Source organism: Drosophila nasuta, unplaced genomic scaffold, assembly GCF_023558535.2.
Source record: "Drosophila nasuta strain 15112-1781.00 unplaced genomic scaffold, ASM2355853v1 ctg16_pilon, whole genome shotgun sequence".
Lineage (NCBI taxonomy): Eukaryota > Metazoa > Arthropoda > Insecta > Diptera > Drosophilidae > Drosophila > Drosophila nasuta.
The window spans coordinates 325,417-436,106 of NW_026869398.1; the positions used below are offsets into that span (position 1 = coordinate 325,417).

At 35.7% G+C, this 110,690-nt stretch overlaps 5 protein-coding genes and 1 pseudogene across 11 annotated transcripts; 3 read left to right on the forward strand and 3 right to left on the reverse strand.

Moving 5' to 3' along the window:
- Positions 1–7,513: 7,513 nt before the first annotated feature.
- LOC132797635 (autophagy-related protein 2 homolog B-like) lies at positions 7,514–34,433 on the reverse strand. Its single transcript, XM_060809386.1, has 9 exons — positions 34,369–34,433; positions 21,243–21,375; positions 19,820–20,449; positions 19,504–19,718; positions 12,635–13,459; positions 12,205–12,332; positions 9,396–9,550; positions 8,937–9,080; positions 7,514–7,859 (listed from the first exon to the last, which is right to left on the reverse strand). Exons 2-9 carry the CDS (start codon positions 21,300–21,302, stop codon positions 7,629–7,631), a joined length of 2,388 nt encoding a protein of 795 aa, XP_060665369.1. The 5' UTR covers positions 21,303–21,375; positions 34,369–34,433; the 3' UTR covers positions 7,514–7,628.
- A 3,387-nt stretch (positions 34,434–37,820) lies between these two features.
- Positions 37,821–69,820, reverse strand: LOC132797636 (autophagy-related protein 2 homolog A-like). Of its 7 annotated transcripts, XM_060809387.1 has the most exons (8): positions 69,578–69,820; positions 67,777–68,098; positions 62,937–64,051; positions 57,660–57,934; positions 47,064–47,226; positions 44,424–44,506; positions 40,601–40,740; positions 39,628–39,792 (listed from the first exon to the last, which is right to left on the reverse strand). In XM_060809387.1, the coding sequence occupies exons 1-8, from the start codon at positions 69,740–69,742 to the stop codon at positions 39,668–39,670; spliced, it is 2,388 nt and encodes a 795-aa protein (XP_060665370.1). In that variant the 5' UTR covers positions 69,743–69,820; the 3' UTR covers positions 39,628–39,667. The 7 variants fall into 7 exon arrangements, 6 of the variants coding, with proteins under 6 accessions (XP_060665370.1, XP_060665371.1, XP_060665375.1 ...); XR_009633755.1 differs by lacking the exons at positions 40,601–40,740; positions 44,424–44,506 and adding an exon at positions 37,821–37,947 and having other exon boundaries at positions 39,672–39,792; XM_060809388.1 differs by lacking the exon at positions 40,601–40,740.
- On the forward strand, positions 48,956–49,962 carry LOC132797637 (cytosolic non-specific dipeptidase-like). The gene is made up of 2 exons (XM_060809393.1): positions 48,956–49,764; positions 49,817–49,962. Exons 1-2 carry the CDS (start codon positions 49,059–49,061, stop codon positions 49,858–49,860), a joined length of 750 nt encoding a protein of 249 aa, XP_060665376.1. The 5' UTR covers positions 48,956–49,058; the 3' UTR covers positions 49,861–49,962.
- Positions 69,821–71,848: 2,028 nt separating the features above from the next.
- LOC132797642 (small ribosomal subunit protein uS5m) lies at positions 71,849–73,850 on the forward strand. Its single transcript, XM_060809397.1, has 2 exons — positions 71,849–72,147; positions 72,697–73,850. The coding sequence occupies exons 1-2, from the start codon at positions 72,021–72,023 to the stop codon at positions 73,788–73,790; spliced, it is 1,221 nt and encodes a 406-aa protein (XP_060665380.1). The 5' UTR covers positions 71,849–72,020; the 3' UTR covers positions 73,791–73,850.
- Positions 73,851–80,431: 6,581 nt separating this feature from the next.
- On the reverse strand, positions 80,432–81,058 carry LOC132797643 (cytochrome c oxidase subunit NDUFA4). Its single transcript, XM_060809398.1, has 4 exons — positions 80,970–81,058; positions 80,855–80,897; positions 80,616–80,762; positions 80,432–80,559 (listed from the first exon to the last, which is right to left on the reverse strand). Exons 1-4 carry the CDS (start codon positions 81,041–81,043, stop codon positions 80,497–80,499), a joined length of 327 nt encoding a protein of 108 aa, XP_060665381.1. The 5' UTR covers positions 81,044–81,058; the 3' UTR covers positions 80,432–80,496.
- A 5,653-nt stretch (positions 81,059–86,711) lies between these two features.
- LOC132797649 (uncharacterized) lies at positions 86,712–88,175 on the forward strand (annotated as a pseudogene).
- The last annotated feature ends 22,515 nt before the right edge of the window (positions 88,176–110,690 follow it).

Here is a 110,690-nt window from a genome sequence, read left to right on the forward strand (position 1 = left end):
TAAAGAAATTTCAAAAAACTTTCGCTCTGCACCACCGTGGATGGTACAAATGTACCAATTTTGGTACAAATGTACCAAAACTGGTACATTTTTTATGCGTTGGTACATTGGATCACATTTTTACATTTTGGTACATTTTTAATATGCCTGTTTTAGTAGTTTTATGTTCACATATATTATTTTAACAAATGGCTCTGTTCCACCAGACACAAATTTTGTATCAGTTAGAAATTGAACCATGACTAACACTGGAAAATATCGCATACAGTCGATTTGCGATGACAATTGACAGGATAATTGAGAAAATATATATGCGCCAATGTAAGACCCACTACGTAAACAGTTATTTCGTGTGGTATATTTTTGCTAAAATTGGTAAATTGGTAAATCACAATTTTTGAATCACAATTTGTGAAATACAAAAATTAGTACATTTTTTCCAAATTTTGGTACAAAAAATTTTTTTGGAATGGCAACCGTGGATGCATCTTAAGGCAGTGAATGTCAAAGAATGGGGAGATAAGAATACATCAAAGTTTAGTGTTCGATTGACAAGTCATCTTTTTTTATTCGTGATGGGTTTCTCGCAAGTCACTTGTTAATTTTGTCTTGGCAATTCGCGCAAACTATAGAAAAACAAAATTATTGTAAAATAAAGTGCGTCGATAGCCAAATAAACGACAAAAGCTAAACATTTAAATAAAAAGTGCATAGTGCGGGAAAGGATTTCGTGCAACCACCAAACAAATTTCATCCACGCCGCATCGTCACCCGGCAGCAAAAAGCTTGCACGAAAGCTTTAAAAGCTTTCGCACGACCGCTTCGAAAGCTGCAGCGGATCAGCTGATAGCTGCAAGCGAGAGGCTAGCTCTGCGATCTGGCAGAAATTAGGAGGAGCGTTTTGCAGCGATACTGCGCCGCCGCCACCTTAAATTTCATTGGGAGTTATCTCTGAGAGGGATATCAAGGAGAACGCCAACATTACCACCGATGTTGTATATGTGATAGTGACCGTGCGACCACAAGTGTCTTCGTACCTCCAGAGAGTTGGCGAAGCTGATATCCGCGCCTATAGATGTTTTTTGTTATTTAATGTATATCTGCGTTATCTCTTTTGGGCCTTCTGATATTTAATTGTTGCTTTTTGTTATTCTAAATTGTCCCATTGTTGTACTGTTTGCGTACATGTATATATGTTGAATGAAAAACTGTGTTGTGGTATTTTATACTATGTAACCGTTGTAAATAAACTTCATTAGTTAATATAAAGGAATCCTACATATATCTTGTCCGTAAATACTTTTGTTCTCTGTCAAGATTTGCAATTTTAAAATTTAATTTATATTTGTTTACCAAAACAATGGAACATCTGGCATAAAAGCTCAGATCACCATTCGAGTAGAAAGCTTTTGGTCAGGGCTTTAAACTTTTGCTCCACAGCTCAAAACAACAACAACAAAACACCCATATCACCGGCTGAGAAAGATCTTTCGTCGCTGGAGAATGATGTAAGTGAGCTTTATATACATATCTTTTTTTCACATATTGTTCGTAACAGAGCTTTTTTTGTATACCCACTATCATAGGGTAGAAGGGTATTATAACTTTGTGCCGGCAGGAAATGTATGTAACACGTAGAAGGAGGCATCTCCGACCCTATAAAGTATATATATTTTTGATCAGCGTCAACAGCCGAGACGATCTAGCCATGTCCGTCTGTGTGTCTGTCCGTATGAACACCTAGATCTCAGAGACTATAAGAGAGAGCTATAATTTTTTTTCGACAGCATTTGTTATGTTTGCACGCAGATCAAGTTTGTTTCAAATTTTTGCCACGCCCACCTCCGCCCCCGCAAATCAAAAAAATCGAATAATAAGCGTAATTTTAAAGCTAAGGTTGTGAATTTTAATATATATAATAATAACTATAGTAGTTATGATTCCTGAAAATTTGGTTGCGATCAGATAAAAATTGTCGAAGTTATTAATGAAATACTTTTGTATGGGTAAAAACGCCTACTTACTAGGGGTCTGAGTTGCGTTGGCTGACAATCTGGTATATTGAGCCGTCCATGGTATATTTTGAATGCGGTACTATATCGATATACCACATATACCATTTGGTATATTTTTAGTATATTTGCAGTATATTCTGTATATTTTCAGAATAATACCGCAAAATATATTGCTTTTATTCAAAATGGGTAGCGGATATCTCACAGTCGAGTACACTCGGTTGTATTCCGTTCATGTTTTCTTTGGTTGATTTATTTGCCGTTTCTTTATGTATTTTAGTTTAAATGAATTGTTTATAATGTTTATTATGTGCTAGTAATTTTTCAAATTTGGAACCATGCAGCGTTTGTATAAGGAGGGTTGAGTGACGACGAGCTTCTCTGAGGGATCCTCAGATAGTTATATATAAATTGATATTTACGTTGGCTTTGCAGGATCATGGTAGGGTGGGCGTCTGCACCAATGAGTGCACCGTAAAGGAGAAGTGATCCAAGTCGAAGGTAGATCCCTAACTTGTCTTTCCTCTAGTTTTCTTTCAACTCTTTTGTTTACTGTCCTGATATGTCCCTTTTCCTTTTTCCCCCTCCAACTTAAGTACGAGAATTTTTTTAATAATATAGTTAATCTACGGAAGCACGTAGTGGAAAAGATAATTTTTCTTTGCCCACACCCATCCGACCAGACAACAACCGTAGCGATCGCGTACGCCTTTCTTAGCGCTACATTTACACCAGCTTCCCTCAGCGAACTAGCATCGTTGTACGCTACATATATCAATCTTGAAAATCCAATTATAATCTATGAAGACAATAAGGGATGTATTATTATAGCAAACGACCCCTCAGTCACAAAAGAACAAAACATATTGATATTTAGTATCAGATTTGCGAGATAAGCTGGGACTGCTTCATCACGAATTCGCTATAATCTAGTTTAAGTGTTGTTATTGTATCAAATTATTTTGTTTATTAATTAATATAATTTCAAATTGCTTTACAATTCCTTAAACAAAAATAAAATATGTTAGAAAAATAAAAGAAAATAGACAGAGGCATTAGAAAATCGTCAATACGATCATTTTGGCCACTACTGTAAATAAAATTAACGTTCAATACAAGGGGATCGTATTTTTATATATATTTGTATATTATTTAAATTTACAAACTACACATGCTGTCTGAATATATTTATCTGATCTAATGCAATTATGACACTTTTGCAGTAGTCTCTCAAAAGGTAAGATCGAATTTTTATAGTTGATTTAATTTGATTCCCTATTTAGAATGGTAACAAACAGTTAAACCTATTTAGACTGGACAGGATTATTAAAAAGTTCCGTTAAGTAGAATCTTTCGCGGCATAATTCCAAAAGCGACTATTTGGTTCTGAAAATGTGGCTTTTTTTTGTCAATATCTTGGTTTACTTATCGAAAATAGTGCAATATTGGTGGAAATCGACTTATTACTCCACCTTTATATTGCGGCAATAATCTCGAAATATAAAAAAAAAAATGTGCATGTATCGGGATTTGAACCCGAACACCACAAAATGCCGTGCTTGCAACCTTTCACTAGAGCCAACACAGTAATTATGCAGGTGCTATTTAACTCTAGGCATCTAAGATAATTATCAAAATCAATGCGTGATTAATTCTTACCATTAAAAAAGAATACAAAATTTTGTTTTCCCGACCGGGACTCGAACCCGGACACTCCAACATGTTGGGCTTGCACTACCACCAGAGCTACCGCAATGCTTGCCTGGCAAAAATTCTCTACTGAACCCTCCCCGAGGGTGCTGGATGGGTAGGATCTGTATTACCTCATTGTCGTCGTGTAGCAGATCTCTAATATACGCCGACGTTTCAGGTACTGCCGATCCTAACTGAGGGCTCTGCTCCTTATCTTTCGGACATCTATCTGTAGGTAAGAAACAGAATATATGGTACGAGGTGTCTGGCGGCAGACTGAAAACGTCTCGGATGGAGCATTTTAAAAAACCAACTGGGATGTCAGCCCGAAAGACGGTGGAAGGCGTGACTGCTACCACCCGCGGGCACGGGAGGGAGAGATCCGCTCTGCGTGTCGCCAGTGGTCACACCTCCGATGCGGCGGGTGCAGGCTAAATCAGTTGTAAAAATAATGTCACAATCAACAACTCGAGGTTGATGCCCGCGGGTGCCGTGGTCTTAGCCGACTCGGACCAAGTGAGCACTGCGTCAACCTCTACGGTGGAGGAGGAACGTCATCCTCTTCAGTCAGCTCGGCCTATCGCCAGCGCCTCCAAGGTTGCGCAGCGGGGCACGGGTGGCTGAAGAAGAAGGCCTGAAGGAGAGGCTAGCTGGGCTAATGCGTGGATGCGTGAAAGCCAACTTAGCCCCCTCCCAAAAGGCAATAAGGTGCAGACCGGTTCTGCCAACTCGAAGGTGGAGTTCACGGAAAGCAAGCGCCAACGGTCTGCTGAGAGTTCCAAGCAAGGGGCTCCAGTGAGCAAGAGGCTGGGAGCACTTGGCTCCACCAACAATAACACAGACAGTAACAGACATAGACAGAGAGCAACGGTTGCGAAAACCGCCAGGCGGCATCTCGACGTTGCTCTCATTGACAGAGGGGACTTTAACGGGAAAATGTCTGCAGAACGGTGGCGGTTGACCCATAGCAAGCTGGTCGACACACTGTTTGTTAGGATGGAGAGTGCCCCAGACAGCCCAATGCCTACTTTTGAATGCATGGGCTGGATGAATGACTTAAAAATACTAACATGCAAGGACGATCCAACGTTGCTTTTGTTGAAGGCGACCGTACCCAAACTGGACGGCTTGTAGGAGGGGGCCAAGGTCGACGTAGTGGATAGGAACAACATTTAGTCCATACCGAAGGCTAAAGTCCCTATAGCCATGCAGGGCAAGCGAGCGCTTCAGCTGCTTAGGAAACAGAACCCGGCCATGCCGATAATGATTGGTTAGTGCTGAAGGTTGATAAACCTTTACCTAGTGGTGGGCAGCACGTGATCATTCAGATCTTGAGGTCTTGAGAGCATGACCGACGCCACCCTGCACCTCAGCCTGACTGACGAGACGGAGGAGGTAGGGGAGGAACTGTACATGCAGACGGGCCCCCCGCGAGCTACTCCTCGCCCTAGAGGAAGAGTACCGTGGTAGTGGAGCTGGAGAGCTTTGAAGGATGTATGCTGCTAGCATCCTGCTACATGGCCCATGACGCACTGGCTCCACCTGAAGAGTTGAGGAGACTGGTGGACATGGTCTGCTCCTCCAATAAACATTTAATAACGCCCACTATAGCGTTTGGGGAAGTCATGTGGTCCCAAATGACTTCCGGCCAATCAGCCTAACTTCTTCCCTGCTAAAAACTTTGCAGAAGCTACTTGATTTACACATCAGAAGCAACTCACTACATCTGTTGTCCCCAAATCAGCATGCGTACACTAAGGGCAAATCAATTGAGACGGCTCTTCATGGTCTTGTAGCCTCCATTGAAAAAGCAGACCACTTTAAAGGATATGCCGACGCCCTCAACCTCTTCACCGACGGGTCGAAGATGGACAACGGAGTCGGCGCGGCCGTATACTGCCCCAACCCAGTTTCCAAGGCGAAAGTCTTCGCCATAGGTAAGGCTGCAGAGGTGGCTCGGGGTATACAGAACAATTACAACTCTATTAACATCTTTGTTGACAGCCAGGCTGCAATAAGATCAATGTCCTCAGATGTGGTCAAGTCCAAAGTTGTCCTGGACAGCAGAAGAGTAATAGAGTCGCTGAACGCATCTGCGGTTGTACGTATCTACTACTATCCTAAGCCACAAGGGCATCGAGGGCAACAAGATCGTAGATACTCTTGACAAAGAGTGGGTAGGGTTTGATTTCGGTAACATGTGTAATGTGCCGTTATCCCTAAGATCTCTAGGCAGGGAAATTGAAGTACGCTCTAGACTTCAGTGGAACGCGAGCTGGTGCAATATCAACTCGTGCAAAACTGGAGAGCTGATGTGTGCTTCAATTAATACCAATTTAACAAATTTCGTCATGCAGCTTTCAAGGAAAGACTAACTGGCCACTGTCTGTCGGCTGTCCATGCTGTAAGGATGGGCATCGCGAACAGTGTCCAGTCCGGAGTCAAGGAACCACTTGAGCATCTGCTTTGTAGATGTCCAGCGCTATCCCGGCTCCGGATGAAATACCTCGATTCACCGTGTCATAACGAACTTAGTGATGTTTCTCGGCTACCACCTAGGATGCTGCTGGTCTTTGCCAAAAATGCATCCATACTACTCGACTTCTGAGACGAAGACACCCTCCACCGGTACAGCTACAGACCTTTAGCAGGGGCGGCCGGTCCAACCTAACCTAACCCACCACAATGCTTATGAAGCCGCTATTTAATTCTAAGCATCTAAGACACGAGCAATTGTTGTCGTGTTTATCTGCGCTGCAAAACTACACATGCATACACATACCAATAAAGGCGAGCATGTAGCGGGCGTTTTTGCCCATACAAAAGTATTTCTTTAATAACGTCGGCAATTTTTATCTGATCGCAACCAAATTTTCGGGAATGACAATTAATATAGTTATTATTATTGTATACACCAAAAGCTCTAGCTTTAAAATTACGCTTTTTGTTGATTTACGGGGGCGGAAGTGGGCGTGGCACAAATTTGAAACAAACTGCGTGAAAACATAACAAATGCTGTCGAAAAATAATTAGAGCTCTATCTCTTATAGTCTCTGAGATCCAGACAGACGGACATGGCTAGATCGTCTCGGCTGTTGACGCAGATCAAGAATATATATACTTTATAGGGTCGGAGATCCTTCTACCTGTTACATACATTTCCTGCCGACACAAAGTTATAATACCCTTCTACCCTATGGGTACCGGGTAGACGAACATGTCTATATCGTCTTGGCCGTTGACGCTGATTGAGAATATATATTTTAAGAGATCGGTGATGGCTCCTTCCACCTGCAGGAAATGTAGGAATATTAGCTGTTGCATAATACAATGTAACACGCAGAAAGTATTAAAGGATTTCAAACTAATTGTGAGGATGATTATTAATTTATTAATAGGTGGCACTAGAGTTAGTTTAGATGTAGAATTTTGAGCAAGTCTTTCCGCTGCACCTCGGCGAAACAAAAACAAATGCAGTTAAGTCGGGCTTGAAATCCTAATTTTTGAGGCCAACTTTTAACTATTAAACCAGTGCTAACCTACACCACACGAGTAGATCTTAACATTATACTTGTGCTGAAATATTTTTAAAAGCCGTACTTGTTGAAGGGTATTTCAAATAGTTGAATAACTATCACCTTCTGGCTTGCGCACTGTTGTAGCATCTCTTGAGAAACTCTTAAGCTTGTTGCAAATAAGACAATTTTTTTATCTGAGCATCGAGAGTTTTTTATATTTCGTTTTGCATTTTTTTGCCATTTACATTGACCCAATTTTATTCTTGAGGTAAAGAAAAACACTACTCATTTCCCATAAAAAATCACAAAATATATTTTTGTTATTGTAAAAAGTTTTTGACTGCTAACATTTAAAAAGAGCTATTATTAATTATAAAATAATAATAAAAATATAATATACTTTTTAATTTTTCTCGTACTTCCATTTATTTTTGGCTTCACGCTTCGCTTCTGGTACTAGAGAGCTTTTAGCACCTCCTAGTATATTAGTTGTAGCCTGAGTAGCTAAAACAGCCGGGCAAACGACCAGTTGAGGTATTTGTCTGACAACAGCACCAACAGCGCCACTGTAACCCTTTTGATCATGCTCCACAACGGCAGCCTCCATTAATGTGTTTGCGGTTTCATTTATTCCCTATATGTAGAAAAATATATATTAAAAAATGATGTGTAGGAAAGTCGAGTATGACAAGAGTTTTGTTAAAGACTAATCGTTATTATTTAATACCCTAATTAGTTTTATATTTGGTTCTATTTTTTCTTTCTTTTTTAATTTTCTTTTTTTTTAGTTTTTTTTTTTTCTTTTTAAGAGCTGAAAGGCAAACTGAAATAATATTAAAGTTAAAAAATTTGTAATAATCAGCTGATATCCATTGATATTGCACATTTTTCGATAAGTACTCCAAAATATTAGTCAAAGTACCGCCACAAGTTCAGAATCATTGCAAAATCGTCAGTGATAAGGGAATGATGCATACGATCCGAATATTTATGGATCCAACGATCGCATCTTAACAGAAAGTTAAGATTGATAGAATTCGCCTAATTGCAAAGCAACCCTGTGCATCAGATGTTATGGCATTGTTTACAATTTAAAATGTGACAAAATCGAATTCACACAGTTAGCGATAAGAAACGCCCTTGTGAAAACCCATTCACATTTTCGCTTCATCAGTTCGAAAAGTGTACACTAAAAATAAAGAAAACGTTTTATTTAGACTGGGCTGCATCATTAAAAATTTCTGAAAACTAGAACATTACGCCTTCATCTCCTAAGCGGTTGATGAAGCCGCCTCAACAATGATACGACAATGATTCTGAAAATGTGGCAATATTTTGGCTAATATTCCTATAAATTAATCGAAAAAAGTACGATATCTATGAAAATCAGTTGATTATTCAAACTTATGTGAAATTGTTTAAAAAAAAACAAAATATGTATGTGAAAAATTAAAAGGTAGTAAAGCTACGATCAAATTTATCACTTTGTATTGCAATATGATCATACCAGAGATAGTAGCTTAATATTATGCAAAATGGGAAAAATAGTACAAATTAATCAATATCAAATACAACTTATATAAACTTTAATTTCAACACATAATATAAAATCGCAATTTTTATGCAGTCCCACTTGGTCTAAATAGGGTACTACTGATTTACAATAAAAAAAACAATAATCATAGTTTGTTAAATGTATATCTAATAATACCTCTTTTACGATTGTATAAGCATTTGCGACACCCTCACGTAAATCCTTTGGGCGGCTATGGCGTTTCTTTCCAACTTTTGGTTTTTTTCTTCTGTTTAATGATGGTCCTGCAGAAAGCATGTCAAACGTGGTCTCTGCGGTAAACTGGAAAAAGAAGCATAAATATTTATTTCTTAGATGCACAGTTCCATATTGACGCCTTGAACATGCATTTAATATAAAACAAATAAGAATGGTCTAGTTGAAAAAATTCCATTCCTCCTCAATATTTATAATTTGGTTACAAGTTTCTATTTCACAATTAAAAAAAAAATTTGGTTGCAAATAAAACTAAGACTTATTGACGACACGTATGTATGTGCTATATATATAGCAACTACAATTTTCAAAATAATATAAATTAGGTATTAGATTAATATTAAAATAAATAATTAATTTTTATATAAATATGAGTGTTACCTGGAGTAAATGAATTATTCTAGACGTAATTTCCAGTGCTGCAATGGCAGTTCGTGCGCTGAAACTTTGGGCACCAAGTTGAAAACCTTTTATAATTCTGCCATCTTTATTGTATTGTTGTAATGGTAGTCGAAATAAATCAAAGAATCCTTGGACTGAAAAAATTAAAATAAGTAAACACTTAATTATAACAACGGTACTTCTGTAGTTAGTAGCAAACTGAGGTTTTTATAGGATGGTTTCTCACAACAAATACTGTTGTTAAAGTCCAATCGATTCCAAGTAGAAATAAAACAGTAAAGCCTAATCCTCATTTTATTTTTACTCATTGCCATGATTGGCAACGAGTATGCTTTGTTCCTGTCAATTGCTAGATTTTAATGCAGCTCGATCTAGGTGTGCAGAGAAGATATGTGTGTGGTTTAAAATCGTCAAAATATATGATGTTTGAGAAAACGTTACGCAATATGCAATCGCGTGCGTGTATTTTTAGGAACTGAGGAAAAAATAAGTCTTAATTTTTTATGCGATCGACGGGCGGAAGTAGGCATGACAAACATTTGAGACAAAATTTGATATGCGTGCAAAAAAAAAAACAAGTGCTATCTCCAATTATCATGTAATTGTAGTTAAGTTATTACCTCTAGTCATTTATGTGCTCTATGTAAGACAATAAATATAGAAAAAAAGGACAATAAAAAGGAGACGCTCAGGAGTTATTTAAATGAAACTGTGAGTCGGCTAGGTATTAATAATAACGATTAGCGCCTCCTTCTTATCAGAAATAAAATAGATTACCTTTGTTGGTGCCAGATGACTGCAGGTGTGACCACCCAGGCCAGCTGACAGTCATACGCGCAGACACACTGTTCTTGGTTTCCTCTGAAGTTGGTCACCCTACCCTTTTTAGTGCTTTTTCTATTCCGCTTTCTATCATATGTTTCAAATCGACTCAAGCACATGTATTCTTTTCAAGTGTACTAAATATAATTACAAAGTTACAAGTTCTAATAATTTGCAAAATTAAAAGTGTTATTATTTACTCAAACGACATCCTCCCTACACAACCTTTGTTGAAAATCTTAACAAATAAATTTGAGTATGAAGAATTTATATTTGATGCAGAAAATTTTAAAAAGACTAGTACTATAAATTAAAGATTAGATATTAAAAAAGTTAACAACTAAGAAGGCTCGAGAACATAAAAATGCTATGGAAGGAGTGACCACTTACTCAATTAGAATGGTTTGAGGCAACAAATGTTGCATTCAGAGCGGGTCAAAACAAAAAGGTTTAAAATACCAAAAGTTTCTGAAAAACAAAATCCAGATCGCTCCAATTAAAGAATCGGATTCGATTAAGAAAAACAACATACTACACAGGCATGCTCCAGTATTCACTTTTGGTTTTCGTTTTGAAAATTTTCACTTTCACAAGATTCTTTCGAATTGCAAAACGAGAAAATTTGTCTTGCCGAAATTAAAAGTAAATGCCTTTATCTATATTAAATCGGATCTTATTTGCAAAAGGAAAAAAGTAGTTAACTCATTGGTTTATTGTCGTTCTTTTAAGACCGCTAGAAGATCAATTAGGCTTGCAATTATTTTTAAAACGACTAATTTCTGACCCCACCTCAAATTTGGAAATAAAATTTTGTCGTCGGCAGCAACAATTTTACTTTTGATGGAATCGAGAAGCAAGTTAAAAATATATGTATAATGAAACGGATGGCATTCAATTTGTTTAAGTTGGGTCAAATATATTTTATAAAAATTAATTTATTTAATTTAATTACTTAAGTGCTAAAATTTATAAAAAAAAATTGTTGGAATAACCGGAATGAAATCCATTAAAAAGGTGGCATCCCCTTTTTTTGTGAAAAACAGCTGATTGCCGTTCAATTGATTTTTTTAACGAAAAATAATCAAAAAACGGTGATCACAGCAAAATCGAAGATCTTCCCAAATTTATTATATTCACCGCAATTCAATTCTAGATATTGCTGAGAATGGATGGAGGTATTTTAGAAAATAAAGAATAAACAAAATATGAAAAATTTTAAACAATGTAGAAAGTAAAAATAAAAATGATAAAGGGCCTGCAAATAAATTAAACTCAAACATTGTAAGCTCAGAGTTGCAAAAATGAAAATTCAAAATAAGTTAGGTAGTTGTTCAAGAATACAAAACAAAAGAAATATGTTTAAGTATTTTGAAGTTTTTTGAATGTGAATGTTAATCAAAAAATGTCAATCTAATCTAAGCAAACAAAAACAGTAGGAAACACCAATATAAATGCGATATTCGATAAATTCCTTATTTCAAATAAATTAAAAAAAAAACAGTGTGGTCGACTGCGACATAACCGCTACCCATTTTGAATAAAAGCACAATATTTGCACAAAAATACTAGAAATACACAAAATGGTATATTTGATGTATTGATATAGTACCACAATCAAAATATACCATAGACGGCACAATATACCAGATTTGCGGGGCGGAAGTGGGCTTGGCAAAATTTGAAACAAACTTGATCTGCGTGCAAACATAATAAATGATGACGAAAAAAAATTATAGATTGGAAAACGTGGTAAAGTGCGTCAACAAAGCAGAGAGCGACCGAATACCGGACGAAGGCTTCTCATGATCTTGACATAATGTATTTAATAGTATTTTACGAATTTGATCTACTTAACGACGATTGGCTTTTTCTGTTTCAACAATTTATATATTGTAGTCAACCAAACTGCAAGAAGTTTACCTTGCGACATGAGATTTGTTAGCTTTGATTTATTGTGCATACTTACATAATTGAAGTACAGCATTCGTTGGCCCAATTCCACTTAAAATATTGGGGAGCTGGTTCCTTTTAATATCTTTAAGCCATTCACGACACAAAAATTCTAGTAACTTATTCCACCCTAGAAGACCTCGTCTAAAATGTCGGAAAATAATATAAATTACTTCAATGAAATAAACAAAAATTACGGTGTATACTCAATTTAAACATTGCACTAATTTAGTGCCAATTAATCAAAAAAAATTGCTACGAAGAAGTTGCAGATTGGCATCGATTCGATCGCGAATACTTGTAAAGATCACTAATTATCATAAAATAATCTTTTATCACAACATAAAAAATATATGAGAATAACCAATAAACTCAATAATGAGATTTGGTTTTTGTCTTCTTGATACCATTCATTTCATTTTATTTCTATAGAAATTAAAACTTACCGACATATAACTTCACGAAGGTTAATTCCAGATCCTTGTAGTTGTGCAAGTCCCATTACCAATCCTGTTATTGGACCCCGGGATAATTCAATTCTTCGACCATGGTAGTCAAAACATATAGGCAAAGATGGACTAAATATAAACTCTTTGAAGTAAATAGGTTCATTTAAAATCATGCCTTCTTCTAATTCATTTGCATTTAATGCATTTTTTTCAAAAGGATCAGCTACATCTTCATCGGATGGATTAGTAGATTTTAACTCATTTACGACACTTGGGTTAACTTCTACTGTCATTATTGGCACATCCCTATCTAAATCTAAATTTTTGCATGAATACTCAACAATTTTGGACGCTTCAATTAATGCAGAAAAATATTCTTCCAAGAAAATTAACGTGTCTTGGTCAATATTAAGACGTATTGGCAAGATTGAAACTTTCAAAGAACATTCCTCCGCTCTGCTCTTATTCGCATTGGATCGAGAATTAAGCGCTTTCACAGTGATCATGTTTTCACTATTTTTGTGTGAAATGTTGTTGATAAAAGGGTGATAAAGAAGTTTATTAATTTCTGATGATTTTAAACGGTCCCGAATTTCTATTTCAGAAATAATTAGAACTTGTCTAGATGAATATGCCGCATTAATCGGGTATGTATCATGAGAAATACGAATTTTTGTTAATTGTATTTCTACAAGAATATCGGGGTTACGTTGAGATAGCGCTGATGCATCAGGAATGATTTTTCTCATGTTTTCATGGCTTTCATTTGGATCCGACACGCCATGCTTATATGTTTCGGACATTTTAGGCACTGCTGAAAACCTAAAAAAAATATTTTGTAGTTGTATTAATTAAAAACAAAATCTTATATTCCATTATATAATTCAAATTAGTTTTTGTTTATATTAAATTTTTAATACGTTTCTTTTCAATAATAATAGATACATAATTCGTTCTAAAATATATGGACAAAGTTATAGAAGCTAATCCAACCAATTATTGAAGATATAGAGCTGTAAGCAAGCATGTCACTTCCTGTTCGTCACAAGCAACGAATTTCCTTCCCTCAATCAACCAGCTATATTACTTATAAAGTAAGCAATATAACTGAATGATTTAAATGAGAAATAAATTCTATTCTGTGTTAGTAAGTAAACTACCTAGGGGTCCATCGATAAGCTGCCATTTGCAAGGCGTGCTCAGATTAATTGACAAGTGTATCAGGAATAGATTTACTTATCCAAACTGCGTTACTAATTATTAATTAATTTAAATTATTAATACATTAATTGATAAATTCCAATACATATCAAATCAAGTATAGCACGAACCACTGAGATACACAAATATTTAGTTATGCAAGGATCACTGAATTCCTTCAACCCACGTTTTATGAAGCCTATCACACCCATTGCAGCAGACAGAATATGTTCATCGAATTTTAATTTTAAATCAAGAATATCCAAGTCGTTCAACGACTATATTCGCTCTAGAGAAGTATTCCATAGTATGTAATTATTTACCTGGTTCTCCCAAAGAAAGTAATAAACATACGCTAAGATTAAGGTCGCTTTGCAACCGTGAGCCATCGACTATGAGATACCCGCTACCTATTTTGAATAAAAGCAAAATATTGCGGTATTGTTCAAAATTTACCAAAAATACAAAAATACTAAAAATATACCAAATGACATTTTTGTTATACCGATATAGTACCACATTCAAAATATTCCATAGACGGCATAATATACCAGATTGTCGGCCAAAGCAACTAAAACCCCTAGTAAGTAGGCGTTTTTGCCATGCAAAAGTATTTCTTTCCACAATTTGTATCTGATCGCAACCAAATTTTCAGGAATCATAACTACTATAGTTATTATTATATATACCAAAATTCACAACCTTAGCTTTAAAATTACGCTTATTATTCGATTTTTTGATTTGCGGAGGCGGAAGTGGGCGTGTCAAAAATTTGAAACAAACTTGATCTGCGTGCAAACATAACAAATGCTGTCAAAAAAAATTATAGCTCTATCTCTTATAGTCTCTGAGATCCACTGTTTCACACGCTCAGACGGACAAACACTGACGGACTTGGCTATATCGTCTCGGCTATTGATGCTGATCAAGAATATATATACTTTATAAGGTCGTTCCTGTTACATACATTTCCTGCCGGCAGAATGTTATAATACTCTTCTACCCTATGGGTAGCGGGTATAAAAACATTTAAATACTCGATAAATGATAATGAAGTTTTAAACAGAGGAATAGATTTACTGAAGATTATTGAGATTATTATAATTCTCACACAGAATACGGAAGGGATTATGACAAGCAAAGTTAGTAATTCTACGGGAAATGAGAAGAGGAAGAAAATTCCTAGTGATCCTGACCGGAACTGCAAAACTAATTTGACTAATTTGAAATTCCAAAGAGTCTATTTCTCCATTAATTAGTCTTTGAATGAAAACAGCATCTTGCATAGTTCTACGGTCAAAAAGAGTAGGAAGGTTTAGTAATAAAAGTCTACTGCGATAAGGTGGTAATCTAATATTAGGGTTCCAATTTAAACTACGAAGAGAAATGTCAAAAATTGTTTCTGCACCGCATATGTTTACTAAAGCATCAAGCAGAACCCCTAAGTCATTCACGGTAGAGAAGTATCATATAAAACACAGTTATTTACCTGAGAAGAACCCCTACAGAAGGTCATAAGATTATTATTTATTGCAATTGAGATATAACATATTTACTCTGCACCAAGATTCTAGACAATTCACATTGCAACAGTGAGCTGGCCAGACTATCATTACATGTCAGGCAAAGCTTAACGTCAACGGGAAGCTTTAAAACAGAAGGAAGATAATTTATGAACAAAGTGAACAATAGAGGACCCAAATGACTACCCTGGGCACATTAGAAGTAACTTGGACACATTTAGATACAAAGACATTATAATAAATATTCTGTATTCTGTTGGAAAGGTATGAGGAGATCCACTCAATTAGGCTATTAAGAAACACTAAAAGATTAAGTTTATAAAGTAAGAATTCATGATTTACTGAGTCAAAAGCCTTACTAAAATCGGTGTAAATGACATCCGTTTTCATTTTATTCTCGAATCCTTTAATTACAATAGAGAAGAACTCCAATAAGTTAGTAGATGTGGACCTAGATTTCACAAGCCCATGTTGGTAAGGTGAAATTATAGATTTACACAGATGTTGCAGTTAAGAAGTTATGATTTTTTCAAATGCATTCGGAATCGCAAACATATTAGATATACCGCGATAATTTTGAACTTTAGATTTGCTCCCTTTTTTTAGGATACGTATTTTTTAAGATTTTTGGAAAAGAGCATGAGTTAACCGATAATTCAAACTATTTAAGAAGCGGTTTACAGATACTACCAGCGCAATACCTTAGCACACAACTAGACACTTCATCCGGGCCTGCCGAAAAAACAGGTTTATATCCGTTTAAATAGAGCTTTCAGTAATTAAAGGACAAAAATACCATTAAATGAATTTACCTGATAAGAATAAGAGAATTGAAACAGAATATGTCGTTTGGAAAAAGTCAGCAAATAAATCCGCGATACCAGGACCATTAGATACTGTCATATTCTCCAAAGACATAAATGCTGGCAACGACGCGGATCTACGCTTCGAGTTAACGAAGTCGTTTTTAATCGTTTTTGATCACGCTGAAATCTTATTCTGCACCTAGTCAAATAATCATTATAATACTCATTGTTATGAGTGCGGAAAGCTGCTTGATCAACAGAATAGCGGAGAAAATCAAGGGAAGAGCCAGTTTCCTTGAATTTTTTGTGGTCTCAACTTACGATTTTTTTAAATTCAATAATTCCTTAGTAAACCATAAGGGTGTATCAGACAAATGTGGAAAAATGCAAAAAAAAATGCAATCGCTATAGCCAAAAAAGTTGCGAGCAGTCAGTTTGAGATATAAGCACAGCAGTTTCTCAAAATCGGTTTTCTGAAAAGAACGAGAACGCTCACCACAAGGTACACTAGACTCTGACGCAATATATGGGAGCTTCAGCATAATTTATAAAGTGGGATGGGAAGGGTCTTCAGGAGAGGATATAGGAGATGTTATCGATGGAGAACTGGAATCTGGAATCTAAAACATAAATAAGGTCTAGAGACTTGTTTAAACAATTTGGAATACCATTAATCTGAGACAATGATACTCCGAAAATACTATCAATAAAAACATGGGATGTAGAGAAGCACAGTTTATTAAAATTCTTTGCGGAATTTTAAATTACCAAGGGCTAAAAATTAATCTCGATCAGAAAGCATGTTAGAAATGTTATTAATTATAGAAAAATGAGCTAAATGCAGGGGATACAGGGGGGATATACAAGCAAGAAATTAAAATATTAAAACTACTAAACTAATTTTACAACCACTTGCTCAATATCAGAAGTGTGATCTATCAATTCTGAGCATCTACTGCAATTAAAACCCCACCACCACGACGTAGCTTGCGATCACGTCTGTATAAGGAAAATCTACTAGGAAAAATTTCAGTATCAAGAATGTTATTCTTTAACCATGTTTCAGTAAAAGCAAAGACATTGAAAGGGAAAGATATACTATTTAAATATAGGTCAGTAAGTTTACTGCAAATACCTCTTACATTCTGATAGCCAAGAAATAAAGAGAATATTAGTTTTTCGAACTGACAGACAAAGAAAAAGGCTTTGAATTATGTAGTATTATTGTTACTATTAGTAAACAGAAACCGGAGACCGACTTTTTTATAGCAACAAATTCTTTGACTAATAGGTGTTCCGGCCAAAACTCTTTTCTGCACATTATGCTAAATTGTTCAGCAGGAACACTTATTGTAAAAGATGCAATTTCCCGCTCGTACGAGAAATTAAAGTTGTCCACTGGCTTGACATTTGGACTTAATATAAGCTCGAACATCATCAGATGTCGTATAACGGGCAAGCCTTGAGACAAAAATTTGTTTAAGCGGTGGCACCTCAACTAACGTGTTGTGGACAACTAAAGAGGCGATTCTTTAATCGTTACAGCACTGATGATCTCAACAGAGGATGATGATGGTTGAATTTCTTCAACCGTCTCCATCTCAGCCGACACCAAAGTCGAAGCAGTAGCAGGAGATTCCTTGCTTAATGACCTAATGTTATGGTGTGGAACTTCCAGGGCTACCGAGGGTTTAGGGGACGGAGAACTAAATTACATTAACTCACCAGCGGGTGGTACGGATAAACTCAGAACATCAACAGGGACGGAGAAGCTACATCTTTAAAACCAGTTCGCGTCTGCCGTACAAACCCAGCGATATCGCGTTCGGAGTCCCTGCAGTGTTCATAGGTCCATCTCAATCCTGACTTAGCTGAAATTAAATTAACAATACGGCCGTTAAAGCCAGCACATTTCTCATGTGCTACGTTGTCGCATAACCAGCAACAAACGAAACCCATTTTTGGCACCAACCGGCACCCGGCATTTTTTGATATAGCGGACTTACATATTGCTAAAACAAAGTTAGTTAAACCAAACTTAAACATACAAGTAAGAAAGCTACAGTCGAGTACACTGAGATACCCGCTACCCATTTCGAATAAAAAAAATATATTTTGCGGTATTTTTTTTTTCTTTTCTCGAGTGTACTCGACTGTGAGATACCCGCAACCCATTTCGAATCAAAGAAATATATTTTGCGGTATTTTTCTCAAAACATGCCGATTATACTACAAAAATACTAAAAATATACCAAATGGTATATGTGGTATATCGATATAGTACCACATTCAAAATATACCATAGACGGCACAATATACCAGATTGTCAGCCAAAGCAACTAAGACCCCTAGTAAGTAGGTTTTTGTTCATACAAAAGTATTTCTTTAATAACTTCGGCAATTTGTATCTGAACTATAGTTATTATTGCAAATACTAAAAATTACGCTGGGTTTTCAAGTTTTGTCAATGTGGGGGCGGAAGTTGGCGTGGCAAAAATTTGAAACAAACTTGATCTGCGTGCCAACATAACAAATGCTGTCGAAAAATTATAGTTCTATCTCTTATGGTCTCTGATATCCAGTGTTTCATACGGACAGACAGACATAGCTAGATCGTCTCGACTGTTGACGCTGATCAAGAATACATGCACCAGACATCGTCAAGGGTGCAAATTTCGACATTCATCACCCATAAATTTTTTGTGTGCTTGTGCTTCTCACCACTCACAAACAGAGTAAGAGATACACACACACTCGAAATCGTGTGGACACTGCGAGTGTGTGTGCTTGTCATACTTATGCCTTTCTTGCCTTTGCCTTTTCGCCACCAGATCATTTTACCAGAGTATTTTCACAAACACTTGATAGTTTCTCTCTGCGGTTCTTGATTAGATTTTATGGCTATGAATGATTTTGGCGAGTTTCTACTTTGACAAATGGATGGTTTCATTTTGAGTAAGTGTATTTTTTGATAATCATACTCATGAGTACAAATGTTTCAAAAAAGCACATGAATAACAGGTGCACCGGTTGAGTGTGTATACCCGTGCCGTTTTTGATATGTACTTTATGGGATCTGAGATGCTCCTTCTCCTTGTCACATACATTTCCTGCAGGCAGAAAATTATATACTAATACCCTTCTATCCTAAGGCAAGCGGGTATAAAATCACTCGAGGATTGTTGCACTTGAATAAACGAATTTTATACATATACATATACAAATATAATATTAGATATGTACGTCAAAGTCCAATTAAGAAATAATATACAAATTATGATTCATTGCCAGACTATTTATTTACCTTATTTACCTGTACACAGAAAAAAATACTTACTGTTTTGTAGATTTAATTTCTGGGTCTGGAAAGTCCTTGCCTCCAAATAGATGCCACGTAAATGTCATTTCACACAAGGTATAGCTTTCTTCCGAAATAGGAAAACTTATAGGTGATCGAAGGAGGTCAACTTTTTCATGTGGCATACTGAAGTGATTGTCTACGATTCGGAGAGGATCTTCAGAGACAAAAACTTCGTCAACTCCAAAATTATCCTAAATAAATTTGTTTCCCAACATTAATGGTATTCGATTTGAGGTGTTCGATATTACTGACGCATTCACTGTTGGCAGTCAAATGGCAATAGAAAACTTACCATAAAAAAAAGTTCATCCTCACGAATAACGTGGAAATCTTTCTCCTCCACTGTTGATTTATGCATGAAAGTTGCTGTCCCCAGTTCAGACTCAATTTGCGGTAAAGATTTTTCTAAATTGTCTTGATTACAGGGTTTTAAAAGTCGGTTAGACTCCAATTTTAAAATGTTGCCTTCATCGGAATTACTAAAGCATGAGCAGGAACTGGTTTTCAGGCTCGCATCATCTTCTAAAAGCATATGTTTTCTATATTTTTCCATAGAAGAAGTATGTGTTGAAAGATTAGATTCGACGTCTTTGACAGCGTCTGCCATAAGCGTATTTATATGTTGGCACGTTCTATCGCCTTTAGAGTCAGAACTTTTTGATTGATAATTATCACTTTTATTTTTGTCCATATTTTGTTCTGTTGATATTAAGTCTTTATCATTTGCTATATATGCAATAAGTTGAGCCAATGCATTCGCAGAATCAAAACAAGTTTTTAAATGCACATCGTGAATTGAAGATCGTAAATTTATTTTCGGGTATAACGTGTTCTGATCATTAAGAAATATTGAAATATTAATGAGTCCAACATTTAAGACTGCCAACAAATTATTGTTGAAACAATCCTTATAGCCATTCTCCTAAATATTAAAAAATAAAATATAAATTGTTATGCGAAAGTTACATTAAAGAAGCTTTTTACTTTAAAAATAAATAAATTGATAAATATTATATACTAAAAATAAACATTGAAATCAATTTCAATAAAAACGGTCTTTGGGTGTCTCACAATCGAGCACTCTAGCTTTTTTACGTATTGTTCATTGCCTTGTCATTGCAGGGAACAGCACATAACATACATACGACGATTGCGAACACGAAAATAATTGCGTTGGAACTCATCGAGATATCAAGAAATTTAGTGGAATTGAGTGGTTATTAAAACATGTAAGAAAGCTAGAGTATAGTCAGCTCGATTGTGAGATATTATTCTCAAAATATACCAAATTGTATATATGTATAAGCGATTGAAGAAGTTAGAGTAGACACTTTCATCGTGTCGAGTTGATAATTCATTTATTTCTATGTATCAACATTCATTTTTTGACTTGGATATTTGTTAAACTATTCGCATATTTATGACGACTCTTGAGTTTCTAGTGTGAAATATATCCATTTAAGTATTTTTTCAATGACTGCAAAAATTATGGGATGTCTGAAACATTCACAACATTTGAGTCTCATTTGTGAAGCATAAAAAACACTATTAATATGATTAGTAACGAACATTGGATTTAATATAAAACAAATTTAAATAAACTATTAAGAAATTTAAGTCGTATTTTAAAGTCTAAATCATCTTTTGTTTAAAATCGTCGGAAAAAAAGAACGAACTTAATTGATTATATTAATAATAATATAATATTTACTTACTGCAGGTCCTATAGACAGGATGCAATCCTCAGTCATTACCCGTAAGGTACATCCTGTCATGGGATATGTAATGTTACTACTTAACGAGCCATAACTAATGTCCAGAGACGCCCGATAAGGAAAATGCTTTGGCCTAAAATTAAAAAATTAAAACTATCAATTTTTAAAAACAATTTTATTCTTTAGCCGTATATCAAAACCGACATAGCGGCATATCTCTGCCGACATATCTCCGCTCGGTAAAATTTTCGAGCGGAAATTTGCCGTTTTTTTTTTTGGCGGATCTATGTTGTTTTTAAAACGTCATATCTCCGCGGAGACTTATGTCGCTTTTAAAGCGACATTTCTCCGCCGAACACAAAACGACATACATATCTACGCGGAGATATGACTATTATAGGCGATGGAGATATGATGGTTTAAAACGTCATATCTCCGCGCGCATATATGTATGTCGTTTTAAGTTCGGCGGAGATATGTCGCGCGAAGGTATGTTGCTACCATCAAAACCATCTACTGAATCCTGCCGGCTGGTTAGGGTCTGCAAGACATCAAAGTAGCAGATCTACTACGCGCCGATGTCGTGGGAACTCGAGATACTGATAAAGGGATTTCCTTCTTGTCTAATGGTAACAAGTATGCTAGTATGGAGCATATAAACACTTAAAATCCGACTGGCATGACAGGCCTAACGTCGGTGAAAGCAGCGGGGCTCTTTGGGCATAAAGAAAACGGCCAAACACAAAGTGGCTGACAACTCAACCCAAAAATGGAGTCCATGGCAACCAAGCACCAACGGTCTGCTGAGAGTTCATAGCAAGGGGCTCCAGGGATCAAGAGACAGCGAGCACATGAACCGCAACTTTTACTGGAAGTGCAAGGCGGCATCTGGTCTTTGGTCTCATCGACAGGTGGGACGGAAAAATGTCCGTAGAGCGGCTGCACTTGTCCTATGGCAAGCTCGTCGACGCAGTGTTTGTCAGGATGGAAACGCACCAGACAGCTTAATGTCTACCTTCGAAGGTACGATTTGGTGTCAAAATCCCGAAATGCTAGGATGGCCCAAAAATATTCTTAGGCTGACCGTCACCAAAACGAGTGGATGTCCTATAGGAGGGAGCCAAGCTGGACTCCTTTGCCATAAAATGGCGGACTTGTGATCCTTCAGATCAGCCAGTCGAGTGGGCTCTACTTAAATATACCCCCAACTATTTTGAATAAAACCAAAATGAGGCGGTAACATTCTGCAAATATACCAAATTAATATACTATACCAAAGACTATTTTTATGACATCAATATAGTACTACACTCTAAATATACAATAAAGTACAAAATATACCAGATTGTCAGCCAAAGCACGTACCACCGCCATTGCATTACGTGTTTTTAGCCATACCTCGGTATTTCTTAAATAACCCCCACTTTCCGACTGCAAATAAATTTTCAGGAATCATAAGTACTTAAGTTATATTGTGCCAAAAATCGACTCTAGCTTTAAAATTACGTAATTGTTATTCAATTTTAATCGATTTATGGGGATAGAAGTGTGCGTGGCAATAACTTGAAACAAGTAAGAAAGTTACAGTGGATTGTACTCGACTGTACCCATTTTGAATAAAAGCAAAATATTGCGGTAATAAATAATAAACCAAAAAAAATACTTTTAAAAATGGTATATGTGATATATTGATGTGGTACTACAATCAAGATATACTATAGAGTTCAAAATATACCAAATTGGCAGCCAAAGCAACTAAGACCCCTAGGAAGTAGTCGTTTTTGCTCATACAAAAGTATTTCTTTAATAACTTTTCGACAATTTTTAGCTAATTTAGCCAAAACTCTAGCTCTAAAATTACGCTTGTTCGATTTTTGTTGATTTGCGGGGGCGGAAGTGGGCGTGGCAAAAACAAACAAACTTGATCTGCGTGCAAACATAAAAAATGCTGTTAACGATGATCAAGAACATACATAAATACTTTATAGGGTCAAAAATGCCTCCTTCTACCTGTTACATACATTTCCTGCCGGCACAAAGTTATTATACCCTACTAGGACCTATAGACGATCTAGCCATGTCCGTCTGTCCGTCTGTGTGTCTGTCCGTCTGTCCGTATGAACACCTAGATCTCAGAGATAAGTTTGTTTCAAATTTTTGGCACGAACACTTCCGCCCCCGCAAATCAAAAAAATCGAATAACAAGCGAAATTTTAAAGCTAGAATTTTGGTATGTACAATAATAACTATAGTAGTTATGATTCCTGAGAATTTGGTTGGAATTTTTGAAGTTATTAAACAAATACTTTTGTATGGGCAAAAACGCCTACTTACTAAGGGTCTTAGTTGCTTTTACTGACAATCTGGTATGTTGTGCCGTCTAAGGTATATTTTGAATAGTAGTAGTAGTATTTTGCAGTATATTTGGTATATTTTGAGAATAATACCGCAAAATATATTACTTTTATTTAAAATGGGTAGCGGTAGCGGGTATCTCACAGACGAGTACACGCGACTGTAGCTTTCTTACTTGTTTATCATGCTTTGTTTAATATTGATTTTTTTTCATGTGTCTTTATGATTTGTATTTTATATTACTATTCTTACACATAATTATATATCCTTCAAAAATTTTCTGCGCCGCCCCTACCATAAAATATTTTTTTTTACCTAAATTATGGTGTTTTTGTAGTGGAGTGGAGTATCGACAACAGTGTTGTCGGTGTATAGGTTCACCGTCTTGCGTATATATTCTATGAAAACGTTTGCTACTTGGGAGTAATTTCAATTGACAAAAAACATTGACATATTAAAACATGTATTAAATGAAATTATGACATTATAGAAAATCGCTTCATAGTAATAATCTCATGAAATTACATTTTGAACTTAATGTTGATGTTCTTCCAGACTTTAGGTTTTCATCGGGGTATAGCAATGGAGACGCCCTAAAAACGTGTGCATTTTCACTGCATTAGTAATTATGATATGGATGGTCAAAAGGTGTACGTGAGCAGTTCCAAGCACGCAAGTCAATTACAACTAGTTTTATAGTAAAAATAGGTGTGACAAATTTTGCGACAGATTAAACTAGCATCAACTATTTACTAGCCTGCATCTACTTGGACCTCAAGTGATAACTTTTCGTTCATTATTTCTTGGAATGATCATGACTTTTTCTCTGCGGCGTCAATTACAGTTGTGCTTTGTTTGTGAATTAGACTACATAATTCTGTCTAGATCAGAAAGAAACTTGTTGAATAATTAATAACAGTACAAGATTTCAGCAAAAGATTTGATTTTTCTAATTGCTCTCTTTTACATAAACTCGACCTAATGGGATTTCCAAAGAACCTAATAGTTTGGATTTTAATTGGATGTTTAAGCTTTAGAACCCAGAAAGTGTATTTCAACGGCTTTGTCTCAGATCAGCTGGGAGCAATTCCGGGGTTCTTCAAGACAGCTACCTTGGTCCCTTGTTTTTTACTTTGTTTATTATTGATCTTCCATCAGCTATAAGTTTCACTCGTGTGTTAAGGTATGCAGAAGATGTAATGTTATGTTTACCGTCTGCCGATTCTCATTGTGTACACAGAAATCTTAATTGCAATAAGTGTAACGTAGCTGTTTGTCTTTAAAAAAAAATGCAAAACATCTTGAATATATTGAGTTAGGTAGGTACGAGTATGATTTTCATATGTATCCTTTTAGCTCCAAGGCCCAACTTTGACCTTTATATCTCGACTATAACATAGCTAATCGGTTTTTTTGCGTACTGGGGTAAATTAAGCGTTGGTCTACAGTATTTTAATGATTTTTAAATTACAAAACTTCTCTATACTTTGTGCAGAAGTTTTCTGACCTAATAAAATTAATCTATCAGCTGCTGAGCTAAAACTTCGATTAGGCCTTAAATGCTTATGACCATTCCCTTTTGTTATATAAGCTTAACCTTATTGGATTCCCAAACAATTTGTTATGCTGAATATCAAGTTACTATTTTAAAAGAACTTAAAATGTTTGTTTGTTTCTTATTATTTACGAGATACTTATGGAGTTCCTCAGCGTAGTCATCTCGGCGTTTTATCTCCACATTGTTCATAAATTATCTACCGAGAGTTTTAATACGGCAACGGGTACCTATGTAAACTTTGATGATCTGGGTATTGTTTGTCAATTGGGTTCCGCGCGTAACAAGGATTTGTTTGGTATCGCTTGAACTTGAACGTGCATACTTCTACATCAACGTTCAAACAAATGAGTTTCATCATTTTCGGATTCAACTCAATCCCTATCAGAGATATCTAATCATAATTTTCTAAAATCAAACTTTGTGTTGAATTTCGCATTTAATGGTTCTGAGCACTTTTATTTCTTATTTATTCCAATGTTTATTAATATTATACCAATGTTGTTTGAGTTCTTGAATATTTTTTGTTTTTAAAGAAAAAGAAAATGTATGAAAAAACCTACCTGACATTAGATTGACCATTAGTCAAACACGCAACACACGGCGCTGCAAATGCAATATACACCGAGCGAAGAGGTAATCGATTTTGTCAGGGGTGTTAAAGTACATAGCAAATTGTATGCCTGAACATTAAGAGTATTTTCTTGCAAAGTGCAAAAATGATTAAAAAAAAAATTTATCAAAAAAAAAAAAATAATCAAAAATTTCTTTTTTGTTTTCTCATTTTTTTTTTATAAATTTAGGCTTTTCTTTACTTGTTTTATTTACTGTCATTTTTTTGTTCAATTTTTGTTCCAGTACACAATCTAACAACACATGCTACAAATGATTTGCAAATTACACAATAATTCTAAAGAAAATACAATTTTTCTTTACTAATTTTTAGTAAATTTTAACTATATACATATAATAAATTTTTTTTTACCCCATAAACTGCGCATTCACAGATTCTATTCCTTGCGCAAGTGCACTACAAGAACGGTTTACGCTACACAAAACTTTAGTGTGTACGGTTTCTTTCTTTTGAGTCTCTATCACTATTTTATGAAACTGTCAAACTTTCCGCTACTTGGCCTTTGCCCATCTACTCTTTGTTTTGACTCCGCCTGCTACTTCGTTTGTAAAAACTCCTTCCTTGCCAAGACGACTTGCCACTCACCACAGCGACGCTTCCGCTTCAAAGGCTGCAAGTGCTCAGCGTAGTGAGGCAGCCACTCGAGCCTTCCAAGCAAAATTTCATCACCGTTTCGGATATGTTAGTCCGGTTTGAGAGTCAGGCCAAAGAACCTGCATCCAAGAACGACAACATATGGAATTCGTCGTGACCAGTTGCAAAATCTCTGGGATAATGTCGAGGCCACTTATGCCACATGCGCTAATGCACAAATTTGGGACGGCGACCGTAGAGACCATGGAAGCCAAATTCGACCACTGTTATTCAGTTTATGAGCGGACTCTCGTCCGTGTAAAGGGACAAATTACCAAAGTATCAACAATCTTAGGTTGACGGCAGTCTAAAAATTTTTCCATTTCAACTCCAAGACCGCAGGAGAGGCCAATAAGATCATTGTGAAGCTTCCGCTCACAAATAAAGGCGTCACGTCGGCTTCGCGGTTTCACAAGAGCCCGGGGCAGCGATTAAGGAGCTGCAGTGCACTCGCAGACTGCATCTATATGTCTCTATGCTCGTCCAAGCTTCCCAAACTCATACTCTCACAATAGTAGTCAGCCAGCTCCGAGTGTGCACTAACGCACATAATAGCTTCACGTGCAAAGGGCCCCATAACGCTCAGCTACATCGCTGTGATACTAGTCAGATTAGTGCCTGTGCAACCCCCAATCCAAGTCCAAATCCGAATATACAGTCCGCTGCTACTCAATCGTTCATAAACGTAGAAATCGATTTCTCTGTGAATACACAGAATGTTCTCCTCGGCACGGCGATCATTAAAGGATGTCAGTTAGAATCGTCACAGGGTCCGAGGCTAAGTTCATTTCTGAGCTATTACTCTAGCGCACCAAGTTGACTTTCTGACCCGTGCAAGCTCAAATCTCCGATCTTAACCAGGCGGTTGCTGCGCAAACACAGAAGTTATGGTACTTCAGCATTGGCTTTCAAACAAAGCCGAGACTCCATATTGAAGCATCAGCTTTCGACGTTCCGTACTTTTACATAAGCGCGCAGATCGATATTCTCATCGGCGTGGATCTCCTTCCTTCCATCTTCCTTAGTAGCTCCCGACTGAATATTTGTGGCAAGATTGTCCGGATTCTCAACGGCCCCATCTTAAAGAGTGTGCCAAGTTCCTTATTCACTTTCTAAACGAGAGTGTCCGAGTGCGAACGCAAGATCCTCGAAAAGCTTTTTTCTGGTTTTTAGAAGGAATATTCCGGTAGAGCTGTTGAAAGAGTTGGACTCCGATTGTGAGGAGAACTTCACTCATATCTTGTGACCTTTCCGTTCCAAACACCCGATTGCATTGATTTGGGTCATTCAAAATAAATTCTCTCAATTTCTAAAAAATTAAAACTGTTTTTTCCAGAAACGCAGGCCTAAAATTCCAGTAGAACTCCGTCTTGTAGTAGTACATCGTCATGGATAAAATAAAAGCCACTCCGGGACACGCTATTCCTGCGACTTAAATGCTTGGCGTCAGCAAAATTCCAATACAAAGAAGGAATTTCTCTTCCAGATTGTCAAGCTGTTCGACCCAGCCGAGTGGCTAGACCCCTTTGTCATCCAAGTCAAGTTCTTCATGTATGAGATCTGTCTAAAGACTCTCCAGTGGGACAAACCTTTGCCACTAGATATTCTAGGCAAATGGAAGGAATACCTCGAGAGCTCTCCTGCAATAAATAACATCAGCGGCTCTTGGTGGTTGCAATTTCAGCAATACCGCGGCTTCTATGTATTCCGTATTGAGACAGTGCGTTGCCACGCACCTCCTCACAGCCAAGACCAGGGTAGCCCCGGTCAAGCGTTTTTTCATCCCTACATTAGAACTATGAGGTGCAGTTCTTCTGACTGAACTCGTGGCAGTCACTCTTCGTAAACTCTCGGCTCTACCATTGTCAACCGTATTTCCAAGATAAGGCAAATCATAAATTGGTTCCAGGTTCGATCCGAACAAAACCCTGCAGATCCCATTCCGGAGACTCTACCTGAGCACCGTATTAAGTGCTTACCATAGTTTGAAGACCTTTTCAGCAGGTTCTCGGACTTTCATTCACTTCATCGATGGGAGTCGGAAACTGGCCACTCCAAGCTCCATTCAGATCAGCTCAAACGAACTCTCCTAAGTTCAAAAGCGACTAATCGTCATGTCGCTATGCAAAGACTTTCCAACCGAGTAGCACTGATTGAGTTGCCAGAAACTGAACGAGACATGAATCCATTTATTGACGGCAAGGAGACGTGCGGTCACGGAAAAGAGTCCAATTCCTTGAGCTACAATGAAAGCATATTTTTCGTCGTGTGCTCGCCTGTTGGTCCGATTCACCCATCGCATATCCTTGCGTAGGGCCAAACAAATTGGTTGGTCAAAGGTTCTCATCAAAGCCATCCACGCATGTATGGCCTACATGATTTTCAAAAAAAGATTGAAAATTCAAATGATGGGTGACCTGCCCACGTCACAACTCCTTTACGAGTTTTTTTTACACACACCGATCGATTTCGCTGGATCTTTTAACATTACGTCTGCATCTTCGTATGCTTCAGCACGAAGGCAATACATTTGAACCTCATCGAAAAATTTTTAGTTTGCCTTCTCCCGTTTTGTGACCCAACGTGGATATCCGCATCAGATGTATTCTGACAACGGAAAGTCCTTCGTTAAAGCGACTAAGCAGATTTCGAGAGTTTCTGGAAACGATACGAGAATGAATTGTGTCTAAACCTGACTATCAAGGCCTATCCTGGCATTTCAATCTTTCGGGCGCCCCAAATATGGGCGCATTATGGAAAGCGGGCACGATGAAATTTAGGTCACTCTTCTACAATGCCACGCCATCCTTCAAACCTTCAGTGACTTTGATTCCTTGTGACTTCATAATATGCGGTCCACTGTCCAGCAATCGCGAAACCCGTCGCATCCATCTTCAACCGCTGGCATAGCCTAAAGGTTTTTCAGCACCAACTTTCTCTCCTCTGGAAAGACGAGCACACTAAGAAGCTTCACAAGCGGACCAAATGGCCATCCCCCACACCAAATCTGCGGACCGGCGACATGGTCATCGTGAAGGAATACAATATTCCTACCAACGGCATATGGGTCGCGTGATGGCCACATGTTCTGGCATGGACAAAAGGTCCACGTCGTGGACGTGCTTACATCAAAATTAGTTTTGCTCCCGATTGAGGACAGCAATCTTGAGAGAAGAGTCTGCAGGCAGGGTATTCCTGCTGCAACCTGACGGATCTGCAACCGAGACCACACGCACGCGATGAGCACCGAGGACGGCAGCGGAGCGGCCACCCGTGAACCTTTCCGGCCGTATCACGGTCCCGCTCCCACTCGCCCTTCGATCTTTACTCCAAGAAGGCTCACGGCGGGCACCGAGGACGCTAGCGCAGCGGACACAAGCAAACGCGTGCGGTCTACATTTCGACCGTATCACCGTCCTGCTGGCTCTCACCTTTCGAGCGCCTTCAGCCCTCTCAACAGCTATCACATAAGGGGCACTGGAAAATTCTCTGATGTCACTGCTGCAGCAATGATAATTCTTCCCAATATAAATATTCTGCTAGAAACCGGGTGCAAAACTATCAGGATGCAGATGATGATTGAGCCGTGTACTCTGACCAGCCGAATCATTGGTGCGGAGGGTGTCTGGACGGCAATCATCTGCTCCCTGACCTCGGATATCCGTCGTTGACCCTCGACTTGGCTCTCCCCTCGAAGACTTGGTGCTCGGTGCAGATGTGCATTCTCACATCATTCAGCCTGGCCTGTTGCCGGGCACCAGCGGCCTGCCAATGGCAACCATCAAAGGAAAACAAATTTTTGAAATCTAAAACAAAGTGTTTGTACCTATCGATGCCACCCCACCCACCAAACGAATTAAACATATATGTATTGCACTAACATAAATCCCGCTAATAATATATTTTACAGTCTACTAAATCTTTGGCTTACGCTGACTATTCAATTTTTACTGGGACGGAAGTTGTTATGGAAGGTATGTATGATTTGCGTGATTCATAAAAAATTGTTATAAAATTGAAAACTCTATCTCAATAATTCCAATAACGGGATGATCGATTTGGAGCTTTATTCAGAACTAACTCTAATCTATTTAAAATTTGCTTATTCAGCAATTGTGATTGAAAAAGGGTTGCGGTCAACAATCCAGAGATTCCTAGCTAGTAACATTCATTGTGTTCAATCAGAAGATAAAGCTGCGGAAGGCTAAGAACACTTTGACTGTCGGTTATGTTCAGTTGGGGAGAATTGGCAAGTCTAGAGATAGAGGTCCGTTGATCTTGGCCCGGTCTTACACTCAAGAGAAGGGGTTTCTCCGATGCGTACATCTATGATAATGTCCATTAAGAGTAATTCGATGCTCTTATGGATGACAGGGAATAATGTGATCTATCTACAGACAAACCTAATTATAAGAGGATTAATAATGAAACAATGCATGTTAATAGTAACTAAAAGCCGGTTACAGCCGCCGTATTTTCCCATACAAGTTTTTTTTTTCGCTGATTTTCATACCCACTACCCATAGGGTAGAAGGGTATTATAATTTTGTGCCGGCAGGAAATGTATGTAACAGGTAGAAGGAGGCATCTCCGACCCTATAAAGTATATATATTCTTGATAAGCGTCAACAGCCGGGACGATCTAACCATGTCCGTCTGTGTGCCTGCCTGTGTGTCTGTCCGTCCGTCCGTATGAAAAACTGGATCTCAGAGACTATAAGAGATAGAGTTATAATTTTTTTCGACAGCATTTGTTATGTTTGCACGCAGTTCAAGTTTGTTTCAAATTTTGCCACGCCCACTTCCGCCCCCGCAAATCAATAAAATCGAATAACAAGCGTAATTTTAAAGCTAGAGAATTTTTATATATACAATAATTACTATAGTAGTTATGATTCCTGAAAATACTTTTGTATGGGCAACAACGCCTACTTACTAGGAGTCTTAGTTGGTTTGGCTGACAATCTGGTATGTTGTGCCGTCTATGGTATATTTTGAATGCGGTACTATATCGATGTACCAAATATACCATTTGACATATTTTTAGTATTTTTGCAGTATATTTGATAAATATTGAGAAAAATACCGCAAAATATATTTCTTTGATTCAATATGGGTAGCGGGTATCTCACAGTCGACTGAAGCTTTCTTACTTGTTTTTGTATGTATTTAAAATCTACTATATACTGTTACAAAATCACGCTTTCTGTTCGATTCCTTTCTATTTGGTCATGACGAAAATTAAAAAAACGAACTTGATTTGAGTGCATGAACAACAATGTATACTAACAGATTGGAGAACATTTACGGATGAGTTGGACATATGGCCCATATGGAGGTGTTGGTGGAGCCTTCCAACTAAACAAACAAAGCGACAGTGGAAACACGTCATTAGAATTCACAAGAACGACCGTTTTCTTCATTAGTGGCATGTATTCTATTTTTTAATGAGAACCGTGGTCCCTAGGTTCGCTTTTAGGTTAGCTATTCCCACATAGGCGTAAGTTTTTTCTGTTCTGTTTTCTCGAAAGGTTTTGTTCAGTTTTCCTTGCACGTACCAAAACTTAGTGCAAGGAAATGCCTGCACCACCTTTTCATGTATCATTGCAAGTGTCTGTTTTTTGCGTTGCTTGGCATTAAGCAGTTGTCTGGACAATGCGTAGCAACTAGTTTCTATTTACGAGCCTTGTAGAATATGCTCACTTTGGATTTCTTAATGCGCGCTTTCCAACCTTGGATTCCGGTACTGATAGTAGTGCCGTAGCTTGACTAGTAACAAAATGAGCCAATACCTTTCTTCCATTTGTAACACAATTGACTTCTCTACCATTGTTATTGAACGACCCTCTTGGGAGAGCCCTGCACATCTGCATAGCGTTCTTCATTGATGTCATGAAATCTTCAGAAATACTGAGCAGCTTGCAAAAGCCATTTTTTCTGTCTATCATCATTTTGAAAACTTGTGTTGAGCAACTTACATTCATATGATACTCTAATAGTAGGTATGAAAGGAAATTTGTTCATCTGTTCATCTTCCGGTCTGGTAAAATGAAATATGTCGCCTTCAAATTAATGTACCATAATAATTTAGGTTCTACCTAGCGCTAGTGTCACCATCGACTTGCCCCTCTGTGAAGCGTTGGCATAAACCTCTGTCCCTTGTTTCATTTGCAAGGGCCGGCTCATATAACAATTTGAGCCTATTCTCTTCTTTATCTTCTCGACTGTGAGATTCCCGCTACCCATTTTGAATAAAAGCAAAATATATTTAAAAATATATCGAAAATACTACAAAAATACTAAAAATATACCGAACGGTATATTTGTTATATCGATATAGTGCCACATTCAAAATAGACGCTACAATATTTCTTCAATACCTTTTGAGCGTGCCAAAAATTTTAAACAAACTTGATCTGCGTGCAAACATAACAAATGCTGTCGAAGTGTTTCATAAGGACATGGCTAGATCGTCTCGGCTGTTGACGATGATCAAGAATATATATACCTTATGCGGTCGGAGATGCCTCCTTCTACCTGTTAAATACATTTTCTGCCGGCACAAAGTTATAATACCCTTCTACCCTATGGGTAGCGAGTATAAATAGACCACCCTGTCTGAGAGTGGCTAATTAATGTTCTACTATATGACAAGTATTCGGCGTTTGTGGTTACATGTAAAATAATATTTTAACTTAAATACTAACTTACTTAATTTACAATTACTTAGTGACTAAGTTAGTGCATACTATGTACATTGGCGTCCAATATAGATATTACATTCTTTTCACTACCAACCCTTTTGTGATAATGACGAAAAAATCTCACCTATAGTCAATTGCAAAATTCCATATATGGCCTTGTATTTCTGAGACAACTGCATATGGTTGATACTCTTCGATGGGAAAGTCCTAAAAAAAAATTGTTTTAATTGTGCCATTTAATTTTAATATTAAAACTTATCGCTAGGAAAATATATACATATATAATATACGTACATATGCAGACTACTGCGTTCATAAAACTGTATTGTAAAATAAGCATTAGAAAAGTATCTATATCTCTGTTTCACAGAATTTATTCACACCCACATTGTGTTATTATTTCTGCGAACAAATACGAGGCAAGTAGGAAAGCTATAGTCGAAAATCAATACAACGTATTATTTTTAAAGTATACCCAATTAAAATTTAAAAAAAAAAATACTAAAATATGACAAAGACCATATTTAGTATACCGTACTACTACATTGAATATATTATATACAAAATATTATATACAACGCGAAAAAATGACTTTAGTATGTCTGTCCAATTTTACCCAACTTCAACAAATTTAATGCCATCCGTTTCATTTTACAAGTATTTTTAACTTGCTCTTTCATTCCACCAAAAGTATGGTGTCGGCCGTTTTCATGATTCGTTAGTTTTTATGATTCTTGAAAATGGTATTATTAGTATTAGTTCATTGATACATACATATGTGTACCAAACTTAGCTTTCGGTATATTATACAAATTTCTCGGTATATTATTTATTATTTCATACAATTTAAGAATAATATTTCACAGTATTTTTTTTTTTTTAATGGTATCTTGGGTATCTTACAGTCAAGCATACTCGACTGCGTCATTCTTAATTCTTGTTTTTTACCACTTTCATTTCACATTTAGTCTTGCAATCGTTGGTAAAATCGCCTTTATAAATGTTGTGGATGTTGACAAAATAAATAGCATTTATTTGCAAATTTAATTTAGCTGGCAATCTCACCTTAGAATGAATTATTTATAGTTTAAAACAGAACAGTGCGAATTCCGAGAAATTCATTCATATAGCTTGATCAAATGATGTTATCAAATTTATGCAAAATATCTTTATCGGGATAACATATTAAATATATGTATATATCTATATATATAGATTTATGCCTAGATGAACAACGATACTTACTGCTATATTAACGAAATCTATTAATTGATAAATCCAGTTGAAAGCTGCTTTTGCGGGCAAATGCAATAATATAGCTCCATTTATACCAAATGCTAGCTTAGTTCGCTGTTGAATAGAAAAAGTAAATTATTATTACATTTCTAAGGTCACACAAAAATCGGCTGTTGTAGGCTGGTCTGAGTTGCTTTGTATGAGAATATGGGATATGTTGTACTCAAAAGTATATAGTATATATAGTATTAGAATATCCATATACCGAATATTGTTTTATATAAGGCACTCTCTATTATTGATATATTAATTCGGTATATTTTAAGAAAAATACCGCAGTGTTTTGTTTTATTGAAAATGAGAAGCGAACATTTCACAGTCAAGCACACACGACTTTAGCTTTCTTACTTGGTTTGACTTGTGATTGTGGGAAACATTTGAAAACAGCGGGCAGTTGAATTTTTTTTTTATATCGTTTTGTTTAATTTTCAGATTTCAGATTTGAGATTGACATCTGAAATATTAAAAATGTATGCTATTTGTATCGGCAATGTATCGATATTTTCATTACTTCAATAACTTCACTGAAAATTTCGGGTGCAAAACAAAACAAAAAGTTCGAGATATCAGGTTGTAAAGCAATTTCAATATATTCAAACAAACTGATGCTCTTTCTATTGTAAATATTTGAAAAAGAAGAGCATCACAGCAATACTGGTACTGCCAATATTGATAAAACTAAACGTCATTATGCTTCAGTTGCTCTGCAAATTCTGTTACTGCCTTGGTCGAGTAGCAGAGTAATTTTAATTCACCAAATTTCAAGCATTAGCTTTAAAATTTTGCTTAAATATTTAAATAGGTTTATTTATTTATGGTACAATAAAAATATAATTATTTAGACAATTATTTCAACGTTAATGGAAAAGACAGTTTAATTGTTCCCTTATTAAAATCAATGGTCACCATTTGCTCAAACTCACTAATAACATGAATGAACTATCACAGATTATTCTAAATGAGATTTGATATGAGACTGTCATATTAATTAATGTGAATTAATACTTCACTAATTTTTATTTTCAAAATTAACCTTCTTATTGCACTTTTATCTACGGCATCTACAATTTTTTAAAATTCTTAACAAATTCGAAAGCTACAGTCGAAAGTGCTCGACTCTGAAACACCCGATATCCATTTTAAAATATACCGAATTAAAATACCACAAAATACTAAAAATATATGAAAGGTTGTATTATATATATGTGTATATATATATATATATATATCAGCGTTAATAGCTGGTATGGTATGGCCATATTGAGTGTCCGTCCGTCAGTTTAAAACTGATTCTTAGAGACTATAAAAGATGAAATCGAGTTTTTCTCCCCCGCAAAATGAAACAAAATCAATTAAGCTTAATTTTTAAGCTAGAGCTGAGATTTTTGGTAAAAATAATAATAACTATAGTATTTATGATTCCTTTATAATTTTTGGTTACGATCAGTTAAAAATTGAAGAATTTATTTTATATGGCAAAAAATTCAATACTGCAATGGGGTCTTAATAGTCACCGGAATATTCTAATACAATACATACAAGAATTATAGCATATTTTTATACCCAATACCAATAGGGTAGAAGTGTATTATAACTTTGTACCGGCAGGAAATGTATGTAACAGGCAGATGGAGACATCTCCCATCCTAAAAAGTACATATAATGTTGAACATTAATCTAATTTTTTTTCAGTAGCAGTTGTTAGGTTTGCACACCAATCAAATTTGTTTCAACTTTCCCCCGCAAATCGACAGAAGTATAAACAATAATACGAGTAACTATAGTATTTACGATTGCCGAAAATTTTGTTGCGATCAAACAGATGTCGAAGTGATTGAAAATATACTTTTGTTTGTTCCAAAATGCCTACTTTTAAAGGTCTGGTCTTAGTTGTTTTGGCTGACAATCTTGTATATTTTGCAGTCTATGCATAACATAGGCTTTGGCATATTTTTAGTGTTTTTGTGGTATATAAATACAGATCGGTTTTGCTCTTATTAAAATTGGTATCTCACAGTCGAGCACACATGATTGTAGCTTTCTTACCTTTATATAAGAAACATATGTACATTTATATAATACAATTGAAACTTAAAATTTACCTTTAAACGGTTAACCGGATGTTTTTTTTCAATTCAGCGACAACAGATATCATTTCGTGACGATTATTTATTTTATTGCAGTCCCTGGAATTTTTAAAAATAATGCGTTTCAGATTTTCATCAAGACCGTCACTCCAAACTGATGAATATTCTTCAATTATTTGACCTAAAATGATAAAAAAAATGTAAAAAAAAAAATAGATTTATTATTTTTATATGAAATATCCAATGTTTTAGTCAATTTTGTAAATTTCTATCTATTTAGATTTGATTTATTTACTCACTAACTCAAAATCGACATACAACTACTTGAACGGTCAATACAATATTGATAACTTTATCGTATGCTAAGAAATACAATTTTATTTTGATGCATAGCATAAAGCGTTCGCGTTCACATCCAAATGCGCCTTGTGGGCCACAATAGAGAAAACTCCTTTTCGTTACAGTTTATAAGTTGTTAAGATGGTTTTTTTTAGGAACGTGTCGACTCAATTTAGTAGAAAAATGTAAAAATTTGTGTAAGTTATTTCAAAACAGATGACAAACAGCTAATGACAGTTGAGATATGGTTTCGACAAACTCTAGCACCACTTATTTCTGCTGTCATTCTGTACACGACCTTTTCATATAAAAATAATGTTCATCAAATACACCATTTATCTGAAATGACTATAGTTACGTCGAAATGGACATATTCACTTGTGAATGTTCATTCAGTATACTGCAAAATTAAATAATTAATTGACAAAATGAGTAAAACAAAATTTTTAGATCGATATATATTTTACTTTTTTATATAATTTACTATATTTTTGGTATATTTTTAAACTTTTTAATCATATTGCCGATTTCGCAAAATTTATTACATTTTTTTCTTTCAGAAAGAATTCCAGAGATACAAATAAAAATTATAAATGATATATGTAAGAAAAATAAGAAATATATCATTTAAATGAAAATACACTCACCACAATGTAATATATCTGCTTCATTTATTTGAACACATAAGTAACTTAGATTTTTATCATTATTACATCCAGTAACAAAAAAGCAAGTCAGCTCTTTTAAATTTAATTGAAGTTTTCCTTTTGTACTTGTTTGATCACTTTTTTCAAATTCTGGAATTTCTGGGTACATTATAAACATTCCTTCTTTAACACATAACTCAAAGGAAAACATATTATTAACTTCGTTTAATGTTGCTTTGTCGTATATAGAGCTCTCAGTCGAGGTAGAATCTTTTTCATCTGATAAATTTATATAAACGTTTTTAGAATATTGTAGAATATCTCCTTTTCTTTTTGGAATATTGTCATGAATTATATTACTGTTGTCAGTGCTCGTAAGCAAATTAACTCGAGGTTCCCACATGAATAAATCCCCATTTAGACGATTATAAATTATTTCATAGAGCTCCTTAGATCTGAAAAAAAAATAAAATAAAAAATATGTATATATATATATATATATATATATATATATATATATGTGTGTGTGTATATATTTTATATATTATTTCATATATATATGTGTGTATGTATATTACCTAATTAAGCTATATACAGTTTTTTTCCCTAATATCAACGATCATTCATTTAAACAAAACATACGATTTTTCAATACACATACATATATAAGCAACGCTTTATAGCTGTCTGGGTAGTGACTTCCCTCTTAGATAAGTTAAAAAAACACTAAAATATAAATATGGTACCTCTAAGCAAAATGAGTTTACTTTTAATAGACCTCTTATTATAATAATTAATATACATAGGTAAATGTACATATACATATGTATGTGAAGTATGGCACTACTGGTTGCTGGCAACGAGTGGCAACTCGAGCTTTGGGAAAGGATATGGCAGCACTGAACGCGAAACCATGATCGACGCGAAGGCAGTTAGTGTGTCGGGGTTGACAGGAACAGTCGTCCTCTAAGATCAAAATTTCTGACCTATCGAAGAAGCAGAAAAAATCTTATTTCGTAGATAACGACCTACTTTGTCAGACTGTTATAACTTTTTGAGAAAAAATTATAAAAATAGTGTAAAATTTGATATATTGTTAAATTATTATTAATTATATAATATTATTAAATTAATTTTTTTTAATACAAATTAGAATTTTACACTTCATCAATCAGCCCTGTCCCGGTGCCTTTCTATGCTAATTTATTGAATACCTTTATATTTGTCATTATATGGTACATTTTACCCTCTCATTTCGCATTAATTATTACTTAACAAGTAAGAAAGCTACAGTCGAGTGTGCTCGACTGTGAGATACCCGTTACCCATTTTGAATCTAAATATTACGGTATTATTCTCAAAATATACCAAAATACTACAAGGTATTGGAAATATACCAAATGGGATATTTGGTATATCGAAATAGTACCACATTCAAAATATGCCATAGGCGGCATATTAAACCAGATTGCCAGCCAAAGCAACTAAGACCCCTAGTAAGTTGTAGTTTTTGTCCATACAAAAGTATTTCTTTAATAAGTTCGACCATTTTTATCTGATCACAAACAAATTTTCAGAAAGTACAATTATTATAGCTATTATTGTATATACCAAAATTTGACTCTAGCTTTAAAATTATGCTTGTTATTTGATTTTTGTTGATTTGCGGGGTTGGAAGTGGGCGTGGCAAAAATTGGAAACAAACTTGATCTGCGTGCACACATAACAATTATAGCTCTATCTCTTATAGTCTCTTAGATCCAGTGTTTCATACGGACAGACAGACGGACATGGCTAGATCGTCTCGGCTGTTGATCAAGAATATATATACTTTGTAGAGTCGGATCGGAGATGCCTTCTTCTATATGCTACATACGTTTCCTGTCGGCTCAAAGTTATAATACCCTACTATCCTATAGGTAGCGGGTATAAAAATATTTTTATGCCCTCCACCCAAAGCGTAGAATATGTTAACCTTTAACTGCTAAACAAAATTGCATATCAAGAATGGTTTATGTTCCACAAAAATTCCCATTTAAGCCTCCCATTAAATAGCGAACTAAAGTCCGTATGAAATGGTTTTGTTATTGAAATTTATAAGCTCATTACACATTACATTTTCATATCCTCCTAACTTATGGATAGCGCAAAAAGTTTAATAATTTAACTTTATACTTACTCTAAAACAATTTTAATATTTGGAATATAAATATAAACTATCATGTGGGAGTAATATTTAGAGCTTTGGCAGAAGTCATTTATTTCTTCAGTATCTCCAGGCAAAAATATTTCTCTTTTATCTGCAAAAAAATTATAAACGAAAATTAATTATTTGTAACTTATCAATAACAAACAAATATCAATTTTCAATTCTTAATTTCGCAATAAGATTTGTTATTTATACCCGCTACCCATAGGGTAGAAGGGTATTATAACTTTGTGCCGGCAGGAAATGTATGTAACAGGTAGAAGGAGGCATCTCCTGCCAGCACAAAGCTATAATAATCTTCTATCCTATGGGTAGCGGGTAAAAAAAAATTAAAAGGAGTTCACAACAATGCATATTATGCATTGCATAATGATAATAAGCAAAGCTATGCAAATTACAATACTGTTTTTTATAAGTAATTCTTCTTCAATTTATTGATCGCTGAGAAATGTATACTTTAGGGGTCAAAGTTTACAATATTCTGAGCATCTGTTTTACACTCTAAATTTACCGTTGAAGCTTTCCTGTTGGAAACAATACCGTCTTACAATACAGTATTATTCTTGCATTAAGGAATACAATGACCCAACAAATTATTCAAAGCAAACACTTCAGCTCAATTGGCTCTCTCATATCAATTAACTTTTATTTGGGAAAAAATGGAAATTTTATAAAATGTCTCTAACAAAAAATAAAATTTTATATTGTTTATTTATATTGTTAAAGTTTTATCAACGTTAAAGAATTCACTTTCGAGTGAAAACTGGAACAAGACGGTTTATCTCACAAAATATTATTCAATTTAGTACAAGCTATATCCGCAACACAATTATCGATACATATATGAACATTTTGAATGTAATTTTATTCAATCAATCAGTCTACAAAATTAGATTTACCTGTACTTTCATTTATTCCATCAATATTTGAAGAAAATCCATACGAACATTTTGAACTAAATGGTGATTTATTTTCATGTTTTTTATTGGTCTCAGAACAATCACTTCTTTTGTCTTGAATATGGACTTTAATATTAATTCTGAAAATATAAATACAATTGCAATCAGTCAATAAAATTATTAAAGCTCTTCGATATTTTCATAGAATCTATACGAGGGTTGCTATTTAAGTTTCTGGCCTAGGTCACTTCTAGTCATATAGAACCAATTGGCTATTTCCTAAAAAAAGTTTAGACTTTTATCGATAAAAGCTCCATACAACTTTTTCATGTGCAACCAAGTTTGATATCGATAAACGACTAATCAAAAACTTACCTCGACAGAAAAATCGAATTAACTCGTGAACATTTTCGACCAATAATTTTTCACAACTTTCGACTTGGATTATTACGACAAGAGTGCATCGATGAACTTAAATCTTTGTAAAGCAATGAGGTGCCATTCTATAGGCCTGTGAAAAACCGGTTTAATGGATTCTATCGTGGCCGATGCCAGAAAACATTGATGCCGTGAGGGAACTGATAATGCAAGATGGTCATGTGACATATCGTGAGATAGAGACATCCTTGGACATTTCTTCCACCAGAATACATTCGATATTCCATAAACACCTGGTCGTAAAAAAGGATTGTTCTCGTTGGATCCCGCACAATTTGACAATTGCTCAAAAAAAGGCTTCTGTGGATTGGTTCAAAGAAATTTTTACGAAATACATTCGCTGGCCTTCAAAAGACATTTATAAGATCGTCACAGGTGACGAATCATGGATCTATGGTTATGATCCCAAAACAAAACAGCAATCGACCGTGTGGGTCTTTGAAGACGAGCCAAATCCAACGAACGTTGTTCGTGGAAGAAGCACTATTAAGCAAATGGTCGCCTGTTTCTTCGGTAAAACAGCGACTATTTCGCTTAAGCAATGTAGGACGGTCAATTCTAAGTGGTACACAACATTTTTTTAGCGTGAAGTTCTTGTAAAAATTCGAAAAACGAACAAGAAAAGATGGATCATTCTGCACCATGACAACGCGAACTATCACACACCTGCTCAAACCCGCGCCTTTTTTTCCGGTCAAAACGTGGAATTTATGGGTCATCCGCCGTACAGCCCTGACTTGGCACCCAATGACTTCTTTTTATTCCCGCACATCAAGGAAAAATGGCGTGTCAGAAGATGCTGTTAAAGCATTCATAAACCATGTTTTGGAGGAACCATGTCGACAATTGGTTTGAGCGCATTCAAAAGAATACTGTGACAAACAATAAATCCATTTTTTTTTATAAATATTCGCATTTTTATTATTATGCCAGAAATATAAATACCAACCCTCGTAATACTTAAAAACCTACGCTTCATTTCAATTGGATATGCGATGGTAGTTATTAAGTATTTAGATTTTAATTAAATCACTTGAACTAAAATACTTTTCTTACGCTTTAAATCATTTAGATTATTGAATTTCGAGGTTTAATGAGAATCTGGCTACTGTAGACAGAGGGGGAGACAGAATTTGGACAATTTGGAAAAATATTGGGTTGCCCAAAAAGTAATTGCGGATTTTTTAAAAATGCATTTTTAATCAAACTTAGAATGAACTTTAATCAAATATATAATTTCCATTTTGTTCGATAACCTTTTGCCATCTTCCCGGCAAATTTTGCTGTCCCAGTTTTTGCCGGGTCATCAAAGATGTGTGTGGTCTGGCGTTGTCATGATGGAAAATGACACCCCTACGATTGATCAATTCTGGCCGTTTCTCGTTGATGGCTGCATTCAATTTGTCCAGTTGTTGACAGTAAACATCCGAATTAATCGTTTGGTTCCTTGGAAGCAGCTCAAAATATACCACACCCTTCCAATCCCATGGCTCATCTTTAAGTGAAAAATCTCCAGAACGGAATTTGCGAAACCAATTTTGACACTGTCTTTCTTTTAAGGCTTTATCACCATACACTTCACGTAACTTTTTAGCAACTCTCTCTGCGCTTTTTCCTTTACGGAAATAATAAAGTAAAATATGACGAAAATGATATTTTGTGGACTCCATATTAAAAAGAGCGCCAATCAAACAAATGTAAACAAAATTACGCGCACTTTTTTTCTAAAGCAAGCTAATAGTGACAGCTAATAACTGACAAAAAAAAGAATGCAATTACAGAGTCACAAGCAGTTAAAAAAATTATAAACGGCGACTACATGAAAAATCCACAATTACTTTTTGGGCAACCCAATACTTGTGCTGCCGATATAGCTATTATCATCTTTACTTTAAAAAGGATAATATTTTCACAATTTCAAATAATGTTGGTAGACTATAATTTATAAAGTTTGAAGAGAAGATTCAATAAATAAAATTAAAAAATATAAAACTAGTTAAAAAGCTACAGTCGAGTGTACTCGACTGTGAGATACCCGCTACCCATTTTGAATAAAAGAAATATATTTTGCGGTATTTTTCTCAAAATATACCGATTATACTGCAAAAATACTAAAAATATACCAAGGTATATTTGGTATATCGATAAAGTACCGCATTCAAAATATACCATAGACGGCACAATATACCAGATTGTTAGCCAAAGCAACTAAGACCCCTAGTAAGTAGGCGTTTTTGCCCATACAAAAGTATTTATTTAATAACTTCGACAATTTTTATCTGATCGCAACCAAATTTTCAGGAATCATAACTACTATAGTAATTATTGTATATACCAAAACTCTAGCTTTAAAATTACGCTTGTTATTCGATTTTTTTGATTTGCGGGGGCGGAAGTGGGCGTGGCAAAAATTTGAAACAAACTTATCGAAAATGCTGTCGAAAAAAATTATAGCTCTATCTCTTATAGTCTCTGAGATCTAGGTGTTCATACGGACAGACACACAGACGGACAGACGGACATGGCTAGATCGTCTCGGCTGTTGACGCTGATCAAGAATATATATACTTTATGGGGTCGGAGATGCCTCCTTCCTGCTGGCACAAAGTTATAATACCCTTCTACCCTATGGGTAGCGGGTATAAATACTGAAATATATCTAAGGCTATATTTGGTATATTGATATAGTACAACATTTAAAACATACGCCAGATTGTCAACCAAAACAAACTTTCGACCTCTTTTATCCGACCGCTACCACATTTTCAGATATAAGTACTGTAGTTATTATTGTATCTTCGCGACTATAGCTTTAAAATTATACTTTTTATTAATTTTTTTCTATTTGCGGGGTCGGGAGTGGGCGTGGCAAAAATTTTAAACAAACTTAATTTGCGTGCAAAAATTACAAATGATATAAAAAAAATATATATATGTTATACGAACAGACAGACAGCCGAACATAGCTACCACTTTTAAGGTTTTAACGCTGATCAGGAATATATATATTAATATACCCTTTTTTAAGGGTAGCGGGGGAAAAAATTATAAACTTAATTATTAGGATGAGATTTGTTTATATAACCCGTGTCTATTAATAGGAAAAATTATAAATATATGAATCCAACATTTAAAAAAAGCTCTACGGGGACATTGAATTCAAATATTCAATGTCTCTCAAAGAATTCAACTTACTTAATTTGATTGAAATATGTCAAATAATTTAAATTATATTCTTTGATATGTATGTATCTTAAACTGGAAACTTCAATAGGATCAAGATGATGTAATGCTATTAAGAAACTAATTTTAAATATAGAGAAAAGGCCTCTGTCACAGTGTAATTTTAGCTACATCCTTTATTTATTAAAAATAAATTGCTTACTTTTCATTCTCTGGAGTTATATTCTCGCCCATAATGCGACTCGAACATTTCATAACGTGCATATTGTTTTCAAATGCTTCACCCTAGTGGAAGACAAACATAATACTTTAGTTAAAACATAAATAATTTAATTAAAAGGTTTTTATATAGTACTTGGCTCGTCAATAATTAATATAAATAAGTAGAAAATCAACATCTGAGTTTGTATTTCCTTATATAATATTAAACAGGTAAGAAAGCTACAGTCGAGTGTGCTCTACCCGCTACCTATTTTGAATAAAACTAAAATATTGCGGTATTATTCTCAAAATATACCAAAATAATATACATACAAATACTACTGGAGTTTCCGTCGTAATAACCGGTCGGACACTATAAGCGGAGTCGTTATAACCGGATTCTACTGTATTTTATATAAATACTGAAATGCTAAAATTGTATACAAAAAATTGTTGAAATGACCGGAATAAAATCCATTAAAAATGTGGCATCCCCTTTTTTGTGGAAAACAGCTTATTGTCGTTACACTAATTTTTTTTAAGAGAGTTTTAAATCTTTATTTGCAAAAAAGACAAAAGGCAAATATATTTCTTTCAGGGGAAGCATAAATCAACTATGCAGGATAAAATTATCCTTATGTCAGTTCTATCCACGCAGGAAGTTGGGAAGAAGCTGAACAAAGCACGTCAGCTGTTTCAGCAGTAAAAAATTAAACGTTCCGATAGCAAAACGATGACCAAAAACTTGTGAAAACCGGAGCTCCTAAAATCGAAAATCTCGGTTTTGGTTCCAAAAGGAAAACGAAAAGTGAATACCGGAGCATGTCTGTATATATATGCAGTAGAATCCGCTTAGAACGTCTCCGCTTTTAGCGACTAACCGTTCGTAGGAGCGACAGGAAGGCTCTTATATTCTCACTACTCTCTGTTAGTTTTAGCTGACGCCTTAGCTTATGCTAAGGAACATGCAGGTATACGATTTATTATAGAAAAACGATGATATTAATGAAATTTATACATTTGTTTTCTTTTGTTTAAAAATTAATTTGTTTTATCTTAAAACCCTATTACGAACATGGCAATCATAAAAAAAAACAAAAATTTGTTTTGCTTCTTTCGGTTAGTGCGTCTTCCGGGTATAACGACGTAAAATCGGTCCCTTGAAAGTCGCTATAATCGGAATCTACTGTATATACAAAATGTATATATTCATATAGTACTAAATAGAGTGCAAAATATACCAGATTGTCAGCCAAAGCAACTAAGGTAAGTAGACGTCTTTTATAATACAAATGTATTTCTATACTAACTTTGTTAATTTTTATCTGATCGCAACCAGGAAACACAAAGACTGTAGTTATTATTGTAAATTACATTTGTTATTTTATGCCCCCTTATCCCTGTTACATACATTTCCTGCCAGCACAAAGTTATAATATCCTAGCCAGCTTGGTTCGCTGTGCATTATGTTATAATTATCATATTTTTATTTTGAAAATACAACCCTCATAAAATTTAAGCTCTTAGCTTTTACAACAATTCAAATTGTAATTAAGCGGTCTAAAAAAATTTTAATAGGCAAATTATTGATGAAAGGGGTGAGTCAGTGCTTGATTTAATCCTAAACTTTCAGCTGAGAGTAACCAAAAGCGCTGAGGAAGCTACTTTTATAGGTCCCACCTCTTGTAACGTGCTAGGCCTAAGCATCGCGACTTTCCGCGTTTCGCCAATCCTGTAGGCTCTCCAGACCGACGAGAAGATCGAAGCCACCCTGGTAGAACCCAGATCTCTCATCGCTTCGTGGTGAGCTTACTAGCATGTTTCTACCTGCTAAGAAAGTGGACAACTTCTGTCTGGGACGAGTATAAGTTTCTCCTGAAGTCCTACAAGAAGATGATCCGCTCATCTAAGAGGTCCTCATGGAGAGCCTTTATCCTCAGATCTGGACAACATTAAAGACGCCTCCAGACTGAGGAAGCTGCTGTCCAAGCAGGCTTCTAGTCCCAGTCTGCTCAAGACGGGCAATGGAGTGTGGACGGAGAGCAGAGCTGATACTCTTAAGGCACTGCTCTCAGCTCATTTCCCGGGATGTATTTGAACATCGATCAATGACTGGCAGCTCATTCCTAGTCTCCCAGTTATGAGACCCCCTGCCGGTTTATCTACTGCCAACAAAATAATTTGGTCTATCGATGGACTTTCGCCAGAAATGCTGAATGCCAGCAAATCTGCGATTGTTCCCTGGTTAACGAAGATTTATTCGGTGTGTCTCGCATAGGATATATCCCCACTCTTTGAAGGATCTTTAAAATAATTTTCCTGCCGAAGGCGAGCAAATGTAGCCATGTGATCAAATATGACTTCCGGCTAATCAGCTCAATTTTTGTCAATTTTTTTGTTTTCAAAACAAAAACGAAAAGTGAATAACGAAGCACGGTTAATAATACTAATTTAAGTAAATAAAATACATGAAGTTAATATTAGCTTGTAATAGGTTGAGTATCTTTATAAAAGGCATTTTTTTACAGCTTTTTTTATTGTACATTGGGCGACAATAACTAATCACTTTTCTATTTTGTGTGCAAGCTGGATAATCTTTAATAAATCCTATAATATTGAGTCAATATTTTTAAATACTTACACAGTAAAATCCATTAACTTCATCAACAATGATACTAATAAAGGATTTCCACTCAACCAAAATATTTCGAAAATCAATTAAGATATAATCGTTTCGTATATTTTTCTCTAGACCCGATACTTTCATTGGATCCAAAAGTAATCTGCCATCAACGATTGGAAATCTAAAATTATAAAGTTAAATAGTTACCATTTTTAAATGAATGCAAATAAGTTATAAAAAAAAGTATTGTACTATATAACAATTAATAAAACCGCTTTAGTTGGAAATGCTCGACTTACAGCATTTTATAATATTTCACTAAACTTAGTTAAAAAGAAACTATTTGCTGATGCACAGTGTGCACTGCATACCGCGCGGATGCTCAAAATTGGTTGCAAAAAATAAAATATTTGATTTTCCTCCTAACATATAATTGCTTTTGGTTTTAATTACTCTTTGAATAAAGAAATTATTTATATGAAATTTAAAAATTTGGAAAAATAAATGTTTCCAAAAGTCGAAAAACCAACACAATATTTTATTAAATATATTGTAGTTCCTTAAAATTAAAATGTTTAATATTCACTGGCTTTCACTGAATTTGAGAGGTTAACTTACATTTTTATTCAAAATAAAAATATGTTGTAAAAAACCTTAGAGAACTGAAATAAATATTTTAATTTTTTTTTTGTAAGCTTTAGCGTAATTATAAATTATAATTTTATAATTTTTGACAGTACCTGTTATGTTTGCACGCGAATTAAATTGATTTCATGTTTTTGTCAGGCCCATTTCCGTCAAACCAGCAAAAATCTAATAGCAAACCGAGATTTTTGATACATACTATTTTAACTAAATATTTGATTCAGATCAGATAAAAATTGTAGAAGATATTTTAGAAATACTTTTCTTTAGCAACAAACGCCTACGCGGGTGTAGTACTATATTATTATAGCAATGCAACGCGTTGCAATATTTAAGTGTTTTTGCGGTATATTGTTGATATAGTCGTAGAATCTGGTTTTATTGAAAATAAGTAGCGGGTATCTCACAGTCGAGCATACTAGACTGTAGCCTTCGAAATTGTTTAATTTAGTTTCAATTTCCTAATTAATATTGTGGGAAGCGAATAATAACAAGTAAGAAAGCTACAGTCGAGTGTACTCGACTGTGAGATACCCGCTACCCATTTTGAATAAAAGCAATATATTTTGCGGTATTATTCTCAAAATATACCAAATATACTACAAAAATACTAAAAATATACCAAATGGTATATGTGGTATATCGATATAGTACCGCATTCAAAATATACCGTAGACGGAACAATATACCAGATTGTCAGCCAAAGCAACTAAGACCCCTTGTAAGTAGGCGTTTTTGCCCATACAAAAGTTTTTCTTTAATAACTTCAACTATTTTAATCTGATCGCAAACAAATTTTCAGGAATCATAACTACTATAGTTGTTATTGTATCTACCCAAATTCGTAACTCTAGCTTTAAAATTACGCTTGTTATTCGATTTTTTTGATTTGCGGTGGCGGAAGGGGGCGTGGCAAAAATTTGAAACAAACTTGATCTGCCTGCAAACATAACAAATGGTGTCGAAAATTAGAGCTGTACGGGCGGACGGACAGACACACAGACGGGCAGACGGACATGCATAGATCGTCTCGGCTGTTGACACTGGTCAAGAATATATATACTTTATAGGGTCGGAGATGCCTCGTTCTACATTTCCTGCCGGCACAAAGTTATAATACCCTTCTACCCTATGGGTAGCGGGTATAAAAATTTCATTGAATAAAAAGATATAATTTGGGAAACCACTAAAAAAAATTTCGTATTCCACAGCATACCGAGTGGTTAGCATAGCCTAGACAGTTGACAGATTTAAAAAACAATATATCAGAGATTTATGTGACACTTAGAAGGAAAAAGTAATAATATAACATTTTTGTCTGAAGCCAAAATTGATATTTAAATTTATTTCATTAATTATCTTGCCGCTATGAACTACCATTCCGTTAAAATTGTATCGGAATATTCTAGCCGAAAGAGTTTTCCAAATACTCGAAATACAAGCAGCCCACTAAAAAGATTATTTCAAATGGTACTAATCAAGCGTGAATGCTATGTTAATGATTTGTGGGAGATTGTGGGTCATGAGACGGTATCAACGCGCCTTAATGATCGTAGTAAATTTAAGCGCGCAATAGATTGGCTATTAAAACGATTGGTAGCTTTGGATGTAGTGGCCTTTAGCGAACACTTAGGTATGCAAATTATGCCAGATTCGTTCAAAATTATTCGTATGCCCAACATTATAATTGGACTCCTAAAATATTGTGCTGATAAGCCAACGATTTTAGTATATGGAAATCTTGATGTAGAGGAGGCATCGTTTAAGGACGGTTGGGTAACTGATCCATTTGTAATGAGTGAGCAGGGCAATTATTTGTATGGCCGAGGTGTGGCACTTGACAAGGGACCTCTTATGTGCTGGCTTAATGCAGTACAGGCATACCGTGATGCTGGGTTACGACTTCCGTTAAACATTGTATTCCTTATTGAAAGCATGGCGCATTGCGGAAGCTTAGGATTGGAAACGGTTCTACAACAACGTATAAGTTTCTTTCGAGAAGTGTCTTGTGTTGTCATTGCAGGAAGACGATGGCAAAGTAATACTACTCCATGCATTATATATGGCTTAAGAGGTTTGGTTTACTATCATCTGGAAGTTGAGTGTGCTAATCGGTCTCTCAGTAGTTGCGAGCATAGCGGAACTTTATATGAGGCATTTCCCGATTTGATTTATTTGCTTAGTTCACTAGTTAATTGCCAAATGCACACAATATTTAAAGGATCGCTCGATACTTTCCAAATCGATCGAAATGTATTTCGTATTACAGAATTCAATTATAATGAATTTGGACAAAGTCTAGATGTCCGAGATCTTCCCCATAAGGCTCAGAAGCAAGCAGCCCTAGCTGAAAATTGGACCATGCCACATATATCCATACATGGTATAGATGGTGCCTATGCAGAGGGTAATCTCCGCTTTATCATTCCGCATAAAGTAATTGGAAAATTTTCAATATCGCTAGCACCACATCAAAACGCTGAGCAGACGACTGAAGATTTACAACATCATCTAGGAAGCACTTGGGTGAACAGAGGATCTCCTAATAAAATGAAATTATATGAGAAATTAGTAATACCCCCTTGGAACGGTATTTATGACACCCCAGAATACCATGCTGCATTCCAAGCTATGACTGATACCTATCAAATAAGTCCGAACTTCGTTCGAGATGGTGGTGCACTTTTGACACCTTCGCTTTTTCAACATAACTTGAAAAAAAATGTACTTATTTTACCCATAGCCAAAAACGATAATGGTGGTTCTCCAACTAATGAGCGAATTAGTGTCGAAAATTATATTATGGGCAGCCAGTTCTTGACAGCTTTTATATGGGAATATGCAAAGCGCATATTAGACGGCGATGATAAACAAATATAAAATTAAAATATCGTGTCAAATCAGAAAGACCACAAACAATAATAATTTAGTTCCCATATAGATTTTAGATGTAGCCTGTTTAAACTAAAAGTTTAAAAATGTGGTAAATTGGGTTGGTGTGAAGGTGAGTGGTGTATATATTAAACAGGATTTATCTACGATATACACATTCGCAAATACTTTTTTTTTTAATAATTACATAAATCATCAATGCGCACAAGCCCCACTCTGAAAACGTCATGTACTATACTTTCAAAATATTTTTCGTGAAGTGAGTTAATGACTTTACGTGTGTGTAACAGGGAAAACAAAGTATCACATCAGCATATATATATTCTGGATCAGCCGCAGCAGCCGATTTTAAAATGTCTGTCTGACCGTCTGTCAGATAGATAGATAAAGATATTATTGCTGGCAGATCAAGTTTATTTTGCTTAAAGAAATAAATTGAAAAAAAAAAAAATTAATTTCATGCATAATTCAAAAGATACAGCCGTGCTCCGGTATTCACTTTTCTTTTTCGTTTTGAAAACGAAAACGAAAAAATTTGTGCGTTTTCACTTTCACAAGATTTTTTCGAATTGCAAAACGAGTTTGTCTTGCCGAAATGAAAAGTAAATGCCTGTTTCTACATCAAATCGGATCTTATTTGCAAAAGGAAAAAATAGTTGACTCATTGGTTTATTGTCGTTCTTTTAAGACCGCCAGAAGATCAATTAGGCATGTAATTATTTTTTAAAACGTCTGACCCCACCTTAAATTTGAAAATAAAATTTTGCCGACGGGAACAACAAGTTTTGTTTTGGTGAGCGACCGATAAATGTGTCGGATTTATCGAGTTATAGACTAAGCTGCCTTACATTTGGTGGAATGAATAAGCAAGCTAAAAATACTTGTTCAGTCTCTGTTTAGCTTTCATCCTGCGCGGACGATTTTCTTTCGCTCCCTTTTCAGCCCATTTCGATCATCTCAGCGGTTTTTTCCCCTACTTTCCCACTATTTTCTCTAGACTCTAAGCACAAGGGGAATAGGAGAATCCGTAGGCGCGATCATGGCCAGCACGACCAATACACGTCACCAGGCGAACAACTGCGAACTCAATAAATTCGGCTTCCTCAAAAATTAATAATTCAAAATTGGAAAACAAATCCAACAAAATTAGTACTGCAAAACCAATAAAAAAAAATATGACCAATTCTGAAGCCACGCGCTCAGAAATAACGGACAAAGCAACAAAGCATAATAAAATGGAAAAAGTAAAAACACCAATAATCACCATGGATAAGGGAGCTACCAAGGAAAACGTAAATGGATGCTTTTACCAAGTCAACCACAAGGGCCCTTACGCGGTTTATCTGGAAAAAATCTGAAATGAAAATGGCGGAGCCATAAACTCCATCGAGCTGGCGGCTTTTCTGTCGTCAAAAGGTATATAGGAGATTACGAAGATGGGGTACGGACGGTGTAAAGTCTGTTGCAACTCAGCGCAGGCCGCTAATAACTTAATGGAGCAGAGATTCACAATGAAATAAAGCTCATGTACTCCAGAGTGTCTGTTGAGCTGTACATTTACTTTTGCCAATGTTTCCGCTGCTTCCGGTTTGGTCACTTGGTTGAACATTGCAAGAGCAAGGCCAGATGCTTTAGGTGCGGCCTTGTACATGACAAGCAGGTTCCTTGCGCCTCCATCTCATGCGTCAACTGCAAGGAGCAACATGTGGCGAATGACCCAAATTGTCCAGCAAAAAAGAATATTCGATTAAAAAAATAATGGCATCCGAAAATATCTCTAGAAAGGATGCAAAAACTAAATTCCCCTCCATTTTTCAGAAAGCTTCACCCCTCCGCTCGATGCGTTGAACTTCCCACAACTACCCAAGCAAACAGGCAACCTCAGATCGGCCAGATCCTCTAATTCTTCATTTCAGAGTACGCCAGTCCAATCCTATTCAAATCCAGTTAGAGCAGCCAGCTGAGGAGAAACTCAGCCAGTTAGGCACCACTGAGTCACTGAGTGCAGAGAAGACACCACAACCAGTCTCTTTTCAGCATTTCTCGTGGAGCTAAGGGATTTTATAAATTCAGCCAACGCAGAGATAGATGCATATACGAGGGTAGCTATTTATATTTTTGGCCTAATAATGAAAATGGATTTATTGTTTCTCACAGAATTTTCCAGCAAGATTTATACACTTTTGAATGCGCTCAAACCAATTATCGAAGCACTTTTTCCACTCTGATTAATGCAAAACATGGTTTTTTGAACGCTTCAACAGCATCTTCTGACATCGAAAATCGACGACCACATCTTTTTTTCTTAATGTGAGGGAATAAAAAAAAGACATTGGGTACCAAGTCAGGGCTGTACGGCGACCAGGGCTGTATGATGACCCATAAATTCCACTTTTTTACCGGGAAAAAAAGGCGAGGGTTTGAGCTGGTGTGTGAAAGTTCGCGTTGTCATGGTGCAGAATGATCCATCTTTTCTTATTCTTTTTTTCGAATATCTACAAGGACTTCAGGCTAACAAATTGTGGTGTACAACCGTCCTACATTGCTCAAGCGAAACAGTCGCCACATGACCAATTTTACCGATGAAACAGGCGACCATTTGCTTCAGTGTTTCTTCCACGAACAACTTTCGTTGGATTTGGCTCGTCTTCAAAGACCCACACGGTCTATTGCTGTTTTGTTTTGGGCTCATAACCATAGATTCATGATTTGTCACCTGTGACGATCTTATAAATGTCTTTTGAAGCCCAGCGAATGTATTTTGTCAAAATTTCTTTGAACCAATCCACAGAAGCCTTTTTTTTGAGAAATTGTCAAATTGTGCGGGATCCAACGAGAACAATCCTTTTTTACGACCAGGTGTTTATGAAATATCGAATGTATTCTGGTGGAAGAAATGTCCAAGGATGTCTCTATCTCACGATATGTGAAATGAAGATCCTGCATTATCAGTTTACGCACAGCATCAATGTTTTCTGGCACAATGACTGTTTTTGGACGACCTTCACCTTTGTCTTCGAGCGAGCATCGGCCACTATAGAATTCACTAAGCCAGTTTTTCATAGGGTGAAATTTCGTGATAATTCACGTCGAAAGTTGTGAAAAATTATTGCTCTAAAGTCTTCACGAGTTAATTCCATTTTTCTGGCGAGGTAAGTTTTTGATAAATCGTTTATCGATATCAAACGTGGTCGCACATGAAAAAGTTGAATGTAGCTTTTATCGATAAAAGTCCAAACTTTTTTTTTAGGAAATAGCCAAATGGTCCTAATATGGCTAGAAGTGACCTACGCTAGAAACTTAAATAGCCTCTCGTAAAATAACTAGCCAACTCCCTCTCGGAAACGTTCCATCATCATGAAGATACTCCAATTTAACATCCAAAGACTGACCTACAACAACAACAAACAACTTCTGTATATGTGTCTCGGCTATTCTTTCAGAAATCTGGGTTATGGACAACAGAGATTGTAGCATACCTGATTACAAATTTTATTGGAAGACGGATATGGAGGGGTAGGAATTTATATCAAAAGCAACATCACCTTTAAACTACTCAGTCCCATTACCAAAATCGAATGCGATGCTATTTTTTTTTGGACGTTGACGTACTAACGGCAGAAGTGGCCCAGCGATACCAAGCACGGGCTTGTTGACGCGCGGACAAAACAAAATAAATTTGTAAACAGCATGTATTAAACGAAAACCGCGAATAAATATTAAAAGACGCTGGACAGCTAATTAAATTAGATTAAAAATATGTTAGAATATATGTATAATAAGATAAATAACAAATAAATACTCGATCAATAAGCTAATAATAAGGTTTTAAGTAAAGGAATAGATTTACTAGAGCAAACTATGTTATTGAGATTATTATAGTTCACACACAGAATACGGAAGGGATTATGGCAAGCAAAGTTAGTAGATCTACGTGAAATGAGAAGAGGAAGAAAATTCCTAGTGATCCTGACAGGAACTGCAAAACAAATTTGACTTAACAGCTCCAAAGAGTCTATTTCACCATTAATTAGTCTCTGTATAAAAACAGCACCTTGCATAGTTCTACGGTCAGAAAGAGAAGGAAGGTTTAGTAATAAAAGTCTACTGCGATACGGTGCTAATCTAATATTAGGATACCAATTTAAGCTACGAAGAGCAAATAATAAGAATTGTTTCTGCACCGATTCAATCCTATCTTGATAAACCCTATACTGGGGATTCCAGACAAGAGATCCGTAATCAAGGATAGGACAAACCAGTGAGACGTACAAAGACGTACGTAGGGATCATTGAACTCTTTCGACCAGCGTTTTATAAATCCCAGAACACCCATGGCCCTATTTACAGCAGACAGAATATGTTTATCGAATTTTAGTTTTGCATCAAGCAGAACCCCTAAGTCATTCACACCTTCAATTCGCTCAAGAGGAGTATCATATAACATATAGTTATTTAACTGGGAAGAACCCCTACAAATGGTCATAACCTTACACTTATTGCAGTTGAGATGTAACATATTTACTCTCCACCAAGATTCTAGACGATTAAGGTCACATTGTAACAGTGAGCTCGCAAGACTATCATTAAATGTCAGGCAATGCTTAACGTCATCGGCGTACATAAGTACACGGGAATGCTCAATAACAGAAGGAAGATCATTTATGAACAAAGTGAACAATAGAGGACCTAAATGACTGACTTGGGGCACAGCAGAAGTGACTTGGACACATTTAGATACAAAACCATAAACATTCTGAATTCTGTTGTTAAGGTATAAGGATATCCACTCAATTAGGCTATGAGGAAACCCTTTGCGTTTTATTCGCGATATACCGCGATAATTTTGAGCTTTCTTTTACTGCTTTTACTACTTTTACAAGAACACATTCAGGTGCAGCTTTTTTTGCACGAGAGGTCAAAGCACATAGCCAGTTATTACACAGACAAAGTACTGTCTTCACTCTCTGCTGAACCTCTTGTAATTGACAAAGCACTTGACTTGCCTTATCCAACAATCTTCCTCGTGTAGCTATTCTTACGGACAGCAAAAATAGCATTATCAATCTACGCAAAACAATCCACAATCCACAATCTCCACACAATCCAGTCAACATCATTGAAAAAATAGACCGGCATCACCATCTAAAGTCCATAGAAATTCATTACATTCCGCAAAACATCCCAAACATCCCACAAAACACAAAAGCCGATAATGCAGCACGCACAAAAGGCAGCTTCACACTGCTAAACTGGTCAGTCAAAGACGCAATCAACGAGATATAAAAACGCATTAAATTGGAATGGGAAGAGGAGTACAACTCCTTCGTAATTCGGAAACCTCGAGGTTTCTGTGACATCTTTCCATATTTAATCAAGAAACTGTGGTTTTCCAACAATAAATTCAATATGAAACCAAAAGACATAAAAAACGATCAATCGCTTATTAAGTGGTAACGGCTTCGATAAGGCCACACTTTTCAAAATGCATGTCACTTTGGACAACTTGTGCAATACTTGCGGAATTATCGATAACACTTCACATGCAATCCTCAGCTGTTCGAAATACGAGGCTGTACGACAAGGTTATCAAACACTAAGAAAAAACACAACAACATTCACGATCTCTTGAATGAAGGAAATGTCGAGCACATTAAAACCATCATAGACTTCATAACAGAAACAAATTTGGACCTCTGATTGAACACTTCAATCAATTTATCGTGGCGGTTTTCACCTTATAAAGGCGTCGACCATTTCTCGGTCGGGTGGTTAGGGAGCGGCCAAATAATCCCCCACTGCCCATGGGTCGGGTGGTAACTCAAAGCACAAAAAATACTTGTTTAATGAAACAGATGACTTTAAATTTCCACTGATTTTGTTTTAATGTAAGTTTCAAATCTTTATTTGCAAAAAAGACAATAGACAAATATATTTCTTTTAGGGCAAGCATAAATCATCTATGCAGGGTAAAATTTTCCTTATGTGAGTTAATCCATGCAGGAAATTGGACATACGAAAGGCATTTTTTCGCTTTGTTTACTTCTGACCAAAACACACGTCAGCTGATTCAGCAGTAAGAAATAAAACGTTCCGATAGCAAAACGATGATCAAAAACTTGTGAATCTCGGTTTTGATAGCAAAACGAAAATGAAAAGTGAATACTGGAGCACGCCTGATAGTCTTAATTTTTGGTACTCACAATGATGCCTAGATTATACAAGATATTAAGACTTGAAATGGCAAAAACTGTTTGCAGCCATTGGCTCTATGAAGTACATATATTCTTGAATAGCGTCAACCATCATGACAGTATAGTCATCTGTGTTTCCGTGTGGATTTCAAAGACAACAAGAGATATGTTATTATTTCCCAGAATAAGATTGTTTTATATTTTTAGCATTTTTGGAATAAATCATAACTGAATTCTTTATGTATATGTTATATGTATATGCTATTTAAAATATAATTTTATGACAAAAGTTGCCAGGTTTTAGTTGCTTTGGTTGACAATCTCGTATATATTGTACTCTATGGTAAAATTTTAATATGAAATATACCTATGTATATACCAAATATAACCTTCAGTTTTAGTTTTATTGAAAATGGGTATCTTACAGTCGAGTACAATCGACTGGTTTTTGATGAAAATGGCTAGATAGCTGCCACCACAGTTGAGCACACTTGACTTTGTTAATGTTATTGCTTCTAACGATTTAGCGACAGTCGGTACAACTATTAATTCAACGAGGGTTTATGTTCCTGGTTTAACTTAATCGAATAACAAGAAGGACCGTCAATTGTGGAAAATAAATAAAAATGGTAAGTAATCTTGAATTCATATTTGAAAACTAATTATTATAAAATGAATTTGCTAAGAAACCAAATAGCTAAATGGCCTCAGGAAAAAATACTTTTAAGATATCGATTACATAATGGATAATGGATTACAACTAGAACGCATCACGGGAGAACTTGCGGAAAATTTTTCTAGAAAACTACTTTTTGTGTACAGCAGTTGAATACCAATTAATTTCCTATTCCGATAGTCGAACATAAAAGTATAAATCACTTACCTAATCTGTAACTTGAATGAATTGCACTTCAAGTGAATATCCATTGGGATTGAGTCATCTTGCAATGGCTTGTTAGTATCACTCTCTTTGTCGAATGGAGACAACTCAAGCAGATCACTCAATCGATCATAAATTGTAATATCCATATCTATAGTACACTCATCAAGAATACATTCAATTTTATTGCTACTTCTGTTTGAATTCTGTTTAAAGAAGCATGAAGATGTATGGGATAGAACGAATTCAGGACGAGTGTGATATCCTTCGAAACAATTCTGAAAATAAATATATAAATACCGATTATAATAATCCAATAAGAATATTATTAAATGTCGGACATCTTCCTTATTCTTGGTATATTGTATTAAACTAAAACGTTAAGACACATGACTCATTCACAATAATTTAATCCAAGAACAGAAGCAGATTTCGGCAGCAAATTATTTACAAAACAAGTAAGAAAGGTACCCGTTACCAAATTAATATATTTACCAAAATAATATATCGCAAAAATTCGAAAACATATATCAAAGGATATTTTCATTCAAAATATACCATAGAGTGCAAAATATACTAGATTTTCAGTCAAAGCAACTAAGTAAGTAAGTCATTTTCCCCATACAAAAGTTTTTCTTTAATATCTTAAACATTTTTAATCTGATCGCGACTTTCAGGAATGATAAAGACTGTAGATACTATTGCATATTTCTATTTAATTTTAACCAAATTTTCAGAATTAAAATGATAAAATTTAAAATTATAATTTTTTTCCCCGTGGTGGCTCAAACTTCATCTGCGTGCAAGACTAACAGATGTAAAAAAAAATGCTCATTTATTATTAGAAATATAGGATAAGCAGTCAGACGGATGCTGATCAAGAACCTATACATACATATGGGTAATTCTCTGACGGATGTTGCGTGCGACCATCTTTTCAGTAAAAAAAAACATAACCTGAAACAATTTTAAAAATTAGAAAAGGTTACTCTTATAGTTCTAGATTAGTACTTTAATTAGAGCTAAGAATGGTTTTAGAATTTTCTTTCTGTTTTGTTTTCTGTTCAAAAAATAACAAATTCGTACGCAAAACCAAAAAATTAACGTATTTATACATATATTTTATCGTAAAACAGAACAAGTTTCTAAAATCAATCTTAGCTCTTAAAATAGTACTAATCTAAAGCTTTAAGAATAACCTTCAGTTATTTTTAAAATTTTTTTAGTTTTTTTAACGGTAAAGGTGGTCGCACGCGACATTTACCAGATACCATATACCCATATGTATATGATGGGGGCGAACATACCTTTAGCCTATTATTTGGTATACTAAAATAGAGGGTAGACAGCAGTATTCCCATATTCGATTTTTTCACGTCAAATCTTGGAGACCATTTTATTAATTTATTTCAGGATTTTTTAAGAGCATATGGGTAATCCTCCACAAACTGCAACCGCCGCCAAAAATTTCAAACTATGTTGTCTTCACATAGCTTCATAGGGATAATATTAAATTTAACTAATATAAGCGTATTTTACATTTACGCATAACACATTTTGAAATATTTCAATGGAAAGTCAAAGATGAGCTAAAGTTCTGTTTTGAACATTTTTACTACAAGTTTGATTTTGATTCATTTTATCAAAGAGAGTCAGTGTGCATTGATACTCGCACTTTAAAATCGCGTTTTATATCCAAAGAATACGAGGGTTGCTATATATATTTCTGGCCTAGGTCACTTTGCCATATTAAAACCAATTGGCTGTTTTCCAAAAAAAAATTTTTTTTAATGTGACCACGTTTGACATCGACAAACGATTAATAAAAAACTTACCTCGGCAGAAAAATGGTATTAGAACACTTTCGAGCAATAATTTTTCACAACTTTCGACGTGGATTATTACGACAAGAGTGCGCCGATAAACTTAAATCTTTGTATGGCGATGAAACGCCATCCTATAGCCCTATGAAAAACTGGTTTAGTTAATTCTCTCGTGGCCGATAATCGCTAGAAGACGAAGGTCGTAAAGGTCGATCAAAAACAGTCAATGTGCCAAAAAACATTGATGCCGTGCGTGAACTGATAATGCAGGATCGTCATTTCACATATCGTGAGATAGAGACATCCTTGGACATTTCGTCCACCAGAATACATTTGATTTTGCATAAACACCTGGTCGTAAAAAAGGATTGTTCTCGTTGGATCCCGCATAATTTGACAATTGCTCAAAAAAAAGCTCGTGTCGATTGCAAAGAAATTTTGAAAAAATACATTCGCGGTGCTTCAACAATTATAGGATAGTCACAGGTGAGGAATCATGGATCTATGCTTATGAGCCCGAAACAAAACGACACGAACACAATGATGCAATATCTATTAATGATAAATTTCTTATCAGTTTCTATTTCTGTCGCGTGCGACTTGCATCTACTTATCTGCACTGCAATTTTGAAACGATCCTGTAGGCTCGTTCTGTTCCTTTTTCCTTTTTACTTCACCTGTCTCACGATATTTTTTTAAAAAACGACGCACTGAGCTTTCATTGAAATGTGTTTCAGCCGCTATTTGCCGATTTGACACATTTTGTTCAGCCAATAAAATATTTTTTTCTTTATCGCGATCAATGAACTGCTTTTGCTTTGACATGATTTTACAGGTGTCTTTACAAAAAAAATTCTACCAAAGGCAACTTAAGCAACAGCGCTCTTCAAATGACAAAATGATGTCGAAAATAGTCAGTAGTAGCCTAAAAAAATAATGCCCAGAGAATAAAATTTAGGGGAACCCCAGCATTGTGATTGCACAATTTCTAAATTTTTTAAGTCCGGCTTTTATTGTGGCGCTGACTGTAAAGTTTTTGTCCAGTGAGCAATTGAGAAATTGTATCCAAACATATATTTTGCAACCAACAAAAAAAGTTGTTTAAAATTTGTCGCGACATGATAAGTAATTATACCCGCTACCCATAGGGTAGAAAGGTATTATAACTTTGTGCCGGCAGGAAATGTATGTAACAAGTAGAAGGAGGCATCTCCGACCCTATAAAGTATATATATTCTTGATCAGCGTCAACAGCCGAGACGATATAGCCATGTCCGTCTGTCTGTCTGTCCGTCTGTGTGTCTGTCCGTCCGTCCGTATGAACACCTAGATCTCAGAGACTATAAGAGATAGAGCTATAATTTTTTTTCGACAGCATTTGTTATGTTTGCACGCAGATCAAGTTTATTTTAAATTTTTGCCACGCCCACTTCCGCCCCCGCAAATCAAAAAAATTGAATAGCAAACGAAATAAAGCTATATGGTATATACTATAGTAGTTATGATTCCTGAAAATTTGGTTGTGATCAGATAAAAATTGTCGAAGTTATTAAAGAAATACTTTTGTATGGGCAAAAACGCCTACTTACTAGGGGTCTTATTTGCCTTGGCTGACAATCTGGTATATTGTTCCATCTATGGTATATTTTGAATGCGGTACTATATTTTGGTATATTTTTAGTATTTCTTCAGTATATTCAGCATATTTTGAGAAAAATACCGCAAAATATATTTCTTTTATTCAAAATGGGTAGCGGGTATCTCACAGTCGAGTACACTCGACTGTAGCTTTCTTACTTGTTTTTTTTATGTTTTCGGTAATTAATTTTTATTACTCTTTTTATGTGCAGAAAACAATATAAATTTCATATCATCTGCGCAAATTGAGGGTTTGTCATTATAAGTTAGATGAAAAATTCACAACATACTTGATATAAGCCAGATGCATTGGTTTGGGTGCAATAACCAACAGACAAAATCTACCAGAACAGCATTTTTGACATTAATGATATAATTTGAGATAGGTAATTAAGTTTTTCATGTACCTAAGTATATAACTTTATTGAAGATATTTTTAAAAGAAAAGTGCCACAATTCGCAGCTCTAATTCTAAAATTGCGCTTGTTATTCGATTTTGGTTTCTGTCGAAAATGATGGCTCTATCTCTTATAATCTCTGAGATCTAGGTGTTCATACGGCCAGACCGACATGACTAGATCGTCTCGGTTGTTGACGCTGATCAAGAATTATATATTCTACTTCATAGGGTCGGAGATGCCTCCTTCTACCTGTTACATACATTTACTGCCGACACAAAGTTTTAATACCCTTCTACCCTTTGGTATACAAACAACTTAATATTCTTAATTCAAACTAAATGAAATCAGTGCTTTAACTGGTCTTTGAAAAACTAACTTCGGTGTCGCGTGCGAATGCCCAAATTTTTGTAATTTTCTTAAAAACGAACAATTGCCCAAAATCAATCTTAGCACCAATTATAGATCCAACCAAGAGTTTCAAATTGTACAATATTAAAATAATGTCTTGGCACATGTATTTCACCACACTTGATTCTAGCTTTCTTACTTTTTTTTAAACAAAAGTTGGCTCTGTTGCAGCGACGTGCCGCGGTGGTTGCGAGCATCTCATCTTATCCTATATGAGGTTTCGATAACTTGGAACTAGGGAATTCAATTTGTTAAAGTTAAATCAGATAATTTTCCCATTAAATTGTTGAGCTAGATTTCTTTTTTTTTTCTTTAAACTTATTAACGATCATATCGCGACTAATCTTTACCATTCCTATTACACCTTGCTTTACCCTCTAACAGTTCTATGGTATTAATTGTATAGATTTTATCAATTGTCTAATGCTAACTAAATTAGAATTAGGCTAATTATATATGTGACAAGTAGTCACGTATATATTTAACCTAATTCTAATTTATTTTAATACATTTTATTTATTTTCCACATTTTCAATTTTATTCTATTCAAGCGCAAATAACAATGACACATAAATATAAAAACTAATAGATTTAGTAGTCCTGAGAACAGTCGGAGGTGGTATGACAATACTTGAACAAACTAGCACTATGCCTTAAACACATTAATAAACTAAAAAAAAAATTAAAAAAAAACTACAGCTTGGGGCAGCAATTTTCTCTGAATTTAAAAAAAAAAAGTCGTAACCGTATACACGGTTGCCAAATATTCTGAATTGGAAATTAAAATTCAAGCAAGCACAAGAAAACTGTTTATAGTATATAAAATATATATATTGGCATAATGCTAGGATAATCATATTTTAGATAACTTTTTTTATATGAATGCTAGCAAGTTGGAAAAGATTGTCTTAGCTTATTATATTTTCACTGTCCGTTAAAAGTTGACAAGAAGGGAGTAAAAAAATAATAAAAATAAAAATAATAATATTACGAATATATTTAGCACTAACCTTTTTTCTATCAAATAAAATGAGGGGATACTCTACATTGTCAACAATTTCATTGAAATCCACCATTGTAGCTGATAATGTTGTCTTCAATATTAACTCTTGACAAAATCTTTGCTGCTCTCCATTGACCAATAACGAGGATATCATACAAAAAATATAGTTGTTGTTTGATATTGGGATTGAACTGTTTAGTAAATTATCCATTTTACGTGTACTCGGAAAAAAATGATCAGCCATTTTTGAATATTTTATTACACTCTCATCTGTAAATATGTAATTCGGAGCAATATTGCATGCAGAACTTTCCAATAGAATTTCATTATGTAAAATTATTCCAACAATTTTGAATATTTGAATTTTAAATTTCAAAATTTCTCCTGAAATTTCGTTGCTTCCGACGTTTATTTGAGTATTACTAAACGTAGTTGCCATACTATTTGTGGATGTGGTTGATATAATCGATTCACAATTTTTAGTTCTTTCAAAATCGTTAAGTAATTTCGACTTTTGTGCATAGTCCCAATCAACATCTTTGTCAATAATGTCAGCCGTTCTCATGGGATAGGATATATTACAATTTTCCGGTTTAATGTCTTCATACGGTTTTAATATTTTATTATTATCTTGTGGATTTTCTTTATTAAATGCCTTTGAAATACGAGTAAGGAGTTTGATTTGACGTGGCGTAAGCATCGTATAAATGTGGTCAATTACTATTTCCAAGTTCACTTTCGGCCCAACTATATTTTCAGTTTGTTTAATGCTAATTTTAAAGTTTTGGTCTCCTATAAATTCAACAATTTTACATAGTCGTCCAATTTCCATTTGTTGTATTTCTCTGTTATTTATTTCAGTAGTCCATATAGTTAACTCAGTTGTCACTAAGTGATGTTTAGCAATCATTGGTAATGTATTAATAAAGGGAGCTTGCTCATCAGTTTTATTCGTTCTGCCTGGTTCTTTACATTGAGTTGTATTCTTCTCATAACCAGTTTGGTTTTTATACTCTACATGATTTGCTTTAAGCACAACGACAAGTTTCTTGGAAGATTTCGGCAGCTTATACTCAATATTCAGAGTCGTATTGCTTAATTTGGCGTGTATGCGATTAAGAACTAGAAATAAAATTAAATAATTAGGGTATGTGATATGGTAATACAGTGCAAGCTTATGTAATGCATAACAAGTAAGAAAGCTACCTGCTACCCATTTTGAATAAAATAAATATATTCTGCGGAAATATGCCGAATATACTACAAAAATACTAAAAACACTAATGGTATATTTGGTATCGACATTGTGCCGCATTAAAAATATACCATAGACGGCACAATATACCAGATTGTCAGCCAAAGCAACTAAGACCCCTAGTAAGTAGGCGTTTTTGCCCATACAAAAGTATTTCTTTAATAACTTCGACTATTTTTATCTGATCGCAATCAAATTTTCAGGATTCATAACTACTATAGTTATTACTGTATATACCAAAATTCAACTCTAGCTTTAAAATTACGCTTGTTATTCGATTTTTTTGATTTGCGGGGGCGGACGTGGGCGTGGCAAAAATTTGAAACAAACTTGATCTGCGTGCAAACTTAACAAATGCTGTCGACAATTATAGCTCTATCTCTTATAGTCTCTGAGATCCAGTGTTTCATACGGACGGACGAACAGACACACAGACGGACAGACGGACATGGCTAGATCGTCTCGGCTGTTGACGCTGATCAAGAATATATATACTTTATAGGATCGGAGAAGAATCCTTCTACCTGTTACATACATTTCCTTCCGGCACAAAGTTATAATACCCTTCTACCCTGTGGGTAGCGGGTATAAAAATATACAATGGCGTCTGCCTGTCTATCCGTTCGAAACACTGCATTGCAGAGACTGTATAAAATGGAACATTAATTCTTTTTCGTCAGCACTTGTAATGTTTCATATCAAGTATGTTTTCAGTTAATTGTGGTCTAAGAGTCCAAATTCAGTGACTATGCCAAAATAAAGGGCAGTAAAAATAGATAAGGAAAAAAACAACAATCGAGTGTACTCGATTGTGAGATACCCGCTACCCGCTTTCAATAAAAATATACCGCATTAATATACCGAAAAATATTTAAAACAATACAAAAGGAATTTAGCATATCGATATCGATATTGTATTATGTTCAAAATACACTAGACTGTCGGGCAAAGCAACTAAGACTCGATTGCAGTACGAGTTTTTTGTCATACGAAAGTATTTCTTAAATAACTTCAACAATTTTTATTTGATCGCAACCAAATTATTGCGATTCGATTAATTTTATCTAAAACAAAAACAACAAAAGCTGTCGAAAAAAAACAACTAACTAACTAGTTTCTGAGATCCAGTGTTTCTTACGAACGGACGGACAGAATATATACACTTTATAGGATCGGAGATTCACCCTTCTAGGTGTTACTATAGTAAACAACAAGTAAGAAAGCTAAAGTCGAGTGTGCTCGATTGTTAGATAAAAATATACCGCATCAATATACCGAAAAATATTTAAAACAATACAAAAGGATAAATTTGGTATATCGATATCGATACTGTATTATGTTCAAAATATACTGGACTGTCAGGCAACTAAGACTCGATTGCAGTACGAGTTTTTTGTCATACGAAAGTATTTCTTAAATAACCAATAATTTTTATTTGATCGTAACCAAATTATTGTGGTTCGATTAATTTTACCTAAAACGAAAACAACAAAAGCTGTTGAAAAATTGATAACTAACTAGTTTCTGAGATCCAGTGTTTCATACGAACGGACGGACAGACGGACAGAATATATACACTTTATAGAATCGGGATTCCTCCTTATAGGTGCTACTTTTAGTATAGTGGACAACAAGTAAGGTGTTTATTCGCACAGTAGTATATACGAGGTGTGTTCAAAAAGTAAGGTGACTTTGTATTTTCAAGAAAAACTATTAATTTATTTATCAATATTTATGTTGTCCCCTTAAAAGTAATCCCCCTCAGATACAATACACTTATGCCAACGGTTTTTCCAATCCTCAAAGCACTTCCCATAAGCACTTTTCGGTATAGCCTTGAGCTCTTTCAGCGATGCAGTCTTTTTTCGGTATTGGCTCACCTGGGCTCTTCCATTGGGACGATTGGGCTTTGGTTTCGATATCATAACCATATACCCATGATTCGTCACCAGTTATGACCCTTCTGAGTAAATCTGGGTCGTCGTTGACGTCATTCAACAGCTCTTGAGCTCATGCTCATGCGACGGTTCTTTTGGTCAAAATTCAGCAATTTCGGAACAAACTTCGCTGACACACGACTCATGCCCAAAATGTTTGAAAAAATTTCATGGCACGAGCCAAGCGATATACCGACATCTTCAGCAACTTCTCTGATAGTGATTCGACGATTTTCCAAAACACTTTTCGTCACTGCTTGAACGTTTTCATCAGTTGTTGACGTGCTTGGGCGTCCAGAGCGAGGCTGGTCATTGGCATCTTCCCGGCCATCTTGGAAGAGTTTGTACCACTTGTGCACATTTTTTTTACTCAGAACAGTTTCACCGTATGCCACTGTCAACATCTCAAGTGTTTCAGAGCACTTAATTTTATTTTTTACACAAAATTTGATGCAAATCCTTTGATCCATATTTTTCGATAGCAAAAAATCGCCGGGCACGCAAAACAACTTGTAACCTTTACGCCTCTCACAACCAAACAAAAAAGGGGATTCAACTGAAACTTGGTACAGATGTTAGGGAAGAGTGTACCAATATAACAAAACAAAAAAAATCGATAATCGAAAATATGTTGCCCGCGAAATTTGAAAAGTCACCTTACTTTTTGAACACACCTCGTACATTTCCTGTATCCTATAGCGGTTATAAAAACTAAAAACCCTCAGATCCATGGTCGAGTGAAAAGTTTAAATGCTGATGTGAACATTAGAATTGAGATTATTGAAAAAGATAATGCAAAATTGATTCATTCAATTAAGGAAAACAATATGGAAGCAAAAGCCCAAAGTAAAACTATAGAAAACTAGAAAGTATCTCAACAAGATACACGTATTAGCTAAAAAGTAGTAAAGGATAGCAAGCAGACAAAACTTTTCTTTAAGACCACCATCTCGCGTCATTTATTTAATGATTGTTGTACGATATTTTTACACCCGCTACCCATAGGGTAAAAGGAGGCATCTGCAACCCCATAAGAATACATATTCATGATCAGCGTCAACAGCCGAGACGATACAACCATGTCCTTCTGTCCGACCGTCCGTATGAGAACCTAGATCTGAGACTATAAGAGATAAAGAATTTTGGTACATACAATAAAAACTGATTCCCGAAAATGTGGTTGCGATCAGATAAAAATTGTCGAAGTTATTAAAGAAATACTTTTGTATAGGAAAATTCGCCCACTTACTAGGGTTCTTAATTGTTTTGGCTGATAGTCTAGTATATTTTGCACTGTATAGTATATTTTGAATGTACCACTATACAAATATACCAAAAATACAATTTGCTATGTCTCGGCTTATTACGGTATATTATTTCAGTTTTTTTTTTTTTTTAGTAATGCACTCCTGTTTTGTTTTATTTCAATATGGGTAGCGGGTATCTCACAGTTGAGCCAATTCGACTGTAGCATTGATTTTTTTTAAATTTTAAAGATTTTAAAGATAGGAAAATTTAATTTGAGCCATGAAAGGTCATGTTCGATAAAGTTGGTAAAATTGCTAAAAACTTTTCAAATTTTAGGGTTTCTGAAGCATCTGAAATAATTAAACCAAAATTTGCACCAACATTTTCCACTCTTCCTGTAAACTCACCATTATCAATTGTTTCAGCAAATTTTTCTAGTCCAACTAGTGTGTTGCTGTGGTTTAAAAACGGTATGTCTTCATCGATTTGCTTCATACATTCTTCTGCCATTTGCATAGAGCTGCTTACAGATGACCACATCGATTCTAGCATGGTTGTGGCACTTTGAGACCGGGTTACTGGCCTCACAGTTATTGTCATATCTGAGATGTTTAGAGAGCTGTCATTTGTCATCAAAGCATTCCATGGTACCATTACGGTCAAACATCCAATGTGTCCAGAAATAACTTCAAAAGCCCAACCCTGCTCTTCAAATAATTCATTTATAGCCTGAAAAAAGTAAAAAGTTTGTTTATTTAATTACAATAGAAGCATATTAGTGTCATAGGATACGTTTACTTGCATTAAAATTAGTTTAAAATATATTATTTTTTTGATGATTGAAAAGAAGTTGATTTGCTAAAATAATTATACGAATTTAAGGAATCACAAAATTGTTTTTTTTTAACAATTTCTTAAATTAACACCAAATAAGGTGTATTTCTCTTGGGCACTTTTGAATTTTGTATAAATATATTATTTTCGAACTTAAATTTGTAGATGGTGTTAATTTTTGATTAGAAAAAAAAACAGTAATAAAATAACTTCATATATGTATATATATATATATATATTCTTTATGAGCACCAACTGCCGATATAGTCATGTTCGTATGACACGTAAGGGAAGTTTGTTTTCGATTTTTGCCACGCCGATTTCCGACTCCGCAAATTGAAACAAGAAAGCTACAGTCGAGTGTACTCGACTGTGAGATACCCGCTACCCATTTTGAATAAAAGCAATATATTTTGCGGTATTATTCTCAAAATATACCGAATATATTGCAAAAATACTAAAAATATGCCAAATGGTATATGTGGTGTATCGATATAATACCGCATTCAAAATATACCATAGACGGCACAATATACCAGATTGTCAGCCAAAGCAACTAAGACCCCTAGTAAGTTGTAGTTTTTGCCCATACAAAAGTATTTCTTTAATAACTTCGACAATTTTTATCTGATCGCAACTAAATTTTCAGGAATCATAACTACTATAGTTATTATTGTATATACCAAAATTATTGTATATACCAACTCTAAACATAACAAATGGTGTTCGAATCGCAGCGCTCGGCCCGACGGGGGTCCCCATAATTCTGTTTTTAATGATATTTTGAATATTTTTTATGGGATGACGCATCTATGTATTATGTTAACTGCGGCAAATGGAAATAAACAAAATGCTTGAGTCTATACATTTGTGTATTTTATTGACATATGTACATGTGTACATAGGCACGCTTAGCACAGTTGCTTGTCAATCGACTATAGAGATAGAGAACTTGCTTCATATTCCATACAAACTTAGTTTATACAAACTTAGATGTGTTCTCGTATGTACATTCTTTAACACACTCTGTATGGGAATTTCTGAATTATTATATTATTATCTTCTGTATGTTAACAAAGAGGAATTTAATAGTTTTATTGTAAAGTAAATAGAAAAATACATAAACCTATGTGCGAACATATTTATTTATCATCGGCAGTAATAGGTAAGGCGCAATAAATATATATGTATGCACATACATATGTACATACACATGTACATACATATGATTGTTTAAATTCAAGTATGATACTTTGATCGTATTAAACTTATTTGACCTATAAACAGCTTTACATCAGGTTTGAATAGCTTAGCAAAAAAATCTAATCAAAGCATTGCTTTGTTGGTAAATAATCATTTTCAAGCAGAACTTACATTTACTTTTAGTGAAATATTTTCAACAACAGCTTTTCCATTGTAAAGATCCACTTTTAACTGTTCTAAATTTAGATTATTTTCAAAAAACTGTCCCAAATACCTTTGTAAGAGGTATCTGCACGTCTTAGTTTTCAATCCATCCCATAGATTAAACCAAGACATTTTAATTAATTGAAATATTATTTGATGAATCAATCTTTCAGCTTATCTTTTGTTATTGTTTTCATTGATTTAGTTATGACAGATTTTATATCGATAAATCACCACAACAATCTGTCCACAAATACGATATATCGCATAGAGATTGTAGTCTTATAGCCTATTTTCACTGCACCAAAAAAACCTCGGTTCTTTTCCGTTCAGGTCGAATGTTACGTTCGTCCCATGTAAAAACCGATAAGAAAAAAAGGCGGTTCGAAACGTAAATGAACTGAGTGGCAGTGGAAAAAGGCAATTAATCCAATATGTAGACTATGGGCATTTGCTGCAATGATGCAGTTCTATGATGCCAGTGCTTACACCAAAATTGCATCACGCAACCAGCTGTTTAGCGATGAAAAAGTAAAAAAAAACTCAGGCAGGAAGAAGAATGTCAAAAGCACTAGAAACAAATCAACCGGCAAATTAGCAATTTAATAAGTTATGCGACGCTGAGAACATTCAAAAATTATATGTTTATCCAAATTATTTATTATACATCAATTGACTTTACTTATATCTGTTTTACATCGTAATAAGCAACTTGGCGATTATCTTTTAACATTTTCTTATGTCTCTGCATCAGCTTGAATGAGCAAACTCACACGATTCAAACCCCTGGGGTGCAAAAGTAATCAAACTCAGACAGGAAAAGCAAGTATATCGGGTAATAGAAGCAAAGCAATCAAAAATGAGCAATTTAATAAATTATATGACACTGAAGACATTCAATAAGTTGAGGTTTATATACATTTAAACTAAATTTAACCTTTTTCTTTTTCGCACTATAAAAAGCCCCCTTAAACAGTTATTCAAATAATGTGAGTTTGGTGGAAGCGTTTGCATCATAGAATCGCACCATTCAAGTACATGCGCTTGGTCCCCTTAGGGTAGTGCTGCAAAAACATCGAGGTTTGGCACCATCGAGGTTTCCGATGTTTTAAAAAAAAAACATCGATAGTATCGATGTTTAGAACAATTTTTTTGTAATTATTGGATATACAAGTTTAAAATCTTAAATAAAAGCGAGTTTTTTTCTAAAGAAAACAAATAATAAATTTAATTCAATGAATAGTAAGCAAATCAAAAATAACAAATCAACAAAATAATAATAACAGCCTTCAAGGCCAAAAGCTCTGCTTTGAGATCTGTTGAGATCGTTGGACTTATAATAAATGTTAATAGTAATAATAATTATTCGTTTATCCATTGAATTTTGCTAAGAAACACTATTTTATTCCAGCTTTGCTGAAAATCCTCTCGCTCTCAATTGACGTTGCTGGAACACACAAAATATAATGTTACCCAAACCTGCTTCGCGCGCTTTTAGTAAATTTTGTGATGGTAATCCATTCAAACAAAACATCGATAGCGCAAAAAAACATCGATGTTTTCTTTAAAAAAAAATAAAAACATCGATAGTATCGATAGTGTGCCGATGTTTTTGCAGCACTACCTTAGGGTAATATACGGGATGATATAAATTTTATTCTGGAAACGTAATTATTGTAAAAAAATATATTATTCCACGAACGAAAAAAATGTATCTACAGATGCAAAAATGTGAATACCATTGTTTTTTCGTTGAAGAGTAAACAATTAAAGCTATGGGTACGCAGGACTGTCCATAAAATTTAGAAACAACCACAAAGTTGCAACAAAATGTGGTTGGGATAGTTACATATGTACATATGTACATGTGTAGCCAAAGAAATAGGTGAAGAAGGTGTCATCTTATATTTTTTAATATTATTAATCTTTAATTTTTTTGTTGGGAAGGCAAATACTTTCAAAATTGTTAAGTGATAGCATAATATATATACATATAAGAAATGGAGTCTTGACGTGGATTCTAGTAATGTGTATATGTATATGTGTATGTATACACTTCACAAAGCTGTTAATGGAAACATTAGACAGACGGTTTGACATTTCTGATATGTTTAATGATTCGGCCAGTGTAACCAATATTTTGTATTCTTTTGACAAACTAAATTATAAAAATGCACTTTGACTTCAAATTTAAATTTTGAAGTTTAAGCATCAACAAAATATTTTGAGACATTTATTAAACAAATAAAAATGAGTATTTTATAAGAAAAAGAATTTAAAAACAAAAAATATAGAATGTTATCAAAAAACATACCGATATTTGCATAGTGGCGTCTTATCGATAAATATGCCTAGATATTATTCCAGACCAAATTTACAAAACTAGTCGAATAAAACGAGAGTGCTGGTAATGGCCGGATTACTATTAAAATCCATTCAGAGATGGAAGTCATCCCTTCGTGTGGGCAATTTTGTAAATTTAGGTGGATTATCATCGAATTTATTAATTTCTCGAAGTACAAGTTTCTTTAATAAATGTGAGTATCAAATAAATTATGTAAGTCTAATGTGGTTGCTGGTTTGATGTGACAAGTACCATAGCGTAATAGTTACAGTTACTCAGGAGCTGCAGTCACTGTTCATAATATATAAGGAGTTGAATGAATCAATCCTTAAACAGGCCAGCTAAAAGCGATGTCTATAAAAATAAATATGGAAATAAATCATGGGAATTGCCATCAAGGCAATTACTGTCTCGGTGACCTGTGACATGTTGACTCGTTGATAAATATAACAAAACAATATTTGCGAGAAATGTTTGCACTAGTTGGTGGCAAATTAAATTCAGGTTTGACAACATGTTTTCCAACAAATTCTCTCGTGGCCTGCTTTATCCGCTGAATAGAAATTTATCTCGAAAACCTGGGATTTCTAACTGATAAAAAATGTTCGAGAACCTACGACAACGAATTGATCGAATTTTTTATTTCACAGAACCTAAACCATTAAGCCATTTGTTTTTATTTTTCTAATTTTGTTAACATTTGTATTCTATATACACTACTGATTTCTTATCTGCTTTATAGTGCCTGCTGAAGATATATGGCGCGGGGTAACAGCTGTTAGTAATGCTGGTAAAAAGAGAGGACGTGGAAAAGGCACAGGAAAAAAAATAGCAAAGGACCTTAATAAAGGGCAAGCTATTGGCATTGGAAAAAAAACGTGTATTTGGCCGGGCTTAAACGCTCCAATCATTAGAGGCAACGAACTTCTACATCAACAAAAACAATCTGAAAACATTGATAGAGAGAAAAACATACAAAAAATTCGTGATTCTATGGGAAATTTCAAACAAATGAAAATAAATCCAATAGACCGCGGATGGTCTGGAACCAAAATGCCTGGTCGTAGTATTGGGCCTCCCGACACTGTGGGGGAGGAGGAATTCACTTCATTCGATACATTTGTGCTTGAAAATAAAATAGTTTTTATAATGAAAGGAAACATGGGAAGAAAACGAAGATACTCGGTATTGTCGGTGACTGGAAATAAAAATGGCTTGGCTGGCTTTGCCTTAGCTAAAGGTCCAGAAGTTCGAACCGCTCTTCGAAAATCTAAAAATCGGGCTGGGCAAAAGTTGATGAGCATTAACCTTTATGAAAATAGAACCATAAATCACGACTTTTATACCGGGTTTGGAAAAACAAAAATATTTGTTTCAAAAAAACCTGATGGATATGGATTGGTATGTCATCGCGCTCTACAAACTATATGCAAGGCAATAGGGATAAGAGATTTACATGCAAAAATTGAAGGTTCAACAAATCTCCAACATATTGTAAAAGCGTTCTTTATTGGACTTATGCGCCAAAAAACGTACCAGGATATTGCAAATGAATCGTGTTTACATATTGTTGAAAGTCAAATGGCTAGAAATGGATATACAGAAATAAAAGCCAGTCCTCACATGGACCCTAAGAATGCAGATAACGACCGGATAATTGATTTTATGCAATTCACTTTAGGAAACAAAATAGTGTTACGAAAAAAATCAGTTCCTCCATTTTACGCTCAATCAATGGGTTATACTAAACATGAAATAAAAAAAGAGCGATTTCGAAATCAAGCTAACGTACGATTACACAAACTGGTTAATAACTACAACTATAACTATACTTAGTACCAGTATTTGTTTTTATTTTTTAATGTGATCGGTTTTATAATATACTATTAAAACATATTTTCTTTGTTTTTCTTAAATATCTGAAAACACGCTACATCTGAATATGTATGTACGAGTATATTCATTTGGGATGGAATATGACACCAGAAAGTTTCTATAACAATATGGTGCACTACATCGAAATTCGTTCTATATTCAATTCTAACTATATTTAATTAATGTTGTTGCAAAGATGTTTCACTATTTGTTTGGAATTCTTGCAATTGAATTAAGCGAAGGCCCAAAGTTTGGCGGGAAGGGGTCGCAAAAAGGCGGAAAATTGCCTTTTACGTATTGAAATGAGAAGCTGAAGTGCACTTTTATGAAAGACCTATAAACTGCATGGCCTTGATTTCATTTTGAAATACAAATATTTACATATACATATGTAACTAAATACATTACGGGAAAGCTGCGGACAAATTTGTTTTGTATTTTATAAAAGCTACATATTTTACTATGACCTACAAAATATGAACAAATTAAAAATTAACTATGTCCATGAAATGTGTTTTATTTATTGTGACACCGCCCTGTGGTGTAGTGCGAATGAGATGGTCTAATTAGAGGCTTATGTCCGATGTTTTTACACAACAATAAAAGCAGATGAAACACTTACTAATTGTCCCATTCATACAAATTTAAAAAGGTAAGGTTCTTGCACAACTAAATTAGAAATAAACCTTTCATTAATAGGAAAAATTATAAAATACATACACGTTCTAACAGTTAAGTGTGTTTCTTTGTGATATAAATAATTTTTTTTTTGTCCAGATTATTAAGCAGTTTTGACAATTGCTGTATTGTGGGTGCGGTGACTCCTCTGGGGAGCGGTATCTTCCAGCAAGTGTTATCTTAATAAAGAATTTTTTTAACAAAATAAACAAGTAAAAAAACCACAGTTAAGCGTAGTCGAATGTGAGATACGCACTACCCATTTTGAATGTAGCCAAAAAAGTGCTGTTTTATTATTATATCCGCTACCCATAGGGTAGAATGGTATTATAACTTTGTGCCGGCAGGAAATGTATGTAATAGGTAGAAGGAGGCATCTCTGACCCTATAAAGTCTATATATTATTGATCAGCGTCAACAATCAGCGTCGTCTGTCCGTATGAACACATAGATCTCAGACTATAAGAGATAGAGCTATAATTTTGTTTCGACAGCATTTGTTATGTTTGCAGGCAGATCAAGTTTGTTACAAATTTTTGCCACGCCCACTTCCACCCCCCGCAAATCAATAATAACAAGCTAGACAAATTTTGGTATTTACAATAATAACAATGGTATTTGTGATTCCTGAAAATTTGGTTGCTATCGGATAAAAATTGTTTAATTTATTAAAGAAATAGTTTTGTATGGGCAAAAACGACGGCTATGTATGTATTGTATGTAGTCGTATTAGTATCTCAATGAATAGATGGTTCATAAGCGATAGCTCTGGTGGTAGAGTGCAAGCTGAGCATGTTGTGGTGCTCGGGTTCGAGCCCGCTCGGGGTACAAACTTTTTTGTTTTTTAACCACCCGGTCGGTGGTACTCGAGTTCAAATCCCAATCGAGAATACATGCATATTTTCTTTAATATTTTGAGATTATTACCGAAATATTATGCTTTTATTCAAAATGGATAGCGGGTATCTCACAGTCGAGCACATTCGACAAAAATGTCAGAGAGTCGTGAACCAGCAGTAGTATCTGAGGTGGTATCAGCAACTGCCAGCAATTCGACGGATACAGGCCGACAAATCTATCTACCGGAGCCGATGGATGCAGTCCTCAAGTCGATCGTGAACGCAGCTCTCGCGCAGGACCATTGGACCTACAGGAGTTCACTGCAGGAGGGTATTACAGCATCGATACGCGATGAGATTCGCGCAGGATTCCTGGAGATGATGAAGCTGATGCAGGAGATCATTCGGCCGCAGACGGACGAGAGTAGTGGCAGTCGACCCGCCGCTGCGCAGCAATAATCGATGGCAAATACAGGAGCAATCCCGAGGGTCCACAAGAGTGAGCCGGTGCCGCCATTGCATAATCCGCGTCCGGATTATTTGACGAGCAGCCCTGAAAAGGTGTACGATCCGCACGCAAAGAACTGACGAATACCCATGTGAACAGGCGTCCAGATACTGGAGACGGACAAAATGTATTGGGTATTATTAAAGGATGGTTTGGCAAGATACATATATGCCATGGATATACGTACCAAGAATGTATCGAAGTGGAGCGATACATGAGTCGTCGAGAGCGCTCATCACAAGGACAATAAACCCGGTATCCACACGGAGTCCAACAGGTAGTGTACGAGGTTGAAGTCCCACCTCTGCGCGACAAGGGTCCATCCAAGGAAGTGGAGGAGACAACAAAAACAATTAGAAGATCTGCAGGGAAGATCGTTTGGAGTCTTTCACAGAAAGGATATACGGTTGTAGTGAGATTGACTCACCTGCTATAGATGCCGACTGGTTTGTTTGAACTTGGTATCGCGACACCAGGCATTTCTGACGACGAACCACGAGGAACGGACGCCGTTCACCACCAGATGGAGCAACACCAACGACGTGGAACAGCGGATGCCAGTCGACGCATCCAACGCCGAACAAAGAGGAGGAGTCCGACTGGTGAGTCAATGCGGCGACACCAGGCCCACTCCGAGACCACTTTCACTCCGACATATTCCATGACACGCATTCATTAGTGGTAGCAGATTGCTCGATCGCGCTCGAGTTGCCGTTGACCATAAACTAAACAGCAACTAATTAGTTTGGAGTTTCGAGACCTTTATTCATATGCCGACTTTCTCGCTTTGCTCAATTACTACTTCTTAATTTATTATTTGTATTGTCGCTAGAACATTAAAATATTATTGAATAAAACAGGCAACCAAAACATGTTCGTGTCAAAGAAAAACGATAATAAATTTAAGAAATAAATTAAAATGTAATATAGATTTTAAAGTAAATTAAAATTATAAATTAAATTAAATTGAAAATGAATGAAAGTAGATCCTCATTTATTTTTGTAAAAGTGACAGAGTAGAGACGATTAGACACATTAATTGAACACAAACTTACCTGTAAAGTTACTCGCGCGAGATATACATATAATTATATTTTTACGTAACGCGAAGGTTAAAAAAAATAAAACAACGATTTTATTTTTAAATAACTTGAAGACGAACTTTATTGGTATTGCAAGATTAGCGAGCTACGCGTCTTGTCTGAGGAAAGTGTCTTTAAAAACTAACTTTACAATATGTTGAGTTTGAACAAGAAACTTCTTATTGCGACTTTGAGCTAACATATGTGTAATGTTTTGTGTATGTGTTAGTGTTTTAATGCTGAGTCCTCAAATTGCACCAGAAAATTTTAAGTGGCGTGAAGCGGATCTTTTTGTTTGACGTTAGTCGCCGCCGCGACGAATTTATGTTTAGAATATGATCTTTATTTGAATGCAATAGGACTTTTTTGTTTGTTACGATTGGTCGCTGTCGTCACAAGTTTATGTTTTGAATATAATATGATCTTTATGTGAATGCAATAGGATATTTTGGAGATAGGGGAATAATTACGAAAATGTGTCACGTACGAGAAATGAGTGTGGTGGTGGATATGTCACTATATATATATTTATCTATATATTTACAAATTCATATATATATCTATATTTTCTATCACCTCACCTAAATCGCCCTTTCACTAACCCCAAGAGCTCTTAGGCAGGTCAAGGTAGATATTTAAGCGAATCAAAAATATGTATATATGCATACAAATATGCTTATATAAATTAATAAATGAATATATATACCAATCTCCTGAATGCGCGACGTATAGAAGTTGTCCATCACTCCGTTGTGGCTGCATTGTTGTTTCGCATCGTCCTACTGCGTGATTTTTGAATCTTGTTTCTTTTCCATATTGAAGTTCAAATATCTATTAATATCTGTAAATAAATTAAATGTTAGTAATTAAGGAAATTCTTGAATAATATAATAGTACTTACGTTGATGAACATGGTTGTGTAAGTTTTCTCAGCATGGGAGGGAGATGAAATCCACAGCTGTACGCCGGATGAGGAGCAGCCACTGATGTAGTGGCCAACGCAAGGGAGATGGCGCCGATGTGGTCAATCTCAGGCAAGGTGGGTACGTCGGGGTCCAACTGGGCCCTATTCAAACATAAAAATGGATCAGTGAGTGTATTTATTGTTGTTTTCTTTTTACTCACTGTCGTCAATAGTTTGTTTGTACATTTCCTTTTGTTTAGCGGCAGCTGTTTTGTTTTGTTAGTGATACGTTTCTTCTATTTTAAAGCAGCTGTTTCGTTTCGGTGAAGTTATCGATTATGCGGACTGCGGGTCAGGGATGGAACTTCACCTGAGTACCGATGAGCCAGCCGGCGCGGCCCCAGGGAGGACAAACAGTCCGTAACAACTATAATATCGAAAGTTTCTTCCAATAAGCTATCATCATCATCACAAAAACCACCCGATCATTAAAAAAAATGAAATGAGAAAAATATTAATATTCATAGATTTAACTAACCCCGCTAATAAACTGATCGGAACCAATACATCCACAGCTATCGATAGCATTTAATTGGTTGGCAATACTATATATAAATATATATGTATGTATATTCACTATACTACTCATGGAAAAACAACACCCTGTTTTTGCTTTAAACGAATATACTTGTCTAAAAAAATCGGCGATGAAGTTTATCGTTACAGGTCGTCCAAGTAGTACCTCCTATTGAAAGAAGTGAAAATAGGTTTTAATTTTCTGTGGAAAGCTGATTTGAGATCCACTTATATTCTAGTATTGGAGCATCGATCCGCTATATGTATTTATTTTGTGCTTGAATGTTAAACGAAATGCCGATGCGAACATTTTTTGACGAGCGTTTTTATATCCGCTACACATAGAGTAGAAGAGTATAATAATCAACTGACTGTAAGAAATGTATGTAACAGGAAGAAAGAGACATCTCCGATTCCATAAATCATATATGTACATAGATATATTCTTGATCAGCAAGGAGAACGATATAGCCGTCTGTCTTAGGAACACCTAAATCTCAGGGACTGTAGGACTAAAATCTCTCAAGCTTAGGCTTAGGTTGCAATTTAATTGGTTTTTTCTGTCGCAATTTGAGAATTGTAGATTTGGTCAGTCAAATTTCATAGATATCTTTTCTAAAAACTTTTACATGGGGGACACTTTCACTATTTTGTTAATAATATAATAATTGCTTACTAGAGGTGAATGGACACAGTAGCGTGTGAAATAAAACATATTTAAACTCAACACCTGCAACCGATTAAAACATTATCAATTATTTTTTGAATAACTTCTAAGTTATTTACAATTATGTAGATTCATCTGTAAATTATAAGTGAATTTGAATTTTTCGATACTTCGTGCAAAGGATTGTAAGGTGATATAGAGAGCAATATATTTTATAACAAAAAAATATTAAAATAATATATGTAGATATAACTAAATTGAAACGTTTGCTTGTGTTGTTTTAAAGACAAATAATTTGTATACCCGCTATCCATAGGGTAGAAAGGTATTATAACTTTGTGCAGAAGGAGGCATCTCCGACACTATAAAGTATATAAGATGACAATTAGATGTTTGAGTTATTTTATTTATTGTAGAGTTAATTTTTATTTTCATAAACTCGTTACAATATTACTTGTAGTTGTAGTGTAAATTTTAAGTATAAGAATTTTGATATTTGTAAAAGACCAGGCCGAAGTGCCGTGATCAATGAAAAATTAAACGATGGGACAGCTGAACCGTTTCGTTGCAGCCAAGACCGAATTAAAACTAAATTGATAAACAATATTTATTCTTAAGCTAAACCCAAAAGAAATACTTGCAGCGTAAGCATCACGCCACCAACTATCAATCGGCAAGTCGAGTCAGCATAATAGCGGGCAATAACCGTATGCTATGTTGCGGCATAAACATACATACATAAGTGTCTGGTTACTGCCGATGACGGTTGCAGTGATAAACGCTGACGCTTAGATTTCGGCGTTTGGCTTCCGGGAGTAATGAAACAAATAAATGATTTATTTGTTAACTTATATGTACATATGTATATTCTTGATCAGCGTCAATAGCCGCGACGATATAGTCCGTGTGTCCGTCCGTTTGTATAAACATCTACATCTCTGGAGAGATATTCATATTTTTTTTCGACGGCACTTGTTATGTTTGCACCCAGATCAAGTTTGTTTCAAATTTTTGCCACCGAAAATCGAATAACAATCGTAATTTTTAATCTAGTCATGATACATACTCTAATATAGTCTTTATGATTCCTAAAAATATGGCTGCAATCAGATAAAAATTAAAGAAACACTTTTGTATGGAAAAGTAAGCCAAATTATTACGGGTCTTTGTTGCTTTGACTGACAATCTGGTAAGTTTTGTATTCAATGGTATATTTTGAGTGGAGTACACTAAAAATATACTAAATATAGCATTCGGTATATATTTATTTTATAGTAACCTGCCCATATACCTTTTGTCTGTTATATATCTTCTTTAAAAGGAGTTTTGAATAATAAAAAAGAACAACTTAAGTTTGTTACACGGTTACTGCATTTATTAAGATAATATATTCAGTGTTTATGTTACCACACTTTATTCTTCAAACTTGGGAGCTGCGCTCTCGGTTTTGGAATAATCCCTAATGGGAGAATAAAACTGCAATAAAAATACAAATTAAATTAAATTTTTTTTTTTTTAGAATTGAAAATTACCTTATACTGCTTGTTTTTGTATTCTTGCCATGGTTCTGGATTTGAAGTGCGGTTCCATGTAACATCTGGATTTCTGGTAGCAAGACGAGTCATATAATAAACGGCGCCTACGGCTCCAGCAGCAACGCAAACATACAGCGGAATCAGCTAAAGTCCAAAAGTAAAACAAAAATATTACTAATCTGCATTTACAATTTAAATTTGGTTGCATAACAAGACAGAAATGAAATGTTACATACCGCCGGATTTTTTTTAAGACTCTGCAATCCTAATCCTTGCATTCTGAAATAAAAAGAAACTCATTAATATTCAGATAGCTTATTATAAAATACTTCAAATCTCAATCGTTTATACTTTAAAACTTCAAATTGCTTAAACCAAGAACTCGCAATAACTAAATAGAAAATTTTAGAGATGTGCAAAAACATTACAGCATTAATAGTTCGATTTTATTTCATTTCAACTCAACATTAATACCGATGTATCGTAATTATTAGTTATATAGCAACGTCAACCCCGCAACTTTAGCGTCACATATCGATACAAAAATATCGGATAAAACAAACATTTTATTTTTGTCTATTTACGTGATAGTCTTAAATTAAAAAAGTTTAAATGCAAAACAAAAGAAAACTAAATTATCTTTCCTTTAAATCTATGTTTGTCACATTGCATACAGTATTTATGCACTAAATCGGGAATGAAAATTGGGTTTTTTAAAAAAATTACCTTTGGTTGACCCGCCAAAACAAGTTCATTTCGCAGGTTCATCGAGTAACTGGAACCAGTGCCGAACCAGTCAGGCCAGAGACAACGTATAGCCTATTTTCACTGCACCAAAAAACCTCGGTTTTTTCCGTTCAGGTCGAATGTTACGTTCGCTATTTACATATAATATAATTGATTTATTTTAATTAATAAATATACGTCATTTTATATTTTTATTTAAGTCAACGGTCAAAAAATATGTTAACACTATCATTAAATTATTCTTTACATTTGACGAACTTGTCGATCATGCCACGCTATTTCATTCTATTTGAATCACATAGACACAAATTTTGCTTATTGTTTTATTCAAATCGTTATAGCCGTTTTCGAGAAAATTCAATTTCTGTGATTATTGTTATCACAAATCAATTGAATTTGGCATGTTGCAACGACAATATCTGCAAAGAGTCGAATTTTCGTTTTGCAGATTTTTCAATCCTTTTACTATGTACCACTAACCATACAATACATATGTAGATGCGTCAAGTCATACATCCAAAAGGTATCATTTAAAACAGTATTATTGCAGCCTCAGTCGGGCCGTGCGCTGCGATTCGAACACCGAGCCTCTTCGGCTCATTCGAAAATTCGAAGTTGCGCTCTGCTTTCGTTTCTATGTATGCGTGTATGTATCTACATGCTCGCCTATATTAGTATGTGTATGCATGTAAAGTTTTGCAACGTGCAGTTGCCTCGCAAACAAGCAGCTGGCGCACGCCAATTTTGTTTTGCCGCGACGAAAGTCTTGAAGATAAAGACAACAACAATTGCTCGCGTTCTATATGTTTGCAGTTAAATGGCACTTGCACAGGGACCGCGTTGGCTCTGCTGGTGGTTTGCAAGCCCAACGTGTTGTGGGCCCGGGTTCAAATCCCGATCGGGAATATATGCATATTTTGTTTTTTTTTTTAATGCGATTTAAATTTTTTCATTCCCTTTCAACTTTACTGACAGAAGTAAAATCTAATCGCGCATTGATTTTTGATGACTTACAATTTTGAAATTTTAAATAATAAAACTCAATTTAAAAAAAGTTTGAACTTTAAAATGTTGTTTTTTACATTATTCAGAAAACAATAACATTTCAGAATTATAGAAAAATATTAAAAACATAATTAAAATAAAATATTAATTATATTTGTAACACTATGTTTTTAATATTTATATTTAAATTTTTTACCAGTTTTAATTTTAATTTATTAGAAAATTTTCTATCGAAAATTAAAATTAAAATTAAATTACAAAAAAGTATTTATCTTTTAAAAAAGATTGAACTTTTACTAATAATAATTGTATTATTTATATTTTCTCTTATTTACTGAAATTTTATTGTTATCTTAAAATGTAAAAACAAAATTTTAAAGTTCAAACTTTTTTAATAGACTTTTAAAAAGCAAAAAGGAATTTGTAAATCATCAAAAATCGTCATCTTTGGTTTTCACAGACAAACAAAATAACGTTTGTTCCGTGAGTCTCTGCAAAAAGCTGTCAGCAAGAGGCGGCATTGTCTTTATATATTGCGATGCATTTCATTGGTCAACCCCATTGACCATTTGGGATTGTTGTGCGGGAACAATTTTCAAGTGTACCACAAGAGGGCATGATTGACGAAATTTACGAACTACTCAAAAATACTTAATAACAATTTGTTTTTTTACTAACCTCGTTTTATATTTTGGCTATCATTCTAATTCTCTGGCGGTTTCTAGCTTTTTTCATATGTCACTTTAGCTTTTTTCTGACCAGAAGAGTTGGTAACACTGGTCCTAGTATCAACCCTCGTATATGAAATTGAAAATAAAAAAAATACTGCAACTAAATTACAATATGTGCTTAGGATATTGTCGCTATAGAACTAGGCAAATAAGATGATTTCATCTATTTTTTTCTACCCATAAGGTAGAAGGGTATTATAACTTTGTGCCGGCAGGAAATTTATGCAAGGGGCATAAGAAGCAGTGTTGCCAACGTTTGTTGAGAAAAAAAACTGTTTTTGACGGGAAGAACGCTGCAAAAAAGTTGAATAATTCGAAAAAAAAACTATAAAAAAGCTGGTTTTCAATTCATTGGATTCTCTATATTTTTCTGATAGACACAGAGTGAGCGCACGAAATCGGTTTTATATGTATGGAATTTGTATAGAATTTGAAAACAGTTGATCTAATATTTACAATATTTAGAGAATTTCATTACTATTGTCCTCATTCTCCTCATTTTTATGTTCATATGTTCATCCTGTTCCTATTATTTTTGGGAATTTATTAGGAAGCTTATACATATGTATAGCAGCAATTGTCCAGTCTGCGCAAGCCATAACAGTAAATGCATGATTTAGAATAAAGTGTATTATCAATTTAAGTAGAAATAGCGCCGTTGTCTTCAAAGTATTTAACGACTAGGTTTCCTAAATGGTTTAAATGAGCCAAAATGTATGTATGCTCGGCTACAAAAAGGCATAGCGCTGCTTTTTGCTCCATAGTCTTCACCGGCAAAGTTACAAAATCTATTTTGTTTTTTTTTTGCATAAAGCCGCCCCTAGCACTTTTATGCTTTCTGGTCAAGGCATGGGCGCTCAAATCAGAAAGTTTTGCGGTGATTGTACATACATATGCAGTAACTGACATTTTGACATTTTTTAAAACAATCAAAACACACTGAAATTCAGATCAATTCAGTTTTGCCTTTAGTGACGCTACGATAAGAATTGGCGTGTTCTTTGAGGTTGCTTTACAACACTATACAATCTATTTGTCACTAAAAGTGATGGTAAGCATTAACAGAACAGCTTCAGCAAATATTGTTCCATAATTTTGGGCATATAGTAGAACAAAATCTAAAAAAGCATTTAAGTAAAAAAGTCTCTCTTAAAGTCTCTGAGATCCAGTGTGTTTCATACGGACGGACGGACAGACGGACATGGCTAGGTCGTGTCGGCTGTTGACGCTGATCAATAATATATATACTTTATAGGGTCGGAGATGCCTCCTTCTACCTTTTACATACATTTCCTGTCGGCACAAAGTTATAATACCCTTCTACCCTATGGGTAGCTGGTATAAACACTGAGTTGATATTGTTATTGTCACGAATCGATGTAAGTTCATTTGTATCTTGTTTAGTAGTATATCGTTTTTTGTAACCGAAAGTTCAAAGAACGAAATGTTTGGTATTTTGATGATTGGTTAAACAGTAGCCGCCGAAACCTATATGACACAACGGAATTGTAAAGAGATTGTAAAGCACACAGCTCTAAATTTATCAGCCATTTTTAAGCTACTTTCGTTGGTTACTATTATAACTTGTATTGTCACTAGTTGCAAGATTATAACGTTTGAAACAATATGGAAGAATAAGTTCGAAACTAACGAAGCTAGCCGGTTGTGTGGGCTTGACTGCAATATGTGGCTTGATAGCAATACGCAAAGCACATCCACATCGAAAGACTGTGTCTTTTTGACGCACAAAGCCAAATCGATCTTTCGCTCTGCAGTGAAGCTTCGTGCTCAACTAACAACTGCCAATGTAAAATCACTTGATGATAGTGAATTAGTTGTGCATTTGAAGCTAATTGAACAGACTGAATCGTCTTTTAATTTGGTGTATAATGAGCTTGAGGAGCTGGTTTTTTTTTTTACCAAAGTGGCAGCGAGTTAAGAGACAAATTGTATAATATTATTGTATAAATCTGTCTGCAAAATAGAATGTTTAGGCGCCAGCTCTACATTTAGAGCTGGGCAGCCAAAATAGCGGACGGTGATTGTGGCACTCAATTCACTCCTTGCTGGAGCTACGTTGCCGATATCTGTTGGTAGATACTCGCAGTATGCAGATTTCATCAAACTGTTTTCGACAATCATTGACAAGGATATCTAGATCACTAATTTAGAGACTGCAAATGCTGGTCGTCTTGCTCGTGAATTGTTAGACAAGCGCTTCAATAATAAACGCCATGTCTTTCAAGCTCATACCGCCGAGATTCTTGGTCTGGTAGCTGGGAGTAGAGTGTATCTTACGGCACACTACCGATTTTAAGAAAAGCTTTATAGCTCAACAATGACCTTTGTGACTTTGACATCCTATTATATTTAAGATGCTGACTGAAAAGTGTGCTTTTAAGTTCGAATTGTACAGAATGAATGATTGAAAAATGTGCCTTTAAGTTCGAATTGTACAGAATTATAGGAAATCACTGCAGTAAGCGATATGTTATGGAATAAACTGAACTTTTTCGGATTCCAGCACTAATTCTAATTATGTGGGCGACAGGCCTTTTTCATTTCTTCGCACGCCACATGCAGCAACGAATTGGTTATTCGTAGGCTACGAATAGTAGCTGATGTGAAGTGTTGGAGAGAAAGCTAAACTTGCTTTGAAAAGTTAAGGGAACTGGAGTGCCGGGTGAAGCACTATTCCACCTCAGGAAGAGAAATGCTAAATATTGATTGTCAGGGACGACGCTTTGTTGGAAATGTCAACTCAACATTCCCCCAGAAAAACGAGAAACTATTGATTGGTCGGGTACTACGGAAACCTGCGACACTTACACTCGCTGACGCTGGAGGCAGTTTACACGCTGCCATTGAAAAAGCGACAATGCTTTCAATGCGTTCGCAAAGATAGTGCTAGCGAAGTATGCAGCAGTGGGATTACGATTGCAAGTCTTGTGAAGAAGATAATCCACCTGGAAGCGTATTTCAAATGCAATTAAGTGCGCTGTCGTCGAGTGGAACCGTACCGTTATGTAGGAGTGAGACGCCACCAACAGTTACTGTACCTGTAGATAATGGCGGATCAGCGTCGAAACAATTGAATGAAAATCTTCCGCCATTTATGAGTGTCATTTGAGAGTGGAAATCGACCAGTGCACTGGTTACTTATTCAACTGACCACAAAACACGTCGGCCAAGCAAGGCGCCTGTTCAGCCTTACAACTGGATATTGGTAATATCATTACCATTATCAATGCATATATTCCTCCTAGCCAGTCTGTCTCAAGCAAGGACATTTCTGCTATCCTTGACCAAATCAACGGGCCTCTGACTGGGTGGGTGGGTGACTTTAATGCTTGGAGCCCCTTATGGGGTTCGTCTGCTTCCAGTCGCCGCGGAAAGAACATTGAGCACGCCATTGCGGAAAAAAAATTTGGTCGTCCTTAACAACGGTTCGGCAACCCATCTTTCAACACACAGTTCCTTCACCCATGTTGATATTTCAATTATATCTCCCCAAATTGCTGACAGGTGTAGTTCGGCTATCCTAGATAATCTGCACGGCAGTGATCACTTCCCTATAACCTTATTCCTTTCCGTCCAATTCTATCCTGACATGACTATCCGGCGCTCCTTCCATCCCTATAAAATTTATTCAAACAGACTCAGGTATTGTTACCCGTCCCCATCTAATTGCCAAAAAGATCGGCCAAGCCTGTTTAAATTACTCAAGGGACAGCAACTTTTTAGCAGTTTATATTCAACAAAAACTACTGTATCTATCTAGAACATATCAGCCCAACGTGTTTTCTGTCTCGGCCAAAACGTTTAGACGAGAATTTTACGTTGTTTGAAATAGATGCAGCGCTGGCAACTGCTAAAGGAAAAAAGCCCAGGTGCCGATAAATTTCCTACCCCATGAAACATATTCCATTGTCTCTCAACATAAGCTGCAAGTATTGGGGCTACATGCAGTGCTATCTAGACTTAAATGCTGGAGCATTGGTCCTAGGCCTTATAATCTTATAAATGCCTTTATGACCCATCGTTCCTTTGGGGTCCGAGTTAACAACACCACTTTCGATACCTTTTGTTTATATAATGGTATCCCACAAGGCTCTCCACTCTCTGTTGTACTCTTCACAATTACGTTTGAGCACTACTGTAAATTTCCAGACCTAATTTTTAAGAACAATTATTATTATTATTAAAGTATTAAAAGTGTAGTTAAACTAGATATACTGGGCATATCCTTCGACTCTAAACTTATATTTAAATATTACTGCGACAACCTCAGAAAACAAATAGACTCTCGCTTAATATTATTAAATTTATAAACTCTAAATATTCTAGAATTCACACCAATACGCTTGTAAATATTACTCGTGCCTTAATGCTCTCTAAAATCGACTACGGGCTCCCTATCTACGGATGGCCCACATCAAAAAAATACAATCACGCTTTTCCTTCCTCCCCAACCTGATGCATATTAGTGGAATCTGGCCTTCCTAGTATAGCAGATCGCATTGTAAAGACAACCATGCAGCTCATTTCAGAACTGTACAACACACCGAATGCCCTGCTAAGTAAAGAGTTCATTGGAATATCGAAACACAAACGGAAGTATAAATGCACCTCCACTCTGCGGCGTTGCGCCATTTACAGTACACGTCTTGGCCTGACCGCCCCCACACAAAGTCTTGCAATCGTTCCGCGGCCTTTCTGGTCTGGACAAAAGCCCAACGTCAACACAAACCTTGCATCATCTCCTAAAAGCAAAACCTTCAGTTCCGAATTTCTGGCCAGATTCTATTGCGAAAAGAATAAGTTTGGTGTAAAATCTTGGCTTTCCACCGACGGCTCTACAACTCCCGATGCCACCACCTTTGCCGTCGTTAACAGCGATAGCACCATCATCGTTGGTGGTCTCCTTCCCGGATACTGCTCAACTTTCACCGCCGAATCTTTCGCCATACTAAAAGCTTGCCAGTCCGCTGCTGCCAACAAGGGCTATTTTGTAATTATACTGATAGCCTCGATGACTTGGGTCATCGCCGCAGGCGATTGTCACGACTCCTAATTTTTATCTGCCTCATCATGCCGTCTTCAATCCAGATAGCACCACAACAAAGGTGCGAGCTGTTTTTAACGCTTCTTGTCCATCCTCAAATGGGAAGAGTCTGAATGATATCCTTCATTCAGGGCCCATTCTCCAATCGGATCTTACTTGGCAGATCCTCAAATGGCGATATTTTCGGTTCAATGCGGACATAACGAAGATGTATCGTCATCCTTATGGACTCGAAGCACACACCGTTCCAGCGAATCCTGTTTTGCGTCACGGACAGTGAGATCGGTAACTTCGAGTTAAACAGTTACATTCGGTGTCAACTGCGCGCCTTTCCTGGCCCTACGAGTTCTCCAGCTACTCGCTGAAGATATACGCTTGCAGTATCCTCTCGCACGCCGAGTCATCTCTGGCGGCATGTACGTTGACGACGTCCTGGTAGGGACACACACTAAGGAAGAGGCCATCCGGACCATTACGGAAGAGTGTGCAGCCCTGGACAACGCTGGGAAGTGCACGTCGAACAACAAGACTCCTACTCCGAGAGGACTTCCTAGAACTCGTGGACTCGAGTATGGCGAAATCTCTGGGCATCAGGTGGCAAGCTCACGACAACGAATTATTCTTCATGCCACCAGAAGTGGTCCATCAGGACTACTATACGAAGAGGAAAGTACTATCGCAGATTGCCAAACTCTTCGCCCCAGCCGCGTGGCTGGCCCCTTTCGTTATCCGACCCAAGATTTTCATGCAGGAGATCTGGTCGAAAATGCTCGAACGGGACGAACCTCTACCCGCGGATATTTTACTTCAGTGGAAGGAGTATCGCGGGAGCTATCCTGCTCTGACTAAGACTCGGATTCCAAGGTGGGTTCAGTTCCAAACAAGAGTGAAGCTCCATGGTACTGGATTTTGTGATGCTTCAGAAAGGGCGTTTTCGCGTAACGCGAAGGTTAAAAAAATAAAACAACGATTTTATTTTTAAATAACTTGTAGACGAACTTTATGGGTATTGCAAGATTAGCGGGCTACGCGTCTTGTCTGAGGAAAGTGTCTTTAAAAACTGACTTTACTCGTTTGAACAAGAAACTTCTTATTGCGACTTAGAGCTAACATATGTGTAATGTTTTATGTATGTGTTACTGTTTTAATGCTGAGTCCTCAAATTGCACTGGAATTTTTTAAGTGGTATGAAGTGGATCTTTTTGCTTGACGTTAGTCGCCGCCGCGATGAATTTATGTTTAGAATATGATCTTTATTTTAATGCAATAGAACCCTTTTGTTTGTTACGATTGGTCGCTATCGCGACAAGTTTATGTTTTGAATATAATATGATCTTTATGTGAATGCAATAGGATATTTTGGAGATACGGGAATAATTATGAGAATGTGTCACGTACGAGAAATGAGTGTGGTGGTGGATATGTCACTCCCCCAACCTATAGAAATTAGCTTGTCCTCAAGCGTTTAATTCAGGGTATATAAGTGGGACTGGTTTTTTGTAATTTCAATTTCAGCATTAGCACTTGTGTTCGTTTCATTTTTTCTTACATATTTTTGTATAATTGTGTTGAAAGGTGTTTTAATTTTCTTACTTGCTAAGTAGTATATAACAATAAGAATTAAGATTAATACAATTGTAATTGTTGAATATTTGTAGTTAATATTTTCTGTATTGTTTTACAAAATCATTTCTTTTGTTTCTATGTATGATAATGGTTCTATTTTAGTTACATTGTATTCTGTAAATATAAGTGTTGTGAATTGTTGGGCTCTATTTGATAATTTTACATTTTTTAATTCGATTGTACAATTAATTTAATTTAAATTATTTTATCCTTTTCAATGTAAATAACTAAATTGTTACAATTTTGGTTTAGTTTGGTTCGTTTTATATTCCAAGTTATTACAATATTTGGTTCTACTATTTGTATAAGAACTTGTTTGCGATATTTATTGAAAGTACAAACTGGTGCTTCATGTTTTATTATATTTGCAATGCATTGGTCATTTATGATCTTCTTTGAGATAGTATTTGAAACAAAGTTATTATGTAAATAAAATTTCCCTTCAATATTTTCACCAATGATCTGTCCATTTCCGTCTGGGTATGGAATTATTTCGAAAGTTTTAACTTCGAGATTGCTAAGAAGATTGCATCAGAAAAATTTCATTTGCAATTGGATTGAACCAATCTGAAGTTTTTATACTAATTAATTTTTCATGATTGATATGATCTATTGAAGTAGTTTCGGATTAAAGATACCTAAGCGGGTTAATTGTAATCAATTCAATATATTCGGTAAAGTGTTCAATATTAAATATTAACGAATTTAGTTGTCTTCTTTCAGAATTTTACTTTGGCTATTTATTATATTTATGCCTTGATCAAATTTATTTATAAAATTATTAAGATTGCTTGCTTGGTTTGAATTGTGGGCGATGATATTAATCTGATTTTCAACTTGTTTTCTATCTTCATTATCTAATGTAACGAAAAGGAATTTAAAAGAAGATCCTATAAAATCGAATAAACCACGTTTGGTACGACTTGCTATTCTAATACCGGTCATTTGTTTTTCAAGTTTATTCATTAAGTATCTTTTTTGAGGGTATTTATTGAAGATATGGCTTTGAGTTACTAATAAGTCAAAAGAATTTTCTATTTGTGACACGTTTACAGTTAAGTAATGATGTTAAAAAAATACAGGTAAATTGATTATTCCTGATTCGAATAGGGAGCATCCTTGGTCGTTTTGAATAGGGTGAACTTCACTGGTTGAGTGTTTATAGGTGTACAAATAATTGATAGTATAAATAGCAACAGCAACTTAGGATGTTTCATCGTTTGGCATGGAATTGTAATATTTACTTTTATTAATTACTTTCTTCTTTTTAAATTTTGATTTATAATGGGTGACTTTTCTTCCTCTGTTTGTTTCTTCAAAATGTTGTTCATCAAGGTTCTTGATATTACCCATCTTTTTGAAAGGGTTCGTTATTTTAGACTTTACTAACGGGGCTTGTCTAAATCTTGTATCTACTTCAAAATTACTTCTGTTTTTATTAAGGTTGTCTATTTGATTTACTTTGTCTTCTTGTGAATTATACTCAGGAGTTCCTGCAAAAATAAAAATGTCTGCTGGGGTTCTATTAGTAGCTTTATGCTTTGTTTTATGATTATATTTATATAAGAATGCTTCAAATTTTGTTATTTTGTTTTCTACATCATCGTCACTTCTTATTATTCGTAACTTTTTATTTATTGTTTTATGGAATCTTTCTATGTTAGATATTCTAGTTTTGCTTGTGATAATGTTAATTTTTATATTTTCTTCTTGTAACCAAATTTGCAAAGCTGCTGAATAAATGCTGAATCTTTATCTACTTTTATCTCTAAGGGTTTTCCCATTTCATTGAGAACTTTTAATAAAGATCTTTTGGCTTCTAACCAATCTCCGCTTTGAACTTCTATTAATGTTGCGAAGAAAGAAATTGTTTTTTATCGATCATATAGAAATCTATTACATATTTATCTCTAACGTTAAGAACTTCAGGTGTTATTTCGAAAGTGAGTTTTGTGTCTTTATGTACAGTTTTACCTACATTACAAACTTCACATTCATTAACTAAATTTGGTATTAATTTCTGATAGTCAGGGTAATAGTATTTTTCTTTGAACCAATTAATTGTTTTTTCAATTCCTGGATGAAAAAGTTTTTTTTGTGTTTTCACTATTAACTCTTTGAATTCTGCAAAGGTTTGTAAGTCAATTAATTTCAGGCTTGTTTTCATTACTTTAGTTCAGTTTATGGAAATAACGAGTTGTCTCGACTTTGTTATCATCACCTTTCAGAAATTCTATCTGTCTGTTAAAATAGTTTAAAGGCCTTTCGGTTATCTTGAGCGCTATGTATAGTTGCTCATGTGCTAACTGAATGTTCTCCTAGGAAATTTTCTTCTATTTTGATACGCGAAAGTGCATCTGCTACATTATTCTCTTTTCCTGGTAAATATTTGATTTGATAATCATACTAATTTAATCAGATTTTCCATTTTTTAAATTTCATATTAGATTCTTTAATATTACTGAGCCAAACTAATGGTTTATGATCACTTAAAATTTGAAATTTTCTACCGAATACGTAAGAACGGAAATATTTAGTTGCCCACACAATAGCTAATAGTTCTTTTTCTAAAGCTGAATAGATTGATTCATGTTCATTTAAAGTTCGACTTGCATAGCAAATTGGTTTGTGTTCATGTGACAGAACAGCGCCTATAGCGAAATTGCTAGCATCGGTTGTTAATGAGAATGGTTTCTGGAAATTTGGATAAACTAATGTTGGATCGGATGTGATTAAAACTTTGAACTTTTCAAATGGAGACTGTAACGTGTAACGAAGCTTGTTCGTTTTAGAAGCTGGTGTACTTGTAACGATACGAAAGGTTTACGCGATCGCTACGGCTGTTGTCTGGTCGGATGGGAGTGGGCTAAAGAGAAAAAATCCTTTCCGCTACGTGCTTCCGTAGATTAATTATACTATTAGAAAATTCGCGTACTTAAGGAAGGGGGAAAATGGGGAAGAGACATACAAGGACAGTAAACAAAAGAGTTGAAAGTAAACTAGAAGAAAGACAAGTTAGGGATCTACCTTCGACTTGGAACACTTCTCCTTTGCGGTGCACTCATTGGTGCAGACGCCCACCCTACCATGATCCTGCAAAGCCAATGTAAAAATCCATTTAAATGACAGGATCCCTTGGAGAAGCTCCTCGTTACTCGACCCTCCCCATACAAACGCTGCATGGTTCCAAATTTGAAAACTTACTCGCACATACTAAACATTATAACAAATTTATTTAAATTAAGAAACATAAACAGAAGACAAATAAGGTAACAAAAGAAAACATGGACGGAATAAGAACGTTGAAATATTAAAGCTAATTTAGATCTATTTCATAAATACTTAAAAACTAAATAAATAGATAAATAGAATAAATATGAATAATAGGAATAAATAGCTTATATTTCATTTTGCAATTTTCTTTAAATATGGAGCGCTAATTTATTCATAGTTTTTTTAATCGATATAAAAAACTATTTAATTAATGACCCATATCATAGTAGGGCAATGGACCAACGGCAAAGGCTCATCGCTAAGAAACTTAAGGTTTCTCAGGAGCTGCCAGCAAAACAAAAAAAAAACAAACTTCTTTCAGACTATAAACTTTGCATTCAACAGATTCAATGCAAAAAGCTCTAATGCGTATAGTATTTAAATAAAAAGTTATGCATAAGAAAAGCTCACCTACATCATTCTCCAGCGACGAAAGATCTTTCACAGCCGGTGATATGTGTGTGTGCGTTGTTATTGTTGTTGTTGTTTCAGCTGTGGAGCAAAAGTTTAAAGCCCTGACAAAAGCTTTACGCTAGCATGGTAATCTGAGCTTTTATGCCAGATGTTCCATTGTTTTGGTAAACAAATATGACTTAATTTTTAAAATTGCAAATCTTGACAGAAAACATAAATATTGACGGACAAGTTATATGTAGGATAACTTATTGTAACTCATGAAGTTTATTTAACTTTGATACATACAACACAGTTTGTTATTCAACATATATACATGTACGCAACCAATACATTAAATGAACAAAATATAATACAAAAACGCACTAATTAAATGGCAGAAGGCCCAAAAGATATAACGTCGATATACATTAACTAACAAAGCAAAACATCTATAGGCGCGGACATCAGCTGCGCCAACTCTCTCTGGGTTGTGCTACGACACTTTCGCAGGTGGTCGCACGGTCACTAGCACCAATCCAACATCCGTGGTGATGCTGGCGTCCTCCTTGCTAGTCCTCTCAGGGACAAATCTCAACGGAATTTCAGGTGGCGGCTGCGCAGTATCGCTGCAAAACGCTCCTCCTAATTCCTGCCAGACGCAGAGCTTGCCTTTCGCTGGTAGCTATCAGCTGATCCGCTGTAGCTTTCGAAGCGATCGTGCGAAAGCTTTCAAAGCTTTCGCGCAAACTTTGGCTGCCGGTGACGATGTGGCGTGGATGTAAATTGTTTGGGTGGCTTAAATTAACGCCTACACCAACAACATCCAAAAGAAAATTTTTACACTGCGTGCCGTCTGATTTTAAGAGAAAAATCAGAGCGTTAATATGATATTTGTAAATGTTACATTTGCCGTCAGTAATATTTACCCTGCCTTATTGGACGGCACCATATAAAACTCCAAAAATTCTATCCGCCTGTCGCCTGTTGGCTGCTGGCCGAAATGGGGGGGGGTGATTTCACTCAAATATGTATATATTATGTTTTTTGTTTTTCCTTTTTCCCGCACTGTTCACTATTTATTTATGTATGTCACTTTTGTCTTATTTTTTGGCGATATATGTATATAATATATTTGTTCTCTAGTTTCTGAGAACTGCCATAAAAAAAAATAAACAGGTGACTTGCGAGAGAATGACTAGCACGAATGAATCATCTAAGCCTTGTCAAACGGACATTAAACTTTGATGCATTCTTATCTTCCCATTCTTTGCCATTCGCTGCCTTAAGATGCATCTATCGCGAAAATCTTTCTGCCATGTTGCTAAGCCCCACACACAGAGGGCGCTAATTATTATTTCCTAACAAAATACATATATCCTACAAGTTTATACTAACACTAAACAATTATTATACATCTAACATTTAACTAACAAAAATTGGATTATTAACATATATAAACATAACTTTAATAAATATATTACATTAACTACTATTTTCTACAACTAGTGCCGTGGCGCTGGCATGTTTTTTTCTACTTGGCAAAAAAAAACCTTTGCCTACTTTTAGGCCCAACCAATAAATGTTGGCGGTCCAAGCGACCACTACAATCCCCCCTGCCAAAATCACACTTTGGGGTCATCCCTCCAAAGAGTGATACTCGCTTGGACGAATTTCCTGGCTACCCGATTTATTGTTTTATATCTTTAGCATGATATTTTCCAATGAATCGCCCTTGGGTATCTTCTAACTCGTAATAACTATTGCCAAGCTTACGCTTAATACGAGATTTTACAAAAGTTGGGGCCAGTTTTGCATTAAAGCCTTTTGCAAAATTACTTTGCTGAAAATTACGCCTATAAACTTCTTGCCCAACTCTAAAATCTACTTCGCGACTTCTAAGATTGTACTGCTTTTCGTTTTGTTCGTGCTGCCGTTGTATACTCTGTTGTGCAGTTTTCCTTATTATATCAAAGGAATCTTCTCGATCAAAACTAACTGTACGGTCTTCTAGAAGTTCTAAATTTCGTAGAAGAGGATAGGTATTACCATTAACTATCATGTGTTGTCCAAAAGCAACACGATAGGGACTGTCATTAATTGCTGAATGTCTGCTGGACCGTAATGCGCAACTGATATGGCTAAGTTGTTCATCCCAATTTGTTTGATCGGGTCTAACGTAAGCCTTGATTGCAGCAATTACTGATCGATTTACGCGCTCTGACGCATTAGCTTGCGGAGCGTGTACAGCCGTATAAAAATGTTGCACATTGTATTTGGTGAGCAAAGCCTTGAATTTATGTGACTTAAATTGGACACCGTTATCTGATACAATGGTTTCAGGTACACCAAAACAATGAAATATATCCGCTTCCATGAAGCGAAGAATAGCATCAGTGGTGAATTTTTTTACAGGTTTTAAAATGGGTATTTGGACAAATGATCTAACACTACGAATATACCAACATTTCCGGACTTACTTCGAGGATAGGGTCCCAAGAAATCAATAAAAATCTTTTGAAATATTCGCTGCGTTTCTTTTACTGGAGCTAATGGTGGGCGTAACGAACGATTGGGATGTTTGGTACATTTGCACACCACACAACCGTTTACAAATGACTTGACATCACACACTAAATTTGGCCAATAATAATATCGCCGAATTTTTCCAACATTTTATTGATTCCACAATGAGACGCTAAAGGAGGCTCATGACTTTGTTTTAATACCTCTATCACAAGATCTTTTGGAACCCACAACTTCCAGTGCAAATCATCAGCGACTTGATCGCCGGACGCGTGCTCTGCACGACGATAAATATATTTATCGATGACTTTAACGTCAGGTAGCTGAGACGGGTTTGATTTTATTTTGTCCTTAAGCTCTTGGTACTCTTTTGACTCGAACTGCTCAGACTGTAAATCTATCAAGGTATCCACACCTAAGGATGACAAATCTTCAGTGTGCACACGTGATAAAGCGTCGGGAACAATGTTCTGGCTGCCTTTGCGATGAACGATCTTAAAAGCAAAACCTTGCAGCTTGAGTGCCCAGCGAGCCAATCTGGAGCTTAAGTCTGTTTGAGACATGAGCCACTTCAATGAAGCATGATCGGTATGAATGGCAAATTCATGCCCTTCAACATATGCTCGAAATTTTTTTACGCACATGATCGCTGCCAAACACTCCTTCTCAGTGACTGAATAATTTCTCTGACATCGATTCAATTTACGAGACATAAATGCGATTGGAACGTATTTACCATCCTTATCTTTCTGCATCAAAATCAGGACTATGGAGTACAGGGGCCATACAAAGTTGCTCTTTCAAATTCTCAAAAGCCTTTTGCGCTTCGTCGGACCAAGTAAATGATTTTCGCTGCTTAAGGGTATCTGAAATTGGAGCAGCAATTTCTGCATAATTTTTTATGAACTTGTGGTACCACCCAGTGGTTCCTAAAAACCTTCGCACCTGCTTGCACGATCGCGGAACAGGAAACTCACGAATGGCTGCCACTTTATCGGGATCCGTTTGGATTGTACCATGACCAATAACATGTCCTAAATATTTAACCTCTTTCAGACAGAATTTGCTTTTCTCCACATTTATGGTGAGTCCGGCTTGAGTTAATCTATCGGCTAAAGCTCTCAACACTGAGACGTGTTTGTCAAATGTCTCCGAAATTACCAGCAAATCGTCTAGATAAATGAATATTTCATTTCTCAGATCTGGTGGAATAACTTTGTCCATCAATTTCGACATCGTCTGTGGAGCATTGGATAGCCCAAACGGCATAACCGTAAAATGATACAGTGGTCTTCCCGGCACTGTAAATGCGGTTTTCTCGCGCGCTCTTGGAGTTAGCGGAATCTGCCAATACGCATCCTTCAAGTCGATACTTGAGATAAATTTCGCCTTTGGCAACCTACTCAAGATGCCGTCAATGAGAGGCATGGGATACGCATTTTTGAGTGTTATGTCATTCACCTTGCGACTATCTAAACAAAGGCGAACCTTGCCTGGCTTGCGTACAATAACAACTGGAGAGGACCAAGGACTTTCGGATTCCTCAATCACACCAAGTGCTAACATTCTGTCAAGCTCATCATACATTAGTTTTCGATGGCCGGTGACACTGCATAATGGCGTTGTTTAATTGGTTTCGACTCGGTCACCTCTATGTCGTGCATAAGCCAGTTCGTCTTGCCTAAACCTTTTTCAGCAAATGACGGAAATACCTTAATAGTGGATACTAATTCCTTTTGCTGCAAATCAGTCAAAGGTATTTGTAATGGGTCATCGAAATTTAACGCTGCTAACCTGTGTGCACTTGCTTTATTCATTAAAAACAATGGCAAGAGATTAAAACTTCGCCAAAAATCGATGCCTAAATATAACTCTTGAGTTAATGACGGTACGATATACACCCATATTCTCTTGGATTCACCACGAAAACAGATAGACGTGTTAATTCGACCTACTATATTTTGGCTTTGGCCATCTGCAGTTCGTACAGCTGCACGTATCGGTTTAAAACCAATGTGCGTTTCTGCCAATTCTTGCGCAAATTTGCCACCAATGCAGCTTATGGAGGCACCAGTGTCCATCAAACCACTCATGGTTCTGTCAAATATGATGACATCAGCATATGGCCGCAAATCCTTACAACTATTTACCACAGATGCCAATAGTGCTCTGCGAGTATCTTTATTTAACTTAATGAAGGTCTTTTACGTTTTTGGTCGCGTGGCCGTGCTTTTACATGTTCGTGAACTTTCGACAAAGTCTGCTGCTCACGTTTGTGTAAGGGAATCGCTGGGATGTGGAGAAAGTCCGGGATATTTTCAGGAGTCGTTACACGATCAACTACTCCGTATTGGTCGCTTTCGATATTAGTTTGCGTGCACCTGTCAATGGTGCACGAGACCACCCGTTTTTTGACGCAGAACTTATACATTTTCTGCAAGATGGCCTGTACGTATCAGCATCACCACACCCATAGCAAAACACAGTGCGCTCGGCTTTGCAGTCTTGGTAGTGGTGACCTGGCTTTCGACAATTCCAGCAGGATATAATCACCGCCTCAACAGCAAATGATTCATCCTCTTCCCTGTCAGAGCCAGTAGCCAATTCCGCTTGCACTGAGACTTCATTAATCTGCGGGCGTGGACCAAAACGTCGTGTAGCTGGTATTGATCTAGTCGTACTTAGCAAAAATCTCTCTCGCTTCCGTACGAATTGCCGCAATTGCACTACATTATTGATTGGGACATACAATAACTCGTGCTGGACTTCGATTAAAAGATTGGCTCGCAGCACCTCTAACAATGACTGTTCAGACATGGGCTGTTCGAGCCTATCAGCCAGATTAACAATCGCCTCATAAAATTGTCAAATGTTTCATTCGGCTTTTGTTTGCGATGTGAGATAGCAGTTCTAATTTCCAGGTCCGTTCGTCCGTCTGAAAACTGCGTTCTGAGCGCTATACTCAAATCAATCCACCGCACACGCGTTACACTACGGTGATACCTCCAAAACCACTCGCTTGCACTACCTTCAAAAAGATTGCTTGCATACCGAGCTAGCATTTCAAAATCACCACCTAGTGTCTGATTTGTTAGCGCTTCGACGCGATAAAGAAAATCCTCTACAGTCATGGACGAATGACCAGAAAAGCGTACCTTCCAGTTATAAATGGTCTGACTAATTCTATCAGGCCGTAAGTTGTGCATCTCTCGAAACTCTGCCTGCGGCGCCACCATCCCGGGCACTGGATTTCGTCTATCCACCCCATCTCTGTTAGAGATTCCAAACAGCTGCTCAAATGATTGATGCTGCTGTTGCCTGGCTGGAGACGATTGCCTAGGAGCAGAGTGAACTTGATCATTTCCACCTTGAGCCACTGAATTAAATGACATCCTGTGGAAGCCATCTTCGCTCGCTTTCGACAACACATGCGTCTGCTGCGTCAGAGCGGCTGCCACCGCCTCAGCAATACTTTGCTGCAAGCTAAACATTGGTTGCACAACTGGTGCTGGCCCGGCAACCAATGCTGGATTATCATTACAACTCTGCTGTACTGGTTCTGGTATACCTGTCTGTATACTATTGCTAGAACCTGCGACTAACAGATCTTGCGCTACTGTCCTGCTCTTGGACTTTGATCGTGTTTGTATGCCTGAACTCTGAGCTGCACTTAGTTCTTCTGCCAGACTCAAAGTTGATTTGCTTAAAGCAGTCTTACAAATTGGACACACTTTACTATTTCCAGTCGCAGTACTGAAGCACACATGATGGAAATAGTGATTAAATCCGGTTGCTAGCAGTTGAGCTGGATACTCTACTTCTTTTGAGTATACACAACAAAAAGTTTCTCCCGCCATTCTTTGATATAGCGGGTTAGACTTTTCACTAACGGGTCTGGCCATCTTGAATATTTATAAATTGCTTACAAAAAAAATAACTTATGAAACACAAAACAATATTAAATAAATAAACAGTACTTGAATTCAAACTCGAACAAAAAATATACCAATATAACATGAATAAATTTGGAACCATGCAACACTTATCGAAGGAAGAGTTGCTAACTAATAGTCGAAAGTAGATACTGAAAACAAAGAAAATAGGGAATCTGAAAAATTGCTCCAGATATAGCGGCAAGTTAAATAGTTCGAAACCACTTACTTGTTCCAAGCGAATATCTAGGAACAATATCCAACTACTGAAAGATTATGTGTTGTGATCAACACAAAATCGAAAAGCGGAAGAACTCCATTGATTACTTTGCATTGATTGCTATGTTTCTGTCTAGCGGCAAGTTGCAGTTTTATCCGCAAGAAGACTTGGCTCCAGCTAAGACTCCACATAAGCACCAATACACTTTGGTTCGCTGACAATGTTTTCTCTCTTGTTTTCGCCATACAGCTCGTTTGAAGCTAGTATTTCTCTCGAAAGACAAGTTACACTGCAGCTTTCGTCATGAACATTCTGCACACTTTGCCTAAAGTTTGATTGCAACCATCAGGCATTCAAGCTCAAGATATTCACAACAAGGAAAAGGAATAGGAATGAGTGAAAAAGGATAGATGGGAGGGTATTTCAAATATTACTTTTTTTTCGAAGACAGGCTAGCTAACATACAACAGTACAATAAAACAATTACGCTAACCTGGCCTCACGTTTGGGCGCCAAATAATATAATTAAACTGTAACGTGTAACGAAGCTTGTTCGTTTTAGAAGCTGGTGTACTTGTAACGATACGAAAGGTGTACGCGATCGCTACGGCTGTTGTCTGGTCGGATGGGAGTGGGCTAAAGAGAAAAAATCCTTTCCGCTACGTGCTTGCGTAGATTAATTATACTATTAGAAAATTCGCGTACTTAAGGAAGGGGGAAAATGGGGAAGAGACATACAAGGACAGTAAACAAAAGAGTTGAAAGTAAACTAGAAGAAAGACAAGTTAGGGATCTACCTTCGACTTGGAACACTTCTCCTTTGCGGTGCACTCAATGGTGCAGACGCCCACCCTACCATGATCCTGCAAAGCCAATGTAAAAATCAATTTAAATGACAGGATCCCTTGGAGAAGCTCCTCGTTACTCGACCCTCCCCATACAAACGCTGCATGGTTCCAAATTTAAAAACTTACTCGCACATACTAAACATTATAACAAATTTATTTAAATTAAGAAACATAAAGAGAAGGCAAATAAGGTAACAAAAGAAAACATGGACGGAATAAGAACGTTGAAATATTAAAGCTAATTTAGATCTATTTCATAAATACTTAAAAACTAAATAAATAGATAAATAGAATAAATATGAATAATAGGAATAAATAGCTTATATTTCATTTTGCAATTTTCTTTAAATATGGAGCGCTAATTTATTCATAGTTTTTTTAATCGATATAAAAAAAACTATTTAATTAATGACCCATATCATAGTAGGGCAATGGACCAACGGCAAAGGCTCATCGCTAAGAAACTTAAGGTTTCTCAGGAGCTGCCAGCAAAACAAAAAACAAACTTCTTTCAGACTATAAACTTTGCATTCAACAGATTCAATGCAAAAGCTCTAATGCGTATAGTATTTAAATAAAAAGTTATGCATAAGAAAAGCTCACCTACATCATTCTCCAGCGACGAAAGATCTTTCACAGCCGGTGATATGTGTGTGTGCGTTGTTATTGTTGTTGTTGTTTCAGCTGTGGAGCAAAAGTTTAAAGCCCTGACAAAAGCTTTACGCTAGCATGGTAATCTGAGCTTTTATGCCAGATGTTCCATTGTTTTGGTAAAAAATATGACTTAATTTTTAAAATTGCAAATCTTGACAGAAAACATAAATATTGACGGACAAGTTATATGTAGGATAACTTATTGTAACTCATGAAGTTTATTTAACTTTGATACATAGTATGTTATACCACGTAATCATAAGTAAATTTACAACACAGTTTGTTATTCAACATATATACATGTACGCAACCAATACATTAAATGAACAAAATATAATACAAAAACGCACTAATTAAATGGCAGAAGGCCCAAAAGATATAACGTCGATATACATTAACTAACAAAGCAAAACATCTATAGGCGCGGACATCAGCTGCGCCAACTCTCTCTGGGTTGTGCTACGACACTTTCGCAGGTGGTCGCACGGTCACTAGCACCAATCCAACATCCGTGGTGATGCTGGCGTCCTCCTTGCTAGTCCTCTCAGGGACAAATCTCAACGGAATTTCAGGTGGCGGCTGCGCAGTATCGCTGCAAAACGCTCCTCCTAATTCCTGCCAGACGCAGAGCTTGCCTTTCGCTGGTAGCTATCAGCTGATCCGCTGTAGCTTTCGAAGCGATCGTGCGAAAGCTTTCAAAGCTTTCGCGCAAACTTTTGGCTGCCGGGTGACGATGTGGCGTGGATGTAAATTGTTTGGGTGGCTTAAATTAACGCCTACACCAACAACATCCAAAAGAAAATTTTTACACTGCGTGCCGTCTGATTTTAAGAGAAAAATCAGAGCGTTAATATGATATTTGTAAATGTTACATTTGCCGTCAGTAATATTTACCCTGCCTTATTGGACGGCACCATATAAAACTCCAAAAATTCTATCCGCCTGTCGCCTGTTGGCTGCTGGCCGAAATGGGGGGGGTGATTTCACTCAAATATGTATATATTAAGTTTTTTTTTTTTTTTCCTTTTTCCCGCACTGTTCACTATTTATTTATGTATGTCACTTTTGTCTTATTTTTTGGCGATATATGTATATAATATATTTGTTCTCTAGTTTCTGAGAACTGCCATAAAAAAAAATAAACAGGTGACTTGCGAGAGAATGACTAGCACGAATGAATCATCTAAGCCTTGTCAAACGGACATTAAACTTTGATGCATTCTTATCTTCCCATTCTTTGCCATTCGCTGCCTTAAGATGCATCTATCGCGAAAATCTTTCTGCCATGTTGCTAAGCCCCACACACAGAGGGCGCTAATTAATATTTCCTAACAAAATACATATATCCTACAAGTTTATACTAACACTAAACAATTATTATACATCTAACATTTAACTAACAAAAATTGGATTATTAACATATATAAACATAACTTTAATAAATATATTACATTAACTACTATTTTCTACAACTAGTGCCGTGGCGCTGGCATGTTTTTTTCTACTTGGCAAAAAAAAACCTTTGCCTACTTTTAGGCCCAACCAATAAATGTTGGCGGTCCAAGCGACCACTACAAGACACATATGTTGGGTCTTTTATATTTATAGTTGCGTTTTTCTTCACTTTAAGTGTCATTGGCTTTGCAATGTTTGCAAAGTTGGGAATGAATTTGCGGTAAAATCCGCTTAAACCTTGAAATAACTTGATTTCTTTTGGTGTTTTAGGTATTGGAAAATCAACAGTAGCCTTGATTTTATTTGGGTTTGTTTTGATTATATGCCCAAGGAATTCAGTTTCCTTTTTCATAAACCCACATTAGTCCAGTTGTAATTTTAAATTGGCTTACTCCAATGAAGTGGAGTAAATAATGATATCATCTATATATACAAGACAATCTTTGAAGATCAAGTCTTCAAGTAAGTTATTCATGCAGCTCTGGAAAGTCGCTGGATTTTTAAGCCCAAAGGGCATACGAGTGAATTAATAATGACCATGCTTGGTTGAAAAGGCGGTTTTTGCAATTGAGTAGGGATCCATTTGAATTTGATGGAAGCCCTTTGCAAGATCGATCGTAGTAAAGTATTGGTATTTGCCTAATTTATCTATGATCTCGTCCATATTGGGTATGGGAAATTTTGCATCAATGGTTATTTTATTGAGATTCCTGTAGTCAATGACTAACTGGAGTTTTTGTTTACCTGAAGCGTCAATTTTTTTTGGAACAATTCAGATTGGTGAACAATTTGAACTGAATGCTTGATCGTACTAGTGAAAGTCAAATTGTCACTTTCCCTGTACTGAATGTCGCGAAATTCGTATAAAATCTTTTTTAATTTTTTCACTTCTGTGTTGAGATGTTCTAACCTGAACTCATTACACTCTTTTAGTTAGGCAAACTAGGTAACTGTTTCATCTTGGTAAATTGATTTGCGATTTACTGGCTTTTAAATATTCACGTCCTAATAGTAAATCATATTTTTCGGAAAAATTTTGAATATAAAATTTTTGATCTGTCAAAGTCTACTAGGACCGAAAAAAATATTATCCGATAGTTCAGTGATACCGTTTATGGTTTGGACTTTTATTGGATTTTTATTTATTTTTAAATTAAAAATATTTTCTTTGATAAGAATTATAGAAGAGCCTGTATCAATGATACATTTTAGATCTTCTTCGTTCATTTTAATTTTTATAAAAGGGGTCTTTACTCTGCATTTGGGTCCGAGGCATTTTAATGAAAATTTTCACCTCTCTCCATCTTAAATTGACCACTTTGACTTTCTCTTTGTCTTTTTACAGGCGGGTTAGGCCCACGACTATTTGAAATATTTCCTTGATAATTATTAGGATTCTGGCTCTGAGCTTCTTGTAACTTTTGTCTAAATTCTTGATGAAGATTTTGATTTGAGCTTGAGTTTTGATTCGAATAATTATTTTGGGGTTTTGAATTGGACTGGTCATTTGAATAGGAATTGTTAAGTGCATAATTTTGCAGAAGATTTGTTATTATTTCTTTTACTATTAGTTTCATTTTAAGAATTGTTTTGATTCTCGTAAGTTTCATAAATGCCTTCCTGGTGTGCAGTTGCTTTTTATTTAATTATTGTAGAAATATCATGTCTATCTAAGGTCACCAATATTCTATGTTGTTTTTAGATCGACTGTGAATAATGCTATATTATTGTGGTAGTTATACACACACGTAATAAAACAATACGAATTGCAGCTTAGCGTCCGATTTATTCTGCTGCTCGATCAAGACTGACCGTATAGCTTAATTATGTATAACATAGAATGTGAAATAGAATGAGAGGAATGATAAAGAGAGCCAATATCGAGAGAGAGTTCGGATAGCCGAGAGAGCGTCACGTTAATATATATATGTGTTTGTGTGTGTAGGCAAACGTCCTACTACAACTCGGCCATCCTGCGAACTAGATCTCCTGATCTTGACTTTACAAAGAATAATTATTTTCAGTCTTATGTCTATATAAATATAAATAAATCTTATTTGCTACATTTACTATTATTTTGTTTATTAATTGCACATTTACTTAATAGTATATCATTTTTACTTATTATTCATTTCTTTCTTTTATATTTATTTCCAAGCCATGGTCTTATGTTTTGTATACTCCAAACGCCCTTGTAAGGATTTCGCGAAACTTGAAAATTTTCTACATCTTTAATTAGGAATCTATCATTTCGCATAACTTTCGCAATCACGTATGGCCCTTTGTTTTTTGGAATCAGTTTCCTGGCAGCTCCTACTGTTGCGTCAAAATTTTTGACCATTACATAGTCCCCTTTTTTATACTTTTTACCTTCTCTCTTGCTTTTGTTGTAATATGTTTCATTGTAATTTTGTGCCTTTCTTTGCACCTCCTTTGCTTTACTTCTGATGAGTTTTAAATCTCTCGTGTCACTTACTGTATCCATCTCTTCTAGTTTTTCTCTAAGTTCGTCTTTAATGTGACCCTTTTGATTTATTCCAAACAACATTTTGCTAGGAGCCTGTTTTATGCTTCGATGTATGGTGTTGTTTAGTGCATATTCGACCGTCTCTATTATCGAATCCCAATGAATCCCTTTTTCTGGTTCTGAAAGCTTTGCTAACATTGGCCCAATGCTCCTGTTTATTCTTTCTACTTGGCCGTTTGCCTGTGGCGAACCTGTGGCAATTTTCATGTGTTTAATATTGTATTCATTCATAAAATCTTCAAATTCGGTAGATTTGAAACAGCTGCCTCTGTCGGATACGATGCATTTTGGTCTACTGTATGCTCTAAAGTAATCCTTCAGTGCTTTAACTACTTCTTTGGTCTTCGTAGTCTTTGTTGTGTATAATCTCACAAACTTTGTAAACCCATCTATAATTAAAAATATGTGTTTATTTGCTCTATTAGCTGCTACTGGCCCATAATGATCGATGTGTAATAATTCAAAAGGTCGATCTCCTTTCGGTATACTATGTAAAAATCCCTCTGTCTTTCCGGATTTTGGAGAAAATGCGATACATTTAAGACAATTTTCTATGTGTCTAGAACATTTTTCTTTAAGATTCGCAATCCAATACGATTTTGAAATGATGTCCATCATTTTGTCCCTACCTATGTGTCCAAGCTCATTGTGATATTTGTGTAAAACTTGATCCTCCATGTCTACAGGTACATAGAAAAGTAGTCGATTGTCATTGGTTTTTCTGTATACGATTCCGTTTCTCATTTCAAATAGTTTGTCCTCGGTATGTTCTAAACGTTTACTGATTTTCTGAATATTCGCATCTTTCGTCTGACAAATCACTAAATTGTCTTCAAAACTGGTCGTCTCTACTATCAAAATGTTTGTACACCTACTCAAAGCGTCTACGTGTTGCATTTTTTTCGCCGCCCCTATGAATAAGTTTACAGTCGTAGTCTTGCAATTCCAGCGCCCACCTGGCTATTCTAGGATTCAAATCAATTTTGCTAAGTGTAAGAATTAGTGAGTTGCAATCCGTAACAATATTAAATGGCTTTCCGTGTAAATAAATTCGAAATCTGCGAAGAGCATAAATGATTGCTAGTGCTTCTAGTTCAAAACTGTGATATTTACTCTCTTGTTCTGTAGTTCTTTTTGAGAAGTAAAATATCGGGTGCAATTTTCCATCATCTTTCTTTTGTAATAAAACTGCTCCAAAACCGTGAGAGCTTGCGTCACAATGTAGCTCGATTTCATCTTTATGACTATATATAGCTAACACCGGTGCTTCTATCAGTTTTTCTTTAAGCATTAAAAAGCATTCCAACTCGTTTTTACCAAATACAAATATAGTGTCTTTTCTCAAAAGATCATAAAGAGGTTTAGCTAACACGGAAAAATTTTGTATGAAACGCCGGAAATAAGAACATAAACCTAAAAAACTATGCACTGCATGAACTTTGTCTGGAATCGGGAAATTTTTTTACTGCTTCAATACCTTTCTCATCCGCTTGTATACCTTCCTTTGTTATCAGAAATCCTAAATATTTTATGCTTGATCTTAAAAATTCGCATTTATCCATCCTTAATTCTAATCTATTTTGAACCAGCCTATGTAACACTTCTTGTAACGTATTTAAATGCTCTTCCATATCTTTGCTCGCAATCATAATGTCATCCATATATATTATTACTTTATCTTGCCTAATTAAGTCATCGAAAATTTTATTCATAAATCTTTGAAACACTGCTGATGCATTTTTGATCCCCATGGGCATCCTTTTAAATTCAAATTGTCCTAAAGGAGTGACAAATGATGTATATTTGATTGAAGTTTCTTCTACGTAAACATGGAAGTAACCATTTTTTAAATCTAACTTTGTGAATATTGCTTTGTTTACTAATTTGTCTAGCAAGTCATCAATTAAAGGTAGTGGATAGTTGTCCTTTATTAATACTTTGTTTAGTTTCCGAAAATCTATACATAAACGTAAATCTCCTGTCTTCTTTTTAACTAATACAATTGGCGAGGCAAACTGTGAGTCACTCGGTCTTATTATTCCGTTTTCCATATACTCATCTAACATCTTGAGAAGTTTTTCTTTTCAGTGTATGACAATCGTCTAGGCGAACAACTGAAAGGCTTATCATCGCTTAATGATATTTTCATTTCGCACCTAATCATTGGAACATCTGGCCTTTTGGTCTTTACATATGTGTCCTCGAACATCTTTACAAATTGACAACGTGTTTTAAAATCTATATCTTCTCCATAATTATAAACTTGTTCTTGATCTTCTACAATCTGAATATTGAACATGTCTTTGTCAAAACTATCTACCAATTCCGGCCCATCATATCGTTTTATATGCAGTCTATCGTAATCTTGTTGTCTAATGTGTTTAATTATATTTTGCATGTTTTCCGTTGATAAGTCTTTTTCGCTCTTAACTATTTTCTTATCCGTAGAAACTCCTGGATTTCTTTTTACAATTTCCGCTTCAGCTAATAATTCCATAACAGTTTTTTCATTTAATTTATCGCCCTTAATAAATTGATCGTCTAACAGTTGTGATTCGGCATCAATGTCATCTAACAGTTGTGATTTAGCATAAACATTTCCTAACAGTTGTGATTCACTATCATCGTCTCTTAATAATTGTGATTTAGCATAATTATCTCCTAACAGTTGTGATTTATCATAAACATTTCCTAACAGTTGTGATTCATTGTTCATTCTGTTATCGTTAACAGGATGTGTCTCTAACAGTTGTTGCTTAACAGTCGCAGTCGGTCCTTAAAAGTTTCATTGCTTAACATCGGACAGTTAACAGTTTCTGTTCTTAACAGTGGTTGCAAACTAGTGTTTATAGGGGTTTCTATTTTCCGTTGACTAACCATACGTGATTGTTCAGAATTCTTTGCGCCATTTCCTTTTCTTATAACATCAAAATATTTCAGGATCTCTAAATTGAAATTTATGCCGCATGTATGCATGAAATCCCGACCCAACACTGCTTCATAACTCATAGACTCATCGTCGACTATTATTAATTCAAAATTAAATCTTATTCTTTTTTTCAATACAAAACAAGATACTTTTCCAAATGTATTCAATTTACTCTTGTTAATTCCGACGTAGAGATTATTAACTGGTTTATCTAGTGGTATATTTGAAGGAAATAATGATTTCTTTAAAAATGAAATGGGGCTCCCCGAGTCTATGAGGCATTTTGCAGTGATAAACAAATTAGGTTGGCTTGAAAAATAAATATTAAAGTGTCTTACATAACTGTTGCCGAACCCGGTGCTTTTGCTGAGTACACCAACACTCTTCTTCTTTTTGCATTCTGCTATGAAATGGCCCATCTCTCCGCAAGCATAACATGATCCAGGCTCCCTTTTCCGCTTGCGGCATTCCTTGGCAAGATGACCCCTGGAGTTGCAGTTGTGGCATCGCTTGTCGTTGTACTCCGTCGTCGTCTTAGTACCTCCCATCGCACCGTACTTCGGAAGGCGTATGTGTGCAAAGGCTTGTAATATCTGCTCTGGATCCCCAAATCTTTGAATGCGCGACTGGTTGCGCAAGTTCAGCGACGGTATACCTTCGATGATTTGTTCCAAAAGCTCATCGTTGTCCACCTTAATTGATTGTGCTAAAACGATCTTTTCCTCGAAGTAAGTTGCAAAACGCTCATTCTGTTGCCATTTCCGTTGTTCAAACTTTCGTCGTAGTTCTGCCTTCGAAGCTCCAGTGCCGAATGCTAATATCAAATGATCACAAAGCGTTTGAAAAGGCTCACGCAAGCGAGTTGAATTTGCATGAAGCCAGTGCTGAGCGTTTCCCTTTAATTTCAAGGCCAATAGCATCCGAAGCGACTCCTCATCAAGTTTACACATGGCTCCGACGCTTTTGAGTTGGCTTATCCAAATGCGTGCACATGATTCTCCGTCGAACTCCAGCGTAGCTTCCTTTGCGAATGCGAGCGAGACCGTTGATTCACATTTTACTTTGTTTAGCTCATTCTTTTCTTCTCCAGTACTGCCCGTTACATTTCCAGTGCTGCCCATAGCTTGCAATACAGAACTGCTGATGTTGTTGTTGTCGTTGCTGTCGCCCAAATTCGCGACTTCTGACGCCGAACGTCGCGCAGCTGTGCTCAAATCGAGTAAGTGTGTGGCGCCGTTGTTGTTGGTGTCGATCCCGTTGCTGCTGTTGTTGTCGCCGAAATTCGCGACTTCTGGCGCCGAACGCTGTGCAGCTGCGCGCAAAAACTGTGTGGCGCCGTTGCTGTTGTTGTTTATTTCTGTTGTAGACATCTGATGTGCAGCTGCGTTGTTCTGCGAATTTCGCAATTTCTCTTTGCTTAAACGTAATTCTTCTTGCAGCTTTTGAATTGTGTTTTGCAAATCCTGGTGAAAACTCTCTCCTAGTTCAGAATTTTCGCGAACATTTTGAGTCTGATCATGACGCTCGTTGTTGTTGGGCAATTTGTTTTCTTGGCCAGACAAAATATTGGCCAAGCTTAATAAATCGTTGCTTCCTGTTGGTACTTCTTTAAACATCTCTGGTGAAACATTGAGCAACCGTTTTATTAATTCCGCCTTATTTCCCGTCGAGGGCAAACATAGCGCTGTTAGCCACTTCTTTAAATGTGCCGTAGTGTATTTATTAAATGTAGACGTGTTCATATTTATTTTTTTTTTAGTCGATCCCACTTCTGAATTTGTGGTAGTTATACACACACGTAATAAAACAATACGAATTACAGCTTAGCGTCCGATTTATTCTGCTGCTCGATCAAGACTGACCGTATAGCTTAATTATGTATAACATAGAATGTGAAATAGAATGAGAGGAATGATAAAGAGAGCCAATATCGAGAGAGAGTTCGGATAGCCGAGAGAGCGTCACGTTAATATATATATGTGTTTGTGTGTGTAGGCAAACGTCCTACTACATTATTTGGGTCATTTTCTAATGTTAACTTATTAGTAACAATGTAGGACTTGCGCTCAAGTTCTTCATCAAATTTACGTAGACTTCCGTTCCAGTTGGTGTTGTACAATCGTCTTAAGAGTTCCTCGTAG

Bases quoted from the DNA above. Each gene is read 5' to 3' on its own strand.
- LOC132797635 (XM_060809386.1), bottom strand. From the start codon at position 21,302: ATGACAGGATGTACCTTACGGGTAATGACTGAGGATTGCATCCTGTCT. The intron at 20,450-21,242 runs GTAAGTAAATAT...TTTAATATTTAG, and splicing joins TCCTGTCTATAGGACCTGCA to GAGAATGGCTATAAGGATTG. The intron at 19,719-19,819 runs GTAAGTTTTCTA...AAATTTATTTAG, and splicing joins AGGATGAACTTTTTTTTATG to GATAATTTTGGAGTTGACGA.
- LOC132797637 (XM_060809393.1), top strand. From the start codon at position 49,059: ATGAACTACCATTCCGTTAAAATTGTATCGGAATATTCTAGCCGAAAG. The intron at 49,765-49,816 runs GTTTGGTTTACT...GTCTCTCAGTAG, and splicing joins CATTATATATGGCTTAAGAG to TTGCGAGCATAGCGGAACTT.
- LOC132797636 (XM_060809387.1), bottom strand. From the start codon at position 69,742: ATGTCTTGGTTTAATCTATGGGATGGATTGAAAACTAAGACGTGCAGA. The intron at 57,935-62,936 runs GTTAGTGCTAAA...ATTTATTTTCAG, and splicing joins TTTTATTTGATAGAAAAAAG to AATTGTTTCGAAGGATATCA. The intron at 47,227-57,659 runs GTAAGTGATTTA...TTATAATTTTAG, and splicing joins TCATTCAAGTTACAGATTAG to ATTTCCAATCGTTGATGGCA.
- LOC132797642 (XM_060809397.1), top strand. From the start codon at position 72,021: ATGGCCGGATTACTATTAAAATCCATTCAGAGATGGAAGTCATCCCTT. The intron at 72,148-72,696 runs GTGAGTATCAAA...TCTGCTTTATAG, and splicing joins TACAAGTTTCTTTAATAAAT to TGCCTGCTGAAGATATATGG.
- LOC132797643 (XM_060809398.1), bottom strand. From the start codon at position 81,043: ATGTTTTTGCACATCTCTAAAATTTTCTATTTAGTTATTGCGAGTTCT. The intron at 80,898-80,969 runs GTATAAACGATT...TTTTTATTTCAG, and splicing joins AAGCAATTTGAAGTTTTAAA to AATGCAAGGATTAGGATTGC. The intron at 80,763-80,854 runs GTATGTAACATT...TTTGGACTTTAG, and splicing joins GTCTTAAAAAAAATCCGGCG to CTGATTCCGCTGTATGTTTG.